At 35.2% G+C, this 144,179-nt stretch overlaps 1 long non-coding RNA gene across 1 annotated transcript; it reads left to right on the plus strand.

The window, feature by feature from the left end:
* Positions 1 to 569: 569 nt before the first annotated feature.
* Positions 570 to 95,917, plus strand: LOC109457581 (uncharacterized). The gene is made up of 4 exons (XR_002139045.2): positions 570 to 8,038; positions 9,273 to 9,394; positions 9,853 to 9,982; positions 94,635 to 95,917. It is a non-coding gene; the product is annotated as an uncharacterized LOC109457581 (long non-coding RNA).
* The last annotated feature ends 48,262 nt before the right edge of the window (positions 95,918 to 144,179 follow it).

Raw genomic sequence — 144,179 nt, forward strand, 5'->3', positions numbered from 1 at the left:
GTCCTGTTAAAGAAGATCTTTAATTGCTTTTTGCTTGTGAGTAGGTGGGGTTAACTCCTAGGCTGACTAGTTGTGAGACTTGGATCTGCCCACCACAGGGTGTTCTGTTGTGTGAGGATTGACCACTTGAATGTGGTTTGGCCTCTATGGTCTCTTGTGCCTGTAGAGAATTCCCTCTGTGTGTGTCACCTGTAGGTCAAACCCGGTAGTACTCTCGTTTGGTCTGGAGTTGGCCTCTGGGTATGTTGAATCTTGTGCCTCTTAAGCTGGGCCCTTCAAGTAATCCTTGCACGAGTCTCTTAGTTGTTCTGTGTGATGAGCAGAGTCCTTTGATGGGTTATAGATGTCCCGTTTGTGATAAGATCCAGAGGAGAACACTAAAAGTGCGCCCTGCTGCTGCCATTCCTATGATGTCACCTCCTGAATTCTTTCTGTTTGTGAAAATGTACTTATTTTGCTCTCATCCTTGGTTGATAGTCTAGCTGGGAATATAATTCTAGGTTTAAAAATTATATTTTCCCCCTGATACATTCGTGAAAGCGTCACTTTCTTTCTTCTAGCACTCAATATTGCTGATTGGAAATCTGATACAAGTCAGAAAATTTTGTGTCATCTACTCTTTACTTTGTTAATGGTTTTATTATTTTCTCATTAACTTTCTGTTCTGGAATTTTATACTATATACTATTGAATATTATTAATTTTAACCCAGCAGTCATCTCTCCTCTAAAACCCCCAACAGAAGCCTGGTTTCATTCAAGTAACTGCCCTTCCTCCACATAGCCTTGTGATTCAAGTAAATTTGCTTCATTTCTACTCTACGAGTGATCTCTAATTAATTCTAATCTTGTAATATGATCTCATCCCCTTTGTTAGTGATTGTCTTAGGAATAGACAAGGGACCCAATTCTGGGCAGGAGGAGTGTCACTGGAGGATTTCGGGGTGTCCTTTATTGTTGTTAAGAGAGAATTATGGAGAGCCTGTTTCTCTCCTTTTGGAAATAGACCAGGAAGAATATTGCATCACTTGCTTCTGTCATCCATTTTTGATAATGAGGAAAGCTATCTCTAAAACAAAGCTAACCCACAGAGGAGTGAATAGCAAAGGAATAGTGTTCAAATAAAGCTAAAGCTTGATCATACTAGGCTTGGCTTTTAGACTGATGATACTAGGCTTTGCTCTTTACTTTCAGATTTTCTGTTATGTGGGCCAATAATATTTCTTATTGTCTAAGACAGTTTTGTTGTTGTTACTCAAAGCTCAAAGTGTCTTAACTGATACTCAATTGTATCAGATAAAAAACAGTCCTTTATCTTTCATTCTTGAGTCACATGATCTGAGGAGGCATTGGAAATATGGATAGGAAATAGAATTATCCCCATGTTACCACACCCTAGTAGTCACACTTTCAGTTTAGCTAACAGCATCACTTCCATTCTCTTTGTACCTGCTAATTCTAAATCTTGTCCCTCTTTTAGGTGTGTCATATATGCAATGTAATATTATGATAGCTGGAGAAAGAATACTTGGATTCAAAATATTGACTCTCCCAATTCATAGTTAGGTAATCTTTCACGTGTTATTAAAGGTCTGTGTGCTTCGGTTTACTTATATTCAAAATGGAAATACAATGGTGTCTACTACAAAGAGTAGTTGTATTATATACATTATTATATGTAAAGTGCTTGGCATGTAGAAAGTATGGTTTAATTGTTAGCTATTAACAAATTACTCCAAATCTTTTCTCCTCTTCCTTTTTAAGTAACAGAACCCTAATCTTTTTCAAGAAGTTCTGTGAAAAGTACTAATTTCCTGAGATTACCTTCCAGCTAGATTTGGATGTGTAATACAATTCAGACCAATAAAATGCAAGCATAAATCTATTGGATGAGGCTTCAAAAGAAGCTAAAATGCTTTTGCTCAAAAGCCATAATGTATCTTTTCTTTTTGGTCCACCCCTTTGTTCAAGTCTAGATTGGGACATGATGCTTGGACATAAAAGAGCCATCTTGCAATCACAAGAACAAAATCTACACATTTGGGAACGTAGTTGGAAAGGAGAAGGAGCCGATTTTGATGACTTTCTCTGGCAGTGTGTCAGTCCCGAACTGACTCTGGAATTCTTAACTCCGTGAGGAGGAAAAATACCTGTTTAGTTAAACATTGTATTGTGTTTCTGTTACATACAGCCAAAGGCAATCTTAACTACCCCAAGGGACCTTCTGGGCAAGGCTGTCCTCAATCCTTACCTTTCGAAATCTTGGTTTTAGGAAGGTTATTTTCGTATTCTGCTTTATATTTCAACATATTTCCATCCTCTTTTCACATTTTAGAAATTGTTTAGTTATCTACAAATAATTTCAGTGACTTCTTCCCATCCTCCTTAACTGCAAGGATTACTCCTTTTCTTTCCTTATATTTTCTTCTCTGGAGGAAAAGGAAATAACAGTAATACCCATCCAAGAAACTATGAACTTTAATGCTTTCAGGTGGCATGGACAATGTAAACAAAAGTGAAATACCCAGATGTAAGTTATAGAGATTGGTGAGAACTGTGGAGACATGGAGAGTATATGTCCCTGTTAAACATGCTTTAATACAATTAAAGTAAATATCGTACCACTCAAAGAATATGGAGATGTAGGGACAATATGAGTACAGGCTGCAATTCTGAAAATTCTGATTCTGATTTAAAGACAATTATAGACATGAAATAACTCTCATACTTACTGAACTGCAGTGCACATTCTCACCAAAACACCATCAGCAGCAATAAAGCAACATACAGTTAAGACCTTTTAAAATTAAAAGTGTATTTAGCTAAAATACTTCCACTTGTTTTCTTGTATAGTTTTTCCCTTTTTCGTTTTTGACTGATACAGAAGATGATGCAGTAACTCTAATATTACATTCAATTGGCAAAACAAACAAAAATCCTCTGTGTGGGGGTTGCTATGGCTTAGAAGAAAACCAACTATTGGCAATAATGTAAGACAGCAAAATCCATATTTCCCATCCCCATCGCTACTTAGTTTCTTTAATCTTCTTGGCTTCCTGTAGGAATGTATCTGAATAGACCAACCAGAGACCAGGCCTATGCCATTCCCATTTCGTACAGAGGTAGTGGATTGTAGTGACAGTAAAGGCCAGCTGTGGTGGTTCTGTTGATTGGGCAGTTATTTGGTCCTACACACTTACATCTGCAAAGATAGAAGTTTTGTCAGCAATGAAACAGATTCAGAATGGAAAAGTGTACTTCTTAAGCTCCCACAGTAACAGGAGAAGCTGGAATTCTATCCATGCAACTGATGGAGTTTTCCTTATGCCATTCACGCATACTCACCAGTGAACAGTTAAGAAATCTGGACTTTAAACAAATGGACAATGGACTGGAGTGGTAATCAGGAAATCAGGATTCTAGTTTAGACTCACCATGTTTAAAAATTTTATTGATCACTTAGCCTCAATGTTGACATTGGTAATCATTAAATTTTTTTCAGATTCTAAATTCAATGCCTCTGCAATTCTAATGTTAGGTTTTTTGTTTGTTTGTTTGTTTGTTAAGATTTTATTGGGGGAGGGGAACAGGACTTTATTGGGGAACAGTGTGTACTTACAGGACTTTTTATTCCAAGTCAAGTTGCTGTCCTTTCAGTCTTAGTTGTGGAGAGCGCAGCTCAGCTCCAGGTCCAGTTGCGGTTGCTAGTTGCAGGGGGTGCAGCCCACCATCCCTTGTGGGAGTCGAGGAATCGAACTAGCAACCTTGTGGTTGAGAGGATGTGCTCCAACCAACTGAGCCATTCGGGAGCTCAGCGGCAGCTCAGCTCAAGGTGCTGTGTTCAATCTTAGTTGCAGGGGGCGCTGCCCACCATCCCTTGCGGGACTTGAGGAATTGAACTGGCAACCTTGTGGTTGAGAGCCCACTGGCCCATGTGGGAATCGAACAAGCAGCCTTTGGAGTTAGGAGCATGGAGCTCTAACCGCCTGAGCCACCGGGCCGGCCCCTAATGTTAGTTTTAAGCACTATATCTTAGACAGTGAATTTTTAAATAGTAGGAACTTTTTCTAAGTATTTGATTGGTGTAGTACTTACACACCAAAGCAGATCTTGAAAATATTCCTGATAATGTTGACAATTTGACAATTTTTAAATATATTTCCTTATTATCTTTTCATCTCTAATATGTCTCCTCATTTCTAATATGAGGAACTCTATACAAGAAAGGCTCAAACAATCATGTCTTTGGAACAAGTTTCATTGAGAAATACCTACCCAGATGTCTGGATAAAGAGAACATGAAGTTTTGTCATGTTTTTGGCACTCGTGGGAAGCTCTAGTTTAATTTACTACAGAGTATTACCTTAGGATTTTTATAAGATAGATAGATGCTTATTAGAACATTTGGCAGAAGGATATTTTGAAATATTTAGGACCAGTAGGAAATTTAGTTCATGACTTCAGACTAGGACGTTTTGTACATATTACTACAAAATTTCATTTAAACATTCCTTTGGTAATATGAAATTGAATTTCCAACAATAAAAACAGATATTACCAATAATAGTTTGTGTTTCAACTATATTCTAAAACCAGTTTTTGACTTAAATTTTAAGCCCCCTTTTCTTGTAAAAAAAAAATTCTGCTGTGTCACATTGCCGCACAACATCCTGCTACCCTACTTTCCCAGGCTGGCAGGAAATTGTCCACCACTGATGTCTGAAATGGAGAAATACTTTTCACTAATCACCTTCTTTGATCAAAGCTTAACCTTATCAACACAAAGTACTTAGATGAGACTATCAGGAAATATTAAGTGATTTCCCTTTTTTTTTTTTTAATAATTAGGTAAAAGTCTTTGTTCCAATGAAATATAACAAAACTCAGACTTTCATATTTAAGGTACCATCCCAATGTTCGAATTCTCATCTGTCGTCAATCAGTAAATTCATTTATATCGAGTGCCTGCTATGTAACTAGCCGTTATTCTCAGGTTTAGCTATGCTACTTGGAAAACTAACCCCAAAATAGAACTGGTCACAGTCTCATTTTTTCTTTCCATGATGGTTGAAATGCTACAAAATAGAGATTCATTGAAATTAAAAGAAAATAATTTTATAAGGGCCAATTATTTATGCTCTAATGTTAATTAGTACAATTATAATTTTACATTTTTATAACTAGATGAACTGGAAACACAAAAAGGAGTAAAATATAAGGAAAGGGAAACTAATTTTGGATTTTTAACATTAAGAAAACAGTGCTAGTAGGGCTACAAAGTAGGATTTAGGCTTATACTTCACTCATTGATTGACTGATTCATTCATGCATTCAATCAAACATACGTATTCTCAGTAGTTATAGTATGCCACTCTCTCTTCTAAAATCTGGAGATAGAAAGACTTGCAGCCAGAAAAAGATGACAATATTTAATAACGGTGTTCCTGGGAAAGGAAATGGTTATAAGATGAGGAGAACAGTAAGCTTGAGGGAAAGGGAACCTGTGTTAAATTTTGACCACTCAGATATTTGGCCTCAGACCAATCTTGTTTTCTTTCATGATGACACTTCAGTCAGAGTAAGCAAAACCAAGTATATATTTTAGAGCAAAAGCAAGCAAACTAACTCATATCTTTCAATCTTTTGCTGATAACGATTACTTCTGTATGTGAGTATTTCTATAATTTCAATAAAACAATCTGATTGCAGTAATAGTTTATTCGGCAGTATCTGTGACCTATAACATGCATTAATTTTTCTTTAGTATAACTGCAGTTCACCACATTATAAATGATATGGAAGGTTTACCTTACTCAAGGAAATAGCAATGCAAAATATCAATAAACACAGAAAATTATGAAAATATTGATTTTAATTAAATGAGTGCCTTAATGATTTTTCCTCAGTCTCATTCTTTTCCTATTTATTTAAGCCTACTAAGATTTCTTTCTAAACAATGTGAAACAATTTTTCAATAGGAAACTTTAGATGGCACCATATTTTTTATATAGCCATAACAAGGAAAGAAAGCTTCTTTAAGACAACCTTTTTTAAAGGTGTATTCTGCTTACCTGGTTTTTCTTGTCTGTCATAGCTATTGTTTACTACAATATGCAGAAGACAGAGGTATCTTGAACTCAGGGAAATAGGAAGCAACAGAAAGATTTCTTGAGATCACTGCAACACAACAGTTTGCATATTATGCCCAATAAAGAGTAGAGAATGCACATTTGATTTCTAACATAAATATCCAGATCTTGTTCATGAAAAAAACTGATGATAACCATTAGCCACTATGCAAATGTGTGACTTAAGTAAGAAATACTTCAATGGAAATAGTACTTATTAATGGGTTATTATATGTTACCGGTTAAATTGTGTCTCCCTCAAGTTCATAGATTGAAATCCTAACCTTCAGTACTTCAGAAGGGGACCTTATATAAAGAATAAGATCTTTAGAGAGCTAATCAAGTTAAAATGAGGTCATTAGGATTGGCACTAATCCAATATGACAGGTGTCTTTTTTAAAAAGAGGAAACTTGGAAATAGACACGCACACAAAGAGAACGTCATGTGGAGATGAAGGCAGAGATTGAGGTGATGCTTTTACAAGTCAGCGGATGCCAGAGAGTTCCAGCAAAATACCAGAAGCTAGCAGAGAAGCATTACACAGATTCTTCCTTAAAGCCCTTAGGAGAAATCAACCCTGCTGACACCTTGATCTTGGATGTCTAACCTCCAAATCTGTGAGACAATAAATATCTATTATTAGGCCATTCAGTTTGTGGTAATTTGGTACAGCAGCCCCAGCAAACTAATAAAGTGGATCTCTGATCTAATACTATCTTCAAAATATTGCCTACTGCTTTGTTTATTGCTCACCAAATGGCTTCTGTTTGTCTCTTTGGTTTTGTAACTCTGTGACTATTAATATTAGTAACAACAATAATAATAATAATGGTAACAGCTAGTTTTTTGAGCACTTACCATATCCCAAGTTCTGTTTTTACTGTTTCTGACCTCATGAGATGAGTGCAGAAGGAAGGAAAGATTTTTCACATGGAAAGAGTCATTTTATTATGTTATTAAGCACTAATGATCAATATTAAGTATGCTTTATTAAGCCACTGAGGATTTGGGGATGAGTTTGAAGGAGCTTAGGTTACTTACCCTAACATAGAAATTATTACTTTGATGTAGGGTGCTGCTCCAACAAAATCAGAATATATAAAGCCTTAATGGAAATGGCATGTGATGAGGAAACTGCTCCTTACAGCTAAGAATATAGCAAATTCTTTGCTAAAAACCATTGCTTACTCTTAGAGGGAAGAATGTATGCCTACTAATCATTTCTTGTTAGAGGTTGAAATGCTTCACAGCCCTGTGTGTATTGTCTACTATTAGCTGCATTTCACAAAGTATTGCAAAGAAATGAGTTCAGGGAAGAACTAGTCAGCTTGCAATCGGAAGTGAAAGAGAGTTCAGAAATTCAAGGTCTTTCAGGGTTGGAAAACCCAACTGTTTTAGAGATTGAACTAAAAAGACTGTGAATTACAACTCACAGTAAGCTTTTCAGTTGAAAAAAGTGAGTCAGGGCAAAGATCAGAGTAGGGGATAGAGCTTGATCCCAACTGTTCAAAGAACCCAGTGGTAGCCGACATTAAGTTGAGTGGGAAAGAGGCATGAGGGTGAGGAAGTAGCCATGAAAAATAAATTAGAATATTATGTTTAGGAAATAACTTAGGGTACCATTATTGGCTACATGAAACTGGCTAAAGCAAATGAATCAGAAATCTACAGAGTTTCTGAGGGAATTGTATTGTTCAGGAAACCACAAGTGCATGTGAAAAAAGTCTTTATTTTTAAATTCAAATTCTAACATCAATTCTTGTATTCCCACATACAGAAAGCAGCCTTGGCATACCTCCACCAAGGAGGGTATGCTTTCCACACTCTTTCCAGATGTGGCTAAGGAGAATAATGATTAGGAAGAGGCTCCAAGAGGTCATAGCCAGGGGCCACAGAGAAGAAATAAAAAAGTAAGTCTTCCCAGAGAGTAAAACCAAAGCCAAATCCAGCGTCCTCTTCCTGAATACTCTAGCCCCACTTTTGGTGTGAGACTTTCATGATATCTGTTCAGTGGTATTTCAGAATCACTAAATAGCTAACTGCTGTGTATCTCTTATTCTTTCTCTTCCCAAGTCATCATAAGCATTGTGGCTATCTTGTATTTGAAAGTGAGATAGAGATAAAGATAACTTGTTTTTTGGGTTCATAGATTACCTATCTGACTATGAGGAGCTATATGAGGTCGGACAATTAAGTTCACAAACTCATCCTAGAAAAAGTGCTACACACCTCATTGCTGAATATCATTATGGTCACCATTGAAGTACTCCCCTTGGGAAGCTAAGCACTGATGCCCACACCTAGTCCACCCTTTAAAGCAATTTTGGAACTCTTTTTCTGGAATGGCCCTCAGGGCTCTCATTGTACTACCCTTGATGTCCTGAATGTCATCCAAATGTCTTCCTTTCAATATTTTCTTTATCTCCAGGTAAAAAAAGAAGTCATTGGGGGCCAGGTCAGGTGAGTAGGGAAGGTGTTCCTATACAGTTATTTGTTTACTGGCTAAAAACTCCCTCATAGACAGTGCTGTGTGAGCTGGTGCACTGTCGTGATGCAAAAACCAAGAATTGTTGGCAAAAACTTCACTAACTATTTCACGCAGCCTTTTCAGCACTTTCAAATAGTAAACTTGGTAACTGTTTGTCCAGTTGGTACAAATTCATAATGAGTAATCCCTCTGATATCAAAAAAGGTTAGCAACATCATTGCAACAAGTTCGTGAACTTAATTGTGAGACCTCATATATAGACCTGATGGAGATGACAGAGAACCTGGATCCTGAGATGGATGCAATGAATGAAGGTGCTTTGGATTATTTTATTTGGGGAGAGGCATATGTGAGGTTTTTGGATATATGATAGGAAGAATGAGACAGATATTTTGTTGACCAAAATTTGGACTGTGGCTGAGATTGTGTTATGTTGTTCAACATACCATTTTCTCTTCCTGGGAACATAAGACAATTGCATATGTTATTCTTCCTTAAAATTAGATTGGGGATCATATGACTTGTTCAGGTCAATGAGATGTAAGCAGAAATTACGTAAAACACTTTTAGACCCAGCCCTTAAAACAATACTATACAATTTTCTATTCTTGTATTCCCTTTCAGTGTTGACCTCGTACATTTTTTTTTTTTTTCAGATGTACTAAAAGATCAAAGTATCCTTGGTCCCTGAGTCACTACTAGGAGGGGAACTGCTCAGGAGAGCTGACTGACCTCCACTGGACTGTCACTTGAATGAACAATAAACAAAGATTCCAAGGTCTGTTTGTTACTCTAGCATAGCCAAGTCTATCTTGCCTGAAACAGATATACTGAGGACATTGCAGCCCATGCAAGATCAATTTCTATTCGACAGTTTGCAATCGTGGTGAAGTCTATGGCAATTTAATCCCAAATACCACTAGGCTTTGCACCCTAATTTAACAATCCAACAAGCACCATCTCCCAACTTACCCTGGGTAATAGTGCTAGTGAGCACTTTCTCTGCTCATCAGAATTAACTTTTCCTCAAGGGTTCAACAGAAAGAATGCTACAATTTCTGTACGAATAACTAATAGATTTTAAAATATATTTTATAGTGTATCAGGAAGAGTTTTATATTGCACACTTAGATCTATTTGATGTATCTCTGAGCATCAGTCTTTCTAGTTTCTATGAGTTCTTCTGTACATTCTCATAAATAGGGACTAGCCTCATTGGCTGCACTTTCTTCCTAGATTCTGGAATGGAGATTCAGATACATATATCAGAGGCAACATAGCGAAAGAAAAGCATGAAGTCTTACTCCCCCTGGTTTGGTGTCTGTTTTGCTTACTCTCCCGTGGAATTTTCTGTGACACATAAAAGGTAAGAAGAGGGAACTAAAAACTATGCCAAAGTTAAAACTAGTGACAAGTCTAGCATCTAGCAAATAGTTCACTCTCACTACTATCCTTGTTCCCCATTGGTTCTAGACTGGAGACATGATTTGCTCATTTTTCTTTTGGAATATTTGCCTTTATTTTTTTTGAAATGACTTATGAGACTCTTATGTATATGATGAGAGGGAAGCCCTTCTCATATGTATTACATTTTTTCTCATTTGCTTTTTCCTTTTGACTTTGTTCTAATGGTTTTGGTTTTTCTTTGTGTTTTTATATGAAAAATCTTATATACTCCAAGATTATGAAAACATCCACCTATTTTCCATTTAACTAACTTTATTTCTTGAATTTTTATAAATTTAAATATGAATGATACAAGAAACAGAATTAATTATACACTGACTGAGGAATGACCTGGAGGTCAGCCATCTCATTACCATCACCACCAGTAGCAGTGTTAGCACGCTTAACTAGGTTACGAGACTGAGCTTGATTGCTTATTACTTCTTGACCATGTAAAGCTTCCTCTGGTGTTAATTAAATGTCACCTTTTCAATGAGGTCTACCTTGACCAATGCATTTGAAATTATAACCTCTGCAAGCTCCTGATGCCCCTACTTTGCTTTAGTTTTGTTTAAATTTACATAGTACTTACTGTCTTTTAGCATACTATATCATTTATTTATTTGTTAATAATTTATCCACCCCAGACTTATGTTTACCATTTTCATGGCACAACATTTTCCATCCATTTATTTTCAACCTGTATCTTTACATTTAAAGTATATCTCTTGTAGACAACATATAGTTGGATCATACTTTTTATCCATTCTGACAATTTTTGCTTTTTTATTGGTAAGCTTATGCCATTATAGGTTAATGCAATTACTCATGTGGTTGGATTTGTGTTTACCATTTTGTTATTTGTTTTCTCTTTTTCTCTTCATTCTTTTCTACTGTTACTGATTTTTGACTCCCTTTGGATTATTAAAATATCTTTAAAAAATCTATTTTAATTTATGTATTGGTTATGCATATTTTTAAGTGTTTAGGGATTAAAATATACATTCTTATCTATTCACAGTGTACTTGGAATGCATATTTTATAACTTCACATAAAATATACATAAGAATACATACTAGAATCATAACCACTCAAATCCTTTATAATTATCACAAACATTGCATCTACATACACTGTAACCCCCACAAGACAATGCTACAATTTTCACTATAATCACTTTTATGTACTTTAAAGAAACGACATGGAAAATAAAAATATTTTATGTTTATCCAGATAGTTACAATTTTTGATGCTCTTTATTCTTTCCTGAAAATGTAAGTTTTTATCTGGTATCATTTCTTTTTATACTGAAAACTTTATTTAGTATTTCTTATAGTGCAGATGTGCTAGTGACAGATTTTTGTATTTTTCTTTTATTTGAAAACAGTTTTAGACTTTTTCATACTGGAAAAAATTATGTCCACTCGATACAGAACTATATACTGACCATGCTTTTTTTTTTTTTTTTTTGGGGGGGGGGAGTTAAAGTTGTAAAGATGTTGTTCCACTGCCTTCTGATGTTCATATTTTCTAATGAGAAGTCAGAGATCATTCAAATTGTTGTTCTCCTCTATGTAATGCGTCATTTTTCTTTTTCTGTTTTCAAGATTTTCTCTTTATTGTTGGTTTTCAAAATGGTTTTGTTCATTTTTGATACTGCTGTGGGTTCACTGAGCTATAAATGTATGGCTTTCACAATTGGGAAGATTTGGTTCATTATTTATTCAAATATTTCATCCACTCTGTTCTCTTTCTCCCTGCATTTTTGGACTCCAATTACACATATATTCAAATTTTTGGCATTTTCCCACAGGTGTTCTGTTCATTTATTTGTCAATCTTTTTCTTTCTCTGTTTATAAGGTTAGATGACTTCTATTAACATCTTCAAGTTCAAAGACCCATTCTTCTGTTATCTTCATTGCGTAGTTACAACCATCCAGTTCATTTTTTTTTTCCAGCTACTGGATACTTCATCTATGCCTATTTGATTTTTAAAAACAAAATTTAAAAACTTCGCTATTGAGATTTTTTATGTTTGCATTACAAGGATATTTTCTTTTCCCTTATTAAACATAGTTACAAAACTTGCTTTAAAGTTACTGTCTGCTAATTTAAACATATAGATCATTTCAAGTCTGTGTCCCATTGACGGTATTTTCTTTTGAGAAAATGGGCTCTTCATATATTGAGTGACTTGAAACTACTGTGTGGACATGGTGAATAAATGGTACTTTGTAGAGGCTGTACAGTCTGTTATATTCCTTTGAACAATGTTTATATTTCTGTTTTAGTAGGTAATTTACTTAGAATGACTATAACAAAAGATATAACAGATATTTATCAGAAAATGTAAAACTTCATTGAAAGACACAAAGTAGTAATATCATGAATGGAAAAACTCAATATGAAAAATATGTTAATTACTCCTAAATTAATTAAAAATGCAGGAAACTGGGTATTTTTCATGGACATTGATAAGCTGAGCCTACAAATTTATAAGGAAAAACAAAAGGCCAAGAAAAACTCAGACACATTTGAAAAGTGAAAAGTCTAAGCATACTTCCTTGACGGATTAAATGATTTAATAATAAGTCATATAATTAATTTAGTGTGTTGCTTGCACAAAGATAGAAAAAAATATCAATAACACACAAGAAGCAGAACCATATGTATATGGATATTTCATATATTACAAGTAGTGTATAAATTCAGTGAATTATTTAATAAATAGTGCTAGGAAAATTAGTTATCTTCATGTGAAAACAATATTTGCTCACTTTACTCACACAAACACATAAAGTCCAGATAGATAAAAGGCTAATTACAAAAAAAAAATTAAATCACTAAAACTAAACAGTAGTTAATATTTATAGAATTTATTGTGCTCAAAAAATTCTTAATGTAGAAAGCAAAGCACAAATCTCAAATAAATGATAAATTTGACCTTTTAAAGATTCAGAACAGCTAAATATAAAAAAAGAAAATCCCAAAATATTTGCAGCACATAAAATCAAACAAGAATTTTTGTCCTGACAATATAGCAAGCTACTAGAAATAAATAATGAAAAGACAAAGAACCTAGTACAACATGGGAAAAGTGTATGAAAGGCAATTAATAGATGTAAAAATAGATGAAAATGCATAATGAACATTGGAAAAATGTACATCACTGGAATTCAGAAAGATACAAATTTAAAAGTGTGAAACCATTCACACTCATCATATTGGCAAAAGTAAAATTCCAAGGATACCAAACATTGGCAAACATGTAAAAAATGGAAATTCTCACACACTGTTATTGGGAGAGCAAATTAGTCACTATTGGGCAGTAATTTTCAATATGTAGTAAAGTTGAAGATGTGTATATTTTAAATCCCAGTGATTCTACTAGGACTGTATCATAGAAAAACCCCTGCACTTGTGCACACAGAAACAAATATGAAAATGTACAAAAATATCTGCAATAGATTTATAGTAACCTATAAGCTCATAAACATGAGACTATAAAAATACAATATGTTTTTATAAAGGAATATTGTAAAGCAGCTCAAATGAACAAACTAGAGATACATGTTTTACCATGGAAAAATGAGAAAATAAAGAGACAGATGGATATATATAGCATGGTACCACTTATATATGCACTTAAAGATTAGAAAGTAATATTATATATCTTTATGAACGTATACCTGTGTCATAAATACCCATTACCTTGCATTGGGAATGATATATACAGTAAGACTCCATTAATGTCATCAATAGATTCTTGGAAACCTTGACTTTAAGCAAAACATACATGAAAACTAATTTTACCATGCGTAAATTGTAACTTAACAGGAGTTCAGTTCCTGCAGAATATTTCTGGTCACAAAAACATCACTAAACTTTTAAATGAAGACCTAAAACACTTCTTATATTGAACACTGAAATAAATGTGAGCTATACAGACATTTGAGAAAGATGAATAGGAAAAGATAGCAGGACAGGTACATGCTGTGCCTGCCACCTCCCATGACTGCATTAAAATTACAACTAAATATAAAACAATCAACCTCTGGAACCATCTGAAGACTAGCTGAATGGAACCCCTATAACTAACGACATAAAGAGGCCACATTGAGACTGGTAGGAGGGGTGGAGATGCAAAACAGGCTGACCCCCCAGCCACAGGTAGCAGTTGAGTATCGGGAGGGATACCTAAGCAGCAAATGACTCCCTGAAGAGTGAGGGTCCCAGACCCACTGTGGGTTCCCCAGCTCAGAGGTCCAGAGCCAGGAAAAGGAATCACCACAACATCTGGCTGTGAAAATCAGTGAGAATTCCACACATCCCAGTGTGAAAGAAGGCTGCTGGAAACCCAGATGTCTTCTTAAAAGGACTATGTACAGCCTCAGTGGCTTGTAGACTTTCAACCTGAGGTCCCATGATGGGGTGGCAACTCGAGAGGTGCCAAAGAAATACAGGGTAAAGCTGAGTTGCATGGTTCAGGGCGAGAGCTAGAGGGACAGCCTCCATTGTCCCTGTGTGGAGCCCATCTCTCATGTAGCCTACAGGCAGGATCCATCTATTCTGTGTTGAGCCATCCCCCACATGGCCAAATCTGAGACTGCATTTGCCTGGTGAACTTCACATGACCCACTCTGGTGACTACCTGGTACCTCAACCCACCCAGCTAACACAGCATCATGGGAGGCACTCTCAGCTCCTGGACAGCCAGTCCCACCCTGAACACTACAGGAGGCTTTTCCAGCAGCAGACTACCGACAGTGGCTTTTGAGGCCACTTGGGACACTTTTGATGATGGACAGTCATCCCAAGCTCATGCAGCATTTCTTCTTGGACAGCTTTCAGGTATCTGCAGGCCAAGGTGAGAGGTGGCTGCCCTCTGTGGTCTCTGGGTATTTTGTGGAGTGGCCACAGGTTGGCACTGGCTCAAGAACTGAATCTGCATTAACCTTGTAAACAACCCCTGCCCTACCCCATGACTCCCTGGGACCATTCCCTGACCAGCTCACAAAGGCACTGTCAGTACTGAGACAACCAATCTAGGCCCATGCACCTAAGGAGGCTCTTTCAGGAGCTGAGTCTTACGGGCAGCTGGCAGGTAGCAACAGGCCTACGGGTTTTCTGTACCTTTTGATAAGCTGTCCCAGGCCTGATACTGTTGGCAACCAGCCTTGTTCACAGTGTGGGCATCCCCACATGGCTCTAGGTCCAGCACATGAAGCAACCAACCACATGTAGCTTTGTAACTCCCACCAGGTAGCTCCAGGCCAGTCACAGGGCAAGGCTGAAACTGGACTGTACATGATCCCTTCCCAAAAAGCATAAGAAACAGCACACTCTGAGTCAGGCTTCAGACCAAAACTGAGCACAACTCAATTAGTCCCACAAGTGGAAAACACAAAGGGTTGTCTCAACAGGAATAAGATCCTGCTGGGGCAAATCCCCCTCTGAAGGGTTAGCACCCACACAGGAGCTCATGTGCTGTGAGCAGAGGCAATCCTCACAGTCAGTCAACCTGACAGTCAATCCAACTCACTGATGTGCCAAAAGCAATCAAGTCTCAACAACAACAGGAGGGCACACACAACCCACACAAAGGACACCTTTGGAGCACATGACACAGGTGATCAGGCAGACCGTGCACTGGGCCACACAGGACACCTACTACCTAAGTCCATCTGGTGAAGACTCAGAAACATAGGAGATCTACCTAATATAGAAAAACAAACAGAGAGGGAGACAAAATGAGGGGAAAAAATCATGTCCCAAATAAAAGAACAGTGGAAAATTCCAGAAAAAAACCCAAGTGAAATGGAAGCAGGCAACCAATCTACCAGAGACAGAGTTCAAAATACTGGTTATGAGAATGCTTAAAGAACTTAGTGAGAACTTCAACAAAAAGACAATAAGCATAAAGAAGGACATAGAAATCATAAAAAATAAAATCAGAAATAAAAAATACAATTACCATAATAATCAATACACTGAAGGAGCCAACAAGAGATTAGATGAAGCAGAGGATTGAATCAGCAATTTAGAAGACAAGGAAGCAGAAAACACCCAATCAGAACAACAACAACAAAAACAACAAGATAATTTAAGGGACTTCTGGGACAACTTCAAGGGTAACAACATTCACATCATAGGAGTATCAGAAGGAGAAGAGAGGGACCAAGGGATCCAGAACCTATTCAAAGAAATAACGACTGAAAACTTCCCTAACCTGGTGAAGGAAATGGACATATAAGCCCAGGAAGTGCAGAGAGTCCCTGGAGATGAAGCCAAACAGGCCCATACACATCATTATTCAAATGACAAAAGTTAAAGACTAAGACAGAATCCTGAAAGCAACAAGAGAAACACAACTAGTTACCTACAAGGGAGTTCCCATAACATTGCTAGCTCATTTCTCAACAGAAACTTTGCAGGCCAGAAGGGAGTGGCAAGAAATATTCAAAGTGATAAAAGGTACCTATGACCAAGGGTACTCTACCCAGCAAGGCTATCATTTAAAGTTGAATGAGATATTAAGAGCTTCCCAGGCAAGAAAAAGCCAAAGGAATTCTTTACCACCAAGCCCATATTACAAGAAACGTTAAGGGACTTCTTTAAGAAGAAGGGGAAGAACAAAAAAATACCTATCAAAAATGTGAATAATAAAATGGCAATAACTGTGTACCTATCAATAATCACTTTAAATGTAAATGGCTTAAAAGCTCCAATCAAAAGACATAGGGTAACTGAATGGATAAGAAAACAAGACCCATATATATACTGTCTGCAAGAGACCCATCTCAGATTGAAAGGCCCACATAGACTGAAAGTAAAGTATTTCATGCAAGTAGAAATTTCAAAAAAGCTGGGATAGCAACTATTATTTTTTAAATTAAAGTGTATTGGGGGTGAGAATTGTTAGTAAATTTACATAGATTTCAGGTGCACAATTCTGTAATACATCATCTATATATCACACTGTGTGCTCACCGCCCAGTCAGTTCTCTTTCCATCACCATATATTTGATCCCCTTTACCCTCATCTACCACCCCCTTCCTCCCTAACCTTTTGGTAACTACTAAACTATTGTCTGTGTCTCTTAGTTTTTGTTTCTTCATTTGTTTGTCTTGTTCTTTTGTTGTTTCCAGTTTTATATACCACATATCAGTGAAATCACGTGGTTCTTGGCTTTTTCTGTCTGACTTATTTCACTTAGCATTATAATCTCAAGATCCATTCATATTGTCGCAAATGGTACTATTTCATCGTGTACCAAAATTAACTAAAAATTGATCAAATTTGATCAAAATGGATCAAAGACCTAAACACAAAATCTGAAACAATAAACTACATAGAAGAAAACATAGGTACTAAACTTATAGACCTTGGGTTCAAAGAGCATTTTTTGAATTTGACTTCAAAGGCAAGGGAAGTAAAATCTAAAATAAATGAATGGGACTATATCAAACTAAAAAGCTTCTGCACAGCAAGATAAACCATCAACAAAATAAAGAGGCACCAATCAACTGAATGGGAGAAGATTTATGCAAATAACGCCTCTGATAAGGGGCTAATATCCAAAATACATAAAGAACTCATACAGCTCAACAACAAAAAAACAAACAATCCAATTAAAAAATGAACAGAGGAGGTGACCGGATGGCTCAGTTGGTTAGAGCGCAAGCTCTGAATAACAGGGTTGCCAGTTCAATTCCCCCATGGGATGGTGGGCTGCGCCCCCGCAACTAAGGATTGAAAATGGCGACTGGACTTGGAGCTGAGCTGCACCCTCCACAGCTAGACTGAGGGATGGTGACTTGGAGCTGGTGGGCCCTGGAGAAGCACACTGTTGCCCAATATTACCCAATAAAAATAATTAAAAAAAATGGACAGAGGACCTGAATAGACATTTCTCCACAGAAGACATATAAATGTCCAGTAGACATATGAAAAAATGTTCAACATCACTAATCAGAGAAATGCAAATAAAAACCACAATGAGCTATTACCTCATACCAGTTAGAATGGCTATCATCAACAAGACAAATAATAACAAGTGTTGGAGAGGCTGTGGAGAAAAAGGATAGCAACGTATATCAGACAAGATAGACATTAAAACGAAGGCTATAAAAGAGACAAAAAAGGACATTACATAATGATAAAGGGATCCATCTAACAAGAGGATATAACCCTTGTAAACATTTGTGAATCCAAAATAGGAGCACCTAAACATATAAAACAAATATTGACAGATATAAAGGGAGAGATCGACAGTAACACAGTCATGGTAGGGGAATTTAACACCTCACTGACATCAACGGATAGATCTTCCAGACAGAATATCAATAAAACAGTGACCTTACATGACACATTAGACCACATAAATTTAATTAATATTTTTAGAGCCTTCCAATCCAAAGTAGCATAATATACATTCTTTTCAAGTGCACATGGAACATTTTCCAAGATAGACCATATGTTAGGCCACAAATCAAGTCTCAATAAAGTCAAGAACACTGAAATCATATCAAGAGTCCTCCCCAACCATAATGGTATGAAATTAGAAATCAATTAAAGAAAAAAAACTGAAAAACACATAACCATATGGAGACTAAATAACATGCTACTAAACAATGAATAGGTTAACAACGAGATCAGGGAGGAAATCAAACATATCTTGAGACAAATGAAAATGAAAACACAATGACCCTAATTTATGGGATTCAGTGAATGCAATCCTAAGAGGGAAATTCATAGCAATACAGGCCTACCTCAAGAAACAAGAAAAATTGCAAATAAACTTTACACTTAAGGAAATAGAAAAAGAAGAGCAAGTGATCCACAAAGTAATAGAATAAAGGAAATAATAAAGATCAGAGCAGAAATAAATGAAATAAAGTCTAAGAAAACAATACAAAAGATCGGTGCAACCAAGAGCTGGCTTTTTTAAAGGAAACAAAGTGGATAAACCTTTAATGAGACAAATCAAGAAAGTAAAAGAGAGAACCCAAATAAATAAAATCAGAAATGAAAGAGGAAAAGTGACAACAGACACCACAGAAATACCAAAAAAAATTATAAAATTCTATGAGCAATTATATACCAACAAATTGAACAATCTGGAAGAAATGGATAAATTCCTAGAAACATACAATCTTCCAAGGTTGAACCAGACAAAGACATTACAAAAAAAAAAAAAATCCTATAGGCCAATATCCCTGATGAGCATAGATCCAAAAACCCTTAACAAAATGTTAGTAAATCAAATTCAGCAATACATTAAAAATATCATACACCATAATCAAGTGGGGTTTATTCCTGGGATGTAAGTTAGGTCAATATCCTCAAATCAATTAATGTGATACACCACATAAAGAAAATGAAAGAAAAAATTATACAATCATATCAATAGATACAGAAAAAAACATTTGACAAAATCCAGCATCCATTTATAATAAAAACTCTCAGCAAAGTAGGAATAGAGGAAACATATCTCAAAATAATAAAGGCCATATATGACAAACCCACAGCTAACTCACATTCCATGGGGAAAAACTAAAAGCATTCTCCTTAAGATCAGGAATAAGACAAGGATGTCCACTTTCACCACTTTTATTCAACATAGCATTAGAAGTTCTAGCCACAGCAATCAGACAAAAAGAAATAAAAGGCATTCAAATTGAAGAGAAAGAAGTATAACTGTCATTATACTATACGTAAGAAACCCAAGGATTCCACCAAAAACTACTAGAACTGATACATGAATTTAGTAAAGTAGCAGAATACAAAATTAATATTAAAAAATCTGTTGCATTTTAATACACCAATAATGAACTATCAGAAACAAAAATTAAGAAAACAATCCCTTTTATAATTACATTAAAAAGAAAACAAACAAACAAACAAAAACCTAGGAATAAATTTAACCAAGGAGGTAAAAGACCCATACTCGGGAAATTATAAGACACTGAAGAAAGAAATTGAAGAAGATACAAATAAATGGAAGCATATGCCATGCTCATGGGTAGGAAGACTTAATAGAGTTAAAATGAACATACTACCCAAAGAAATCTATAGATTCAATGGAATTCTTATCAAAATACCAATGGAATTTTTCGCAGAACTAAAACAAAGAATCCTAAAATTTATCTGGAACCAAAAAGACCCTGATAGTTACAGCAATCTTGAGAAAGAAGAGCAAAGTTGGAGATATCACACTACATGATATCGAACTATACTACACGGCCACAGTAATTAAAACCACATGGTACTGGCATAAAGACAGACACAGATCAATGGAACAGAATAGAGCCCAGAAATAAACCAACGCCTATATAATCATTTAATCTGTGACAAAGGAAGCAAGAATATACAATGGGGTAAAGACGTTTATTCAATGAGTGGTGTTGGGAAAACTGGACAGATACATGCGAAACAATGAAACTAGGCCACTTTCTCACACCATGTACAAGAATAAATTCAAAATGGATTAAAGATTTAAATGTAAGACCTAAAACCATAATACTCCTAGAAAGAAACAGAGGCAATAAATTCTCTCACACTGCCCTTAGTAATATTTGTTCTGATATATCTCCTCGGGCAAGGGAAACAAAAGACAAAAATAAACAAATGGGACTACATCAAACTAAGAAGTGTTTGTACAGCAAAGGAAACCATCAACAAAATGAAAAGACATCCTATTGAATGGGAGAAGATATTTGCCAGTGATACATCTGATAAGGGGTTAATATCCAAAATTTATAAAGAACTCATACAACTCAACAACAACAACAACAACAACAAACAATTCAATTAAAAAATGGGCAGAGAACCTGAATAGACCTTTCTTCAGAGGACAAACAGATGGCCAATAGACATATGAAAAGATGCTCAACATCAGTAATCCTCAGAGAAATGCAAATGAAAACCTCAATGAGATATCACTTCATACCTGTCAGAATGGCTCTCATCAATAAATCAACAAAAAACAAGTGTTGGGGAGAATGTGGAGTAAAAGGAACCCTCATGCACTGTTGGTGGGATTGCAAATTGGTGCATCCACTCTGGAAACCAGTTTAGAGGTTCCACAAAAAATTGAAAATAGAACTACCTTATGACCCAGCAATTCCACCTCTGGGTATTTATCCAAAGCAATCCAAAATACTAATTTGAAGAGATTTATGCACCCTTATGTTCACTGCAGTGCTATTTACAATAGCGAAGATATGGAAGCAACCCAAATGCCATCGGAAAAAGAAATTGTGGTACATATATACAATGGAATATTACTCAGCTACACACAAAAAAAAGAAGTCTTAACCATTTGCAATAACATGGATGGGCCTATAGGATATTATGCTAAGTGAAATAAGTCAGACAGAGAGAGACAAATACCATGTGATTTCACTAGTATGTGGAATCTAAAGAACAAATAAACAAACAAAAGCAAAACAAAACAGAAACTGACTCACAAATACAGAGAACAAACTGATGTTTACTGGTTTGGGTGTGGGGGGTTAAAGCCTAAGTGAGAAAGATGAAGGGATTAAGAAGTACAGATTGATAGTTACAGGAGAGTCACCAGGATGTAAACTATAGTATGGGGAATATAGTCAATAGTATTGTAAAAACTATATACAGTGTCGTAGACTTATTGGGGGGATCACTTCATAAATTATATAAATGTCTAACCACTATGCTGTGTACCTGAAACTAATATAAAATAATATTGAATGTCAACTATAGTTGAAAACAAAAAGAAAGATTAATAAAAACAAGTAAGATAATGATTTCTCAACCCACTTATTCCAGTTCAGGGTTATGAGTGGCCAGCCCCTCTCCCCGAGGCTCAGGGTGCAAGGCAGGACCCACCCTGGGCACTTCCATCGCAGGCGCACTTACAGCCTCACCCATACCCACTCAGACTGCGACAATTTAGATATGCCAGTTTACCTCAAGTGCACATGTATGGGATGTGGGAGGAAACCAGAACACCTGGAAAAAACACAGGTACACATAAGAATGTGCAAACTACACAGACATAGAGCCGCCCTGGAATTGACTTTGTTTATACTTATCAACATTGTAACCAAATGATGTTGAACAAAATGATGTTATTCGAGGACCTGCTGCACTAAACTTAAATAAGTAGTTAACTGTGGACAGTGAGGGAAATGATATCAAGTAGATTCATGATTTAATACTCCCATTTCTTAAGTGGATGGTCTGTAGATGGGTGTTCACTATATTATAATCCATACACTTTAAACCCATACATGGCTGAAATAGTTCATATAATAATAATAATAATACTTACATAATAGTATTGTTTTGAGAATTAAGTGAGATAATATATATATAAATAACTGGAAAAATGATAAAATGCGGGTGAGGTGAGGATAGGTTTTCTTTAAAATAATAATCATTTGAAGTTGTAATGGAAAAACATGTCACAAAAATATATAGAAATTCAACAAAGGAAAACATTTATTACATTAAAAGGTATAATAAATTAAATCTGTATTAAAATTTGTTCTACTACCAGGCTAGATAAACACCAATTCAAATAAATGGAAGATAAACTGATAAAAAGATTGAAATGTGTAGAGATATTACTCCTTTAAAAATAAATTTATGTTAGTAAAGTTACATAGGTTTCAGGTATACAATTCTGTATTACATCATTTGTGTATCACATTGTGTGTTCACCACCCAGAGTCAGTTCTCCTTCCATCACCATATATTTGATCCCTTTTATCCTCATCTACCATCCTTTACCCCCTTACCCTCTGGTAACCACTAAACTATTGTCTGTGTCTATGAGTTTTTGTTTATTTGTTTGTCTTGTTCCTTTGTTGCTTTCAGTTTTGTACCCAACATATAGACTATATTTGGAAAAAAAAAGAAAACACAAGTAAAAGGAGTATGTCAAAAATGCCTTCTGGAGTTAATCTGAAACACATTATTCTAAGAGATGTTGAAAACTTATTTATACTATTTTATATGTTTAATAATTAAAATAAGGTTTTTAATAAATAAATAAATTTATGTTAATCATGTCATAAACAAAATTTAAAACTAAATTATTAACAGGGAAGTATTGGCAGTGTAATAATTCTTTAGTAATAAGAACTATTCTAAATAAATAAGAAAAATATAAGAGATTCCAGAATTTTAAAATAGGCAACGGAAATGAGCAGGCAATTTACAAATGTTGAAATACAAATAGTCAATAAACATAAAGAAAATGCTCAATCACACTAGTAATCTGAATTATAATATTAAAGAAAACAGTAAATGAAACATCATATTAGCAAAGATTTTTAATAATATAATAATACTCACTTGGGAAAGATTTTCATAATGGTGGCAGGAAAACTTCAGGAGATTCCTCCACAGATAAACAGTTACAAAATATGTGCAAAAATACTAAAAACAGCCATGTGAAGGCATCAGAAAACATCTAATGACATGCAGAAACTTGAGAAATATTGGTTCTAGAAAGACAACCACCTCATTGGGCAAGAACAACTTTGTGGCTTTCTGGTCTAAAGGAGCTCCACAATGCCGCCAGGTCAGATGGCAAGCAACCAGAACCTTTATTGCCTCAACTGTCAGATAATAGAGATCAGAGCTGTAGAAGACCTGGAAATTTTATACTCCAAAATATGAATATAAACTCTTCCCAAATCACTGGCATATTGCTCAATTATCATTTCAAGATTGATAAATAATAGTATACAATGATGATAAAATAATATAAAATCATTAAAATATCTTTGAAGAATATTTAACCTAAAATAATGTCATGTGAAAATTCTAAGATCTAAAACTGTATGTACTATGTATTCTCACTTTTGTAGGGATAAAAAGGGGTGAAAGAAAGAAAAGAAAGGATTGATACTTATGTACCTGGTGTTAGCTATCTATTAATACTTTGCCTCTTGCTTCAAGAGGACACAGATATACTTAAGTGAATTCACCTCCAACCCACACTTCTCCTGAGTGTTTACTCTACCATAATGCAGGTCATTCTGAAAATGTGCTGAGATATAGTCTGGATTCTTTTCCTGCCACCCCCTTCACTGTTGAAGAATATCTTCATGATTTTTTTTAAGTGGATGATGGTAAGTATCAAACTGTTATTACATTTAGATTCTATTAGATACAAATCATGAAAGAGGTAGTAGTTCTATTTTAAAATGTCAATACTTGCTGTTTGTCAGAAATTATACATTTTGAAACTATTTACACATGATGAAAAAGTCTGATGTGAACCTAAAAATGTTCAAGGTCTTTCAAAATTTATTTTAGAGTATATGAACAAAACATTTGAGACCATTGCTTAAAGAATCCAGCTAAACAAAAACCTTAGTGAGTAATGTGGATTGTACTGAAGATCTTATAGGGGAGATAGCTCAGCAAACAATTTTAAAATGTTTTACTAGACATTTTTGTTCTCCCAGCACTTGTAGAGCACAAGGCCATGGGAGTGTTAAATTCTGTTTCCCCTATTGTCTCATACTTACAGATTTATAGGCTCCCATCTCTGTTCTTATGTACTGCCCCAGCTTCTATCTCTGGACTTTTGTACCTAAATTTACATCTGTCCTTCTGGCTACAGAGCACTTTCCCATCTTAGAAGCCAGGTCAGCAACCATCCTTGCTTATTTGAGCCTACGGTTTGGGCTATTCCTTTGCCAAAATCACATACGTTTTAAGATTTATAGGGAATTTTTATTTTCTGCTTTGTGGTTTTCTGCATTTTTTTTCAAAATTTCCACAAACAGTATTACTTTATAATAAAAAAATCAAAAATTGAGACATAAAAAACTAGAAGAAATGGAATAAAGATTTGTGGAAACTTAAAAATGATAAAGGCAACTTCACAAATCAATAGAAAAGGGATGGCTTACTTTTAAAGTGGTATTGGGAAATTTTGGAAAACAAAAGTTTTTGATTCTCATTTCATACTATATTTGGAAATTAATTCAAGTAAAGAATTCAATAGGAAAAATACAGTTTAAAAAACCCGAAAACTTAGAGACAACATAGGTTAATATCTACTGCTCTCAAATATGGGATGACATCCAGAGTATAAAAATGGTTGAGGAAATCACAAGGAAATATACTACACAATACTGAAAGTTTCAGCAGATCAACTGATTCTACAAACATTGTGAAATGTTGTTGGAACTTAAATCTCCAGGTCCTTTAGTTAGATGTCATTTATATGGTAGTCACAAAGTTGTCATACATAAGATAAATGTATTATTAAATAATTGGATGCATTGTTTTAAGTGTCTGGAAATTGAAGAAAACATATCAAACATATTATTTGGAAACCTAACATACAGTTTAGAAACATATTTGTTTCATTTCCCAGCATTGTGGGATGTCCTTTTCAGTTCAGAGATAAGAAAACTAATTCTTGGAGTTGCCCATTTTTATACAGTGGTGCAACCCTCCAGGCGGGATCCTTGAAGTCTAGAAGATCAGTACTTTTAATCAAGTGTTCTCTATAATAAAACCTTTGCTTAGCAGAGCACATAATTGTCTGCCTACTACTGTTTAAATACCAATAGGATTAGAGTGGGGGAACATGAGCAAAAGGGGAGCCTGAGAACTGAGGGACAGTGTGTTCTACACTCCAATTTTAATCGGAGCCACATTTCTTTTATCTATTAAGTAAGTAGAGGTACCAGATCAGATTCTGTTTGACAAAAGTTTTCTCTTGCAACTACAAAAAGGGTTTGAGAAATGTGTAATAGTATAAACATTCACATGTCAGTTATGACCATTTCTTCAAAAATGATGTCTAATGCTACTCATTAAACCAGAAGAAAACTTCCTATCTTTGGAATTTGATGTGAGTCAGGAAGTATGAAACAATAATTGTATTCTCGATTAGGTAACAAATAAACAACAAAATTTTCTTATGCTTGCAGGGTTCTAGAAGTGTTCCCAGTGAAATACCATTTAACTTTTGTAGAATATTGCCAATAAAAATGTGAATTACCTAGAGATTATTTTTTGACAGTAATAGTTTTCACTGCAACCTAACATTGGCTTCTCACATAAAGGAAATCAAAGTACACTGAGTATTTAGACAAAAAAGTAAAAACTTTTAAAAAATTGTCTGTAGAGGGTGTCAGTATTTCTCTTTTAAGTGATAAGCCTACCATCACATTTAAGGGTACAGTTTATCCTGTAGCAAAGTTATTGATGGGAAGTGACTGTTTCTATATAATCTGTTTACATAAATTTTTTTTATACTATAAAATAAAGCACAAACAGAAATTAATCTCCTTAAGACAGAATTCCTTCAGCGGAGCTTTTTTTTTTACTGGGTTTGTCATCTTTGGGTACAGAATCTTAACTTTAATAATCAGTTTGGTCACTGTTCAGGAGTGCATATTTGATTAATGCTGGGATTCTTTACCTTGGACAAAAGGTATGTGGATATATGAAAGTGTAAAAGTAAGTATGAAGATGGATGAAGATAAAACTCACATAGTCACTACAATGTGCCAAGCATTGTTCTATGCCACTGATGTGTATTAACATTAACTCATTTAATCTTTACAACACCCTTAGGAGGAAAGAACCATTATTATCTCCTTTTGGAAGACAAAGACACTAAGTCACAGAGGAGGTCTGTAACTTTCCAAAGTCAAATAGTTATTAAGTGCTGAAGTTAAAATTTGAAACTACACAGTCTAGCTTCAGTTCAGTCCCTTCTGTATTTTAATTTACTGCCTCTAATGACCATGGACATTTTGAACAAAATGGATAGTTTGACTTTATTTAGAAATTTATAAACATATCCTGATATCAATGTTCAGATCTTAGCCAAAGCAACCTTGAGCGAGAAGAAAAAAGCTGGAGGGATCATACTCCCTGACTTCAAAACATACTACAAAGCTTCAGTACCAAAAGCATATGGTACGGGCACAAAAACAGACACATGGACCAATGAAAGAGAATCAAGAGCCCAGAAATAAGCCCATGCGTATTTTGTTAATTACTTTTGACAAGGGCTCCAAGAATACAAAATGGGGAAACAGTGCTGGGTAAACTGGATAATGACATGCACAAGAAGGAAATTGGACCCTTATTTCATACTACACACAAAATTAAACTCAAAATGTGTTAAAAACCTAAATGGAAGATCTGAAATTATACAACTCCTAGAAGAAAACATAGAGGAAAATGTCCCTGACGGTGATATTTTTTGGATCTGAAACTAAAAACACAGGCAGTAAAAGTAAATTTAAATAGTAGACCTTGAGGGTATTATGCTAAGTGAAATAAGTCAGATAGAGAAAGACAAATACTGTACAAGTTCACTCAAATGTATACCTAAAAGAATCAAAACAAATGAACAAACAAAACAAAGCGAAAATAAACTCATAGAGCCAGAGAACAGGTTAGTGGTTACCAGAGGGGAAGGTGTTTGGGGGGAATGAGTGAAGGGAGTCAACTGTATGTGATGGACAGTAACTAGATTTATGGTGGTAAACACTTTGTAGTGTATACAGACATTTAGCAGTAGTGCTGTACACTATATAATACAAGAATTTTTAAAATTTTAGCAGAAAATAAATATATAAAATAAAATAAACAAGTGGGACTACATCAACCAAAAAGATTCTGCACAGCAAAAGAAAACAATCAACATAATAAAGTGGTAATGTATGGAATGGCCAAAAATATTTGTACAACATAAAACTGATAAGTAGTTAATATCCAAAATATATAATGAACTCCTACAACTCAATAGCATAAGAACAAGGAACCCAATTTTTAAAATGAACCAAGGACCTAAATAGACATTTTTCCAAAGAAGACACACGAATGACCAACAGGCATGTGAAAAACTGCTCAACACCACTAATCATCAGGAATATGCAAATTAAAACCACAATGACACATTATCTCACGCCTGTTAGGATGACTATTATTAAAAAGAAAAGAAAAAAAAAAAAAACAACACATGATTTCCAGTTAAGGTGGTGGACTAGGTAAACACTATGCTCACCTCCTCTCAGGACAACACCCATCAAAACTAAACCACAGAAAAACCATTATTGAGAATCACCTGAAGTCTAGCTGAACCAAAGCCCTACCACTACGGACATACAGAAGAAACCATCTGCAGAATGGGAGGAGGGGCAGAAACACTGAATGGACTGGTGTCACACCCACGTCTGACCGTTAAAAATTGGGAGGAATATTTCAGCTGCAGAGGCCCCACCTGAGGAGTAAGAGGCCCCAGCCCCTCCCTAGCCCAGGATTTCAGTGCTGCGGAAAGAAGTCCCCATAACTACTGGCTGTGAAAACCAGAAGAGATTGTGACTGAGAGAGACGAGGGTGGCTAAGGGCCCAGGTGCTCCTGTTAAAGGGCCCATGCATAGACTTACTTGCTCACAGACTCGCTCTGAGCTCCAGCACTGGGGCAGCAGCTCAAAAGGTGTCAGGGACATACAGGATGGAATTGAATTATCAGGCCTCAGGGTGAGGGCTGGAGGGGCAGCTTTGTCCCAGATTGAGGAGCTGGTGGAAGCCATTATTTTTTGTACAGCCCTCCCCCTCCCTGCGTGCAGATGCAGGCAGACACCATATCTGAGTCTCCATCTGAGTCTGCCTCAACCTCATGATTACCAGAGAACACACCCCACCCAGATTTTGGGCACACCCAAGCCACTTTCAGTGGCTTTTCCCTATAAGTGGCCTGCCTTGGCTCATGCTGCAGACTTTCCTAAAATCTCTCAAACATTCACAAAACCCAAACAAGCAGCATCTGACTTTGGCATGTCTCTTACCTATGGCTGAGCAGCCATAAGCCCAGAACAAGAGTCAGCTGGCCTTGGTTTTCAGCTTAGCCTCTCAAGGCACCTTCAAGTATAGCGTGGGTGATGGCCTTCTCTGGATTGATTTGTGGCTCATGCCAGGTGGCCACAGGCAGGGCATAGACTGTGGCTGAACTTGGCCTGTAGGAGGTCTTCTCCCAGGAGGCCCCAGGGCTGGCAGACCCCATGGCCAGCTTCAGACTGGGCTGGAGCATCACCCAGCAACCTCCAAGGACAACACACCTAAAGGGCAGACTGGGCAGGCAAAGGAGCCCTGCTTTGTAGGGTCAGCTCCTCCACTGTAATCACAACCAGTCCTCACAACCAGTCAGCCTGAGGGTAAATCCGTCCTACTGATGTGCAAATAGCAATTAAGTTTCAACTACAACAGGAGGGCACACAAAACTCACACAAAGGACACACCTGGAGCACCCAGCTCTGGTGACCAAGGAGCGTGCACCACTGAGTCTCGCAGGACAGATACCTACTATATAAGGTCCCTCTACTAAGACCAGGAGACATAACAGCCCTACATAAAAACAAATACCAGGAGGCAGCCAAAATGGGGGGAAAAACATTTTCCAAGTAAAAGAAAAGAAGTGAGCTCCAGAAAAAGAACTAAACAAAATGGAGATAAGCAGTCTACCAGTCACAGTGTTCAAAACACTGCTTATAAGGATGCTCAATGATTTCAGTGAGAACTTCGACAAAAGTTAGGAAGAAAAAAATGGAGATAGAAAACCTAAAAATGAACCAGTCAGAAATAAAGACTATAATAACTGAAATGAAGAATACGTTAGAGGGAATCAACAGTTGATTAGATAAAGCAGAGGATTGAATCAGTGATTTAGAAGACAAGGTAGTAGAAAACACCCAATCAGAACAATAAAATGAAAAAAGAATCCAAATAAATGAGACTGGTTAAAGGGGCCTAAGAGACAATATCAAGCATACCAACATTTGCCTCATAGGGGCACCAGAGGTGAAGAGAGAGAGTAAGGAATTGAAAACCTATTTGAAGAAACAATGACTGAACACTTCCCTAACCTTGTGAAAGAAATAGACATACAAGCCCACGAAGCACAGAGAGTCCCAAACAAGATGAACCCAAAGAGGCCAACACCAAGACACATCATCATTCAAAAGCCAAAGGTTAAAGACAAAGAAAGAATCCTAAAAGCAGCAAGAGAAAAGCAGTTAATTACCTACAAGGGAGCCCTCATAAAACTATCAGCTGATTTCTCAACAGAAATTTTGCAGGCCAGAAAGGATTGGCAGGAAATATTCAAAGTGATGAAAAGCAAAGACCTACAACCAAGATTACTCTACCCAGCAAAGCTATCATTTATAATTGAAGGACAGATAAAGAGCTTCCCAGACAAGAAAAAGCTAAAGGAGTTCCTCATCACCAAACCAGTATTACAAGAAATATTAGATTAACATGAAAGAAATAAAATAAAAAATATGAATAATAAAATGGCAATACCTATATATCTATCAGTATACTTATCAATAATTACTTTAAGTGTAAATGGATTAAGTGCTCCAAACAAAAAATAGGGTGGCTGCATGGATAAGAAACAAGACCTTTACATATGCTGCTTACAAGAGACTCATTTCAGATTGAAAGACACACACAGACTGAAAGTAAAGGGATAGGAAAAAGATATTTCATGAAAATGGAAACAAACAAACAAAAAACTGCAGTGGCAATACTTATACCAGACAAAACAGGCTTTACAACAAAGACTATAACAAGAGAAAAGAAGGACCTAGTAATCTCACTTCTAGATAATTATTCGAAGAAACCCCAAAACTCTACTTAGAAGGGACATGTGCATCTATGGGTTCATTACAGCGCTGTTTACAATGGCCAAGATGAGAGGAAGCCTGGGTGTCCTTCAATGGATGAATGAACAAAGAGTGGGTGGTACATGTATACAATGGAATATTGCTCAACCATGGAAGGGAATGGGTTCTTGCCATCTGCAGTGGCATGGATGCACCTGGAGGGTATTGTGCTGAGTAAAGTATGTCAGATAGCCAGAGATAGACACAATGTGATTTCACTCATATGTGGAATCTAAAGAACAAAATAAACAAACAAATAGAACAGAAATAAACTAATAGATACTGAGAACATTTTAATGGTTGCCAAATGGGAGCAGGGTTGGGAATGGGTGAAAAAGGGGAAGGGATTAAGAAGTACAAATTGACTGCTACAAAGCAGTCATGGGGATGTAGGGTATGGCATAAGGAATATAGCCAATAATATTATAAAAATTATGGGTACTAGATTTATTGGGTGATAGATGGGAGGGAGGTTGGGGGAAAGGGTGCAAAAGGTGAAAGCATTAAAAAGTACAAATTGGTAGTTACAAAATTGCCATGGGGAAGTAAAGTAAAGCATAGTGAATATGGTCAATAATACAGTAATAACTATGTATAGTGCCAGGTGGGTACTAGACGAATCAGAGAGATCACTTCTTAAATTATATAAATGTCTAACCACTATGCTGTACACCTGAAATTAATATAATATAATGTTGACTGTCAACTGTAATTGAAAAATTAAAAAAGGGAAGAAAAGATGAAGGGGAATAAGAGGTTCAATTTTCCAGGTATAACACAAATAAGTCATTTGTTTCGGGAACTATGCATTCCTTACCATAAACAGACGTGGAGATAATGGTCTCTAGTGTCCTTAGATGTGCCCCAAACTGGCTCAATGGGGGTCTCTCTTGAGAATTTGAACTTTAAATAGAATTATACAGGACAGAAATAGCACGTATTCTTTTGTATGGCATGGTTTTACTACCACTGATTCATTCCTGCTTTCTAGCTCACTGTTGCTACCATGTTAACTATTATTTCTGACACATTTCCTCCCTTTTTTCTTTGATGTGACCTAATCCATGTCCTTTTGATAATTTCCTTTTTTTTTATAAGTTAGCCTGAGTGTGCTTGTTACTTACGTACAAGTTGATAGTTGACAGAGAAAAAAAAAACTATCACAAAAACTAGATCCTTCTCACATAGAACTTTCAGTATAGTAGGAGAAGCCACCATATCAACTAAAACGGTTAATTCATTGTAGAAAATACCTCTATCACAGGTAGAGCTGACTATATAACATGGAAAGTATGGGAAATGGGGAGAAAGAGGCACATAAGGAGGAGTCCACGTTGGACTTCCTGGGTCAGGAAGGTTTCCTCAAAACATTAATGCTTAACGTGACATGAAAGATCAGTGAAAGTTTCTAGACAAAGAAAAACTCTCTCAGGCAGTGGGAATAGCATTATACAAAAGTCTGAAGGTAATGACGTGATGTAGCGAAAAGGTTGGGGAAATGAAGGAAGGAAGCTTATTGTGATTGTACCATATACATTGGGAGAGCAGAGAGAGACTAGGTTGGAAAGATGAAACCATGCATGACTTTGTGACCAGTGTTAAGGAATATGGATTTTTGTCTTAAAAGTAATGATGGCCACTTAAGGATTTTAAATAAGAAAGAGACAAAACTAATTTTGGATGTCAGAAAAATTGCTCCAACAATGTTGGGGACTGATGCGAAGTGAGTATGTTAAGCCCAGTGGCAGGAAGCTCAGTTTAGAGGCTATTTTAGTAACCCCATCCAAATCTGATTGTGGGCTGATCTAAAGTGGAGGGGCAGGGGTGGAAGATAGCTTTTTTATAGAACTGGAATTCTGGGAAAATAGCTGTCTGAATGCTGCTCTCTTCCTCTCTGCAACTAAACCTGTTCTTTATAACTCTCCTACCTGAAATGGTGGTCGGGTGTATGAGACACAGAGGCCAAAGATGTCGTGGGATCTGAGGTAGTCCAAACAGAAGAAAATGAGTGGCTTTTCTCCTTCTCAGGATATAGGTCTCTGGTAAACATACTCTAGGGTGGCTACTGTGATCCCCAGGGATGGTGTTCATGCCCTCGTGTGATTCTCTCCCTGAGACTTCTTTGTAGCCATGTAGAGTATAACAAAGGTAGCAAGATGTGCCTGATGATGTGAATGTGATCACCACACATAAGATTGTAATGCCTGTCTTGGGAGGACATTCCCTTACTCACTAGTTCTGATGACCAGCCTGCCATGTTGTGAGCTGCCATATAGAGAGGACAAAATGGCAAGAAGCTGATGGAGACTTTAGGCAAAAAGCCAGCAAGAAACTGAGGCCCTTGGGCTGGCAGCCTGAAAGGAACTGAATACTGCCAACAAACAAATGGGCTTAGAAACAGACCCCTTCCACGTTGAGCCCAGAAGAGAACCCAGCCGGAAACCCTGATTATAGTCTTGCAAAAGACCCCCTTAGGTTGTGCCTGAATTTTTGCCTAACAGAAACTATGAGATAAGAAATGCGTATTGTTTGAAGCTGTTAAGTTTGTGGTAATATTGTAATGCAGCAATAGATAATTAATACAGTGGGCAAGTATTAGAAAGCAGCATATTTTGGAAAGAACATACCTTGAAATAATTTGTGGCCCCCGAGGAAAATTAGACACTGGCTGTATGCCTGGTCTCCTTGGCCTCCAAAGTCCAAGAAAGAGACAAACAAGGGAGCTGAGGCCTAGTGAAAGTAAGCACTGGGGATGCTTGCTGCACATGCTTAGGCTGGGAGCTAGAGGTCAACCCGGCTCTGAATCCCCTGGAAACAAAGGAGAGAATGTGACAGCTTTTACCACGTGTGGGGTGGCTGACACGGAGGGTATCCCAACAACCACACAAGAACCCAGTGAGCCCAACAAAGAAAAATAACCACCCCAGGAGGCCCAGCAGCCTGAGAAAAAATACCAGTCAGAATAACAAAGCCTCTATAGAATGAAGTAGTTTTTTTAAAAAAACTGATGCCCATCAGAAAAATAACAATAGAGTCTATTGTTATTAACTTAGGTAGAGTCAAGTATAACTAAAAAATATAATTTAATTATTGATTTCACAATGTAACTTTTTTTCAGATAAATTGGAGAAAAGGATGAGCACGATTGATGCCAAATTAATGACCTGGAACATCGAAAATAAAACCAATATAAAATAGCAAAGGAAAAAAAGGGCTTACTTTACTGTATTTTAAGTATATTATATGAAAAAAGACATGTATATCCTGGAAGTAATTTTGAAATCCAAGAAAAGGAGAAAAATCTTGTAGAGATCTAGTTATTCATAAATGAAAAGCATCAGACTTCTCATCTGCAAAATTTGAATCCAGAAGATAGTGTATCTCTTAGTACTGAGAGAGATGACCGAATCTATCTAAGATATCACTTATCTGTGAGAGGGAAAGTATTTGTAAAAATTCAGAGTTCCAAATATATTGTTAGGTACGCTTTCTGGGGAAATTAGTGATGAAAGGATAGTAACCAAAACAAACAAGAGAAACACCAGAACCAAAACTCTATAATAGAAGAACCTGAGAATAAATCGTGGTGATCAAGAAACACAGAGTCAGTCTAAATATCTGGGAGTGACTAACATGGGTTAGTAGCTCTGTACTGACAGAAAAATGTTGCTGATAACCTAGAGATGAAAGCATTACATTCTCTGAAATAAAATCTTGATGTGAGGGTGAAGGCAGAGAGCGGGAAGAAGTCAAAATATTTCAAAGTTCTCATTTTGGGCCAGGATTGGGGTGGGAGAGGAAAAGGAAGTAAAATTTTACTTTCTTCCATAGTTTCACTGAGAGTTTTGTTGAATTACATGGTACTTCCTGTACCATCCTATTAAATGAATGGCTTGTCAGTTGTTTTTCAGGAGGTTACTGTAGAATCACATCATGCCCAATATTGCATGTCTCACAATGCTGTAAGTTTTTATTACACCATTTACTTCATCTTACTCATTTCCAGTTCAAATAGACTTTTTAAGTTTCAAATAGTCTCCACTCAGCAACAACTCAGTGACTTCATCAGTCTAGTTCCTTTTCAGACATGAGTCTCTACTGCCCCTTGTTTTCAAGATGCAGTTACATGTTCAAACCAAGCTCTGATCCTTGTGACTTAGCAAGGAGAGTGGCTAATCGTCTGCTTTGTCCTGCCATCATCTGTGAGTGGCTCTGTACCATCATCCTCCTTCTTGGGGCGGCACTGCCCAGTTCCCTTCCCTGGGTCTTAATGCCAGATAAGTGTAAACAGAAACAGTCTATCAGTTGGGGAATATCCAAAAATTTGTTTCTGTCTTATATTTTTATAAATTCACATCTGGCAGAGCACTGAAACAAGTTCTTTCTGGATGTAGTTTCAACCCCATACTCCATACCAGGCAAGACTTACTAAAGACTAGTTGCAATTATTTACAATTACAATTATTAGGTTTGGTTTTCAAATTTGTATGATGTAATGAGTAAAAAGAGAAACGGATTCTATGTAGAACATATTTCAAACGGACCAGATTCACATCTTCTGAGCCTAACACCTCTCTCTTATAGGTGTCCTGTCTAGTAGAGCCTTTTGGTAGATAGAAAAGGGTCTTGCCTTCATGAATCTATGGTACTTCATTTGTCCATACCACTGCTCAGAAGTACTTAGGCATCCTCCATAGTCAGCAAGTAATTTTTAAAAAAGTTTACAACATGAATGGCCTCAAAGGGTTGGGTTATAAAAAAGTGCTTCTCAAACTTATTGCTTTCATGAACTTCATAATCATTTGCCATATATGCATAGCACCAATTTTAGGTAAATTAAAAACAAAATCAATCACATGTTTTCATAATAAAATTGAAGACAATTTAAAGATAAATCAATAACAATTGCTTCACATAATTAAGAAGATACCTACTGTTTTCCATCTCTCACTGACATATACTTTGCATCTGACAGGGTCTGCTAACTGTCTAACTTATATCCATTCTTCCTCTTCCTTTCTAACATAAACCGGATTTTGTAGAAGTGGCAATGTGTTCAGCTATAAAAACTACATTTCCCAGTCTCCCTGTAGCCAGGTATGACAAGTCTGGTAGAGCCTCTGGGAAAGCTCTCAATTAGTATGAACTCTTTTAACTCTCCAATTCCTCCTTCATGATTGAAAGTGGGCATCATGGCTGCAGCCATCTTCTGAATGCCCATGAATGAAAGGCCAAGAGAATATCAAAGAACTTGGCGATGACATCCTTAGTCAAGGCTACACCAGTTCTGGGCAGCTTACCTTTATATTCCTGTTCTGTGAGAGAAAAATAAATCTTCATCTTGTTTAAGTCACTGCCATTTAGGTTTCTCATTATACAAAGTCAAACACAATCCCTAACTAATATAGAATCTGTGGAAAATGGGTTAAGACGTTTTAGGCCCCTATAACATAGATTCATGGAAAACTGCCTTTTTAAATTTGATTCCTGTAGCATGTTGTCTCAGCTCAGGCTGCAATGACTAACATACCCTATGGGTGACTTATAGTCAACAGAAGTTTCTCACAGTTCTAGAGGCTGATGTCCAAGACTAGGAAGGTCAGCTTCCAGTGAGAGCCCTCTTCTGAGTCACAGACTGCTGACTTCTCACTGTGTCCTCATATGGCAGAGAGCGGAGAGAGAAAGTAGGCACTCTTGTGACTCTTATAGATGCATTATTCCCATTCCTCAGGGCTCTACACTCATGACCTCATGTACTCCCAGTCACGTCCCAAAGTCACCACTTCCTAATGCTATGATATGAGGGGGTAGGGTTTCAACATACGAATTTTGTGATACAAACGACCAGTCCAGAACAAAGGTGAGGAGACAGAGGAAGAAAGAGTATGGAGCTCAATGGTCTCAAACCAACACTGCTAAAATTCTTCGTTAACATGTATGTGACCCATCATGGTTGCCTGGATTAAGGTGGCTGGCCCTGTGAAGCTTGAATATTGAATTCTAACTTTACTTTTGTTTAATGCTTATGAAATTGGAATTTCTTAAAAAAGGGCAGTAGCAGTACCTAGGTGAAGCACATACTGATATTGCTGTGTGGTCATATCTAGGAGGCAAGCAGACAGTATAATTGATGAGAATAAATTCTAACCTATTTAATATATAGGCTTACCTATTTTAGAAGCATAGAGCACAGACAACTTAGATGTTCTCCTCATTTATTTTCTGTGAGCTAATGCTAATAGGCTAGAGAAACCAAACAGTCAACAGCCCCTGCCTTTTGCCTACTATCCTGAAGCTGTATCATCTGGACCCTCCAGACTGAGCTGAGACCTTTAAGTTTAATCATGGTTTAAATTTTAAAAAAAGAGGACAAGAAGGTAATTGCAAGCCAGAGGTATCATTTTCTTTCCCCATGGATTAGATGAGGTGGTGCTTATAATGAGCAGCATAAAATAAATCAAAATATTCATTGAACTTTAAGGAAATGGAGGTCAAGGAAAGCTCTATTGTCTCAGTTCAAACACATTAAAGAATTTTAAATAAATGGTACAATTTCCAAGTTCTAGAACCTAGAGAATTCCCCAGAAATCAGGCAAAAATAACAATCTGAATTTAGGCAGACACACAAAAATAAGTTTTTTTTTTATAAACCAAATTTATATTCCTGGGATTAATTCTAAGGGCACAGGAAGTTTTGCGGTCAGACTTCCAACAAGTGAAAATTATCACATACCTATGGTAATGAGAACACATTAAAGAAATGCCTTCAGGTGCCTAAAGATAAGAACTGATTTTATAAGACTGCAATGTCAGGTCAAAATACTCATTACAAATAAAGATAAATACTGAAAGGATTTCTGCTTTCATCATTTGGCTCCACAATGATAGAACACTGAACATTTTTTAGAGATGCATTGGTTGCTTTAAGAGCCTGGCAAAGAAATATTCCTAGCTTGCGAAGACACTCCAAGACCAACTCCAGGTTAGGAGTTGGGCACTGCAAACAAAGAGGATGAGGCTCACAGGATAATAGGAATTCAATGCTCCTCCACTCTCATCCCCTTTATCTTCTTGAGATGTTCAGGAAGATGTGAAGGAAGGCCTATAACCTGGTGGTGCTTTGGTGAATTCCATACCCCTTGCCTCTAATTGGTTGATTCTTTATCTTCAAGAGCCTTGGCTTTTCATTATTTATAAGACTGCCACCTTTGACTGCCTTAGGGCAATAATCTGTCAAAACAAGGAGAGAGAACACAGGGTGATATCTGTTGCCAGCTAGAGTCTCTCTAGAGGTGACACCTAGTAGTCTATTCACAAAATAGATCTCCTGGCCCTAAAATGGGTAAGCACTGATAAGTCTGGTTACTATGTATATGGAGTGTTTTTTAGAAGTGTGGATTGACAAAAATCAAATTACATGTGTTCAAAACAGATAACATAGGAAAAGCTTGGGTAGCCATAATAGCTCACTAGGATTTTGGCATTAATACTGATAAAGTAGCAGCAACAGAGATGCAGATGTACTTTTCTTCTGGCCACTTCCCAAGGTCACTGATATTATCTTCAGGGAGCCAGCCACAGTCATTTGTGGATTCTTAAGAGAATGTAGTCTACTCCAAAGGAGGGATGGATGACAGCTTAGAAATGTCTCCTAAGCTGAGCCTCTTATAACTGTCAATTGTGTTACCATGGGCAATTTGTCACTCCTTGGTTGGGAGTAGAAGTTTAAAGAAAGGCACAATATCATGACCATGGGCTGAAGTAAGTCTTAAAAGTAAAGAACCAAGGGCTCTGGTGTGAAATTCTCAGGGTTGCTCCAACGGCGTCTACATGTTGCTACAAAAACAGAGTAATACATATAATGAATTGAGGTTGCTAAAGTGTAGGTTCTAAAGCCCAGAATAAGGTCAGTAGAAACAATTAGTCTTGCCCCCATGAGAGTATTGCAGGATGACATTGGCTATACTGGCAGGGGAAGGAGTTTAGAAGGAATCCAGGATATGTTTTTTTTTCCCCCTTCCAGGTGGCATAGGACACAAATTCCACATTGTAAGACTCTTCAATGTGTTATGGACACATTATGATGTGAGCATTCTGTATATCACTATAACTGCCATAAATAAGCTAAGAGAATCCACTCAGTTAAAATAGGCAGCATTCTAAAAGTTGTATTGAAAGGATCCTGGAAGGCAGATCAGTGACTAGCCCAGTAGTTCTCAAACTTTAACTGGTATCAGAATCACTTTAAGGACTTGTTAAAACTCTATATTCTGGACACCAACCCCAGAATTTCTGTATCAATAGTTCAGGGAGAGAGTTTGAGAAATTAGACATTTAACAAGTTCCCAGATGATGCAGCTGCTGACTCTTCATGAACCACAACTTGATAACCACTAGTCTAGAATTTTGTGTCACTAGTTAGCTAATTGGTCTCATATATATTATAAACAACCTGTACTTCAGATTCCTTGTGTTTTTCTTTTTTAAAAAAGGGAAAGAAATAAATCAATGAAACATGTTCAACCTTAGAAGCTCTACATTCATTATGGAGATCTTACCAACAAAAGTAGGGGAAATTACACTTGATGAGCTCTTAGCATGTTTCTGGCACAGACTTCATCCTCACAATCACTGTTAAGTTGAGTACTGTTTTACAATGAGTGTATAGAAAGAGTAATGCATACAATATTCAAACACAGGCTATTTGATCTTAGAGCACATATTTTGTTCCAGTACGCTACTCTATTTTATGAATTTAGAATCGTACACTTTGAATGTGGACTTTAGAAGTAATTTCCACCTGATTCTTTCTTTTATTAGAAAGAAATGTTTATACATACAAGAAAGTAACTTGGGGACTTCTAGCTTCACAAAATTGAGTAGCCCCATTCCGCTCATGTTCTCCGTCTTTCACCTAAAAAGACCTGAGCATAACAGAACAAAAAAGCACAGGGAGTCTCTAAAAGATGGAAAGAAAAAGTCAGGCTAGATAGGGAATTTCAGAGTTCAGGAATTACATAGTAATGAGTTTCCTGGATTTCCATATTGCTTATTATTAGGTTGGTGCAAAAATAATTGTTTTTTGCAATTATTTTTAACCTTTTAAACCTCAATTACATTTGCACGAGCCTAATAAAATCCCAGACAAGGTGCTGCAGAATCCCCCAATCTGAACCTCCCATAATTACAGACAAGTAAGTCTCCAAGAATAGAGTTCGACACCAAGCTTATTCTGATGTTAGAGTTATCTGTTATGTAGTTTAAAGAAGCTATTTAAAAATGTTTCAACAAGCAATTATGAATTCTCTTGAACCAAGGAAAATAACAGAAAATCTGAGTAATAAAACTGAAATTATTTTTAAAAAATGGAAATTATAGAACTTAAAGTTATAATTACAGGGAAATATGGCTTACTGGTTGGACTCAACAGTAGAATAGAGATAGCACAGGACAGAATCATTGAACTTGAAGACAGAACAATAAATTCACCCAATCTGAAAAACAGAAAATACACTGAAAATAAGTAAATAGAGTTTCAGAGACCCATGGGAAAAATAACCAAAGAGCTAACATGTATATCATTGGAATGTCAGAGGGAAATAAACAGTAGAGTGGGATTTTAAAAGCAGTCAAAAAAATAATAGCTGAAAATTCCCCAAATTTGGTGAAAGAGGTAAACGCACAGATACAAGTAGCTGAGCAAACACCAACTATGATAAACAGAAAAATCCACACAAAGACACATTATAATTAAACTTCTGAAAACTAAGGGGGAAAAAGTTACAAAATTAATCAATGAGAAACTGCATTACTTATAAAAGAACACAAATTCAAATGATAGCAAATTTTCATCTGAAACCATGGAGTCCACAAAGAGGTGTGGCACAACATTTTTCAAATACAGAAGAAAAGAGCTGTAACTCTAATTTAGATTTCTGGCAAAAATATTCTTCAGAAATGAAGGGGAAATAAAGATTAAGGAAAACTAAGATAATTTGTTCTTAGAAAACTTAGCCTTAAGAAATAGCAAATGCATTTCTCTAAACAGAAATGAAACAACAAAAGATCTAGAACTTCAGAAAATAAAGAAGAACATCAGAATAAGTAAAAATAGGGTAAAGGTAAAAAGACTATCAAAATTTTTGTGAGTTTCTTAAATCATATTTAATGGTTGAAGCAAAAATTTTAACAATATCTGATGTAGAATTCAATATATGTAGAAGAAATACTTAAGATAATTAAATTTAAGCAGTGAGGAGGGTAAAGAACCTAAATGAAAATAAGGTACCACCCTTCACTTTAGTTGGTAAGACAACATCGATGCAGGTAGACTGTGATATATGTATGCTGGAAACCTAGAGCAACCACTAAGAAAAATCACACAAAGTGAAATACTCAAAATTGTTATGAAAAGTCAAGATGGAATATTAAAAATATGCTCAAATTACCCACAAGAAAGTAAGAAAAAAGAAACAGAGAACATGAAATTTAGGAGATAAACAGAAAATAAATAACAAAATGGCAGACCTAAACCCTAACATATCAACAATTACATGTATATGGTCTAAACACATCAACTAAAAACACATTTGCAGAAGGGATTAAAAAAATGACCCATAATAAAACAATATGTTGTCTACAAGAAACTCCTTTCAAATATAATGATATAAGCAGGTTGAGAGCAAAGGATTGAAATAGATATACCATGCAAACATTAATTTAAGAAAAAAAGCAGGAGTGGTAGTATTAAAATCATTTAAAGTAGTCTTCAAGGCAAAGAAAATCACAAGAGACAAAGAGGAATACCACATAATGGTAGAAAGGTCAAGGCACCAGGAAGACAATGATCCTAACAATGTGCATGATGCAAACAATAGAGCCTCAAGATAACATGAAGCAAAATCTAATAGAGCTAAAAGAAGAAATAGACAAATCAAAATTATAACTGGAGACTACAACATCCTAATTAGCAATTGATCGAACTACTAGTGAAAATATCAGCCATGATATAAAAGACTAAACACAATCAACAAGAGCAATATATATATTATATATAATATATTATATATAAATATATATTACATATATGATTGTGTTGTTCAGTTCTTTTATATCATTGCTGATACATATAGATACTATATATAGTATATATATTATATATTATATATATATATGTGTACAGATATATATAATATATTATATATATTTTATATATATATATCACTCTGCCTCCAACAGCAAAATATACATTTTTTCCCCCCAAGCACACAGGGAACATTCACCAAGATAAACCACATCGTGAGTCATGAGACAAACCTTAACAAACTTAGAAGAATTGTATCATACAGAATATGGTCTTTGACCATATGGAATCAAACTAGAAATCAAAAACATAGAGACAACAACAACAAGAACTCTAAGCATTAGGAGACTAAACAACAGACTACTCAATAATCATAAAGTAAGTGAAAAAATACATAAGACTGAATAAAAATGAAAATACATTATGTAAAAATATGTGGGAGCATAGTTAAAACAATGATGGGAGGGAAATTTATAAACACTAAATGCTTTCATTAGAAAAGTGGAAAAAATCAAATCAACAATCTTTATCGCTATCAAGAAATAAATAAAGAAGAACAAAATAATCACAAAGAAAGAAGAAAGGAAATAAAGAGCAAACATCAATGGAATTGAAAACAGGATAACAATGAGAAAATCAATACTACAAAAATCTGTTTATTTTAAATCAATAAATTTGATAAACTTCTAGGATGACTAGCAATGATAAAAAGAGGGCAAACACTATTTACCAACATCAGGAATATAACAGGAGATAGTACCACAGATCCTAAAACCTTTAAAGAGTAGTGAAGTACTACAAAAAACTTTACTAATTTGACAAGTTAGAAGAAATGAACCAATTCATAAAAACTGACTACCAAAGTTCGACTAAGATGAAATAAACAACTGGTACCAAACTATGACTACTTTTAAAAATTGCATTTATAAGTTAAAAGCACCCGAAAAGGAAATCTCCAGGTCCAGATGCTTTCACTGGAGAACTTCAATGACTATTTAAAGGAAATTAAAACCAATTTTACACAATCTCTTCCAGAAAATGGAAGAGGAGCAAATACTTCCTTATTCATTTTATGAGGCTAGTAATATCGTGATACCAAAACTAGACAAAGACAGTATGAAAAAAGAAAAGTACAGACCAATAACTCTCATGAATTTACACATAAAAATCCTCAATGAGATATTAGCAAATCTTATCTGACAATGTATAAAAAGGATTATTCATCATGACAAAGTGGGATTAATTCCAGATATATAAGCCTAGTTCAACATTTGAAAATCAATCATATGATCATATCAATTGGTTCATAAAAAATATTTGGCAAAAATTCAACACCTATTTCTGATAAAAACTCTTGGTAATCGAATACAGGGGTACTTGCACAACTTGATAAAGAGCATCTACATAAAACACAACTAACATACCTAGTAGTGAAAAACTGAATGCTTTATCTCTAAGAACAGGAAGAAGACAAGGATGTCCACTGTTACCACTCATATTTAATATAGTACTGGAAGCTATTAGTGACTACAAAAAAGCAAGAAAAACAAAACAAAAAGTATGTAAATTAGAAAGGAAGGAATAAAACTATTTCTATTCGCAGATGACATGATTACTTACATAGTAAATCTCAAAGAAACAAACAAAAAATATATAGAATAAGTGAGTTCAGCAAGGTTGCAAGCAGCAAAATCAACATGCAATAATCAGTCACATTTCTATATACTAAAAATGTACATGTGGAAATTAAAATTAAAAGCACAATGCCATTGGGCTTCCTGTCAAGATGGCGTAGTAGGTGAAAACTGTGCTTGCATCCTATCACAACCACATCAAATTACAATTAAACTATAGGATAGCTGTCATTGAGAATCACCTGAAGTCTAGCTGAATGAAGTCCTATAACTAAGGATATACAGAAGGAGCCATGTGGAGACAGGTAGGAGGAGCACAGATGTAGAACGGGTTTGTCCCACAACCAAGTGTGGCAGTTAAAAATCAGGAGGATATCTCAGCTGTGGAGGTCTCAGTGGAGGACAAATTCTCCACAGCCCCACAGCAGGCTCCCCAGCCCAGGGTTCCAATGCTGGGAAGAGGAGTCCCCATAATCTCTAGCTGTGTAAACCAGAAGAGATTGTGGCTGAGTGAGATGGAGGGCTGCTGGAGTCCCAGGTGCTCCTCTTAAAGGGCTCATGCACAGACTTACTCACTGATGAACTTATTCTGAGCTCCAGCACTGGGGCAGCAGGTTGAAAGGCACCAGGGCCATACAGGGAGGAATTGAACTGTCTGACATCAGGGTGAGAGCTGGTGAGACAGCTTTCTCCTAGACAGAAGTGCCAGCAGAAAGCATTGCTTCTTTGGTGAGCCCTCCCTTCACCCAGTGTGCAGATGCAGGTGGGCACCATATCTGACTCCATCAACTTGACTAATACCATTTGTCTCACCCTGGTGAATCTCTGAGACTCTGCCCTACCCAACTTAAGGGGCAACACCAGCTACTTACAGCGATGTTTACATAAAAAGTGACGTGTCTTGGTTCATACTTTGTACTTTCCTAAAATCTCTCAAAGATTCACAACCCCCAAACAAGCAGCATCTGCCCTCGGCATGCCTTGTACCTCTTGCTAAGCAGCCCAAGCCTGACACTAGTGGCAACCAGTATTTGTTCACAGCTTAATATCTCCCAGGCACCTCCAAGCCCAGTACACGTGTCAACCATTTGCAGATCACTTTGTAGCTCATACCAAGTGGCCCTGGGCAGGGCACAGGCAGTGGTTGATCTTGGCCTGCAACAGAACCCCTTCCAGAGGCCTCAGAACCAAAACACCAGGTGGCCAGCTTCAGACCTCAGAAGAGCACCACCCATACACAGAAGAGCACCACAAAGGGTAGACTGAGCAGGCACTAGAGCCCCGCTAAAGTGAATCCTGCTTCATAGGGTCAGCCCCTGCACAACTTCTCCACTGTAGTCACAACTAATCAGCCTGAGAATTAATCCCTCCCACTGACATGCAAACAGCAACCAAGACTCAACTACACAGGAGGGCACACACAACCCATACAAGGAACACACTTGCCTCATCTAGTTCAGGTAACTAGGAAGATGTACCACTCAACCCCACAGGACACTTACTATATAAGGCCACTCCACCAAGATTGGGAGATAGAGCAGCTCTACATAATACATAGAAACAAACACAGGAAGGCCAAAATGGGGAGACCAGGAAAAATGTCCCAAAGAAAGAATAGAGTCACACTTCAGAAAAATAAGTAAACAAATGGAGACAAGAATCTACCAGATGCAGAGTTTAAAACACTGGTTATAAAGATGCCCAATGATCACAGTGAGAACTTCAACAAAAAGATAGGAAACAAAAATGAAAATAGAATACATAAAAAAGAACCAGTCAGAAATGAAGACTACAATGACTGAAAAAAGAATACATTAGAAGCGAACAACAGTAGGTTAGATGACTCAGAGGATCGATTCAGTGATTTGGAAGACAAGGCATCAGAAAACATCTAATCAGAACAGCAAAAAGAAAAAAAATTCAAAACAGTGAAGATAGTTTTAGGGACCTTTGGGACAATATCAAGCATACCAAGATTTGCATTATTGGGGTACCAGAAGGACAAGAGAAACAGGAAGGAATTTAAAACCTGTTTGAAGGAATAATGATGAAAATCTTCCCTACCCAGATGAAGGAAATAGACATACAAGTCCAAGAAGTGCAGAGTCCCAAACAAGATGAACCCAAAGAGGCCCACTCCAAGACACATCATAATTAAAATGCCAAAGAGTAAAGACAAAGAGAGAATCTTAAAAGCAGCAAGAGAAAAGCAGTTAATTACCTGCAAGGGAACTCCCATAAGACTGACAGCTAATTTCTTAACAGAAACTTTGCGGGCCAGAGGGATTGTCAGGAAATATTCAAAATGATGAAAAGCAAGGATCTACAACCAAGATTACTCTACCCAGCAAAGCTATCATTTAGACTCGAAGGAGAGATAAAGAGCTTCCCAGTTTCCCAGATAAGAAAAAGCTAGAGTAGTTCATCACCACCAAACCAGTATTACAAGAAATGTTAAAGGGACAGAAGAAGAAGAAGGAAGAGGAAGAGGAGGAGGAGGAAGAAGAAGAAGAAGAGAAGGAGGAAGAGGAGGAGGAGATGAAGAAGAAGGAGGAGGAGATGAAGAAGAAGAGGAAGAAATATAAATAATAAAATGGCAATAACTACTTATCTATCAACAATTACTTTAAATGAAAATGTATTAAATGTTCCAATCAAAAGATATAGGTTGACTGAATGGATAAGAAAAACAAGACCCTTATATATGATGCCTACAAGAGACTCACTTTAGATCGAAAGGCACACAGACTGAAAGTAAAGGGATGGAGAAGATATTTCATGAAAATGGAAATGAAAAAGAAAAACTGGGATAGCAATACTTATACTAGACAAAATAGACTTTAAATGAAAGGGTATAACAAGAGACAAATAACCTAGTAATCCCACTTCTGGGATTCATCTGAAGAAACCCAAACCACTACTTCGAAGGGACATGTGTATCCATATGTTACTGCAGCATTGTTTGCAATAGCCAAGATATGGAGGCAACCTGGGTGTCTATCCGTGGATAAATGGAAAAAGAAGAGGTGGTACATATATACAATGGAACATTATTCAGACATTAAATAGAATGAAATGTTGCCATCTGCAACAATATGGATGGACCTACAGTGTATTGTTTTGAGTGGAGTAAATTAGACAGAGAAAAACAAATGCCATGTGATTTCACTTATATGTGGAATCCAAAGAACAAAATAAATGCACAAACAAAACAGAAACAAACTCATAGATACAGAGAACATTTTGATGGCTGCCAGAAAAGAGGGGAGTTGGGGAGAAGGGTGAAAAGGGGAAGGAATTAAGAAGAATAAATTGATAGTTACAAAATAGTCATGGAAATGTAATGTATAGCATAAGGAACATAGTCAATAATATTGTAATAACTATGTGTGGTGTCAGATGTGTAATAGATTTATCTAGGTGATAACTTTGTAAGTTACATGAATGTCTAATCACTGTGCTGTACACCTGAAACTAATATTGTATGTCAACTGTAATTGAACAATAAAATAATATTTAATAAAGCACAATGTCATTTACGGTAGTTCCCAAAATGAAGTACTTAGGTATAAATTTAACAAAATATGTACACAATCTGCATTCTGAAAATTACAAAAATGCTAAAAAAATTAAAAACCAACAACAACAACAAAAAGAAGACCTAAGTAACTGAGACATATACTGTGTTCATGGATTGGAAGACTCAAATAGTAAAAATGTTAATTCATCCCAAATTACAGATTCAGTGTGATTACTGTCAAAAATCCAGTAAGTATTTGTAGACACAGATTATAGCTTATTCTAAAATTTATATGGAATGGCACAATCACTAGATTAACTAAAACAATCTTGGAAGAAAGGGAAGTGAGAAGATTACTTTTATCTAATATTAAGGCCTACTACTAAACAAAAGAATCAAAATAATGTGGTATTATTGGCAGAGGGATAGACACATAGATCAATGAAATAAAACAGAATAGCAAGCCCAAAATAGACATATCCAAACATACCCAAATGTTTTTTGACAAAGGGGAAAAAATAAAAAATTTCAGTAAAGCAGGGACAGTCTTTTTAACAAATGGAGATGGAATAATTGAGCATTCATGGGCAAAAAAAAAAAAAAAAAAAAAAAAGAAAAGAAAGAAAAGTTATCCTCAATCTAAACTTTGTAACATAAAATTTAACTCAAACTGGGTCATGGACATAACGTAAAAACTTAACACTTATAAAACAAACAGGAGAAAATCTTTGGGATCTAGGGCTAGGCAAAGGAATCTTAGACTTAATATTAAAAGCAGAGTCTAAAAAGAAGACTTAATAAATTGAATCTTTTCAAAATTTAAAATTTTGTTTTGTGAAGACTGTTAAGATGAAAAGACATTATATACTTGGAAGAAATATTTGCAAATCATGTATCTGACAAAGATCTATTTCAAATAAATAAAAGAATTCTAAAAACTCAATATTAAAAAAACAAATCAGCTAATTAGAAAATTGGCAAATGATTGATCAGACATTTCATTCATGCACATAAGTATAGGAAATGATATTCAATATTATTAGCCATTAGGTAAATGCAAGTTAAAACTATAATGAGATATTTCCTCACAGTTACAGTAATGACTAAAATAAAATATAATAGCACCACTAAATGCTGTCAGTGATGTGGAGAAAGTAGATCAGGAATCTATTGGTGGTGGGAATGCCAAATGGTGTCTGGGGAACTACTGCAAAAGGAACAGTTTAAATACCCAAGATCCATATCAGTGTACAGTATTTGCCATTCAACATTTCAGTTTTTAGATGAGCAGAAACTCTTCCCTCTCCATTAAATAACCTAACTAATGCATTTTTCCAATAAAGTAATATTTCTCCACTTCCCTAATATGACAACCAGCTTAACTTGTTTCCTCAACTAACAAATAGAAGAGGTACAACTTCCCCCCCTTCCCATAGTGAATCTCTCTAGCAATGCTAAAACTTACCTCTTCCCATCTTCTTAGGAGCTTCACTCTATCAATTATCCCTTATCTCTAATATTTTAAATTCCTCTCTCTCTAATAGCTTTCACCCTACAATCTGTACATTTGCTGAAATTTGTCCTTAAATTTTATATTCTCCTCCAGTTTTTCCCTCCTGTCTTTTTTTTTTGTCAAGACTTGTAATAGAATGATCTAATTTTACTATCATACTTTTCCCATTTTAGATTAACTCAACTCACCAGAGTCTGTTTTCTGCCTCCCAACACTCCACTGAAACTGTTGCCACCAAGGTCACCTATAATCTCTGAGTTGCTAAATCCTACTCTCTATTCTTATCTTACTTAACATTTAACACTTACTTAACAGCAGAATTTGACCTACTGAACATCATCTTTTTCTTTAAACTCTCTTCTCTTGGCTGCTGTGATCTTTCCCCTCCTAGTTGTTTTTCTTTTTCTTTTTTTTTTTTTTCCTGCCCTCTTTGTCCCATTCTTCCTTTTTCTTTCAAAAGCATCTGTGTCTTCCTTTTCCCCCCCTTGGACATATATGTTTCCCAAAATTATTTATGGTATACTTTTCTTGCTCTTCACACTCCACTTGCTTATCTCACCCACCCCATAGACTTCAGCTGTTACTTCTGCTGATTTGGTTCCCAAATCTCTCTTCAAACCAGATGTTTCTTGAACCATAAGCCCATATGCCATTTTGATGTTACATAAACATCTCAAAGTCAAAATCTCCGAAGTGAATTTGTCAGCCTCCACCCTGCACTTCCTCCTGTATTTCTCATTCTGTAACTCATGCCGCTGCTCCTTCTAAATGTCTTAGAAATGATATGACTCCTTTCTCTTCTACCATCAAATCCTATTGATACAAGTCCCTTAATATGTCTTGGATCTCATCTCTTCGTGACCAATATTACTCTCTGAATTTAAGGCATCATTTCTTCCCCACAGTTTAGTTCTTTCTTGCTTAGTTTGGTTCTACCATTTTCTAGTGTTCATACTTCACAATGTTTCCAGTGTTACTTTTCTAAAATGGAAATCTGAACAACTCACTTTCTTACTTTAAATCCTTAAATCACCATATTCTTCTTTAATGTAAAATCTAAGCTACTTAGTAAGTAATGCATAACAGAACCTCTGTGATCCTCTTCTGCTTCTCTTTTGTACAAGTTGGTAACTTTTAACTATAAGTAATAGAAAGCCTGAATTAATAACACTATAATATATATATTTTTTCATATAAGTCTGGAGGAAGGCAGTGGTCATGCCACTCAAAAATGTCATCTAATATCCACAATCTTTTGTCTATCATTCTTCACCATTTATGATAAGTTGGTTTATTGTCTCATGGTGAGAAGAAGCCTACTTTAGTTTCAGGTGTCACAACTGTATTTAAGGCTGGATGAAAATGAAGAGTAGTGCTAGCTACACCTGACCATCTTATCAGGAAAAACAAATGCCTTCCTTGGAGCCATTAGAATACTTCTACTCATCTTTTTTCAGCCATAACTGGATCACATGGCCCTTGTTACCAGGGATTCATCACTTGGGTACCCAACTCAAGAACCCATTTTTCACTTCCTATACAATTAAGGATGAAATACCCATCATTCTAGACCCTGCCTGCTTACTCTTATGTCAATGATTCAATTTTATTATTTAAGTTTAAGAAAAGTTCACTATGGTTATCATTCTCTGCAGTCTTCCAGTATGGCCTTTCAACTGAAGCCACCCTTTCTGTAGTCTCAGAATCTCATAACCCTCAAGATGGCATCATAATCTTGGCCTTTAGATTTTTCAGGTTATGAATCTTGTCTTACTGATGAGACTATAGCTCTTAAACCGCAAGAACCATAGCTCAAACATTGTTTTTGTCTTTTCAGCAACTGGTAGGTATACATAATGTATTAAAGTAAATTAAAATTGTAGAACTTTAGATCCTTAGTAGGTAATACTTGTTTTTACCTGGTATTCTTATTATGAATGAAGGTCTTCTTATTAGGTATTTTATTACCTTCTTTACTCAAATATTTATTGATCACTTTAAATGTAAACCAAAAGCAACAAAAGAACAAGACAAACAAATGAGAAACAGAAACTCATAGACGCAGACAATGGTTTGGTGGTTGCCAGAGGGTAAGGGGGGTGGGGGGTGGGGGGTGGGAGATGAGGGTAAGGGGGATCGAATATATGGTGATGGAAGGAGAACTGACTCTGGGTGATGAACACACAATGGGATTTATAGATGATGTAATACAGAATTGTACACCTGAAATCTATGTAATTTTACTAACAATTGTCACCCCAATAAATTTAAAAAAAAAAAAAATATGACAGACCTATGTTACGTCTTGGGCTAACAGCAATAGAAATTTTTCTTTGCAACATCCATCCATCATTTAAATGTAGTGTAATGAAAAATAAATGGTTTATCTAACATAGAAGAGTTGGAAATCAAATAAAAGATTAATAATATTAATTATAAAATATAAATTTATTTGTTTGTATATTTGAACATGTATCCTATTCCTACATCTCCACATATACCACAATTTGAATTGTGTGCAGAGGAAATGTGGCTCCTTTAATTTTTTTTCTTTTAACTAATCTGGTCTTTTACTTAAGGCCCCACCTCTCTACTTGTTAATGGGGAAAACAATTATCTAAAAATTTAATCAGTAATTTAAACAGCCCTTTCAAGTAATACTCATCATTTCTCTTGGATAAGAATACCCAGGCTCCCAGAGAAACGCCTCTATGCTGTTTCTGTCTCTAAGACGATGTCTTGGTTGATGGGGCAAATTGCATTGCTGCTGGAACTTATGACTTAGCCCCTTGGTACTTCTATGGGCTCAGTAGCCCTCCTGGTTGCCTTGGACTCTACCAGTTCTTATTGACACTATAGAATTCTCTAGAATTTGGTTGAGATCACATCGGTTCCAATGCTTCAATTTTGGTGTAAAGATGCCATATCCTCACTCCCATGAACCTCTCTAGCAAGCTCCACAGACAGATACATATGTAATTCTGGAAACCAGGGTGGCTCAGGAAACAATAATTCACGGTCTTCCTTTGACTAACAATGCTTGATCAGCCAAATGGGCCTTTAATTGGTCTAAGATAGTCTTCAAAGAGACCTTCACTTAGACTCTCAAATAAGAAGTAGAGGTGGGTGTCTGTGTTAGGGCGTGGGGGTAGGGTATGAAGGGTTCCTTTCTATCTTAAATACAACTCTTACTTTGATCCAACCCAGAGAAGAAAAACATCAGTGCATCTTAATTATGCTCCTTTGCATTCCTATTCCTCTCTTTTTTCCACTTCCTACTAATCTCCAAAACTGGAAAGAGTGGGCTTTTCTTTTCTTATCCTTCTTTTCCCATACTTCAACTAAGCCTTAATGGTGGCCAGAGATATCTCCTCTACTTTGGGAGAATTCTATGAGCAGGGGTCATGTAAGCTTGGTTGTTAGATAAAGTGAGAAATAAACAAATCTGGAAAATTATCTTTCAAGATTATAGCCTATTTTACTGCTAATTCTATTTTGACTTTTAAAAGCTAAATAAACTCCTCTATCCCTGTTTTCCTCCCACACAAATCCAGAGAAATGGATGCCTTGGGCCAGCAGAGTGAAGGTCACATAAGGAATTTAAAAAAAAAAAAAAGGAAATCACATTAAAAATTTTAAACTTATTATCCTTGTAGAAAGGATTTAAACATATTGTATATAATTTTATATTCCTATTTTTTAAGACTGAAATTTTCCATACTATGCTTAACTCTAAAAACACTCTCTTATTTTATGCCCATTATTCAAAATCACCTCCTTTCTCAAATCCCTCCTTAAAACTTCTCTTGAAAGCTTTATAAAAAAGAGAGCCTGAAGGTCTTTTTTTTAAGACAAGAAAGCAGGTCATATTTAAATAAAAGACAGAATAAGATAGACCAAGCACATGGGAAGAAAAAAAACTAATAAGTTCACCTCTTTCAAGTAGCTTTTCCCATGGAGTTCTATATTTTAACTCCTTGTTTTATTTTTTATCTCTAATGTAGAAATAGTCTTCATGGATTATAATGTTTTTCATTTTGAAATACATCAAATTCATTTCAACCTCTACTAATAATAGTAGTATATTCAAAATAAAATACCAGTAAATGTCACATTGAATTTCCTTCTTACTCAAATGGAGATAATAATGCCTTTTCCCAGACTTCTTAAGGAATCTATGAGGATAAAATGGATAAAGTTGTAGGATAATTGCTGTTTATTAGGGAAAAAATATAAAGTATGATAATTCCCATCTTTTCAGAGTTCACACTGCCTTGAAGTAGTTCCTAATTCATCATATTATAGTTGTAAGCATTTTGGTTTTCTCCTGTGTTCATAGATATTTTATATCTGTATGCAAAATGAAGTAAGATAAACTGCCTGGGTTATAAGTAGGTTTATTAAATAGTTAATAGCATACAAGCCAAAAGTGAAGCAAATGAGTAAAAAATTAAAGATTGTATGGTCTTTGAAAGATTAATTTTTATTGCAGACAAAATTGTATTTGTGTAAAAATGTAATTTACGCAGTATTCCAATTTTTCTTCCTTTTAGTTTTTTATAAAATTTTCTATCCAGAAGTAAATTTTCTACATCACTGATGTGGCTTATGGCATAATTTTTAAGTAGGCCCCAAGCTTCACAGCATTTTTTTTTGCTGGCTCTGAAGGCTATAAATATGAGGCTATAAAAAGGTAAAGATAGTTTTCAATTCAAGTTTGCTAAATCAGTTGGACTGAACATGAACTACATCCTACTTTTTCATGGAAGAGAAATATGGCCAGTTTGCATACTACATTTTAGGATACGCTTATTATGCTTAAGTATCCCAAGGAACTTAAATAACTTAACAAAAATAGATAATGCTCCTTTAACATTTTGACACATTAAAGAACACATGACCATTAGTAAAGAACGATGCACCTGAAACCTATGTAACTTTACTTACAATGGTCACCCCAATAAACTTTAATTTAAAATAATAATAATAATAATAATAATAATAATAATAATAATGACAAAAAGCAAACAAAAAACCGATGCAAGATACTACACCCAAAAAGATATCCCACTGTTTATAATCCAGATTTATAAACCAGAGCAAATTATACATTTTTTATAAAGTACCCAAACCTACATAGTATAGAATTTTTTTTTTTCTTTTTGTCCTCTTGGGAGCTATTTAACACTTAATTTAAATGAAAGTCTGTGAAGTGAATGTAGATCTGTCATTCCCCTCCACGCCACCCCACACACCCTTATTAAAGAAACATGTTAAAAATCTGCCTTCCTTTCTGGCCTCCCTTTCAGATAAAAGAACTGAATCGAATGTTTAAATATTGGCAGCTCCTAGTGTGGTGCTTCACCCTGAACCCACTAGGTGTGGAAGGGAGGAGGCAAGACTTTTCAAGTGAGCCTGGAGAGACTTGTTTGTTAGGGCTCGAATTTCTGGCAAATGACTGGTTACAGCTCCGATGAAAATTAAATATAAATCCTCACTTATTTAGAAATATGTGTCTGACTTTTCTAACACCAGGGTCTTGGTTTCTCCAACTGTGTATGGAAACGTCCTCACTTCAAAAATGTCAGATGACACAGCAGGGCATTCATTTTTCCCTCCTTGTGCAACAAAACTTTACAGTCTGGTGCATGGAAACGGTGTGAGCAATGCTACATGTCATAAGCTAGTTGGGGTATGATTGTGTGAGCATGATGACAACGAAATAGTAATTATTTATATGCTAATTGCCCCCCTCACACAAATTCCGCAAAAGCAGGGCTTTTTTCTTTGTTTGCTTGTGCTTTTTACTATTTAGTGAATAATGAACTTGTATGAAAAATTTAGAGAGCTCTGTTTAGACATAATAATATCTACACAATTCCCCCACATACTCTCCATTCTTCTCTCTTCCTACTCTCCCTCCTATTTGCTTTGTTAGAGACACTTTGGTGTACTTCTCATCTCAGTACTCTTCTCCTTGCTATTCCTTCTGCCTAGAATATTCTCCCCCCATATTATAGCCCTGAGATCTCTACTCAAATGGCAGCAATTTAGAGAGCTCTTCTTTCCGGACCAGGCTTTCTCCATTCCTGACACTGTTTTATATTTCTTCATATCACTTGTTGCTGAGAGTGCTTTTAGTATACTTAAATTTTTTCTCCCACTGCCACTACAACGTAAGTTCCATGAAGGCAGGGACTTTGTGTACTTAAGGGACTTTGTCATTATTGTATTCCCTGTGCATCCTGTAGGTGTTTCATAACTTATTTTCTGATGGATGAATGCTTATGTTTAAAGTACAGATGAACTGGATTTGGATCATACAAAGAGCTGGGAGTACTATATGAATGTATAAACAATAAACAAGAAATTGTATATGTTTTGAAAATGTCTATTAAATATTGCAAAAAAGGAAAAAGCCCAGATTCTTTTCCCACAATGCTAGTTTTATATGTATACTAGTGTGTTCTTTTTTTGTTTTTTTTTCTTTAATGAGAAATTTTTGGATGAAGTACAAGATGGATCCACTTGGTATTGAATTCAACTGATTAGGAAAAAATGTTAAAACAAATATCTAAGGCAGCCAGCAAAGACCTTTTAGTTTTTAAATAACACAATTTAAAAATATTTCTGCAAATTAAAGTTCCGAATTCTTTCCAAAGCCTTGAAATGCTTCCCCACCTAAGATGGTATAAAGATAATTAGTGACACATTTTGGAGTGAATCATACCTCCACTGGTGTGTGGATGCTGTGGGATCATCTGTGACACAAATGGAGGGGGATGTGATTATTCCTGACATGGAGTTGGCCTGGCAAACACGGCAATGGTACCATGCAGCTAGAAGACTTGGAAGCCTTTTACTACAATGCTCTCTCCTCCCTAGTCTCACTTGTTTGTGGACAGAAACTTAAATCATTTACAGGGTAACATTTCAGTGACACAGACTAGAGTCTATTCTCACCGTGGAGAACACCAACACTCACAAGACTTCCCTCAATTCTCAATGCTAACTCGTAGAATGTTTTCTCCATTTCTGTGGCAATTCGCATAAGCCGCCACATTACTGTCTTTCTGGAACATTTATTGTGTAGCCCTGTTTCTCACAGGTGCTTAGAAAATGCCTTTTTGATGATCATTAATCTGTGATTGCTTGACATGCTAAGATTTAAGGGATATGTTCAAGTAGGTTATCATCAGGAATTCTCTATTTTTTAAGTGTTCTTCTATTTGTCAGTTGAAGGTTATTCAGAAAATGCAAATACCTCAACAAGACATATTTCTCATATTTGCAAGAAAATATTCTATGTAGAGTGCTACCCACACGGTGCATCCATATCGTATATATAGACTTAGGTAATTGATTACAGATATCAGCAGTACTTTTATATTTACATATTTTAAATATGAAGGTCATGTAACCTTAGTGAAAAAATTATTGAAAAATGTAAAAGATGTACAGAATCCCACCATCCGCTTGTATTATTGTTAGCATGTTGGTGCATTTCCTTCCAGTAATTTGTCTGGTACATTTTATACTGTTTATCAACATCTTTTGTTCTCCTTTCAACTTTATCTTCTAAATTTCCAAGTTTTCTATTGATTTTTAAATTTTTCTGCTATTTCATTGTTAATTTTCAGTATTTCCTTTTCCTATTGGTATTTTTTTCCTTCTTTTTAAAATATAGAATCCTGTTCTTATGAAATAAATGCAATATCTTGTCTTATGTGTCTAAGGATTTTAAAATGTATTTTTGTTTCCTTCATCATCCTTGTTAACTCCTTTCATTTATTTGTCCATTAAAAATATTATGCATATTACACTATTTAGTAAATAAACATTTTTTGTCCCTTTTCTTCTACTAGAATTGAAGCTCTTCATGACTCAGATTTTTGACTGTTTTATCCCCTTCTTCATCCACAGTACCTGTAACACTGCCTAGCACATAGTAGGAAATCACTAAGATGTTAGAGTCCTTCCTCACTGTCTAGTTTATCCAGTGATGCTTGAATACCTATTTATATTTAAGAATGAAACTCCAAAACTTGATTAGAACCTCTATGTGGAAGGTGGGACTTGTCAAAGTATTAGATTTATTGTAGATGATGGGGTAAACACCCAGCTAAATGAGTTTGGGGATGCCCAATATCAGTATCTATAGGTCTTCCTTTTGAACTGGTCATTTCTTCAGAGAAAAAGTATCCAGACTCCATCTTTGGTGATTTAAGTGGGTTACCAGAATACTGAAAGTAAGCAGATGAAGGGGTTTGGAACACCACTAATCATTATGTAGATTTCTCCTTTGCTATTGTTGCTACAACACTGCTACTCTCAGCTATGCCCAGTGTCTTCAAGACCAGTCATTCTGCGTCAGTCTCACCGCAAGGTACACCAGTGGTCTTTTGCCCAGGTGAGTAAGGGACCACTGTCATGCTGTGTGAGGTGGGAAAGGTGATCAGAGAGGTGTAAGTATATATTTTCAACCTATTTCTTTAATTTTAGATCAACCTCACATTATCTATCTTAAGAGGATCTCTTGCCTCCAATTTCCTCTGCTTTTTCAGAGTTCTGCCCTGAGAATTAGCTTGCTTCTTGGCAAGGCACTTAGTTTTCAGCTTTCTCTGACTTGCTGAGTCAGTTATCACTCATCCATCTGCTGTATATCATTTAGAATTTTGTTATCACTTTCTATGTGCTTTCATCACCTCTTCTTTTCCCTTGGTCCTTGCAGTTTAAAGCCTCATTGTAGTGGGTTTGTGGAGGAATCAGAGATAAACAAACATTTTTAATATTCCATAAATTTACTGGAATCCTTCCCTGGACTTTAAATCCAAATTTATGAAGAATATCCACATACTACCACAAAACTGTTCTTGGCCAAATCTCAAAGAGAGAAAAGATGGTAGGATAAACATAATATATGATTAATGAAGGAACTGAATAAACAGATTGCATCAAATTCAAGGAGTAATATGAGATGTGCGTAGCTCAGGATCTTATATCACTTACTTGATCAACCATAAAAATTATGTTTCATGTCTCAAAATCAAGTATAGAAACTAAGAAAACCAGTTGCAGAGATGTTGATAATAACAATTGCAATAATAATTATTATTAAACAAAATCTACAAATATATTTAAAATATATATATATACACAAGTCCTCAAATATATATTAGATATATAATTAAATAAATATATATTATACTATATACTATATTCTTTAAAATATATAAAAAGAAAATAGCTTTCCCCATGAAATAAAGAATTTAAAACACATAAAATTAGATCTTACCACTAGGCAATATAACCCAAATGTTGTTCAATATCACATGTTATGTTAGAAAGGGAACCATGACTTAAATCACGGTCTCTTAATTCAACATCTTTCAAGTTATTTTGCTCCAAAATTATCCTTATCATCAAAACCAAAATTCTGTATATTCTGCTTACAACATTTTACTAGATTGTGCCTCAAAGCAAATGCTATCTTGGTAATAGGTTTCATTTTACCTAGAATATAACATATAAGACAGAAAGACTGCCGGCTCATCAGATGGTAACAGTATCCTAAAGACATAGTGAAGCAATTGAATCAATGAAAAAATATTAAGTATGGGAATTAAAGGAGGAGAAATCTCAGACATTAAGAAAAATGTTCTGTCATAAAAATGACTATTGAATTTCATGTTTGGGTACTGTGTCAGAGAGAGACAATTACATTCACAAGGAGATTTATCCAAGCCAAGAGTACCCAGGAACAGAAGCGAAACTAAGCCGGGAGTGAACTCCCACCTGAACAGAGCTGGCCAAGTTTGGGAAAAGAAAACAGATCTCGAGATTCTGACAAGTCCAAAGGGAGGGCTGCATGAAAAGTACTTATGGAAAACATTAGAGAAACCACAGATTGATGACAGACTCAAAGAAAGAAAGAAAGAAAGAAAGCTTAAAGAAAAAAAAAAAGTTGGAGAACTATTCATTCTTTCGATATAGAACCACATAAGGAAGCTACTTTGATGCCTGCTTTGTAGAACTAACCATAGAAATTAATGATGAAGTGGTATTCTTGAAAATACTTTAGTTCCTTACTTTAATTCTACAAGCAAGTGTAACCTGCATATATAGCCACAAACCCAGTACTTTCAAGAATTTCTTTCATTTATTGTGTTGAAGAAAACATTATTTTTTCTTTTCATGCATTGATTATCTTCAGTTCTTTGGCTTCTATATCTCTCTTCTTCTGCTTGTCACTTCCTGGAACCATGCAAACCACAGAGGGAAGTGCTATTGTATTGGTAGTTACTATTGTATTATTGGTATAGTAGTATAGTATTGGTAGTTACTATTCCATTCACTGCCCCACACTCAGATTGAGCATATACTTCTTCTTTGTTTTCCATTAGGTATCACCAACAACAGATTGTCCTATGTACCAGCCTCATGACAGACACAGGGAACGAATATAACGAAAAAGGAAAAAAAAACAGTCAATCATCAGTGTTCCTAAAGTTCAATTTATCATGGAGAGTTTCTTACTGGCATTCTTTTCCCTTGATCCTATCATGATACCATTGTATTTGGACCAAATCTCTCAGATTTTATTTCTTTTCTTTCCATCAAATCTTCTCTCTGCACACCATCTGCTCACAGAGGAAAAAAAAATTGCTCCTAATGAGCATAACTTCTCTGGTGTTTCAAGGCAACTTTCTTCTTACTTTTCATGTCTCTATACTCTATTCTTATCTCGGCTTTGCTACCTTTCACAAAAGCAAAACGCTTCATCTGTTTTTTTCCAAAAAGGAGCAATGTTCTCCCTAAGATGCATTTGATTGTATCTCTCTGGAACAATTTATTCAAACTGCCAGTAGTTTTATACATTGCCCAAAATGTTAAAATTCTTTCAAGGAATACATGCTCAGAAAAAAACCCAAATAATAGAAGTTTATAATGAATAGCAACATTTACCTAATTCACTTCTTCCCTTCTGTCTCACGTCCCTGGAACAAAATCTTATAAATACATCATTTCCTTGAAAAAAATCTTCTAATGATCACCTCCTTAATTTTGAATATTAATTGATTAATAATTTAATATATTATTAATTGATGGCCAAACATTAAACATGAGGATTTTTGCCCCCTTTTCAACATTCATCTCACTTTTTTGTCTTTACTATTTCACTTTCTCTATTATTTAGCTTTAAAAAAATAAATTTAGTGAAGTAACATTTGCAAATATTATCCACTGTGCTTTTCTCCCAAAATCTTTTCTTGCCTGCCTCCCCTGCCATCCATCCTCCCTCTGGCTTAGTGTTATTCATTGCCTACAGGATATTCAAGTTGTAAGAAAAAATACAAAACAAACATGGAGAGACAACAAACCCCAAATTCTTGGATTCAAGTTTCATCACAACCAAGACAACAGAGTTTATGTAGAAATAGAACAGAAAGTGCCAAACACACCTTCCCACTTTGGGTAATAGATGAGGTTCAACACTGACAAGAAAGCTTCAACCCTTATACTTAAACCAGAGGCCATGAACTCCAAGTCCAATTTACCTAAGAAGGAAGAGGAGAAGGAGAAAGAGAATAAGGAGGAAGAGATAAGGAGGAAGAGGAGAAAAAGTTAAAAAGGAGGAGGGGGGGAGGAGGAGGAGGACGAGGAAAGAATTTGCATGTCACAGATTATACCTGGTAATATAATGTGATTCACATTAACATTGCAGGGCTAGCACCTGTAACCTTTTGCATTTGACACCACCAACTTCAATCTTTCATGTTTCAATAGCTTTAGACAGCGTCTTTTCACTATACATCATATCAGAGATACTAAGCTCCTACACTTCTCTCCACCTCATTTTTCCCCTTCAACATCTCAACATATTGTTGCCTAGAAATTAACTTTTACATTGCCAAAGTTGAAAATTTTATACTCTGCTTCCTGATATTGTCTTCCATGTTTCGCATATAAGTTAAATCTGTAAGTTGAAAATCAACAAACAATTATATTATTGACTATAAGTAGATATTAGTGTACAATAAGTGTGCAAAACTTAGTTCCTTTACTATAAAGGTCAAATACCAGGGGCCTCAAATACATCAAAGGAGAATTATTCTAATATATAGGTGAAATTTTCCCTACACGTCACAGTTTTTCAAAATTTGTACTACTTCAGTTTGACTTGGTTAACATTTGGACCATGAATTTCCTATATATTTTTATTGTTTTTCCCAGAGTATCTGATTTATTGTTATTAATTTTATGGTTTTTTTGGTTGTTGTTTAGAAAATAATTTACTGTTGTCATCATGTCAGTCATATCAAGCAGTTTTTAAAAATTTATCAATTGCTTAGAATCCATTTTATTCTTTTTTTTTTTATTGTGGTACAGAACACATAACGTGAAATCTATCCTCTTAACGAAATTTTAAGTGCACTGTATGGTATTGTTAAGTATATACACACTGTTGATCAGTGGATCATTGGAACTTTTTCCTCTTGAATGATTGAAACCCTGTATTCATTGAACAACTTCCCATTTTCTCTTCTCTCCAGCCACTGGCAACCACCATTCTACATTCAGCTTCTATGAATTGGAGGACTTTAGATATACTTCATATAAGAATCGTGCAGTATTTGTCCTTCTGTGACTGGCATAGTTCAATTAGCATAATGTCCTTGAGATTCATCCATGTTGTTGCCTTCCTTTTTAAGGCTGAATTGCGGCATTGTATGTGTATATATATACCATGTTTTCTTTATAACTCACTCATCAATAAACATTTATCTGGGTTATTGTGAATCATGCTGCAATGAACATAAAAGCGAAAATACCTCTTTGAGAGCCTGATTTCAGTTGTTTTAGAGAAATAAACAAAAGTGGGTTTGCTAGATTATACAGTAGTTCTATTTTTAAATTTAGAGAACCTCCATACTGTTTTGGTTAGTGGCTGGCTGCACCATTTTACATTCCCACCAACAGTGTGTGGGATCCAATTTCTCTGTATCCTCATCAACACTTGCTATTTTCTTTCCTTTCTTTTTTATTGATTGATTGGTTGGTTGATTGATTGATTGATTGATTGATTGATACTGGCCATCGAACAGGTGTGAGGCCATCTCATTGTCTCATTGTGGTTTTGATTTGCATTTCCCTTGAGCACTTTTTCATGTACCTATTGACCATTTGTATGCCTTCTTTAGAGAAAAATTTATTCAACCCTTTGCTCATTTTTCAATCAGGTTCTTTTTATTTATTTATTTTTTTGCTATTGTGTTGTAGGAATTCCTTATATATTTTGAACATTAACCCTTTATGAGATATATGTTTTGCAAACATTGTCCCATTTCTTAGGTTGTCATTTCATTCTGCTGATTGTTTTCTTTACTGCAAAAAAGTTTTTTAGTTTGATGTAGTCCCACTTGTCTATTTTTGCTTTCATTGTCTGTGCTTTTAATGTCATATTTAGAAAATCATTGCTGAGATTAATGTTATGAAAATTTTCCTTGGTTTTCTTCTAGGAGATTTATGGTTTCTGACCTTATGCTTAAGTCTTTAATCCATTTTGAATTGACTTTTGAATATGATGTGAGATAAAAATCATATTTTATTCTTTTCCATGTGAATATCCAGTTTTCCCAACACCATTTGTTGAAGAAACTACTATCTTTTCCCCATTGTGTAGTGTTGGTACTTTTTTTGAGGATCATTTGACCACATATGTGTGGATTTATTGAGTTCTCTATTTTATTCCATTGGTTTATGTGTTTATCTTTATGCAAATACCACACTCTTTTGATTACTGAAGTTTTGTAGTGTGTTGTGAACTCAGGAAGTATGAGACCTCTGGTTTTGTTCTTCTTTCTCAAGATTGTTTTGGCTATTCAGAGTCCTTTTTGGTTCCATATGAATTTAGGATTTTTTTCTATTTCTGAAAGAAAATGTCATTGGGATTTTGATAGCAATTATATTGAATCACTAGATTGCTTTGGGAAATTGGATATTTTTAACAATATGAAGTTTTCCAATACATAAAACAGATGTATTTTTACTTATTTGTGTTTTCCTTAATTTCAACAATGTTTTGTAGTTTTCAGTGTACAAGTCTTTTACCTCATTGGTTAAGTTTATTCCTAAGTATTTTATTCTGTTTGATGTTATTGTAAATGGGATTGTTTTCTTAATTTCATTTTCAGATTGTTTGTTGTTAGTGTATAGAAACATAACAGACTTTTAAACGTTGATTAGTATCCTATAAATTTGTAGAATTTGTTTATTAGTTCTAACTTTTTTGTGGAATCTTTGGTACATGTCATCTACAGAGATGATTTCATTTCTCTTTTTTCTGATTTGGATTCCTTTCATTTTTGTCGTTGTTGTTTGTTTGATTGCTTTTACTGAATTGCTCTAGCTATGGCTTCTAATACTATGCTGAGTAGATAAGGCAAGAGTGGACATCCTTGCCTTTCTTGATATTAGAGAAAATATTTCAGTTTTTCACCATAGACTATGATGTTAGCTGTGGGTTTTTCAAATATGGCCTTGACTATGATGATGTGATTTTCTTTTATTCCTTGTTTTTTTAGTGTTTTTATCATGAAAGGGTGTTGAATTTTGTTAAATGCTTTTTATCTATTGAGATGATCTTATGATTTTAATCCTTTGCTCTGTTAATGTGGTGTTATCTCATTGATTGATTTTGAACCATTCTTGCATCCCAGGGATAAATTGTATTTGATCATAGTTTATGATCCTTTTAATGTGCTGTTGAATTCTGTTTGCTAATATTTTGAGAGGATTTTTGTATCTACATTTATCAGAGTTATTGGCCTGTATTTTTCTTTACTTGGTGTTTTTTTTTTTTTTTTTTGCCTGGCTTTAGTATCAGGGTAATGCTCTCCCTCTTTCATTTGGAAATTATCTTGTTGTGTTTTTTTTTAAATTAGTTTCAGGTGTACAAAACAATGTAATAGTTAGACATTTCACCCCTCACAAAGTGATAACCTTCCTCTCCCAATTTATTGCCACGCTCTGACATCGTATATATCTATTACAATTCCATTGATTCTATTCCCTATGCTGTATGCATATCTTGTGACTATATATATATATATATATATATATATATATATCCTCATATATATATATATATATCCTCATATATATATATATATATATATGTATATATGCCTGACCATATATAGATGCCTGACCACTGTACTGTACACCTGAAGCTGAAGCTGAATAATATTGTACACCAACTATAATTTTATATATATATATATATATATATATATATATATATATATATATATATACACAGTGCAGTGGTCAGGCATCTACACAGTCCATGAAGTGGTCTCCCTAATAAGATATGTGCCCATCAGACACCCTACAAAATCTTTACAACATTATTGATTATGTTCCCCAAACTATCTTTGATATCCCTGTGGTAATATTATAGTTACCAATTTGTGCTTTCTAATCCCCTCCGCTTCTCCCTCATCTCCATACCCCTCCCAACTAGCAACCATCAGTCTTTCCTCTGTATCTCCGAGACTATTTCTGTTTACTTTGCTCATTTATTGAGCTCTTTAGATTCCACATATAAGTGAGATGATTTGCAACAATATGGATGGACCTAGAGAACATTATGCTAAGTGAAATAAGTCAGTTGGAGAAAGACAAATATCATATAGACATTATCTGTCCCACTCTGCAGCTCTTGGTTGCTCCTCCTCACTCTTGTACTCAGCTGTGCTGTTGAGAATACTTTCTCAGGCCTTATTACAGTTCAGGAAAGATTTAAAGCACAAATCATCCAAGGTCACAGGCTGGATGTAGTGCATTAATTCTATTCAATATAATATAGTAAAAATATGTCACTACTGAAAGTAGGTTACAAAAAGACTCTAGCTTCTGTCTACTTTCTCTCTTTCTCAGCCCTTGCTCCAATGTAAGCAAGCTGCTATGTTGTGAGCCTCTCTGTGGAGAGACCCTATTGCAAAGAATTAAGGAAGGTCTCTGGCAAATAGTGAGGAATTGAAACCCTCAATCCAACAGCCTACGAGGGACTAAACCCTGGGCTGCTGGGACTCAATCTAAAGCCAGTTTAGAATCAGATCCTCTTTCAGTCAAACCTTGAAATGAGTCTGCAACCCCTGCCGATACCTTGATTGCAGCCTATGAGAGACTCTGAATCAGAGACAACTGGTTAAGCTGTATCTGAATTTTTGACCCATAGAAATTGTAAGATATAGACATTTGTTATTTTAAGCATCTTAGTTTGGGGCCAATTTGTCATACAGCAATAGATACCTAATACCACTGGTAAGAATGTAACTATAAAGCAATTTTGAGAATATACAGTAATATATTGAAACAAAGTACAGCGGAGATAATCTTAAGAGCATCTTCCTTCTTACTCTGAAATTAATCCCAAAACAAATTATAGACAAAATATAAAAACGTAAGAATTAAAATGTTAAACACAATATATAATATACATATCATGTACTAATTTACACATTTCTTCCTTTGTTTTTCATTATTGGTAATGCAATAGGTTTGGTTTTGTATAATTTCTAGCAGGTATAAATATGCATAAACTAAATATAGGAAATACTTTTGGGAATAAAGTAACATAAGGGTCCTTTGATAGTTCAAGATTAAACCATTGTAGCCTATAATTTAAGAATATTAAATTTAACACTCACAAAAGTGATAAAAATTGCTTAGAAAGAAATTGAGTTATTTGTCATCCTTTGGGAAGAAGAGATTTGTAGTGCGTTAGTACTTATGAGAAATGTTTTAGATAAGTATTTAAGTTCCTATTCAGAAGTCATTTGATAATCTATTTTTAGTTTGGAACTGAGAAAACATTAAAAGAAATTATCTTATATAACAAATATTAAAATGTAACCTGATTTTTTCACTTGCGAGATTTGGAAACAAACAAACAATCAAACCCAACAACATAAAGAAAAATTTGGCCTCCAGCAAAAATATATAAGTTCAATTACATGGTATCTTTAGCTTATCAAATTTTGCTTCCAAGTTTTTATGACTGAAGAAAAGAATAATTGCTCATGTTACTGAATGTGACATCCAAGCAGATGATTTGATTTATAAACGGTATTTATCCCTAGGTCAACATAAAGGGATAGAGTGTATTGATCTTTACCACAACCCAGTAGAATAAACAAAGTCTCTCTCTCTCTCTCTCTCTCTCTCTCTCTCTCTATATATATATATATATATATATATATATATATATATGTATGTATCCTGTATAAGATCCAAAATTGTGGAGTAGGATCTAAGATCCCTTATAGTATATATGATACAAAGCATAACATAATTAGACAGCAAACTGGAGAACTACAGTATTTCTCTCAGGCAAAACCTTTTTTTAAAATAAGGTATTTTACCTGTCACTGCTAGAAGGTTATGTTGACCTTGATTCTAATGACCAAATATTCGGGGTCAGAATTGGACATTTGACCTAAATTAGCTTTTCTCTATGAAGAATTTTAAGTTGTGACACTATACTTGTGACCATCAAATAGTGCTGGGCACTGGGACTTGATAAAATATGGAGTATGGGCCTGGGTCAGGCACATGGCAACCCAGATCGACAAAGAGACTTACAGAAGAAACTGATGAGCAGAAAGTAGGATGGGTCAGAGAAGGAGCTCCATCTGCCAATCCCCGACCCATTGGTGGGAGTGTATATGTTTGTATCCTTCCTTTGGTTTCCTAAGGGCAGAGTACACTGTCACATAACAGAAAACATACGGCCATACAAGTACATCCTTCCATTGTCACCCTTAGACATTCTCCTCACCTTGACAAAAAGCTTCTACTCACTAACACTCTGATCATCTTCTCACTCTTCTCCCTTAGAATCTGGATTTCCAGATGACTCCCTAGTGTTTAGAGTATTGAGTAGGGGGGACTTTTGTCTTCTTATCGATTGAGTTATTTTTGTTTTTTCCACAGTGCTATTCCTAGCTCTAACTGGTGAGGCTGGGGATAACTAGCTAGTTCTTCATTAGTTCTCTTTCGGGTCATAGTCAGTTGTGATGCATAACCTTGGTAGGGCTCAACTCACTTCCCACAGACGAGAGATGATTCCCAGTTGTGAGGGTAAGTAAGACATTGAAAAGGAAGACATTGATGAAATAACTGTTATGAGCAACAGTTTTCTAAATTTATCCATGTGTTTAAAAAATTCTATAACTGAACAAAAGTATCATTACAGAAATTGAAGACAAAAAGAATGAAAATATCTAGATAAAAAGTGATAATTTATTATGCACTTTCATAATATAATGTGACATAAAACTACCCATCCTTTGCTTGAGAATAATGCTTTTGGTTCTTTTTTCACAGAGTTAATAAATAGTAGGAATGATGTGTCTGAGTTAGGTCTTCATTTTAAGCACAGCACCAAATATATTCCAAAATTTTGTTTAAATTCCAGGATATTATAAAAGTCTCATTTTCAAAAGCAAGTTTTAGCAAAGAGAATAACAAAAATGTGATATTCTAACTCTTCTATATGGCAGTTCCCAAAATATTTAATTATTTATCTTGGACAGTTTACCTCACAATTGTATTTGGAAATTTACGAATTGTCATTAATCATGTTCACTGGGAATTATTCTGATTTTTTTGTTGTTGTTTCATTTGAGAACTATTAGAGTGTTTCAGAACTTCTTTTTTTTCCAGCCACATAGCAATGTGTAGTATGAACCTCTAATAGCAACACACTTGGAATAACATCCCCAAAGCAAGTTAGAAGCACAAACTTAAATTCTCCAATAAAAACTATAGATCATTGTGTGGTCTGAAAATAGATTCTATGGTTTGAACATGCTACCTATACATCAATGCATAATTTTTAACCATCCTTAATTCATTCTGTGGGTGATCTCTCATCAGACCTTTCAGCCATTTCTAAAAAAACAAAACAAAACAAAAAAACATAAAATAAGATCAACACATAAATATTTAATAATTTTTACGTATTAAGAGCTTTTTACATATTAAGAATTCTTTTTTCCTATAAAACTTATTGCTATCTCACTGAACACTAGTGTTCCCTGGAACACAGTATAGGAAATGCTGGCCTAGAGTAAACCTCAAACTGACAGTACAGTGTAATGGAAAATGAATAGGTTTGGAGTTAGGCAGAAGCTTGTGCTATTCTCTCATTTAGTTTCCTGGAATATTGTGAGTTACACTTAAAAACAAAACAAAGTCAGCAGTGCCTAGATTTATTTACGTGCTGGGGACAAAATAGTTGTTTAATAAACGCTAGCTTGTTCCCTTTCATTCCCTACCCCACAGCTTCCTCTTTGGGGGCTGCATAAATTAGTACTATTGGTTGCAAATGAAAGAAAGTATCACCAACTTCACTTAGGCAAAAAAGGAATTTGCTGGCTCAGATAAAATGACAAGACTGGCCCAGAAAATATAATTAGTTGTTTTCTCTCCATCTCTTTACTCTGTCTTCTGTCATATTGGCTTCAGCATCAAGCATACATGTGGTAGCAAGAGGTTGCCTGGAGCTCCAGCCCCAAAATTCTCACAGGTTTCAGGCCTAACAGAAAAGAATAAACATCTCTTTTCTGGAAATTGCCAGATAAGTTTTACTTTAGTTCTGATTGAGTCACATGCTCAAATCTTGACTGGTTACTGTGGCCAAAGGAATGGGTACTAGTGGTGAGTCCAAGGTCCTGTGTTCTACCTTAGAAACATACACACACACACACACACACACACACACACACACACACACACACATATATATATATATAGAGAGAGAGAGAGAGAGAGAGAGAGAGAGAGACAGAGAGAGACAGAGAGAGAAAGAGAGAGAGAATGTGTGTGTGTGTGTGTGTGTGTGTGTGTGTGTGTGTGTGTGTGTGATGGATGTCAGAGGAAGAGCTAATTCTCTAAATGGGATTCAGGTCATAGTTCCCAGAAAAAAAAAAAAAAGTGAATAGGCACTAGAGAGTAAAAACAGCAGATATCCACTATAAATCCCCTCTTATCAATCCACAGCCATGTGCACTTCAAGTAGAACTCTTTCCTACCCACTAAAAACAGCAATGTCCCTAGAATATTCTGTCTTCTTGCCCCAGAATCCTGAAGATATTTCACTCTATTAATTAATTAGTTATTTAAAACCTTTTATTTTTTTCTGCTATAGTTTCCACATTTTAGATTCAGTTTACATTTGCTTTCATTACACACTCCAACACTCTCCTCCTCCAAATCTTCAGTCCAGTCTAGAATTTGTGTCTTCTTTCTGAGCTCAAAAATCACCCCAGGCATCCTAGCACGGATCACACTGTATTATATTAATTGTCTGGTTGGTTATGTCTCTCCTCCATACTGTGTGGATTCACCCTGGGTCCTCACTGTCTAGCACAAAAATTGCCACAGAAGAATCACTTCATAATATTTGTCAAAGAAATAAAGGATTCAATCAAATAATGGGTGAATGAATAAATATGTATCACAGAGGAGATCTCAAAAATGTGAACCTCTTGGATTATGTTGTAGACAACTGATGTCAGTTACAGTGTTAATTGAGTATTATTAATAAAGTACAAATATCAGTTGGTTTTATGCTCCAGGTCATTTCTCTTACTGTATAAATATCTATAGTGGCCTTACAGAGTTGGAGTGAGTCTTTCTCTGTATATTTGTTTGCCTATGTCTGTCTGTCTCTATCACCAACACACACACACACACACACACGTGCATGCACACATCCATCAACACTCCTACATATATGTAAAATTTCCCAAGCAGCATGGTTAATTCAAAAATTACATAATGCACCTCTTATTTTTGATGTTTTTTTTTTTTTTATTATTATTATAGCTCCAAATGGTGAGCTACTCTGAGAAAGCAGTGGCCACATTTTTACTACAGCAAAATCTCTAGATGCAGCAATTTTCTGACAATTTATTTGACTACAAAGTATCTGGCTGGCTTCAGAGAGAGGAAAAAATCATCCAGAGTTTTCAACAGAAGGAACTTCTAAAGGTAGATGAAGCCAAACCATTTCAAGGAGGAAAAAAAAAAAAGTAGATTAGCCAACGGTGAAATCTCAGCAGTCCCAGGGAGATTTCTCCTCCCTTGAATTTTGCTGAAGCAGGCTTTTCATCAATTATTCCCATGAAAGTTTCAAAGTGCTGTGGGTATATAATTCTCACTCTTATAGGTGAAAGTTCTTTTTAAAGTATAATTTTAAAACCTATTTTTAGAAAGTACACAAGCCGTGCATGAATGCAATTTCAACGTTAAAAAGTTGCAAAACCGTATATAAATACATAGAATTTTCAAAACACTAGTTAGTTTATCCCTTTCCTTCAACATCAGTAATTGCTTCTAATTGTTTGTGTCTTTCCAGATATTTAAAAAATTCTCATATGTTACTCTTCATACAGCCTCCCCCAGTTTCCTTTCTGTGAATTTCCTCTCCTCCACTGTTGATCATTTTGACCAGAGACCACTTCCTACTGCCTGCCTTCACCACAGAATCCATGCCTTCCCACGAGCCTCTTCTAAGAGCCAGGGACATCATGAGACATAAGCTCAGTCAGCTAGATGCGTGCTCCTGGGCCTCTGAACAGGAAGTGAGTGAAATAAGGAATCAAAGAATTTTGAGGGTCAGAATCCTCACAGTAGCAGCAACAGAGGTGATGACAGCAGTGGCAGCTGTGGCAACACACTGGCCAGGCTATGCCTACACAAGTATATTGCAGTGTTTCCTGCTTCCTGATTTCCTCCCGAGCTTCCTTGTTTCCTGGTGTTTCCTATGTCTTATTCCTGTTCCCATTGATTCTGTGAGCTGCTTTCTTTTCAATAGCATGTAGAGTAGGATTCTGTAAATTCTATTGGGGCCGTCATTAAAAATATAGGCCAACTTTCTTTTGGTTATTTTCCTAGTACCTATTGCTCCATCATTTTAACACATTTATTTCAGTACTTCCAGATGTGTCCTGTACAATAAAACTATTCAGAGTTATATGATACTGAATTTTTAGAAATCAAATCTGAGAATTTCTAGTATTTATAGAAATTCTTTTAAACCTCTTCTTTAATTCTCTTGTCTTTAAAATACCCAACTAGCTTCTTATTTTTAAAGGTCAATATATCAACATGACAAAGGGAATTTGTGAAAAACCTGCAGCTAAAATCATACTCAATGGTGAAAGACTGAGTTTTCCCCCTAAGATCAAGAATGAGACAAAGATTCCTACTTTCTCCACTGCTATTCAACATTGTACTGAAATTTCTAACTACAGCAATTAAACAAGAAAAAGAAGCAAAGGGCATTCAAACTATTCAAATTGAAAACAAAACAAAACAAAAAGAAGTAAAACTACCTCTGTCTACAGATGACATGATCTTACATGTAGAAAATCTCAAAGAACCAAAGAATCCACAAGATGCTACAGTTAACAAATAAATTCAACAAAATTACAGGGTATGAGATCAACACTCACAACTCAGTAGTGTTTCTACAAACCAGCAATGAATTGAAAAGAAAAGAAAAGTAAGAATGAAATTTCATTTACAATAGCATCTAAAGAACAAATATCTAGGAATAAATTTAGCTGAGGAGGTGAAATTTAAAACTTACTACAAAGCTACAGTAACTGAAATAGTTTGGTATTGACATAAGGCTATAGAGACCAATGGAAAAGAATTGAGAGTCTCAAAAAATCAATCCATACATTTACAGCCAATTGATTTTTGGCAAGGGTGCCAAACCCATTCAATGGGGAAAAAGTATTCTCCAACAAATGGTGCTGGGACAACAATCTAAATATAAGAGGTAAAAACATATGTCTCCTAGAAGAAAATGCAGGTAAATCTTCATTACCATGGATTTGGCAGTGAGGTCTTACAAAGTCGATTTGAACTCTGCTATTTATGTTTTTTTGGGTTTTTTTTAAGTAGGTAATTTCTCTTTTTTTCATGACTTTGATGTTCTGTAGTTTGCTCATGGATATAGAGTTGATATAGAGATTAACAAATATGAGCCATTAGTTCTTTGATGAAATGAAAAAAATTGTTAAAGCTGAGAATCATTTTTTTAAAAATGATCAATGCTCATCTTAATCAATTTACTTAAACTCAAAGATCTAAATTTATATTATTGGGTAAGTTTTTGATGTAGCACAAGGCCTTTCCTTTGAGATGAGTCTCCTGGTTAGATTTTCCTGTTATCTTTCTCTCATGAACAACACGCATAATGAATTATCCACAATGCCCAATTTCAGAGTCTTTATCATGAAGGTAAAAATTTCAAGAGATTGTTGGAAGTCTTTATGTTTACTGCATCCCAGAAATTTACGACTTTTAACTTCAATTTTACGGCTCCTGCGGCCAAACCTACCTTAACATCTAATTTTTTAATGTGGCATGTCTTTATGGAGTTCTCCCCAAAGCATTCAATTTAGTTTTATGTTGATAATGTACCACTTTGTGTAACTAACATAACACATACAACACTCTTACAGTTAGGCACAAAACAAAACTGATTTTTTAAAAACAGAATTCAACTGGTGGGAGCAATCAACAGTGCGCTGATGTGCCACACAGTCCCTTTCCAGTTCTGGGTATTTATCACCCTGTGAGAATCATTAAGAAAGCATGGAGGAAACACCTTGATTGGCTCAGTCAGTCAAGAGAACTGATTCACTTAAGAAAACTATTCTGTTTCTCTTATTCAGAACTCACTGTACTATTTGCTATAATCTGAACTATCATGTCTTTTCCAATTCTGATTTTTTTTTGCTATATGTTTCCCAAAGATACCTCTTCCCTCTCTATCCTCATAATCAAGGAATCTTAGATGTACCATGTTTCCCCGAAAATAAGACCTAGCCAGACAATCAGCTCCAATGCGTCTTTTGGAGCAAAAATTAATATAAGATCCGGGATTATATTATATTATATTATATTATATTATATTATATTATATTGTATTGTATTGTATTGTATTGTATTATACTCTATTATATCAAACCTGGTCTTATATTATAGTAAAATAAGACCAGGTCTTATATTAATTTTTGCTCCAAATATGCATTAGTGCTGATTGTCCATCTAGGTCTAATTTTCAGGGAAACACGGTATGTTGTATATTTCCATTTTATGCTCCATTTCACTTAAGTGCTTTTTCGTGTGCTCAGCCCCTTTATATCTCTGGGTTGCCTTTTTGGGCTTTTTCCCTGCACTCTGTCTCCCCATTTTCTTATTCTCACTTCAGCTATGTCTAGCTATCATTTAAGTGGTCCCCTGAGTTTTTTATTTTGATAGTATATTCTTTACTTCCAGGTGTTCTACTTCATTTTTTTCCAAGTCTATTATTTTTTGTAGTGTCCTCTTCTTTTACTGACTTTTCTATTCCTTCTTTTACCTCTCTATTGAAAATATTTTTAAAATAATAATTTCTTTGAAATTGTTTAGTTTTCTGCTGAACTTGAGGTGCTAATATAACTTTCTGTTACATCTGCTTACTCTCCACAGTTTGGTTGTTTCCGTAAGTGATTAGGTATAGGCTCTCTGGAATTAGATGCCCTGATTCCTAACTTCGTCATAGATTTCTATGTAATTGTTATAGCTCAGTGGAAAAATTTTCTCTCAACTTCACTTTCATTAACCCCAAAATAAGAGATATACTTGGCTACATCTACCAATTTCACAAGGAAAAGGCAAATTTATCACTTAAGTAGAACTTAAACATGATAATATTTTTAGGTTTTCAAATCTTGCCTCCATAACTTAAAATACAGATGATTAATAGATTTTACCTCCAAGCCCTTACAGTACACATTTCTTTGTGTGTTTATTATTGCCCACACTGAATAGAGAGTTTCTTTGATACTTTGAAAGGACAATGAATAGAGTTTTTCTGGTCCCTTTTTCACAGAGCTCCCTTTTTCAGCTATAAGTTTTATATCAGAATCTCAGTTTCAGCTCTTCATCTTAGCCACAGGTTGTGCCTGTGCATCAAAGTGCATGAAACATCAGTGCTCTTAGGTTAAAATCCACATAGGCTATGATTACCCACTTTTTATGCTGGATTTTTAATTCTCTATTTCTGCAAACTGAAGATCTATTATTTTATTTTGATTTTGTCTTTAGTTTTTAACTTGATTATTATGTATTTGTTATTTTGTATTAGCATGATTTTTTTTTTTTTTTTTTTTTTGAGGCGGGTGGAGGGAGTGCCAAGGGGGACAGCTACATCTTTCACCATTTAGCTAAAAATCACCCTAGGATAGATTTCTATAATTTCTGGGTCAAAAAACATGTGCCTTTAAATTTTTGAGCTGCTTCTAAATTTTCTACCCAAAAAAGGTGTTCCATTAAACCCTCCCTCCTACTGTGCCTGAGAGTGCCAATTGCCCCACACTTCTGATTGTACTATATATTACAGTTTTGGAGGGAAAAAAGTCTGCTGTGTTATGTTATCTACTTTTACTTACTATGAATGATTTTGAGAACGTCTTCATTTTTATGTTTATTCTGTGATTGCCTCTCCACATTCTTTCTGAAAAACTAACATCCTTTTTAACACTTGTACTTTCTTTGCCTCAGTGGATGAGGAATAAATAATAATTACTGATGACCATGATATTACCTCATTCTATACTGGCACATAATTAAGAAGAGTTAAACAACACCATTTCTATTTTATAAGGAAGACTTTATACCTGAGAAATAGAAGTGATATAACTCTCATGTCCAGGGTCACACAACTGTGAAATTCAGAAATCAAACTCAGGAGTGTGGTTCTAGTGTTCATGCTCTAAAAATATTACCCTGTATAATAAAGCCAGCCCTAAAGCTTACCCCAAACTATGTTTAAAGAAACAAACAAGATACAACTTTAAAAAGTACATGGAAATTCTGAATTAGGGCTAAATGTTCATAATGTAATGTCAAGATCCTCTCTCTCCAACAGAGAATTTTATTGTCTTAGAAGCTGGAACCTATGGACCAGGGACTTCTTTCTAGCTGCAGCAGAACGTGGTCAAGTAAGGACTTTTTATAATCACTGCTCAGTGTTATTTAATAAAGGTTTAAATTAATTGGCTATTACAAAAGACCCAACAAAACCATTTTGCTAGTCTGTATGTTTCCTAGCAATCCTTATTATCAATCTCACTTTATGTACTCTGAGGCTGTACGTCTATGCCTTGGTTAGTAAGAGAACTTTGGCAGTATGAGCTACTAAGCCTTCTAAATAAGCCAACCAAAGGGATAATTTATACTGGCAGCAAAAAAAAAGCCTCTTTGCTCACCATCCCCTTCTCCAAAATGTAATTCATTAATTTTTTCCAATAAACATTTATTGAAGCCAGAGCTTAAAGTGAAGATACAAGAACATACCAGGTGGCAGGTTACAATAGTTTAAAAGGACAGGTAAAAGGGGGTCCTTTGGTGCTTAAAATAGCATCCGTTGTCACAATTAGCAAAATGTTAGCTTGAGAGCTCAGAATTTAAATAGAATATGATCTTTAGTATGATGACCCCTGCTCTCATCTTTTGAAGGCACTCATCGAGTCTGACCACCACCAGGCACTAGTTCGACCAATTGTCTCAACCTTTTCAATTGAATAATCTTTTCACTACAAGGCATCCACAATATGCCTTTTATGTGTGGAAAGAAAATTCATGCTCAACCTGTAAAAACCTAGCAGATGGTGCAGTAATTTGTATATACATACGTGCATACAGTGTATATTCCTGGAGAATGAATCAGATTCATGTTATACCTATTTCAATGTTTCATTATATTTAATTTTAATTCATTTATTCATAGTTTTAGCCTCGGTAAGAACATTCATTATTTAAATTAACAGACAGGTAAACGGCATCAACAAAACTGCAGCATTTAATGTTGAAGATAACTGACATGCATGAAGTCATTGTATTAAAGTATTGGTTTTCCTATTGTTTTTGCACAGATGGTGCTAGTAATTAATATGATGCTATTTTTTTTTTTAATCAGGGGATTCCCTGTTGACAAAATTCACATAGTATCCAATAAGTTTCAACATTATACCATTTGAATAGGTGATGTGTAGGTTGTAGTTTTATTAATGGTAATGTATTATCTCAGATGCCAGTTTTATAATGTTCCTAATGGTCAATGTATTATCGAATTTAATAAAGTAAAAAAAAATTGGGCAATATGATCTACTCCAGAAAAATAATCTTATCTGTATGTTTGATCACAGATGTGTAGCAATGTGTTTCATGCCACCTGGTCTGAAAACAATAGGAATTTTAAGATATAGAGGTACTTAAACGATTAAAGATAATAAGGAACAGCATTACTTACCACTAAAAAAAAAAAAAGAAAAGAAAAGAAAAAAAGAAAGAAAAAAGCCTTTCTGAAAGGAGGTATCTTTCCTGAGTGGACGTATTCTTTGACATAGCAGAAATGTTAGGGAACCTCAGTAGTATGATTATATATGAACACTTAACCTTAAAAACAAGTTTTAAAACCCCTTCTTTATAAGCAGGGACTCTAGTTAGCAAAAATCCTCCATAAGCTGATTTATCTATTACATGATGAGGAAGAACAGGTCTATGGCTTCCATCTGGATGAGTCAGCAGGACCCTCAAGGTGGGGCCTTGGAAACATACCTGAATTTTGCTAGCACCTCCTATACAGGGCATCAAAAATAGAAAATGAATGTGAATAAATCTCTTCTGCTTCTTTTAGAGGGATCACAATATAACAAGCTAATTCCATTTCTTAAGGATTTTTAAATTATCATTCCTTATTTTTAAAGTGGCATGAAAATGCTGTTTAAATGACACTCAACTCTCAAAACAGTAAATTACTGGCCAGAGAATTATCCATTATTAGAATTATCCAATAAGATTTCTAAAGTGAGGAAATACAAAAGTAAATAAAAAGCACCATTTGCTTCTGGACTTTACCTTCTAAAGGGCTTGGGTTAGAGTCCCTATGAGACCCTTCCAAGTCTTTATTGAGTTCTCCCTGATGCCTCTCTGTCCTGGTTCTTAAAACAGAAACAATCACTTGGCAAACTAGAATGGAAGGATAGCCTCAAAATCATCTCTTTCAAGGGAACTTGAAGGATAATCTTTCATATTACAGTATCACCTTTCTGGGTTCATTATCACTCAGTTTGTTTATGGGGAAGCAGTCTCTTTTAGTCTAACATGGGGAACTTAGCACATGAGCATTTCTTGTCTGAGGAGCAACCCTGGCAAATTACATAGACTAGACCATGTCTGGATGCAGAGCTACAGCACAGAGCTCAGTGCCTGCAAAGATACAGGTTTGGGACTGTAAAAGGAATTGAACAAAGTGGAATATTATCCTTTTATAAAAAGCACGGAGTCACCAGTATTTGCACACTTGCTCTTGAGTTCTGAAGGCTGGTGTGGAATTTAATAACGTGTTGGGGGGGAAAAAAAAGGAAAAATTACCCCTGGCAGAAAAGTGACTCATCTCTAAATAGACCCAGAGCCTGGCTGGCTTGCAACCCTAAAGGAGCTCCCTTTTCCTCTTTAAAAGTTCTTTCTACTCATCATGAAGAGAATCTAAATTCACTTTCATTTTCAGACTAAATACATGCCACACCATGTAACACAATTTCAAAGAAAGCCAGTATTTTGAAACTTATGATTACAAATATCCAAGTCTTGGGTTTTAGTCTCTTTCATTATCAATAAACTGGGCCCTTGGCATTTTTTGCCTTGGCAAAAGAGCAAATGCAATTGATCCCTTAAAATCCCCTGATTTGAGAAGCAGCTAACATATGAAATTTCAGATGTGGGCATTAAAATTCAAATTGTCTATAAACCCTAGAACACTTGTAGAGAAATAAGCTATTTTAAAATGAATAAAACCTCATGCCTTATGAATATTTTCTTAAATAGCAAAAAATGTCTTTTAAAAGATTGTTTATCATGAAATAATTAAAACAGCCTCTTAACTTTTTATGCTATTTATATGTAGAATACCAGTCCTACTTATAAATGAAAACATAAATGACCACTGCCTCTGATGAAAAAATTTTGCATTTGTCAATCAAATTTGGTAGTTCAAAAAAATATGCTTTATTTTAGTTAATATACTTTATGGAAATAAAGTAGCAATACATTCTACAATTAATGTTAACCTTAAAGTGTTTCTATAAATTATTGTTATTCAGAAAAGTATTTTTAGTAATAGTTATTAAATAAAGTAATTCAAGGGTATTTGAAAAATGGCTGTGGAGCTATATTTTAATGCACAATCTATGAATGTCTGTCACTTTTCATGTCAATAATATGGTAAATGATCAAACTAAGAAGAGGGCTGACTTGTATGTGAACTCAGTCCTGTGAAAAATCAAGATGGGGTCTCTAATAATCCAATAATAAGGCTCAAACACATATATTTCAGGCCAATCATCAAAACCCTTCAATTTCCAAAAGAAAAAAAAAAGTATTTTGTCCAAGCTTTACACAAGTAAATTGCAGCTAGGAAACCTCTGAAGCCCAAACACCTAAGCTTTTCTAATTGTTCGCCTGTATATTTCTTAAGGGCCTGGGACATGGCTCTTGTGCCTTGGCTGTATATGTGTTTTTAAAGTACGAGCTAATAAAATTTCGAAGATGGAAGGAAAAATGACAGGGAGAAAGGGAGAGAAGGCAAAGTGAAGGAAGGAAAAAAAGTAGGGAGGAAAGGAGGGAAGAAGGAAGGAAGGAGGGAAGGAAAGAGGGAAAGGAGGAAGGGGAACATATAGCTTGTAACTGATACCAAAGGACATCTGATAAGTTACAGGGAGTGGGACAGGATGGGTACCACTGTGTACCTTATATCCAGTTATTCTCATATTTACCTTCTAAATTCTTGTTTATATCAAATGTATTATTGGTTTTCTCTGAATTTTTAAATTTGTATCATCTATAAAATAGAATATATATTGTGGCAAAAATAAACATCAAAACATATGGATGTTAAAAAATTCAAATATTTTTCGAATGGAACATTCAAAATTATGTTACTTTAACATGAATTCAAATTAAAGTAGTGGACTTGCTGAGTTGCCTTAAATAAACATGGGTACTTATCTTAAGGTTGATGAGATTAACTCTTTTCTTAGACTGGTGAGAATGCCCAGCAATAACCTCAAAGTCATATGCACATAATGTATTTTAAAGCTAAGCATAATAAATTAGTATTCATACTTGCCACATCATTTCTCCCTATTAGACCAAAATTGCCTTTTTATTAAAAAACTGCACTGAATCTCATGAGAACTTGCTTTCCTTTTGTACTCCTCTTTGCCTAAGTTAGAAGAGAAAAGCATAAAATTATGTGTTTTCCTTTAACAAATATATTCATTATAATCGAGTTGACTTGTGTTTCAAAAATCCCATCTAGGAAATAACAGATTATAATGGTCAGTTTGTTTACACTGAAAATAATAGGTACAGCTAGAGTAAATGTCGTACACAAATAGAGGTTAATACAACACTATGTCTATTTCTTTTGACCTTTTAGAATTTTATTCTAAAACATTTACCTTATGATGAATTGTATCCTATATCTCCATTAACACGGTCAGAGGCAGCTTAGTGTTATTGTAGATGGCCTTATTGGTGTTGCCACCCCATCCATTTTGCTGATTCAGAGGGCCATGCCTCCAGTTCCTGTAGATGTCACTGCAGTTGGAACTTGTTGCAACTGAGCAGTGGGCAGTGGGAGTACCCTCACCCTGAGGTGCCTGGGAATTTACTCATCCCCAAACCCCTCCCTGCAAGCAACCCATAGTCAATGACCGAATGGTGAGAGACACAAAAACCCAGATTCTTGCATTAAAGAAGGGCAAACTTGATGGTACTTTCTTTGGAATCAGGCTGAGGCTAGACTTCGCCTGGAACCATTTCCTTGTTTAATTTCTTCCCCTTGTCTATTTTGCTTCCATCACTCCAGTAAAAATTTCTCTCAAGAACAAAATGTAATAAATCTCTTGCAATGAATCTCATTTTCAGGCTCTGCTTCAAGTAAACTCTCCAAAGACAGGTAATAGAAACGAAGCAACACACTGAGAGTCAGAAACCTAGCAATGCCCCTTAAGAGTGGGACTTCAAAAAAATTCTTTACAACTGTAAGCCTCTGTTCTTCTTTGTGAAGTGGTAATAATGACACTTAATCTCCATCACAGAATTGTTGTGATTCACAAATGTACTTAAAGATACTTGAAAGGGCTGTGTAAATGTAAGCACTGTTAGCACTCCTCCTCAATTATTTATTTTGCTTATTTTCTTTAAAATATGAAATATTTATTGAGGAAAGCAATTGTACCTACTTCACATAGCAAACACTTTAAATTACTACTTCTATGTGTTAGTACAATGATGAATGTGATTTTGTTTTTCTGTTCTGATGGAATAGCGGTTAAAGCCCCCTAAACTAAATAGAAGAGAATTAAGTCACACATATTGAGAAAGCTGTTATTGCACTACTGAGAACTGGAACCAGAACCTTCTTATACAGTTCTCAGAAGATGCAGAACAACCAGCCCATTAACACAATCATAATTCTCTTCTCCACATTCCTCTTCCACTGCCTAGGCATGGAGTCTCAGGGTAGAGAGGCAAGGGAGTGCAAAGCTTACTTGAGACATCCCCTTCTTACCTTCCCCGCCCCTCCCCTACGCAATGGTCCACTACCTCCCATGGAAGCCAACTGAGGTAGATAATTCTAGAAGGTGATACTATTCCTTGATCCTTGTCTGGATGCTTGCATTTCTGAGTGTTCACTCCAGCATGAAGTGAACTGAGCATGGAGACAGATTCTTGGGAGAGTGACATAGGCCCTAAATCTGGATAGTTCCAAAAATGGGAGATCTGCTGATGCAGTCTTGCCACAAGGGGAGAAGGGCTTCAGTGTACTGTAGAAAGGTAGAAGGTCTTCGCTCCCGGTGGAGACGCATGTCACAGCAGTACAACTGGAACTATTGATTTACCCTGACATGGATAGGCCAGATGCAAGTGCTGGCAGAGGACAACAGAAGATTGCCTTCCATTTTCTGAAGGAGCTCTCAGTGAGAAAAGGTGCTGAATGGAAGCTGAACATAATGTCAAAAGAGTATACACATCATGTCAGACCTAAGCAGAATCTGAAGGAGCCAGAGCAAGGCAAAGAAAACTTCCACACAAGTGACTTAGGGTCAGTGGTACAAGAACCCTACATCAGCTTCCTTTCCATCCTTCTAGCCTCTAACTGTGTAGAAGCTAGACCCAAAAGAGAAGTGATAAATTGGGGGTGAGAGGAGTAAAACACAATCATCCCACCTTGAGAATCCTATACTCTAATGACAAACCTCATCAGCATAGGGGAGGAGGACACTCTGCATTGGATAAAAAATTTATAAAATAGACTGCACTAAATTTTAATAATCAAGAATGACTAGAAAGTTATGAAATTTGCCTAAGATTCCATTAAAGACACATGATAGAACAATTCAACAGAACACAGCTGAAAGCCGTAATTAAAAGTAATCAAATCATTTATACTCTATTGAAATGAAACTCTTCAAAAAATAGCTGCACATCAGTAGATAATGTGACCTGTAAATTATCCAAACTGAGCAAGACTGAAAAATATTATAACTAAGGTATATGGATTGGTACTAAGGAATCACAGTGGAGTGGAGGAGTCCATTTAAGGTTAAGAGCACAAGTTTTAACGTCAGACCAAATTGAGTTGTAATCCCAGTCTTTCACTTATTAGCTGAATGAAATTCTCCACTTATTAGCTGAGTGACCCTGGATGAGTTTCTTATGCTCACTAAGGCTTGGTTGGCTGATCTGAAATTATGCTCCAAAGAGGTAGATTAACCAATCAGAATTCATCAAGGTCTGACACTCAGAGAATGCACTCTGGTTCCATCCTCTGTATTGCTGTTAGTTTTTTTTTGTTTTTGTTTTTTTGTTGTTGTTGTTGTTTACCTATGATAAACTATTAGATTAAAAAAAATAATAAGATTACACTTCAGCTGATCTGATAGTTTTGAAGATTGTGCAGGACTTTTAAAAAATGATGCAAATGATTTCCCCAAACACATTCCTCATAACAGTGGCTATAGCCATCATTGTCTACAGGTGGGATCTGGCACATTTCACAGCTTCTAAGAGCTCGCGTGATTCCACAAATGCAGGACCAGCCAGAACAGGCAGTGTCACTGCCTGTGGACGGGAAGAAAGGGGTTGTGAGAGCTGAGAGGTAGTCTGCACGTACCTCTCCAAGCCTTTACCTCTGCAAGGCTATGTTTATCAGAGGGGGTCGCTTGAAAGTGCCGAGTAGCCTAGTCATAACCCTGATTATTGTCCTAAATATATGTAAAATTATAGACTGCTGAGGATGAAGCTGTGTTTAGCAACCCTCCTGTGACTTTCGTTGTGGTCTTCTAAGAAAGAAAAGGAAGTAGATAAGTAAGCAGGATTTTGAAAATGCAAGTGTAACATGTGGGAGAAAATTCTGGAAAAGAGGCCACAAAGAAAAAGCTGAATGTGGTTCTAGAAAACTCCTCACTCTGTGCCATCAAATGAACCAAATCTTTTTTTTTTTAATAATTTGCCACAATATCTATTAAAAATCCGATGTTTCTGCTATGACTAGCATATTATATTCTCTTTGGATAGATTATGGCACTTGCAGCATATGGATAGTCAGTATTTTTGAGTCAAACTAATTGGTCCCCCAGTCCTCTGTAGTTCTCAATATGGAGTGAACAGAGAAACCTGATTTGTTCATTGTTAATATTTTCTGGTTAACTAGAATATGAACACGATAATGTGGAGAAATGCAGATATACCACTTATGAGGCAAAATATGTTCTCTCAGATGATGACATAATTATCTGAAATGTTCCTTGTTCCGAAGCTCTTCCTCTAATCCAAGATGCCAGGCATACATAAACCCTAAAGTGAGATATTCAATCTTTCACATCTTTGCATCTCTCCTTGAATCTTACAATAGTAAATAACTTTCATATTTATCAGAGAAAATTAGATCCATGATGTAGAAGGTAATAGCAGAGAGTGATAAACAGCCTTTGGAAGAAGATAAATTGACATAGAAGTACAACATGTTGGATCATCATTCCTAAGTGTATCATTATAGTAGATCAAATTTTCTGAAGATGACCATAGAAATATATCCACTTTCACAAGATCTTCTTCACATGCTCTTCCAGAACACGCTCTTCTGTTTCAATGAATAGATACAGCAAAAATGATATTATATGACTTTTAAGGCTAAGTCATAAAAGGTAACACAGCCTTCATCTGGCACTTTCTCTCAGAATGTTCATCACTGGAGCCCAGACACCATGTCATGAGGAAGCCCAGACCACATGAAGAGACCAAATGTAAATGTCTTAGGCAATAGCCCCAGCACCAGTCAAGCCAATAGCCCGCTGAAACCACAAGACACGTGAATGAGGAGTAAGCCTTCAGATGACTTTAGGCTCAGCCTTCAAGCTGATGCAAAGTAGAGCAGAAATGAGGTGCCATCACAGACCCTTATACAAATTGCAGATTTGTAAACAAAATTAGAATCATTCTGTTAAGCCACTGTATTTCAAGATGGTTTGCTACACAGCAATAAATAACTAAAACAATTGTTAGAACCATTTAGTTAGACGAGAGTGTAATATTTTTTGATATAGATCAAAACACTAGAATGATTTAAAAACAGTGTGTAGAGGACTTATATTTTGAATAAACTGTTGTTTTAATGCAGTGCCTACCACAAAATAGGTACATGATACAAATTAATTGATTTACTTGGAAATCACATTCTAATAAAGCAAGGCACATGGATTTGCCATGCTGTATTCTCAACCAGAAGATTAAAGAGTCAATAAGAAAGAGTAAAGATATCTGTTATCTTAGCACGCACAGCATTCTTTTTCCTTTCTTTTGGTGTTACTATTCTACTCTTCTTGTGCAATTAACAAAATTCCATACAGTGTGCTTTAGATTGGGCTTAATAATGGTGCTTCAACTCCCTGTCACATGGGTGAGGTGTGATCTAGTCTGGTTAATGAGATTGCTGCATCCTCCTATGATATAATGAGTGACTCAAGGATGGGCAAGTCAACAAAGCAGAGCCAATTAGTGTCTTCCTTGACTGGGAGAAAGATGGTGTCTCTCTTTCTCTCTCTCTCTCTCTCTCTCTCTCTCTCTCTCTCTCTCTCTCTCTCTCACACACACACACACACACACACACACACACACACACACACACCCCTTAAGCTGTAAGGATGCCAGCAGCCATCTCCCTGCTCCTGGAGAAATCCTGATTAAGAGTGAAACTCATGGGGAGATCCAAGATGGCAGGCACCATGCCTGCTTCCTTCCGTGAACAAATGAAAATTACAATTAAATTACAGAACAGTCAACCTGGAATCATCGAATTCTGGCTGAAGAGAAGTTTTTATAACTAAGGATATAAAGAAGCCACATAGAGACTGGTAGGATGGGGCTGAGATGAGGAACTGGCTAACCCCAAACCTCCGTGTGGTGCTTGAGAAATGGAAGGGATGTCTTGGCCATGGAAGTTCCCCCCAGAGGAGCAAGGGACCCCAGCCACACACCAACCTCCCCAGCCCAGAGTACTGATTCTGGGAAGAGGCGATCCCACAGCATCTGGCTATGAAAAACAGTGGGGATTCTGACCATCCTGGTGGGACAGAAGGCAGAAGGAAACCCAGGTGTCCTCTTAAAGGGCCCGCGCACAGACTTTCTCACTCCCAGACATTCATCTTGGGCTCCAGGGGAGGGACGGTAACTCAGGAGTATTGGAGACATATGACTGAGTTGTGTGGCTTCGGGACTAGGGCTGGCATTTTCCTTGTGAGGGTTCCTCCCATGCAGCCAGCAGGAGGGCACCATCTATCCTGTTTTGAGCAACCTCGCCCATGCTTACGACCAAATCTAAATCTGATTGGTCTGGTGAGCTCTGAAGTTCCACCCTGCTGACTCATTGGGACCCCACCCCACCCATCTCCCCCAATGCCAGAGGCACTTTCTCCAAAAGCAGCCAGCCCAGCCTGCTCACATTGCACTCTTTCTTAGAAAGCTATCTGAGTCTTGTGATGTCACATAAGACTGCAGAGCCAAACATGTTTGATGCTAATCTCACCTTTCTTCTTTTAAGTTATGGAATCAAAATTTCTCTTTCTTTGCTAAGGTTTTGGTTACTTGTTACTATAAATTGGTATTAAACTGGTGTCCTAACTTGTGTTGATGGAAACTTGTCAACCAATATGAATCATTTGGAGAAGTAGAAGGGATAGAAACATTAGGAGATTACCATGTTGTTTTCTTAAAAGTCACACTGGGGAAAGTTAGACAATCTAGATGAAATTACAGCAATAGTTCCAAATCCAGCATCTAAAAAGGAAGATAATTCAATAATGGAGGAATATCCTAAATTAAAGACATTTTAGCTATACAGTTACAATCTCAATATTAGAGAAATGTAGAAGTACCAAAAAATAAAAGCTGACTTTGTTCCATGATACTAAATTAACTACCATCTGTTTTGCTATAACTGAATGGTTTAATTTCCCTCAAAATTTTAGATATCAAAAACTGTGTTACAAAAAAATCATTGTTTTAGAGGAAATAAGGAGGTTAGAGTCCAGATAATGACAGACTCACCATAGCAAATTTTTTTCTTAATGATATTTTAGTTATAAGTGGATTCTCTTGTTAGAACTACATTCTGTACTGAAAGCTAAAATAATAAATTATATGATTAAAAACGACAAAACAAACCCAAACACCACTGAGCAGATCTTGAAGAGCATTGACCAATATGAAAATATTTCGAGATCATTAAAATACATTTCAAAATAGGTCTCAACTGTAAATAATATAATGAAAGCATCATCTGAGAAGCCAACCATTCAAAGGAACAAGCAATAGACTACCTCCTGTGTGAATATTATATCATCTATAGAGGCTGGTGTAATGCAAAAAATTTTTTCCTAATTAGCCAGTTGAGTTATGGGCATGGAAGTTGTATAACAGAGGAGTACTTAAAAATGGACATTTGTTTGCAGTTTCAGCCTGATTTGTTAAGGTGTTAGGGTTGTCTGACGAACTTTAAATGGGAACTATAAAATATAGGATAAGAGGCATACACAAAAAAACTCACTCTAAAAAAGTTGCATGAACTGCTAAGGATTGCCTCAGGAAATTACAACCCAGAGGTAGTTAGACTTTCAAAAATGCTGCTGCTACTACTACTACTACTACTACTACTACTAACAACAACAACAACAATAATTATACAATGGTAATAATAATAATAATAATAATAATAATAAGTGGTCTCTTTAAATACATATGGAATAAAAATGAGGAGGGGATTCATCCACCTCACACAACAGATAATATACAGTTAACAAATGATAAAACGTGAGTGTGCCTCTATTTCATGCCTATCTTCTGTCAAAGAGCACTAAACTGAGAAAGGTGAAACACACATGGTTGAGGGAATTAAAACCTGAGATAAATGAGGAGAAAGCTAAGCACCAAGATGCTGTAGCATGAGTTCAAGTTTCTCAGCCCAGAAAAATTGCATCCCACAGGACTAAATGAATGCTGAATACCCAGTATGTATCAGGCACTGCATTAGGGGCACAGATGGAAAGATAAAGTCATTGAAGAAGGACTCCAGTGTCACGACAAAGACTCTTCTCTGTTCAGTGTTTTCAGCATTAATTTCTATATAATGTAGGCATGTTTTGAGAAATCCAAATGACAAAGCTAGAATAGAATGGGTGGCAAAATAAGAATAGAAATTTTAAAAAATAGAAAGATATTTTGAAAAAATGGAAAACAAAGTCTAAACAACAAAAATTTAATAGAAAGAAAGGTAAATATCTATATTTATATTATATTTATATAATATAAATATTATATATATTTTTATATTAAATAATATATGTGATATATATTTATATAAATATAAACAATTATATTTATAATTGTATATTTATAAACATAATTATTTTAATTGAAAATAATGTGTACTAATGCAGACATATTATAGATTGGAAAAGGAAAAAGAGAGAAGGAAACATCTTTAATTCTACCATCCATATTATCGCCATGTTACTTTATATCCCTATAATCTTTTTTACTATATGTATAAGTATGAATATTTTTACAATACATTTACATACATATAAATATTTCATACATATAAGTGTATATACATATGAACCCATTTAAAAACAAATTGTATTGTTTATTCCACTTTGTAATATACTTATTTCATCTAAAAATGAATATATCTTCATGTCATTAAAAAGCCTTCCTTGTAGTGTTTAGTAGTACAAGGCATTCCGTCCATTCCAGTTATACTCTCACAAAAAGCCTACATATTGTAGAAACTGACTACAGAATACCACACCCATTTCCTTTCCTTCCTGTACATACAGCTAGACTACATTTTTTTCAGCCTCCTTTACAGTTAGGTGGAATTCTGTGACTAAATGACAGCCAATGGAAAATGAATAAATGGATGAAACTTCCCATGTGTGATTCTCCTGCTCTTTCTTGTCTCATCCTGAAGTAACTTTGGAAATCACAAGATGAAAATGGTAAAGCTACAGATGGAAAGATCCTGAGACCTAAATCATCACTTAACAGAAAGACTTTACATGAATAATAAGATAAATAAACTTATTTAGTCTTTGAGCCATTACACAATTGTTGGTTATCTGTTATAGCAACTAGCATTACCTTAACTAATACACAATGATTGTCCCACCATGTCTCTTTCCCTACTTAAAAAAATAATAATTATTATAAGTTTTAAAACTTTGCCAACTTTAGATTGATAAAATGCTGCCTAGTTGTTACTTCAGTTTGAATTCCTTTGACGATTAGAGAAGATAACATAGTGGGGTGAGTGGCATGTCATAAATCGTGAATAATTTCAACCCAAGGGATATAGTTGATTAATATGTATATAAGTGTACACCTGGCATGGGAAATTGATGCGTATAACACAGGAGGAAATAGTTTCGTGAAGTTGTCCAGCAGTCAGACCAGACTGGATTTTAGATATGGACCCCACTCTTCCAAGGGGACACCAGTGAACTACACATGGAGGACCAGGATATTTCTCCTGGAATATAGATACCTTAAAGAAGTGTGGGTGCCATGACTTAAAAACAGTAATGAGAGCGACACACATAGACACTTTCTTGGCATGGTAGGTACACTAATCATCAATTCATCATGAAGAACATCCAAGTTTACTTTTACATTGGACATTATGATTTAAAACAAAAGAAAAGTAGAAACCACAGATTGTTGGACAGAATATATCGCACTCTAAATGTATTCAGTTTGCATCAATCCTTTTCCCCAAAATACTACAAAACACACACACACACACACACACACACACACACACAATCACATCTTCTATTAGCATTTTTTGGAAGAAATTGATTTTTAAAGCACAAAACTAATAACAGAAGCTCATCGTTATTAAGTACTTAGTTTGTGCCAGACCTCATTCTAAGTGCTTTATATGTATGAACAGATTTACAACAATGAACAACAATTCTTTAAGGTAGATTCTATTATTACCTCTGTTGCATAGATCAGGAAACTGAAGCACAGAGAGGGAAGTGATTTGCCTGGTATCATACAGCAAATGAACAGTGCAACTGGGATTAGAACCATGCAGTCTGGCATCAGAACCCATGTAGTTAAACCACAACTTTAATGTAAGGCTGAAAATTGAAGTTACAAAAGTAAACTAACAATAGAAGTAATACATTTTTGGGGAAAAGCAATTGGGAAAAAAATTGTAAAGGAGATCCCCCAATTTTTTGAAGTGGATTTTCGTAATAAAGTATTTCAATACGTTCATTGACTTATCCATAGGAATAAAATTCTTTAAAGAAAACCTCATCATGAAAATGTGCACATAGCGTGTTTCCCCGAAAATAAGACCTAACCGAAAAATAAACCCTAGCATGATTTTTCAGGATGACATCACCTGAACATAAGCCCTAATGCATCTTTTGGAGCAAAAATTAATATAAGACCCGGTCTTATTTTCAAGGAAACATGGCACATCTCTTTAATTAAAGCAATATCCTATTAATTCTAGAATGTAAGACTATTTTCCTAATACATGGATGTAACTTTTTCAGCCTTGCAACAAACAAATAAATAACAAGGTTATTTTTTTCATCTGTAAAATAGGGTTATTTGTGCTCACTTTCTTCCTTTAATGTTATAAAGTTACACACTTAAAATTATATTTTTAGTTTCCCAATTAAATCTATTAAATTACTCTGTCAGTTAAGTAAAAAAAAAAAAAAAAAAAAAAGTGGGTGTCCACATAGTCCTGATTTGCTATGGTACCTTTTCTCAAATTGTTTATCTCAGAAGCATATCCTTGTGGTTGCAGTAGAGAATTACCTTTGAATTTTAATGCTTATACAACATCTGACCATGTTGTGTAACTCCTGCCTTCAGCCTTTTATCTCGAATCCATCAATACCCATATGTGAAAATAATTTCTTTCAATCTCCTGCTCCTTTTCTTTTTTGCCCTAAACATTGATTTAAATATATATATTCTATTTCTCCTTTACTCTAATTTCTAACATGGGTTTCAGATTCTAAGGAAACTTCAGAACAGCACTCCTGCAGTCTAGTCTTTCTCTCTCTATGCACCTTTTATTACTTTCCTATAAATCTATGCTATAGCTCTTTCTTCTTTGTAAAAATCCAGATCAAAATTTATCTTTCTGTAAAGGCTTCCTTATATAATCCCTTAGCCATGATCTTGTCTTTACTTGGTAGTACCTCAGCATAGATTAGATATTTCTATTTGTCTGTGTTGCTCAAGTTTTATTGTTGTAATGTCATTGTATTGATGATCGTGGATGGACCAAGACTTCCAAATATTGGTAAGTGTTCAACTTGTTTCAAGTAGGATTTGATAAAACCTAGAGACATACATAGAATGATGTGGTAGAGGAATGCAAATTCCACATTTCAGATTTCAAACATTATTCAAGTTGAAATTAATCTGTGTTTTCATGGGACTTGGAAATTACCACATTCTCCTCTGAGTTATAATTAGGTTATAAATAACTATCTACACAGAGACACAGAGTAGCTGCTCACTAAATAAGTGTTAATTATATTATAACGGTTTTATTATAATAAACATTTAAAGTTAAAAATCTATCATGTGTGGTTACATGTTTTTAAGGAAACCATGCTTTAGATATAGGTCATAATACCAGTACATGAAAGTAATTGATGTTTATAGTGATCTTGACCAATAAGAACTTATAATAACATGAGGTAAAATCTGTTATAAAAATAATAATACATTCCAAGAACTAAGAGGCATCTCAAGTGATCATTTCTTTGGTAAGCCCCTCATGGCATGTGAATTTACATTTACCAATAAAAACATAGAGTCAATTTTGCTTTTGTTTTGAATTCAATAGGAACAATAGTTATTTAAATATACACTTTTCTGAAGTAAATATAAATCAATATTTTACTAAATAAAAATGATTCATATTTTAATTCCCTAAAGTGAGGCATCTATTAGAAAAACTCACTGTATTATTTTTTCTTAACTCCTTCTCTTATCCCTCAAAATTATATTCATAAAATAAATATGGTTCAAATTAACCATTTGTATATAATCCAAATTCACAATTTTCATCCCTAACTCCAGCCAGTTGCTATGGAGGTTACAAATTGAAACCCCAAAGAGAAGACAGCCAGAAAGCTCAGAATATTGAGGTCTTCTTATATTAAATCAGCAATATCAATAAATTCTTATTTCTTCTCTAATCTTTTTCTATTTTTATAAGATTTGCATTATATGTGGAGAGATTAATTATTTTAAAAGATTACATTGGCTATTTTTTATGTTCTTAAAAACATACAAAGAAAATTTCTATTTCTACCCAATGTTTGAATAGAAATAAGTACCTGATATATGCTGATATGTGCAAGAAATAGAATACAAACATTTACATACAATTAATCCTTTCTTTACCCTACTTTCTTCTTGCAATCTTTGTCTCATATAAAATAATGACCAAATAGCAGGAAAGAAGAAGACTAACTGCATGACACTGCCTGTGTTTCAGGAAATATGCTAAGTATTTTCATATTTTTGTTGTCATAACAAATCCTTGATATAGGTATTATTTTTCTAATTATTACAAATGAGGAAATTAAGTTCTCATTATTAATGTCATAAAGATGATAAGTGATTAGTCAGAATTAGAATCAACAGCTGTCTTTTCTTTAGTCCTGTTTCCTTAATAGTTTTAAAGAAAACAGCTATACTTTTTTTGGTTAGTAAAGACTGTAGTTAATATCTAGAAGGCTATGGAAAATATTCTAGAGAGATTTCTTTTTTTAATTAAAGTTTATTGGGAGTGACAATGGTTAATAAAATTACACAGGTTTCAGGTATACAATTCTGTAATACATCATCTATATATCACATTGTGTGTTCATCACCCAGAGTCAGTTCTCCTTCCATCACCATATATTTGATCCCATTTACCCTCGTCAGGGGAAGGGGGAAGGGGATAGTAGATGAGAGTGATTTCTAAGGTAGGGAACCATATTTAGTTCCAGTATCATCCTCAAGTCAGGGCTGGGAGAGGCCTTGCTGTTCCACTTGCCTCTTTAAAATACAACTGCATGTTCCCCGGGAGACTGATTTAACTATTTTAAAATATAGATTTCAATACTATTCTGTAAAATTTTGAGTATCTCTTATCAATAAAATATGCACATAAGCTACCTATACTTGAGAATCAACAATTTGGTAAACATTTTCAGATATCTTTAAACAAACTCTAGGTTAATCTGAAAGAATAATTAGAATGTGTTTTATTAGAATTAAACAAAACCATGGAGATTTTACCACAAACTGTTGCTGAGAAAAGACCACTTGACAGATTTAGGCAAGTCACAAAATTTCAATCTTTCTTCAGTGCATAGAAAGATAGAAGGATAAATAGGAGATTCTCAATGGCTGCCTCTTAATTGATGAATGCCAATATTCAGAGACCCAGTGATATCTTAAGAGAAGCTGGGGAAAGGAACAATCATATTCGAGAATTTGGGTACAAAATATGAGAGATTAAAGACTCTTTGAACTTTGTTTCTTATCACAAGAACTACCTGACCTGAGAGGATTGAACAGGAAAGAGAAAAGTGTTCAAGTATATTAAGTTGTTTTATTAGGGCTAAGTTGTTAACCCTCCAGGAATTAGAATAAGAAAAGGCAAAAAATCAAGAAAAGAATCACTAAATATTTCACTTTTGAAGATGTATGTGATGCTTTTACGTCTGTGAGAAAGATGTGATTGATATGCTGGGGTCTTTGGGATAAGCATAGGAGAGTTTAAGTTTTAGAAGATGGTGGTATCTGATGAGCAAAAAGCCAACTCAGAGGTGGTAAACAGTTCAATTCCATGCAATTACAAAGAAAAGAGGAAGGAGAAGGGAGAGGATGAAGGGATCCATCCATCATGCACAATACAAATAAAGGGCTGTCACTCATTTTCCTAATGCCAAAAAAGAAAGAACTATTTAGCAATTTTTGACACCAAGAAAACCATTTGTAATAGCCTTCTTCATTTTTCAATTCATCCTCAAATTTAAAAGAAAAAAAAAAACCCATTCAATTGTTTCTATTATAAGTCAGTTCATCATTTGTGAATCCATGTCAGTGTCTTAGTTTTTTCAGTGAAATAGCTAATTCATATCATATTTGCTGTCCCCACTTTATAGTGAATCACTGCTGCTTGATTTAGCCTGTCATCTGACACTGAACATCTCAAAACCATTTGCATCACTCTTCTTGTTTGGATCTGCACATATGGTAATAATTAGGAATGTGATACCTTAAATTCATTTAAAATACCCAGTGAGTTTCGAATATAATAATAAAAGCAGAATAACTCGTATTTCACAAAAACATTGTAAACTATATGAACTAAGTCATAACTTAATTATATATAGAAAAAATCATGATTTCAGAGTAGAAATACAAAATATAATTTCTACAAAAACATAAATTGCCATTACTATATTTATAGCTACTGTACGTAGAGTGTTCAAAATATGAACTAAATGCATACTATAGAAAATATTTGAGTTTTAAATCACAATTTTTATTTCAAAACAGAATGTCAGGAGAAGTTTCCCCAAATACACCTGCAATTTTTAAGTCCTTTTAATTCATGCCTTTAAATGAAAGGGTTGAGTATACAAGGTCAGTGAAATAGTTATTTATGGTTGAAATGTTTTGCTACATCTATTTTAAGAAGGGTAATTTTTCATTTCATTTTTAAAATTGCTTTAAAGTGTTTAGCTGACTATACAAAATTACTCAATGTGCAACTAGCAGTTTCCTCTATTTCCAAGGTCTAGCCAGGAAGAGAATTGTATAGGCTTTTACAATTAAGATGATTAAGCTAAATCGTATCAGTTAACTGTTCTTATGTTTATTGTAATCACTATATTAATTGTTTTACTATGACTATAAAACCATTTTTCTCTTAAATGTATTTCCTACCTCTTTATTCATTTTGGTTTACTTCTGAGGGAAAAAAATACAATGTCAATATTTAAATCACTCATTAATAATACAGACTTTTGTATCCTAATGCCAGTATTTATGTTAGGATGGTTTATGGTTAGAAGATCCTAGTTTCATAACTGAAACAAGTATGTCCAAAGAATATCACTGCTCACTTTCTCATTTCCCCTAGGAAATGTACTGCTCAATTCAGTTTTGTGTTTTTTTTTAAATGATGATTTTTATTATTTTGCCTGTTGAGGTTCTACTAAATTAAAAATGCATAGGACCGACTTACTGTGGAATATTTTTAGATAGTTCAGTTCCCATTTTCCATTTTCTTTGCTGGTCAATATTAGCAACTTTTCTCTCTAAGCTAAAAGCACACATCAGCCTTGTCATGCAGACCAGCAGAAACTGTAGGTATGTGAGCATCTAAACGCAGCAAAGAAAGCATTGCTGAAGTTAACCTAGAGTATTATGGAGATCTTCAGTCGTAGCCACGTGCTCGATTGCAGGAGTTGGGGGACGAACACACAACAGATTTAAAGATCAAAAAACTAAAATATCTACAACTAAGCAAGGTTTTATAATTTATTTGGAAATTGCAAGAATCCTGGAACTGGTAGTTTATGTATGGGATACTTGAACTGTATGTACACTTTGTAAAATGACTTCAACTACTCAACCTTGTCGAAGCCAAAAGATATTTCAAAGTGTAACTATTGACAAGTTATAATGAGAAGAATTCAAGTCTCTCAAAAACAAGAGTTTATCATAAGACTGAGGAAAATAGTCAAAACAACGACTATTGAGAAAGTATTATGATTATTTTTGTACTATTATTTCTGTCCAAGGTCTCTAGGTATTTGAAGAAGAAAAATTAAACAAAAACAAACATTTCATATGTAGGTGGACAAAAAATAAATGACTAACCTTGACTTTCACTAGCCCACAAAATCCTATACAACCAATGACAGAATTCATTGTTTAAAGACCACTTGGGGATGATTAAGAAAAAGATGATGTAATCTCATATGTGATAAAGAGAGATATAATATTCTCTACTGGAAGGCATTCCTATCATGTCATATCAAAGTCTAGCAAAACGTTGAAAGTTAGAAATGTTATCAAGCATTAGCAGGCATTTAAAGAACGTCTCTTGAATATTTCTAGCACAAAAAAGTATTTTATGTGATGTAAATGAATGGTAATTTTCTGACTTTAAAAGAGAGCTGTGCCAGTACATTTCAGCGTTCTGGACCCAATTCTGCAAACATGGAGACGCTTTCAATTTGCTCTGCCTGCCTTCCCGCCTTAGATGGCTGCGATTGCAGCGAAATTAATCCATTTAAAAATCTGCGGCTTAAACTTAAGGATTTTCAGTTTTTCCCCCTTCTCTCTCTTTTTTTTTTCTTAGAATATCAATAAGTTCCAATTGAAGAGCGGATTCTTTTGCAATTCAGGCATGTGCCGGCGATAACGGGCGAGTTGGCATGAAGAGAGGCAGAGATGGATTAATTATGCAGAGAACATGGAAATTCTGCTTATCATCGGCTAGCAAAGGAGCCCGGCTCACATAATCAGCAAACGAAGGGAGAGGAAAAAATAACAATGCAATGGCACCTTCCAGCCCATCATCAGGATTTTTTCTACCCCCCTTGTAATTAAAAAATAACATACACTTATAGCCCTATCTCCTGTGCAGGCAAGGAGTGGATGTCCACAAAATAATTGCACTGGGATATTAGAGCTGGCAACATGGGCTGTCCATTCCTGCTTGCTCTCCTTCTCACCCTCTCTTTCTGTTTTGGCCTCGCAAGGCACTTTGCTTCTGAACCCAGTCCAAATCAGACGATGTCTCAGGTGACATTCTAGCTCAGTTTCCAAATATCCCAAATTGGTACCTTATCATGACCCAAGCAAACATACATACATATATGATAAATATTTGAAGGACTGACTCTGGGGTAAGGCTTTGGAACTGATCACCTGTGGACTATCTGGTCAATTTTGGGTTTTTTTTGGTGAAACCTGCCCAAATAGCCTTCATTTGGAAAAGTGACTGAATTCAAATGGTGGGCTATGGAATGGCTGTGTTAATCTTCTCAAACGATTTAACTTATTTACAACTTTTTGTTCCTATTCCCTTTTCCAATTTATTTTGTAAATTCAAGTACGTATAGTTAATGATTACAATGTTTGTGTTTCCAAATCAGAATTCATAATTATGTATTGTTACTCTAAAATCTGACAGCTTAATGCTTTGTATTTCTCTGAATGCCAAAAGAGAGCATAAGCAACCTAGTTTATTGCTTTAAAGAAAATAAAATTTAATCTCACACTTGTATCCCTGTATTTTTCAATCCTGAAAATTAGCATGCAAACACGAATGTTAAACGATACTCCTGACTGAATGCCATTGGAGTAAGTTTTGCTGCTTTAATCATCACCCAAATTATTTGACCTAATTACAGGCATACGTCCCAAGAAGCTCTGGCTGTCAGAGAGGCCATTTCTTCTTGAAAAACTTATTGGTGAGCTAGAGAAACAGGAAGATGAAAATAAACCCGTAAGGACAAAAATTATGCAACATATAAAGGAAAAATGTTGTTCCAAAGTGCAGTAAGCTGGAATTGGAAAGCTGCAGACTCTGTAAATGTAATTTATTCATAGAGTTCCACCAAAGCAGGAAACCAGTGTGGGGCGCAGTTTACACGCTTGTGGGAATGCTTTAAGTGACAGTGATGGTAATAGACTGATTTTTTTTAAACTAATTATTTCCATGTCTATGCATATGAGCGCACACACATTCTAGTACATATGAGTATTATGGAAAACAAAGACTGAGTAAAGGGATCAAGTGAATGTGTAGAGATATTTATGATTATTGACTTTGCTAGTTCCTGAGAGAGTGGTGGGAAAATAAAATAAGAAAATACTACTCAAGTGGGGGGATCAAGGTTAAAGGTAAAGAAAGGTAGAGAAGAGAAAACAATCCTAATGATGAAAAAACCAAGAGAATAAAAAAACATGGGTTAAGGAAAATTATAATGGTGACAGTAAAAATTATGATTTTTTATGTCTGATTATTTTGTAAATGTATACATACAAGATATATCTTATATGAATTAAGTATATAATTAGAAACATTTAGAAAGTCATTCAATGTGTATCCCCACCCCAAGTAATGTCCAAATACATAAAGTAGAGACCACAGATTCTGTGGAGCAGAATACAGTTTACCAGCGGTTTTGGAACACAGCCATACTGAGCAAGGAATTACAGTTATCTGGCCATCCGTTACCATTGAATTTGTACCTTCCTACCATTCTGCCCCTTCAAACACATTTAGTATCTTTTCTACTCAGCTTCATAAAGCAAACCTAGTGTAATAAGACCTATCTCTTAGAATAAATGGGCAGCAATGCATAAATCTTATTTGGAACAATTGTCAGACCATACCTGATAATTTTGATACTAGAAAGGGAGATGAAGTCACAGATAACAAAGGTGATCATAAAGTGTTATATATAATCGGCAAAAAAAAATTACTGGACTTTTGGGCTCCTGAGAAACTGATATTCTTATAGGGTCAAAATATAAAGAGGTAATTTAATTCAGTCAGACACTAGAAAATGATTTCCTAGGGGTTTACCAGGTGAGCAGAGAATCATCTCAGTTAATGTCAAAAGGGATACATCTTTAGATGCTGTCCTTGGGATTTTTCTAAGCTTGCTTGCATGTTAGAATCCTCTGGGGGAATTTCTTAAAAATGCATATGCCTGAGCCCCATCCCAGACAATATTCTAGAGATAAAGGTCTGGAGATACATACATACATACATACATACAGATAGATAGATAGATAGATAGATAGATAGATAGATAGATAGATAAACAGATATGTATATATATACATATATATCTATATACATGTGTATAGATATGTATACACACACACACACACACACACACACGTGCACTGGGGGTGCCAAAAAAATGTATACAAGTGGACACCTTGGTCAATGTTGCTCAGGCAGTAGTTCACTGTAATCAGAAGTGTCTGGATGCTGATAGTAACCACTTTGAGCACCACTTGCAATTGCAGCAGTCAAACATGATTTGCATTGATCTTTTGTTATCGGTATATATTACAATTTTAATATTTTTTTCTTTTCTTAAAATGTGTATAATTTTTTGGCACTATATATATATATGTATATAAAAATGTAACGATAGATACATAGATGCATAGATACATAAATAGATCTGTGTATATATTTTAATTTCCCAGGTAATTTTAATGTGAGGCCAGAGCTGAGGACCAATCTTTGTCTAGCCATATTCACTGCCCTCCATTGGAATCCATTTAAAATCCAAATCATCTTTAAGGCCAGGACAGTCATCAAAGCAAACTAGACTATGATACCATGGGGGCAGGGTATCTGTTTTCTGCTTCATCCCAGACCCTAACCCAGTGCCTCTTACATAGTAGCTTCTTAAAAATAATTTTGACTAAAAGAAAAAAGTGAACAGGAGCCAAAAAGACAGAGGGCTTTATGGCTACTTGATGTCACAGCCACCTCCTCTGCTCTCCATTGTATCCCACAAGTCTTGACAGTTTGCAAGCTTTCTCCAGGTTTTCTGAAAGCCTGTGCTTAGAACTTTATAGAAGCAGCATACTTCTATAATCTTTTATACTTCCTGAAAACATGTCTTAACATCTTTTACAAGAGAAGGTAGATAATAGAATTCTCAGTAACCATAACTGTAAATGGATTTGTAATCTACCCATGATTAAAATTATTTTCATCATAAAGTAGAATTCTCATTATTGTTGCAATTTTAATATTATCAACTCCAAAGTGTCTTGGTGATTGATAATATAGACAGTGAAACCCTGTATTATAATAATTAAATTTAAAATGAATCAGCCATCCTTATATGTCTCTGTACAGTACCTGATTATTTTTAAACAATTATCTCTGCATGTCACCTAATGCCACACAGCACTTGGAGCTGCTACAAGGAATTGCTCATGGTCACAAAGTTACTGCAGAGTCGAAATACCTACACAGACACTGTCCGACATGCCAAGATGAGTATTTTCTCAATTAAAATCCATGACCACCACAAAAGTGAGCTATAACCCAGGAGGAATGCAGGCCTGAATGAGGAAACCTTTGAACAAAACCTTCAGGCTGAAATGTGCATTCATCACGGGTAAGTCCCACTGACTTTAAAGGAAACCCTTTCTCTAGTTAGCCCCAGAAACTGTGGGCCCAAAAGCAGCTGTCTGACTTTGAGGGTGAGGTTTTTCTTTTCTGATCAGAGCCAGGATATAATGCATAATGCTTTCTTCATTGGATAGATTCCTTCAAAGGAAATGTCTCTTTATAAATTAAATTAAATATCACTACTTTTCCCAATGTTTTCTCTTATTTTCCTAGTTAAGATTGTACAGGAACATGTATTTCTCAGCTGCAGGTAGGGGCTCACTTCTCTGTTTCTCTCAATTGGACACTTTTTGCAATCCTTTTCAATGGCAAGCCCCCCTCGCTGGATGCACGGTTCCACCAGCCACCACATACACATTTTTTGGGGAAAAATTAGTACAAAAAATTCTTCCATACTTGGTTCATTTGCAGATTTCAGCAGGCTTGCAAAAAGCACACCTGTTGTGCTGTCTGGATTTCCTTTTCTGATCATAGGCTTCTGACAAAGGGGGAGGGGGGAGAGAAAGATTTTTATCAAACGCTCTTCACCGGACAATGAATTTTCTTCACCATTTGAATGTATCTGTGGAATGCCTGAGTGATTCATTACAGCAGATTCTGAAGTATGACAATGGGCCGCAGAAATGACTGATGGTATCTTTTTCCTGATTTCATTTCCCTGATCCTCTTCATCCCTTGGCCTGTGTACCTCGATTAATTAGAAACCAGGGATTTTCACTCATCAGCTGATGGGTTTCATGCTCCACTCTGTCACAAATCTGCTGCCTGCACTATCTCTCTTACAGCCGGTGGCTGCTTTAAAAACTTTCCCTTCTTTTTTTTTTTTTTTCCCTTTTTTGAAGCAGTGCTTTGTGACTACAGGTTTAGGTCTTTTAAAGATTCAGACATATTTTTAAAAAAGAGATTAAAAATTAAACTAAAGAAGATTCAAAATCTCTGATTAAGTTAATCCCTATCCAAATCATACTTGTCCAAAAATGAACTTTTTGAAGAGATAATAATATAAATGTTTCATAGCTCTCAGCTTTCTAAGTTCTTTTTTCAAGATATAATAATTGAAGTATTATGTAAAGACTGAAAATATATATAAATATAATTTTGTATGTGAGCACAAAAGCACATATGTTCATTTTTCATCCATTTTGGGGTATCTATACTATATTTTTAAACTCCGTTGCATTCAAATTCCAGTTGAATAAGCTATTTTATAATGGCATTCTGAAATAAATCATTGAACCATTATTGTTTCTAGAGGAAATATTTTATTATTGAAATATGCCCCCCTTAGGGTACATACCAAATTAAATCACGTGATGATATACTCCCCAAGGAAGCAAATTATAATTAAATAGTATTTTAAAAGCAGGATATTTTACATACTATTATTAAAAACTCTCCCTCCAAAACCTAAAATAATGCTTGATTCAAAGGTGAAAAACAGATATACTATTTTCACCAAAGAAAAGCAATAGCTACCTACCACTAAAAGATTATTTACTAGAGTATTTTTCTTTATGTTAATTTATTTAAGATAAACTTTGAACCAGGTCCCAGAATTAAAAGCAAAGCCCTTCATTTTAAAATGCCAGACCTATCAGACTTGGGAAGACAACGTAATGAGGAGAAAAAGTATACATTTTCATAGTTTTGCCTACAGGAGAAGATGTCAGGAGAGTCAGACATTTATTTCATTTTGCAAGTCAGCTTTTTATGAATTTTGGAAGTAATAATAAGAGAAAAGAAATAGGAGTTTGTAGAGGAGCACCTGCACCCTGCCATCTGAGTATCCTTTTCTGTTTTTCCCACACTTGCCAATAAAGTACTGTACACCTGATAACTATTCAGAATGACCCACAAAACCCCAGTCAGTAGTGAAGCCAAGCCTTCTCTTTTATGACTGCTCTAAAGAAACCCACTACTCAACTTAGCAGTTCTTTTCTTTTTTGGTTGAGTGTAAAGCAAATAGGGCAGCAGGAAGAGCTACCAAGCTTATGCGCCAGAAATATGAAAAGGAATACACTCAACTATGCTAGTAAATCTTGGTGGAACATCTATTTCCATGTATTGGAATTCAAATGGGCAAAGACATCGATTACAAAACTCTGGTCAATAATGTGCCACAGTATTGAATTTTGTTCTAGATGCAAGGCTAAATTCGTCTTGTTGAACTGGTCTACCATAAATACTTACAGATTTGAAGTAAAGTGGATTTTGTAGGATTCAAGTCAATTTCTCTTCCTGTTGTATTTTTTTAAAGCCGTAGTGATACTGAAGATGGACACAAGAGAGAGGTCAGGAAAACATACCTTGAGCTTACATAGACGTGAAGAGAAAGCTATTACTTTTCGAAGTTATTAAAATATTTTGTTAAATAACACTTGGCTTTGAGTATGCTTTGAGGAAAACAAAAAGAAATCATACCAAATTTCAAGTAACTTCCCCCCTCCCCATGCAAGAAATTAGGAAACAGGTAAGAAAAAAGACTGTTTAATTTCAAAGAATCTCTGCTTTTGCAAACGAATAGTTTCAGTATAGAGTGTCACCTGTTAGTTTTACCTCACCTTTAAAATAGAAAAATCCCTATCCTTATGCTAGTTTTGTTGAAAATGCTGCCTACATAACACACTTGTCTTTAACAGCAATGCAAAAGAGCGAGCTATGGAACAGTTGGAAAATATTTTATTTTAACAGCAACACAAGTGTGCTGATAATCTGGAGTATCAGGCCCATCTGTAAATTTCCCTAATTTGCTGAGTCTTTCCCTTAACACTACCAATATTGTGATAATGCCACATGTTCTTGAGTACCTGTGAGTGCCAGGCACAAGGACAGACAAGCACGAACAGACGCAGTAACCAACTAGGCCTGTAAGTCTATAGACGGTGTCACTGCCTGCAGCTGACCTTGGACTTCAGCCATCTCACAGTGTTTATCTGCGACAGTCCAGAAGAGTCATCGATTCAGATGGTGTGTGTCTAATCTATAAGAGTAATTCTAACCTATTCATTCCTTTCCCTGGAATGTTGCTTCTACATATAGTTTTTCAGAATAATTTCATAAACTAAAAGTCGGTATTGTTTTGGCTAACTCTGAGATCCTGAACCTGTAAGGTATTCTTTTTCTTTTAATATAAGCAATTTAGAGATAAAGTAATGGATGCATTCTCAAAGTAATTACAGTGAGTGATTTCACCTAATTTTGTTGACTACCAAGCATGTATAAATTTAAACCAGACCTTCACCAAATGATAATTTCTTGTCAAAATAAGAAGGCTTGGCATACACAGAGCACCAATGTGCCATCAACCCAACGCATTTTAATAACCATTTGCCTTATTCATTAAATATCTCTTCAGGTGATTGAGTGGCAACATTATGGGCTTTAGTATTGTGTGAAAAATACTTAGATATTAGTAAACACCAAGCAGTGTGTCCACGGAAGAGAGTCGACATCTGTTGCTTGTAATCTCTGTTACCTTCCTGATCATTCAGTTAATACAGGAAGTATCTACTGAATATGGAAATGAATAAATACGGGCAGTTCCCTTGATATTGCAGTTTTGTGATAGGAAACATCAATTTTTTTGCTAAAAAATAGATAGACTTTATAAGAAATCTTAATGTTATATCTAGAGTAGGGATGGTAGTAGTTCTTTACCTATATATCTTTCTAATATTTTGGAAATTATTTTCATAATCTTTCATTATGTCTTTGCGATACTGACAAAAACTGTCCAGTATTAAAAAGATCAGATTATATGAAATCTAAACTTTTGGTCCAGACTTTGAAGTTTCTCTTATTTGGATTTTACCATGTTTTCTCATCCTTAGTTTCAAAGGTCCTCATTAAGTATCCACTGGACCAGGGATATCTGAAAACTTAAGCTAGGTTTTTTTAGTTTTTTTTTTTTTTTTTTTTTTTGTAATTTCCATTTTATCAGCACCTAGAACAACCTCTGATCCATTATATTATATTTTGTTAAATTAATGTAAACACAATTTCATTAGAGTAAGGCTAGTCTTCACTCTATGAATCCATGTCTATTAATTTTGGATCAGTTACTGGGAATGTATTTCTGTCTTCATCCTGTTAACTTATTCATTCCTTTTTTAAAAATTTAACTTCCAGTAACAGTTCCTTTCCCAATTCTCATTATTTTTCTATTTTTTTTCCTTTCTCTCATTTAAAAGAAAAATTTATTTGACTAGTTTCAGGTGTACAAAGCAAAGTAATAGTTAGATATTTACACCATCATTCATTCATTCAAACAAATATGTCAAAAACTTTGTGCCAGTCCAAGTTCTGAGTTAGATGAGACAGGAGTCCAACACGTGAGGAGATTGTTTATTCGGCGCAATTTGACGTTTTAATCACAGTTTATTGTCTTGACCACTATTATTCAACATACATTGATTTTCATTTCCTGAATATATTACAAGCACCCTGAAGTTAAGGGACAGGACCCTGTTCTTACCTAGTATCTCTACCTGGCTAGCTCACTGTTGAATAGAGGAAATGTTTAATAAACTTGTCTATTTACCAAATTCTATTTTAAAGGCTAAGGACATATTTAGAAGTTTATCACATTTCAAACATAGTTTCAAAATTGGACACTGAATATGACCCTTCTATTAATTACCATATTTACTCCCATATTTCTCTGCTGTTGTCACTATGACTTGGAGATTAGGAATCCTGCCAGCATCTGGAATTTCCACCTTTGGTAACCCTCATTAATCTTTGTGATTATGGTCCCCATTTACTAGAAGCACCAAAATTACACTACAATTACTAGGAATATTAATTGGAAACTGGATTTTCTACTTTGTTTCCCTTTATTTGCCATTCCTTAATGGCTTAAACACAGGATTACTTTTAGGGTAGCAGCAGAAAAGGACCAAAAACTAGAAGAAAGGCATGTGCAGGTTTTATCAAAGAAGAACATTTGCATTTATGGGTTTCTTTAATTTCTAAACTCAAGTTTAGACCTTCGGCAGAGCTTTGTCCCAGAGGACAATGATGAGAAAGAAGCTACCATCCCCTGGAGACCACGTTGTCCTGACTCAGGTGACTTGAGCATATAATGGAGATGCATATAAGAAAGAGGGTTGCATAAAACAGATGCAGACTTGCCTTCACTGCCTTGTCTTCACTCCAGCGGAGGGCAGCCACTGCTGCAGCTTTTATTTACCTTTTGTTAGGCCTGATGAGGACGTCATGTTCTTCTGAGGAGATCTTTTCGGCTGTTTCAAGGGAAGAAAAGAGTAGTTAGTGAGTGAGAGATAAGCATTATAGTGGAAAAAAAAAATCTTCCTTTATCTTTAAAAATGTTTCTGTATATTTTTGAGAGCTATGACGGGGAGGTAAACACACACAAATTTTCCCTGGAATGAGGTTTTGGATCATTGTTGCACTCGATTACATATTTCTACAACCTCTGCACTCTTTTTTTTTTTTTTAATTTTATTTTATTAAATTTATTGGGGTTAAAGAAAAACATATTCTTTCATATTTTTATTTTTAGAAAATGAAAGTATCTACCAAAATTTCGTCCAAGTTTCATAGCAGGAATGAGACGATAAGTCAATTCTAAAACTGTTAGCACTCCCTATACTTGAGAAGTATCTCTAAATCAGAGGCATTAAAAGTTTTTCTTTCTTGAGGTTATGTTGAATCCTTCTTAATTTTCCATGCTGGTCTACATGCCACATATTAGGATGCAGCCAAGAATAGTTGGGTATGTGTAGCAAAGGCTTGAGGTTGGTGCAGGTGAAGGGAGACAGTTAAATCAAGAGCTGCCGACTGTGGTGAGCCAGGAGCCCAGAAGAGTTGTTGTAGGAATAGAAACTGAGTCTGGAGGAAGCACCTAACATCCAGGAAGCATTAGTTCAGGGAGTCCCTAGATGCTGCAGGGCATATTTTGAAAGTAAGGAGGAACAGGGTAGACTCATATCCTGACTCTACCCTTTACTTTTAAATGGCATTTCAGTAAGGTTTCATTTGGAAAAAAAAAAATAGAGTTCTGTTGCAAGAAGAATAAAGAAGAGCAGGAGAGCAGGAGTAGGAGAAGGAGGAGTAGTTGAGAGACGAAGGGGAATGAGAAGGGGAAGTAAGTAGTTGTTTGATAATCACTGGACAAGTGAAGTCATTTTCTTGAGAACTGGACAGAGTATGGTTCACAGTACATCCCCAATGTTTGGAATAGTGCCTGGCACATGGTGGGCATTCGGTATGTATTTACTAACTAAATGGATGATGAAATGAATGAGTGTCACAGATCAGTTGACTATGCATTAAATACCTCAATAGATAAGCAGAGTTCAGTAGTTAGTTAATGGATGCCAGGAAGGGAGGCAGACAGGTGGCTCCTGGAAAGCTGTTCACAAGAAACAAGGTCCTCGTCATTGGAGCTGAAATCTGGTGCCTGGGAGCAAGACTGAGCAGAGGAAAGCAGGTATGAACCCTAACAGAAGCCAGGATAATTGGGGGTGCATAAGAAAGCAACCTAGATAACAGCAACCAAAGCAGAAATCTGGCCTGGGATTTGGCAGCAAGATGGGAAAACTGTTTACAAAGGTGACAGTGGGTTAGGAACAAACTTCCAGAAGGAAGACTCAAGTGTTCAGGTCTGGTTCTCCTAACTCTGGCGGAGGTTAGTTCTGGGAATGGGGGAGTAATTAACAAGTAATCTCAATCACGATTAGAGTTTGGGGGCAGAAGCTAAAATCCAGCCTAGGTTTGCACTGAACATTTTTTCTCCCAAGTTAGGAGGTTTGGGTTTTTGTTTTTTTTCTTAAGTTTGTTCAGGAATTTATTTTATCTTTAAAAAGGTTTGGTTGGGAAAAACCACAGCTGAGTGAGGAAGAAGATAACTTTTAGAGGTAAAGGAAAGTGTTGGGGGAGCTCTAAGAGGCATCCCAGACTGAAGAGTTTGAATGTCATTGATATAATGCCTACTAGGTAAACTTGCCATATTCACATTTATTATAAATGAATGAAATGAATTAGCTTACTTGACAAAATATATGATCATCCAAAACAAATGTTCTCCAGTGTGCCATGAAATATGGAAATTTCTCTTCCAAAGTAAAAACAGTACAGTATTTATGTTTATTATGTTTTCATTTGATTAACGTTATTATATGATTAGACCAATTTATGATAAAATATTTGAACAGTAGGAATAAAAGTAAATATAGTCTTCCCCATTTGGCCAGTATCATTCACAAAAATGTTAAAATGCATCTTATGTATGGTTTTAGAAACATCCTATGCATATGCAAGTGTGTATATGTTCCTACTTTTCTTACACAAATGGAATCATGACATACTCAATGTTTTCCAAGTGGCGTTCTGCAAATAATACTTCTTAAACTTTCTATGTAGGCACATATAGATCTATAGGCTTACCGTATATTACCCATTAGGCTGCATAATATTCCATTTTTATGGATCTTATATCACAATGAACATTCATGAACATATTATCTATGTCCACTTATGTTTGTATGCCTATAGGATAAATTTCTAAAAGTAAAATTTCTGGGTTAAAAGCACATAGGCTCTTATTCATGGGTGCCAACAACAATAAATATATTTTTTTTGTTCCTATTTTATTTTATATAATAAAATAACAAAATACATTATTTTGTAATATGTATAAATGTGTTAATACTTTAAAGAGTGTTCACTCTATTTATAATATTAAACCACACAGCACCGTAGCTAATTAACAATATAACATTCCGTCTAAGGTAGCATTCAAAATACACATTTTGAATTCATCACACAATTGTAGAGAAATTAGAGGGGGAAATAGAGACACTAGTAAAGCAGCATCTTCTGCTGTTGAGAACACAATTTATTTACAGCTAGAACTGGTGCTCAGCTAATACTCTTTGTCACTCAGTGGAAAACAATTGCCTTCATTGTTATTAAGTCTTTCTCTCTGTCTCTGTCTTAAGGTGTAGATGTGAGGTTAAAACCAAAATTCAACATGGGAGAAGCCTTGTCCTGGAACAACAAAGTTAGAAGCTAGTGCTGAATGGAGGAGGGGCAGAGGGGGCTGAAGGTAGCTTGGGTGACTTAACTTGATCCCTTGGCAAAAGTGGGGTGTGTATGCTCCTAGGCTTGGCTTTAGTCACCAGGGAGAAGTAGCCCCACCTCTATGGCAAGAAACACTCCGGTTCCCAAATGGTGACCCTTGGTCAAAGGAGGTTTACCTATTCGCTCCCAGCATGGAAAAGTTGATGGAAAACTGAAAACAACAAAAGAACAGGACAAACAAATGAAGAAACAAAAACTCATAGACACAGACAATAGTTTAGTGGTTACCAGAGGGTGATGGGGGAGGGAGGTGGTAGATGAGGGTAAAGGGGATCCAACATATGGTGATGGAAGGAGAACTGACTCTGGGTGGTGAACACACAATGTGACATATAGATGATGTAATACAGAATTGTACACCTGAAATCTATGTAATTTTACTAAACATTACCACCCCCAATAAACTTTAATTAAAAAAGAAAGAAAGAAAAGTTAATGGCCATCATCCTGGGAGTTCAGGAAGAGAGAAAATACAAACTTTCCCCAATGTTTGTAGGGATCTTTTTCCTGGTGACAGTAACCTGAAGTAGAAGCAGCAGAAAACAGGTAGAAGAAAAGAGTCACCTATGGACCTGCTACACTCTTGTGGTCCTACACTGGGGTAAATGCTACGCAGTGCCCAGTGGAACAGCAGGAAGGGGCGGACGTCCGGGACTTGCCAGGAGCAGAAATGTCCTGTGATGCTGGGAGCAGGCCAAGGATACAGAGGGAACCAAGTGTCCGCCTTACAGGAAGGCTCTCTTGGAAGGCACATCACTATGAGTGCCTCAATCTAACACTTGGATTGCTAGCGAGATAACAAAACTATTGGTTTTGTTATCATCAGTGACAAATTGCCTATAGCTTTCTCTATTTAGGCTGGGCGGTTGGGAAATACATTTTATATGCACTCTGTATAAATGGCATACATTTCTTACACATTTGTATGCTCTAGAATATTTGACAACCATGTTTTCGATAATTCACATAGGAAAAATCCAAGTATTTTATATGTGATGGTTCAGGTGTATATTCTGTAATAAGAGAACACAAAAATATTGTCCCTCTCTTCTATCCCCAGTACACTGCATGGTAAAAGATCATTTTTTTTTAGGTAAAAGAGAATCTGTTTCAATAGTCAGAAGCCTAGGTCCAGGAAAATGTGCCCTTAATCACTACATTCAGGTATAAAGGACACAGTGAGGCTTGTAAAAGTTAAAAAAGGGCAATTGGGTTGTGCAAAACATTGATTATTATCCAAAATCAAATGCATCATTAAGGGACAAAAATGCTACCAGTGAAAATGGTCAATCTGGTTCAGGTTGACTGATTACTAATAATTAAAAATATATCTCCATGGATTTTCACAATTATTTTCACAATTATTTCCTTTCTCTACAGCATTACTTTTTTCATTCTGGATATTTTATTATAATATTATGTATCATGTGTTCCCTGATTCTCCTTTTTTGGTTGTGGTTTTTAGAAACTAGGACCTTACTGAGACTGGGGTCTCTTTGACCTTACGTGGTCCTCACCTTGCCTTTTCTCTCTGTCTTGGATTTCCCCTTCTAAGTGGGTGCAGACAACCTTCAATCACCCAACAACAAGTTCAAATATAATTATGACAAATGAAGGGTCTGGAAACCCTGCCTGGTATACCTGAAACCGATATAAAATAATATTGTCAACTATAACTGAAAAAATAATAATTATTTTTTTTTAAAGAGAAAGAAACTTAAATCTTCTTACAGAATCAAGCCTATTGTCATGGGGCATGTACTGTAATAACAACTCCATGATTGTCCACTTCAATTCAGAATTGTGAGATGCCCAGCACATTTTGAATGTTTTTAATGAAAATATACTAAATCTTACTTGATAATAAGTCCCCCAGCTTACCCAGTATTATGAAGAATTCCCAGACATTATTGAGTTTTCATCACATCCAGATAAATCATAACTTCCTGCATTTCAGCATATTACTCTCCACAAAAGCAAAGCCTACTGTATATCCAGGGTGACTGCTATAGGGACATTCTCCTGCCCTGAAGTAGGGCTCATCACCATTCACTGTGAAGACACAAGATTCCCTCCCATCCCCACACTTTTAAATGCATGTAAACTCAGTCCCTATTTAATTTACATATGTTCTCACTTTAATGGCATGCCAAATCTAAAATGATAGAAGACAACATTCCAAATTATTTCAGTCATTCTTTTCGTTGTTACCTCCTTTGTGTTCAGAGGCTGCAAAGCACCTTTCTTGTACAGATTTTTATTTTTCTACATACTAATCCTTAGTTTACTCCTGATTTTTCCTTCCACATTAGCCATTAGTGGAACATTTCCAGAATCACCAAACTTTCATGAACTCTATCCCTTAGGCTTTTCCTTTTGTACATAGAGACAAGCTCATTAAAGGAGGCTCTGTGGGGACTAGAGAGATTCAAGATCAGTGAGGGGTCCTGTTTCCGCATCTTTCTACTTAGAGAGAAAGTGAATGGGAAACGAGAATTGTATTTATGTGATGAGAAGTTTTATCTTTAAAAAAAAAAAAAAAAAATCTTGTTCTCTAGGTGCTTGTTCATAGAAAGTGAAACACCCAGAATCCTTATAAAACATATATCTTGGTTGAAGTTCGTCTTAGGAGGTATGCCACTACGAGTGCCTGGAAGACCTTGTTATAATACAATTGTATTTATAACACACCCCACGGCTCTCTGCTTCGTTGACTGTCTTGGCGCCACACTGGGACCCGTCAAAAACATCCCTGTGGATCTGAACCGGCGATAGTTTTATATATTAAAACTGCCGAGAAATAGGGCCTTTTCTTTGCTGGCACTGTGTAGAAAATATCAGCTTGTTTTCTTTAACTGTTGTCCTATTTATTTCACAGCCAGTCTCAGAATGGGCTGCTCCTTGCTACTCCCACACAATATAAGAGCTTGTTTCCAGAGAGCAGAGAAAATTGACTAAGATCCATGGTTTGATGACAGATGGATTCTGTCGCTTTGCCAGAGACATGAAATTACAGGTGACACCTGATATACGATAATAAAGAGCACCCATCCAGTAATCAGCTCTTGGCCTTTATTTTTGTGATGTCATCAGCACACAGGTGGCTTACCTGAGATCCTGAATAAAATGCTGAGCATTGTCAAGGGGTTCACATGGACACATTTTATCTCCCCATCTGTGTGATCTCCTGCGTGATGAGTTTGGAGTACAGCCATTTCCATCTCTGTCTTGGTTTACAAAAATTTATCAGAAGGTTGTCTGTGGTCCTATTTATCTGCTCTGTCCTTTGTCTTAAAAACAAAAACAAAAACCTGAAACATATAAGATAGGTCAATTATCATTAACTGTGATATCAGTAACTTTAGGGCTAAATTTAAGTGCTTTATAAGAATATAATCAATAATAAATATAAGATATAAAGAATATTCTGGGTTTTTAATTGGTCATGGTGCTCAGAAGACAAACTCCTGGCTATTTATTTTACAGGGCTGTTTCCTACAAGTTGGTGGCATATTAAAAATACGTCTGAGGAAGTGGTGCTTTCCTGCGGCCATTTAGGAAGTGGGGCTGTTCTCCTATTATATATTTACACTCAGTTCAGCTACCACTTTTAAAAAAATACGCAAAGTTAATTTAACTTAAATTATAATAAGACAAAAAAACCCCACACAAATTTAAAAAGTAAAAGATTTGTTAAGAAATAAACTCATCCTCCTGTAACAGAGTTATACCATGTATTATAAACAGTTTGCTAAACTGCTAGCTCTCTTGAGGTGAAACAACCAGTACTTTTGGGAGCACCAGAAGCACCAAGTACAGGTCCTGTGTACCTTAGGTACCATTAGCTCATGTAAAGCTCATGAATTCTAGTGAACTGATTAATTTTATAACTGCCAGGTCATCAATAAGGAAAGGGAGGTGCAGAGGTCATGTAAGGTACTCAAGTGCACACAACTATGAAAAGCAAGATCAAAATTAAAATCCAGCTTCAATGAAATCAAAGCAACATTCCTAACCAGTACAACATATTGCTCATAAATAACATTTAGGTAGAACAAGAGTGGATTTTAGATATTATGTTATACTCCCTCTTTACTAAGATATGAGTGAATTTCTGGTCAGGGCATTAAAGAAAATATGTTGTAATCGTCCCTTTCTTCCATCATCATCCTACAGTTTCATTATTACCTGCTTGTCTTCTGTGCCCCATGTCAGTCCACATCCTACACTGATTTGGTCAATTTCCTTCATCAATACTGATTTATAGGTAGCCAAGAACTCTTAGCTCTCCACTGGTGATTGCTCAAAACCCATTTGTATTATAGAGAATTATCATTTATGGAGTGGTAATTACATCATTTGTTGCTTTAGTTTTTTTATTTATTATCAGAGGGTGTTACTTGAATAGATTGATATACATTTGGAACTTAAGGCATTCAACTATTCCCAAGTATGACACCTACAAAACTATTTACTTCCTCTAAGTGTGTGTGTGTGTGTGTGTGCACTTGTGTAGGGAATTTTAAAAGGTGCAGTGTGTAGCATAAGCAACTTTGCTTTTAACAAGAATCAAACAATTTTTGGACTTAGTACAGCATCAGAAAATGTCCACTGATTTAGAAATAATTATTGCTTTGGTTACTTTTTGTTTTATATGATTAAACATCTTACTTTGTTAACGCAACTTATTTTTAAAAATTAACAATTTTATGCACACACACACACACACACACACACACCCATATAAACACACATAAAACAAAAAGAAAAGAAAATGTCTAGAATAATCATATATTAAGTAACTTTCTAGCTTTCCTGTATATTACATGCTAATAGTTAACACATAGGATAATTTGAACAATTTTTATTTTAATGTAATAAAATGATACCATATTTGAGATATTTAATACTTGAAATGGTTTTTATCAACTTGTTGCATCAGTGCCCTTGTACAATCATCACATGGGGTCAAGCACTCTAATATATTTGCTTTGTTGTTTGTTTATGTGATTGTATAAATAAAAATAAATTTGGATAATTTAGTAATGATAAAAACTCAACTGATGGGTTTTTCAGATTTTTCCAGAAGAATGTAAACAGAAATGTTTAGTATAATGACAATGAGAATAATTCACCAATAATATAAACTTGTGTTTTAATTATAGCATTTTCCTTCACTAGGAGCAATAAGCTACTGCATTTTATTTGTATTCTCTCTGAGACCATTCATGTGTAATAAATCTGGCATGGAGATATTGAATGTAATGCGAGAATTGTAGGGTACCATAATTCCCCTTTGCTGGATTTGGGGATATATACCAATAGCAAATTCCCAAATGAATTTTTAATACATACACATACCAAATAGCCTCATTATTTTCCATCTTCAAAATCAAGCTTTTTCATATTATAATGTTCTTTTGTTTCACAGTCTAACTTGAACCTATAAAAATAACACTTATAGTGGGAAATGAGGCATGAAATGTGTGCATCAAATGATACATCAGTAAATAAATCACAAGCAAACCATGCCATCTATTGTGAAGAAATCCAAATTTCTGAAAATCCAAGTAAATACTAGCATTAGGCTTAGAAATCATCAAGTATGTAGGGGAGGATTTATTTCATTTAGAGAAAGAATTATGGTGATGTATGGTTGGGCAAAGAGACAAAGTTTACAAGTAGATGGAAGGAGTTAAACATTGAAATCTTCTACATAAACTTATATGCATAAATAGATAATTTCCTCCCAGAGTGACATGATAAATATCTCTACAAATATGACCAGTGGATTTTCATCAGAGTCCCAGAAATTATTTTATAATGCCTATTGGAATGAGTCATGATGTAATGTTGGGTAAGCATGAGATCTGATTTCCTATCTATGTAACTTTCACAAGTGGACTCTTAGGAGCACATTATATCACTTCCTAATGATTTTTCTTATCAGTTTGGTAAGTCATGCAATAGCCCTTAAAATAAAAATCAATACACTTCACGCAGACTGCCTTGATTCCGATTCAGCGCATCCTAAATAAGAAAGAACTGAGCTCATGGATGAAACTGTTTCGTTTAAGTACAAACAGATCATTTAGTCCAATTTCTATCATATATATCTCTTAGGAAATTCCAGCACTATTCCCCAGTGTGACATTTGCAAAACTGCAAATTGATCAGAACTTCTACTAAGTGGCTATTGATTCATGCCTAAGTTATTTCAAACATCTTAATGACTAAAATTCAAGTCATTGAAATGAGTGAAAGGAATACAAATAGAAAAGAGTACATTTTACTTAATTTGGACATTTGTTGCTCTAAACAAACAGAGCCACAACTTTAAAAATGCAATGCATGAGCTATAAAGTAAAATACAAATAGAATAAACTATTTCAGAAAACTCCACAAAGCAAACAAATATTAAAATTGAAGTCTGATATAAGACGCTTTATTTTTAAATTCATATTTTGTAATACATTTCTGCTGGAATACTGAAACTATAAAATGAACAGCAAAATATTCCCAGAAAAAGATTGAAAGTGTGTTATATAGTCTTATTTTATCTTACTCATTTTACATTTGTGTGGAATTTAATTTGCACTTTTAAACTATGTGAATCCTTTTGTGTTTTATTAATACTACCATGTATCTCTCTGTTCTGAAGATGACTCCTAAAAATCCTCACCCACCATAAATCCACCTTAGATTGATCAGAAAGAGATTAATGATTTCTCCTGGACCCAATTTATCTCAAGCTTGAAGTTCAAGTCTACTCCCCTTGTTCTTGAACTCCCAACAAAAAATTTACACTTGATATTTCTCCAACTTGCAAATGACAGGACACAGTGTAAATAATTTTACTGTCTCTGTATGCATCTGGAGAACTTTCTTATTCCGTGTATAAACCTTGTTCCTTTGTTTCTGTATCACTGTAATTTGATTAGGATCCCAAATCTTTGGAAGAGAGGAATCCTGAGAAAGTACAGTCAGGTGGTGAAGCTTGATGTCAACAGAGCTAAAGAATATATTCCTTCTATACACAGGTAAGGCAAGTTACAGGGCAATGAGTAGGGATAAAAAATCCTCTTACAGGGTGGACAACAAAAACATGGAAGCAAAAATATAACTTATCGTGAATTAAATGCAAAGCAATATAACTAAGAAATGTGTCTGGATCACATAAATAGTATCATTTAAATACAGCACTTGGCAGCAATAAGAGTAGGAGAAGTTATGCTTGAGATGAGTCTTGCAGGCTGAGCAGGAGTTTGCAGGATGGTAAGATCAGGAAAGTAGTCTAGACAGAGGTAAAGATATGCATTGGCAAACACATAAAGGAAGGAATGAGCCTATCTTGTTCAGGAAACAGTGAACTTTTTAGCATAGCTGTAAGATTAGGTTTTTTCAATCGTGGTCTGATGTTAAATGCTATCTAAGAAGCTTTGACCTTATACCTTAAGAAATAGAGTGCCCATGGAGGTTGATTTTTATCAGAGGAGTGTCCCCATTACACCAATTTGGGATAAGTCAATTAATTAATGACCCGGGCTCTCAGATTCTCAATAAGCAAAATGGGATTTGGAAGCCAAATTATGTCAGATTCTTTCCAGACCTTAAATTTCATAACTCTACCGTCTTTTAAATTATGACTCAATTAAGATGATTTTCAAACTTAATGAAAACATTTCAAGATTTCACTTTCAAGATTTGCATTTTCCAAATCCTAAATGTGAAGCAAATTTTTTTCATTTTCTCTCACATAAGGGACCCATAATAATTTTTCAAAAACTTCTGGCGTGTCTTGATGTATGACTACAAATCCATAAAAACAGAAAGCAGATTTTAGAAGAATTACGGTTTCCATTTTACTAAGTCAAACAATTTTACCAAGTTAAACAAAATATGCCAGAGAAAAAAAGTCTTTTGGGCATAAATTTTCTCACGTTACAGACCTATTGTTTTTCACTTTTTATTTTACAACATTAAATCTTTTATTCTTTTCTTCTAAATAGTGAGTGTACGTACCATGAGGTAGGTGAAACCTAAGTGAAAAAAATTGAATCACATGAATGAATTCAGTATTGACTAAATTATGTTGAGGTAACAAACTATCCTCAAATATAGTAGTTTACAATATTAAATATTTATTTTTAGCTCATGCAAAGACCACTTCAAGTCTAAGGAACTCTCAAGAACAGTCATATTTATGAGTTACGAGTAGTGCAGCATTCTGGGTAGCTTTAAACTTCTGAAAGCTCTTATCAACATATTTTTTGTTGTCACTATCACCCTTAGCAGGGTGAAATATCAACAGGAGAATGGAATATCAGCAATTATTCTTCCCAGAAGTGACATATGTCATTTCTGCCTACCATCATATCGACCCACATTTTATTGTACAAACGAAGTCATATGGCCTCGCCTAACTTCAAGGAGATGGGGACAGGCTATGTTCTTAGTATACCCAAAGATGGATGAATCAGATTGCTGATGGTGAATAGCAATAATACCTACCATCTAATATAAAGCAAGCCAGAAATTAACATTGTTTGCAATCTACAATGGGCCGGAACTGTGTTAGGACCTTCCTCATTTGTTAACTTAGTGGATGCTCATACACACACCAAAAAACTTACTGGTATATTATAGTATCTCCATTTTGCAAAAACCAACCAACAAACAAGCAAATAACAAAACCAAACCTATATCCCAAACCTGCCCCCAAAAGAGAGAGGGAACTTAACTCATGAATTCTTACGCCAAGACCTGTGTTCTTTGTGCACAATCTAGTTGCCTTTGAATGTCCCCACAAGCTTATAAATAATAAATTAATAAATATTATTCTTATGTTTATCACTTAAAAATCCAAGTAGAAAGTGTGTCTTGAAGTTACAATTTTCTTCTCTTTTTTTGAAAACAAGATTTAGAAAAACATTAAAGAAGCTGGATTTCACAATTATCTGATTCACATTGAATTGAGTAAATCACCATATTCTATCCTAACTTTTTGAGTGTTCTGAATATGCTCTTTCAGAAGTTATAAACATCTGACTCACTGGCTACAAATTTATCTTTTCTCTGTTTCATCCATCAATAGCCATAGGAATTAAAAATGGAGCCCAGTTTAGCATAAAATGTGAATCTAGTTACATGAGCCTTTTAAAAAACTCAATGATAAGTAAAGAGCATTCATACCCATTGAATATCTTATCTCAGTGTTTCAATGCAGGTAGGATGATGGTCTTGCAAGAAAGATTATTCAACATGGTCTATAGATTTTATTTTTAAGTTGAAAAAGTAACCTGCAATATGGCAAGGATAATGGCTTCTATATACTCTTGAAGGCAGTCAGTAACTTTATAAAAAGGCCATGGAATGCATTGTTCCTTTCTTCCCAAAATGACTATTATAATATTTTAAAAACCTGAATTGATAATGGATTTAGTTTGCATATATTAATATTCACACAAATTGTCTATTTTGGATATTAAATAAATAATATAGGATTTGTGCATATGAAACAAGCTCTTTCTGTGTTGCTGAAATTCTTGAATAAGTTTCACTGATTGTACCTCCCTTTCTCTGCATCAGAATATGTCCAGAGATGTGAAGAAGGAAAGAACACGCTAAGCTCGTCTCATACAGTGAAGTACTATTTCTTTATTTTAAAACTTTGAAAGATAACTTATCTGAATAAAATTTCATAAAATTAAGGACTTCTAACTGACTTTCTTAAGCATTGGTCTTCTAGATATGTTTCCAATAAATATGTGATGAAAGAAAAATACAGTCTTGTTAAGCATAATGATTAATACCCCAAATCACGAAAGAGATCAAAATAGATAATGTTGAAGATAGTGAATATTTGTAAGGCAGTTTCACAAATTTTTAAACTGATAAAATTTAGCTAAAGTTGGCAATTCACAACTGACATGGAATTCAAACTGGATATTTGATGCAATGCACAGAAAGTAGCGTGAGATTGGAGGAGAAGCTCATCGCAGACTGCTCAAGACTGAATTAATGAAACAAGATAACACAAAATAAAAACATTGAGCCAAGACATTTAAAAAGCATTATTCAAAATACTTAAATATATATTAAGAAATTCATTAACTGTACTCTTTGACTTGTTGGACTGTCCATATTGCTTATCACTTAGTGTGTGTTGAACAGTTAACAGGCATGATTTCTAATCTTCCCAACAACTCTGGATGTTAGCTGTTACTGTGTTCATTTGTGGATATTATTTAGATGAGGCTCAGAAACGTAAATTAACATTGATGAGTTGTTGGTGGAGCAGAGATTCAAACCTAATTTTGAGTTATTCTGATGTCCCGATGTTTTCTGAAACATCACAGTCTGTTACAGATATTTGCAATGTAATTATCCAAGTCTTGTTGGCCAGTCACTTCTTAGTTCTCTCTTCTCTACAAATTTATTGCACCCGTCCTCTTGTACTATTGCCATTGATTCTGATCTAATTTAGACTGTCGTTATACTTTGCTTTAACTTCTTTAATTTCTTCAGTCATCAACACATATTAAATGTTTGAAAATTTACTCTAAAAATATAATAAGGTATTTTTCAAAACTGGCCCATAATTCTTTGGCACTCCTCCCATTAAAAAGTGGGGTCTCTGTCCCCTCTCTGTGAGTTTAGGCTCTGGGACTGCTTGACAAATAGAGTATGATAAAAGTGACTCCGTGCCTGTCTGGGCCCAGGAGTTAAGAAACTAGGAACTTCTACTTCCTGTAGGATGTGAGAAAGCCCAGGTCACACAGAGAGACTATGGCAGTCCTAGCTTAGGTCTCAAGTCAACAGCCAGCATCAAGGAACAGACGTGAGATTAAGAAAGGCTTTGAAATTACTCCAGTACAGGTTCCAGTCAAGAACCATCCACCTGAGCATAGTCAACATCCAGGACTGTGAGGGAAAATAATAAAATGATTTTTGCAGTATTAAGTCACTAATATTTAGGGTGACTTGTTATGTACCAATAAATAATTCAAACTGATGACTAAAACCCAAAGCCTTACCAACAGTCTAGTGGAAAATGAAGAGATTCAATAAAAGAAGTAAGAGGGGAAATTTTTCATCATCATATTTCTGAGGTAGGCATATTTTGACCACATTGTGTGGGGTTTATTTCACTGATCCTAGAACATTTTAGTTGGGAGGAGCATTTCTTAGGTTCCACTCACCACTACTAATACTTCGTTTGTTTGTTTGTTTGTTTGTTTCAGGTGTCCAAAACAGTGTAATAGTTAGACATTTACACCCCTCACAAAGTCATAACCCTTCTCCCCAATCTACTACCCCTCTGACATCATATATATATATATATATATATATATATATATATATATATATATATGTGTGTGTGTGTGTGTGTATATATATATATATATACATATATATATTACATATATACATATATATAATTCCATTGACTCTATTCCCTACGCTGTACTCCACATCCCATGACTACACACACACACACACACACACACACACACACATTATTAAATTATAGTTGACATTATTATTTAGCTTCAGCTTCAGGTGTACAGTGCAGTGGTCAGGCATCTACACCATCCATGAAGTGATCTCCCTAATAAGACATGTTCCCACCTGAAACCCTACAAAATCTTTACAGTATTATTGATTATATTCCCCAAACTGTCTTTCCTATCCCTGTGGCAATATTGCGGTTACCGATTTGTGCTGTCTAATCCCTTCCCCTTCTCCCTCATCCCCACCCCCTCCCGCCTAGCAACCACTAATACTTTTTTAATACCAGTTTCACTCTCTTAAACTATTTTTGCTTATTCTTTTGGTTTTCAAAGAAATGCCTACCCAGAAGAGACTTTAAAGTATCTGTTGTCTCTAGGTATTTTAATTCTCTTAGGCTAAGGCTATGATGGACAGGAGAAGGAGGTGGGGAATTCTAGGAATGAAACCAGGTGCCACTGCAGGAGAGGCCGATGCCAGTGGAATTTCTTCAGGCGGAATTACATCTGTCAGTGGGAGATATGGCACATTCTCTCAGGAATTTTCAAAATATCCCAATCTTTATTTTAAATAAATTTGAAGAATAATTTGTTCTCCTAAATAAGACTGTCTTCTATGATACTGCTGTTTCCAGAAAAAAAAGAGCTTTTTCCAATAAAATAAAACACACAAAACAATATTATGTGTTCATATGTAACTTCATAAAACTCTGAACCAGAAATTCAACACTTGATTTTGGTCTAATTTCTCTGTCCCATTCAGATTGCTTTACTGATTAAAAAATAATAATAAAAAAATCACAGCACATACCAGATTAGCAACTCATTTCCCTGGCAAGTTAAACAACAAAAGATTTGCTTTTCTCGTGAGCTGTAGGTTTTTTTTTAAAAGTGATTGGTTACCATTGTTGTGATGGATTAAATAATAAATGTTTATTTACATATTAAATTAAATGCAAATCTTGAAAATATAAACAAATTGGTCATTGTAGGTTGTTCCACATTTTAGCTGGAAACATTTAGATACATGCCATATTCACATATTCATAAGGAAGTCACATAGTCTGGAGAGATGAAACTATCTAAAAAATTCAAAGTAATAATTTATGTAATTATATTGAATCAGAGAGGTCCTGTTACTTTGTTCATGGCTGGGGAAGAGACTTTATGTAATACTGAAATGAAACATTATTACCGTCTCACTTACTCGTTCTTGGAATTGGTTTAGTGATTACTTCAACAGCAACATCAGTGAAAAACATTTGACATCTGGCCTAGAAAATCAGACAGTAGACCACAGAGACTCTGATTAAAAAACTTCATGTAATTTTCTCCAATCAGTAGCATGGCCTGTTCTTTTATCAGAGTGAAGGTTGCTCTCATCACCTGCAAATTTATACTAAAGCTTTAAACAAACAAGCATGAAACTTTTACATGGAAATCCCCTCTTGAAGGAATACTTAACAGAGGAACTTGATGATTAGCTGTACTGATGATTTGATTTATTCAGTGTGAAACAAGCCTGGGACATTTTGTGTATTTTTTTTTTTATTCCAGGCATGTGTATGCACATACAAGTATATGTGTGTGTTTAGCCTTCATCTCATAAAGCATTTTGGGGAAAACGCTACACAAGGTGCTATTGCTTGCTGGGGAAAAAAAAAAAAAAAATGACAGCTTCTTTCACATCATCTGTGTGCCAAGAACTATTCTGAAGTCAGAAATCATGCAAGCCACTAGGGTTCTGTATGTTTAACCTCCTATAGAGCAGAGCCATTCCCATTACTGAGAAGAATGAACCCTTAGTGACACAACAATAGAGATCCTGAAATGAACTGCATTGCAGTATCGCCATGAATTAAAGTCTCCATCAGAGGCTGTGGCTCTTAGCATCAGAGAGCAAGGGCTTCGATGAAGTCGAGCAAGGAACTCTGCAGTAATGAGCCATCCTGCTGCCTTTTCTCTTTGAAGATAATTTATATGATGAAACTTGATAATTAACTTATGTCCAACAAACTAAATGCAATATATCTGTTTCCAGGTCAGAGGCAGTGGCTGTAGTCTCCTGGAATATGCTACCCCATCTAACAGTTCCTTGACAAGGAGACAGTCCCTGCTAATACAGTGTCACAGTAAATTTGCTTATCTCTTAAGAACAACGAGGTGTGCTGTAAAATATGTATGTACTATCAAAACATTCATAATAAAATCCTAATAAAATTAGAAAGTTGGAATAAAAAGAAATCACAGTCTTCAATTGTATGTCTTGAAATTACCTTCCATAATGGCTGATACATTATATATGTGGTATTACATATATATTTATAGTGCTTTAGCCTCTGAGCTCAAAATTGGTTTCTCAGCTTCGGTTTCCAAGGAAGGAAGACAGTATGATGAAGTAAAAACCAACTTTTTCCAATTCTACAACTTTATCTTTCCTGGTTTACAAATTGTCATTGCACTGTTACACCCTGGAGAGAGACACAGTCAAAAAAAAAAAAAAAAGAAAGAAAAAGAAAAGCGTTTCCTCCTTGATACTACCTGAAATAGCAGAGGAAAAAAACATAGACGGTGAAAAAAGGAAACACTTGGATCATTTTTCAAAATGTCAATGTTTTATTTAAACCTGCCTGGGGCTGATCTTTGCACTCAATCCATGTACATGGCATGGTATTGGAATTACAACTCTCGGATGGCAAGAAATAAGAAGTACAAGGCAAATTTTGCATCACAAGTTCGGACTATTTCTTGATACATGCTTACAACAGTCATTTATTGGTCCATTGGCCTACATCCTCATGAAATCAGATTGTATTTTTGGAAATCAGGCAGAAAAATAAAATCTGCTCTCAGAGATGAATATCTATCGGGACACACTTTCATTATGTGACTGCTACAAGAGGTATTCTGCGGGAAAAAAGTGATTGGTTCCATTGAAAAATGCATCTAGAGGAAATTGGTATTTAGTTACTCATATCAACCATGCTTATAAAAAAGAGTCTAGGTTTTTATCTTTTAGAAACATTACATGATTAATCTTTCTAGGTGTATTTATTTGTAAAATGACATACCACAGGAAGCTTAAAACTGCTTCTCACAATTTCTGCCTTTTAAATATAAAATTTATTGCCAATAAATCATTTAATCCTTCTTTTACAATGTCAAGTTAACCCACTACTGCCTTAACAGTAGACATATTTTCTAACTAAGAGAGAATAATTTTATGTAATGTTTTAAAAATATTTCCTTTCTAATTAAAGTTACAGATTTTTTTTTTTTCAGAACAATAAAGTAAACAATGGTTGGTCTTGTGTGGCATATTAGAACAGGACTTAAATCATTTTCTCAAAAGTGAATTGATATTAGGACAACTTGGAAGTTGTACAAATGTCTTAATTCTGAATCCCCATTCATGGGATTTTTATAAATAATCAACTAAAATATACTTGTTTCAGGTGGTGAAGTCCAAAGTGAGAAGCGATCTTACTGTATTTGTCACTGTCTTTTCTACCTTTAATGTATGTGCCTTGTAAAATCATACATTTAATAGTTTAAGGTGAGTCCTTAGACCTAGACAAATCTTTACATTTTACATCATGCTTTGCCATCATCTATGTAACTAAACACATAATTTATGAAATCCCGTAGTATATAAAGACACTGAACCTCTTCCCTGTTATTTAAAATTGTTCAAATAAAATATGTTTTTATGAAAAGCTGAATTTAAAAAAAGCAATTTCTGTCTAGAATATAAAGCTCCAGAAGGGCAAAGATCTTTATGTTATTGTCAAGTGTATCCTAAACACCTGGAACAGTCCCTGGGATGTATTAGGTGCTCAATGAATATTTGTTCCATGAATGAATGAATCAATTGTGAGAAAGACAACCAATGTTACTTATAAAGCAGACCCTTGAAAAAATATTGGCATGCACTAAGGAGACTGTGGAACAGTGATTTGTGGAGGAACAGTCCTTAATTTTACCCTTGATCCCTTGGGGAAAGCTAGCTCATGACTGCTAGTTGTCAGTTTCTGAGAACTCTGGGGTATATAATTAAACAACTAAAGCTTTTGGAAAAGTTTACAGCACAGCAAATATTCAAGTGCTAAATTTTATGGCAGAGAAAATTGGAGAAAATGAGAGTTTGGAGAAGGGTAAGTTCATTGGAGGCTGGAGGAATCATTTATTTAACAGCAGTTTATGATTAGTTAGTACCTAGCGCCAGGGGTAAGACTCTGTGCATGCAATGAGTGCAGGGGTGGTGACATACACACAGACTGTAACTATACCCCTGTCCCTACTCTAGTGGTCATGTAATAAGTTTACATCTAACTATGCTTAGCGAATCAAAGAAAGCCTTACAGAGAAGCTGACATTTTAGGAGACACTGAACTATAGAGAGGAGATGTGCCAAAATGGGGAGGGTAAGTGGAATGACGATGTGCCTTGAGCCTGAGAAAACAATGAATGTTTCAGAGAGGCAGCAATGGGACCTTGAAAAATGGATGTCCTTGTGGAAGAAATGGTGCATTGGAGAATTAAATATCTGTTAAAAAGGAACCCGGAAACATAGCAACTTTAACAAGATATGAGTTTATTCCTCTCTCATTACCAATCTGAGCATAAGCAATTGAGGGCTGATATTGTCAGCTTATTGTGCAGAACCAGGCCCCTTCTATTTGGTTCCTCATCCATCCCCAGAATAAAGCTTTCATCCTCATGTTTTAAGATAGCTGCTTCAGCTCCTGCAATTACGTCACCATTCCAGTCAGTGAAAAGGAGAAAGAGGGAAATAGAAAGCATACTCCTTCATAGTATACACCTATTCTCTCTATTCATCCTGATTTCCGATTACTTCCAAGCAAAAACACTTCACCCTTCTCCCTCCAGTTTCTAACACATATCTTTCACATTTTTCCCTTTGGGACCAAGACAAAACCTTGAGAACTTAAAAGTCTATTATGGGCTCAGAAACCTGGGAACTCTTGAATCACTTTCAGATTTTTATAGGCTTCGTTCTTCTTTCATAAAACCGTCTCCAGAGGAATGGGGTGAGAACTGTGTATAAGGAAATCCTTGGATGAACGATGCTATTGAAATGAGGATTACTACTATTATTTATAAGTAGAGGTCTTGATTTGTGGCCCATTATTGCCAACCTACTCCTGCTTCATTCTGGCCCAGAAAGTGATTCCTGCTGAACTGCAGTCGTCTCTTCCCGGTGTAAGTATAATCACACTCAGGAGAGTGTGACTATACAAAAGGCAGATTGAAATCCTCCTGTGACCCATGCAATGCTAGTAGGTTGTAGCGGACTGACACTAGGTATCTTGACAGTGCTAGTATAGCTCCGCTGAGGGAGATCTTTCTCCTTGCCCGGCTCGCACCTCATCAAGAAAATCACCAGTGAAATTCGGATTCCAGGATCTTTATGATTGGAGATGATGTGTGAAACAGCAAGACACAATGTGACTTAGATACACTGGGTTGGAATTTCAATTGAGGAAATTCAAGCCAGAATTGATTTGTCTTCTACCTGGCGTGTACGTTAAGTAGAAATCAAGGATTGAAAAGAAATAGGAAATGTCCTAATGACATTGACACCTTTATTCTTTCAGGTATCACTTTTGCATGTTCTGAAGAGGTGGGGCCCTCGAAAGGCAGTTCTGTTTTAGGGGGTAGAGCTTAAGGGAACAGTTCCCAAGACCAGGTACATTGTATACAACAATCTCTTGCTATAAGTCTTAGTTTCTTTCTTTCTTTTAAATGATAATGTCATCCCAGAGAAGCAATGAAATGGAAATTTTCTCCAGCTTTCAAACTAAGTAGAAAATCACATTAACGTTTGTTCTGTAAAAGGAAAGTAGTTTTATCTTACCTTTGACTTCAGTTAAGAAATATTTACACTTCTACAAATTGGTAGTTACAAAATAGTCATGGGGATATAAAGTAAAGCATAGGAATACAGTCAATAATATGGTAATAACTATGTATAGTGCCAGATGGGTACTAAACTAGTCAGGGGTATGACTTCTTAAATTATATAGATGTCTGGCCACTGTGCTGTACACCTGAAATTAATATAAAATAATATTGAATGTCAACTATAATTGAAAAATTAAAAGGAGGGGAAGGTGAAGGGGAATAAGAGGTCCAAAGTTACAGGTATAAAACAAGTCATAGTGATGTATGTACAGCATAGGGAATATGGTCAATAATATTGTGATAGCGTGGTACGGTGTCAGATGGTTGCTGGACGTATCATGGTGACCACTTCCTTAGGTATGTAAATGTTGAATCACTATGGCATATACCTGAAACTAACATAATATTGTATCATAGCTATATTTTAATAAAAATCTTTAAAAAAAGAAATATTTACACTTCTGAACTGTATAGAATCAACATCCCTACTAGAAGTCAGTTTAAGTTCTAGTTAAGAATAGAAATATCAATTAAGATACAATTGTGTAAATGAGTGACAGGAAAACTACAAATTGAGTTCAAATATTAATTTAGTAATTATGATAGCCTTAGGGAGACTATTATTTACATTACTCTGTTTTCCTTTTTTTTTCAGGCTCCTACTCTTCTTTGTACTTATTTTTCTCTCTGTTTTGCTCAAGGCCTCTTCTGTTTCTTTCCACTCCATTTTTGGTTTTGTCTCGGTCTGTTTGCTTTTGTCATGTATCTATTGCATCCATTGTATGCTATCACTGAAGGTGCTCTTGCTTTCTTTCCTCCTCCCAATCTCTGTCTCCCTCTAAAATTTTATCTTCTAGGCCTTTCCTCTTCCCCATGGATCTCATGTCCCCCTCTCCCAAAACACACATGCTCGTTCACACACAGACAATCATACACATCCTTCCTTTTGTTACTATCAGGGCTCCCTTAGCACTGAAACAAGATGAGGGGGAGGAGATGGCTGAGACCGGGAGAATAATCCGTCCTAACACAGCTGGATGATAGAAAGCAATAGGAGGCCATCAGGACAGCGGGTGATGAAGACCATTTGAGGAGCCCAAAGGCAGACAGTACCAATCAGATAATTCTGTGTATTACAATTTCAGAGGAGCGTGAATTTAGGAGAATAAGATAGGTTCTAGAAAGTGGTAGCCAATGGGGATTCAAAACTTGGAAATTATGGGTGGGACCCGACAACTGTGAGTATATCATTCTCTCTGTTATCAGCTGGGAAAAGTGTCAGTAAAGGACTCCAATTGTGGAGAAATCAGTTCATTATGAAGAAACCAACTCAAATATAGAAATCAATAGAGAGAACTAGGTACATAATTTGGGTTATTTGGGCCAGGTGGGTGGATCCACCTGCCCCAAGGATGCTTGGTCTCTAAGCTCTTGGCTTTTTCTTACCTGTAGTCCTAAACATAGTAAGAATGTGGGTCATGGGTGGGAGTTAAGTGGTCACTGCACAGGGATCACAAGGGTACTTCATTAGAGTGGGTAATCACCAGTACACCTCTCACCTCTACTTGCATCTTAGCTGCTTTCTATTCTTAGGGCATATCAGTTTGTTGTATCTATAGTGGCCAACTACAAGTTGGAATTTGGAATTAATATCTGACAAGAAACAGGAGTTGCTTACAAAAGGAAATTCTTAAAAAGGGTAAGAGATATGTTCTGAAACCTTGAATTGTCAAATTCTTGAAAACCACTGTGACCTAAAATTCATATATGAACTATTTTTCATAAAGCATCAGGTCTTATCTTTATGAGATTTATAGATGAACAGAAACTATTGATTTATGTAGACATGGGGACTTTGGGTGGTTTGTGAACCTCACTTGTGAGCTAAATCAATACTATATGCAATACACCTTTGAGTGGAAAACACACTGTTAAGTCTTTAAATGTAAAAAAAAAAATCTGTCTATTCAAGTGTTCATCTGCCCTATTAGATTCACCTTGACCCACCATGCACATGTATGCAAAGAATGCACAGAAACTTAACTGAGGGTGTCAGCCTCTTCTACTTCCAAAATTCACACAGCCCATTCTAAACACCATTCTACATATCTAGTCAACATACCCTGGCCATCATTTCTCCCTGGCTCCTTGATGCTTGTTTGGCCTTAAAACTTGGTTCCTGATTTTCAATTTAAGCCTCTAGTTCTCATGACTCATTCATACTGGTCCAACCTTGGCCAGAACTCCTTGCTCTCTCATATCCTTACTTTGTGACTTTGGGAAAAAGACAACCTCAGCCTTCTGGGTCTTTATTTTTTTTTGGCATGAACCTCCTTGGTCCACTCTCCTCTAGTCATCTTTGATGTGCCAAAAATGCAATAAATACTTCTAATTAATCATGGTAACAAGATATCACTTTACTAAAACTATCCACTCTGGGTATAACTATTAGAGAAAAAAATCACTACAACTCATGTCACAGAAATACAAAGGATCATAAAAGACTACTAACAATAATTATATACCAACAAATTAAACAACCTAGAAGACATGACTACATCCCTAGAAACATACAACCTACCAAGACTGAGTGATGATGAAATAGAAAATCTGAATACACCAATTACTAGTAAGGAGATTGAAGCAGTAATCAAAAACCTCCCAAAAAACAAAAGTTCAGGACCAGACAGTTTCACTGGTTCGTTCTACCAAATATTCAAAATAGAATTAATATCACTTCTTCAAACGTTTCCATAAATTAGAGGAGGAGGACACTCTTCCAAACTCGTTTATGAAGGCAGCATTACCCTGATACCAAAAACAGACAAAGATTCAATAAGAAAAGAAAATTATGGGTCAATATCTCTGAATAACATAGATGCAAAACTCCTCAACAAAATTTAGCAAACCAAATTCAATAATACACTAAAAGGAATTCACTCCAGAGATGCTAGTATGGTTTAATATTCACAAATCAGCCAATGTGATACACCACATTAAGAAAACAGAGAGGAAACATCATATGATCATCTCAATAGATCCAAAATCAGAATTTCACAAAATTCAACAGTGATTTATGATAAAAACTCTCAACAAAGTGAGTATAGAGTAAATATAACTCAACATAGTAAAGGGCACGTATGATAAGCCCACAGCCAACATCATATTCAAAGGTGAAAAGCTAAACCCTTTTCCTTTATGGTCAAGAACAAGACATAGATTGCCCTCTCTTATCACTTATATTCAACATAGTATTGGAAGTCCTAGCCAGAGCAATTAGGCGAGAAAAAGAAATAAAGGGGACTTAATTGGGGGGAAGGGGGGGAGTAAAATTGTCACTATTTGCAGATGACATATATTATATGTAGAAAATTTAAAGACTCCATCAAAGAACTGTTAAAATTAGTAAACAAATTCAGTAAATTTCCAGGATACAAAATCAATACACAAAAATCTGTTGCATATCTATACACTAATAATGAACTATCAGAAAGAGAAATTAAGAAAATAACCCCATTTACAATTGCATTAAAAAGAATAAAGTACCTAGGAATAAGTTAAACCAACTAAGTGAAAGACCTGTATATTGAAAACCACAAGACGTTAAAGAAAGAAATTGAAGAAGACAGAAATAAATGAAAACATATTTTATGCTCATGGATTGGAAGAATTAATATTGTTAAAATATCCATACTACCCAAAGCAATATACATATTCAATGCAATCCCTATCAAAATGCCAATGGAACTTTTCACAGAAATAGAAAAATCCTAACAACCATAAAAAACTTGAAAACCAAAGCAGTATTGAAAAAGAAGTAAAGATAGAGACATCATACTCTCTGGTTTCAAACTATATTACAAAGATATAATAATTAAAACAGTATGATATTGGCATAAAAGCAGACACATAAATCAATGTAACAAACAGCCCAGAAGTAAGCACATGCATATATGGTTGATTAATTTACAGCAAAGGAGCCAAGAATATAAAATGAGGAAAGGGCAAGTTTTTCAATAAATGGTGTTGGTGAAATGGACAGCTGCATGCAAAAGAATGAAACCAGAGCACTATCTTACACCATACACAAAAATTAACTCAAAATGGATTAAAGAATTGAATATAAGACTTAAAACCATAAAATTCTTAGGAGAAATAGTCAGTGAGCTTCTTGATATAAGTCTGGGCAATACTTTTTAAAATCTAACACAAAAAGCGAAAGAAACAAAACAAAAATAAACAAGTGGGACTACCATGAAACCAAAAAGCTTCTGTATAGCAAAGGAAACTACCAATAAAATGAAAAGATTACCTACCGAATGGGAGAAAATATTTGCAAATCACATATCTGATAAGGGCATATATATATTTACACACATACAACTCAAGAGCTAAAAAACAATTTGATTAAAAATGGAAAGATCTGAATAGACATTTTTCTAAAGAAGATGGCTAACAGGTTTATGAAAAGACATCATTAATCATCAGGGAAATGCAAATCAAAACCATAACAAGTTATCAGCACACAGCTGCTAGAATGGCTATTATCAAAAAGACAAGAAATAACAAGAGGTGGCGAGGATGTGGAGAAAAGGGAACACTTGTGCATTGTTGGTGGGAGTGTAAATTAGTGTAGCCACTGCAGAAAACAGTATAGAGTTTCCTCAAAAAAATTAAGAATAGAACTGCCAAATGATCTAGCCATTCGACTTCTGGATATTTATCTGAAGTTATATTTATTATCAAACAATAATTTGATTAGATATATGTACTCCCATGTTAATTGCAGCATTATTTATAATAGCCAACATATGGAAACAACCTAAGTGTCCTTTGGTGGATGAATGGGTAAAGAAAATGTAGTATATACACAATGGAATATTATTTAGCCATAAAAAATGAAATCTTGCCATTTGCGATGACATGGACAGAACTTGAGGACATTACACTAAGTGTAGTAAGTCATACAGAAAAAAACAAATACTGTATCAGCTCACTAATATGTGGAACCTAAAATAAATAAATAAATTTAAATAAAATTTTTAAAAACACAAGCTCTTAAACAAAGAGAACAGGTGCTGGAATAAATGGGTAAACTATTTTTATTGTTTGTTTGTTTGTTTTTAGTTTAAATAAACTGACTTTAAAAAGAAAACATTTGTCCACACAAAGATGTCTATACAAATAGTTATAGAACATTTTTCATAATATATTAGTCCCAAAATGGATGGATAATCCAAATGTCCATCATCTAATGAGTGGATATAAACATTGTGTTACATCCATACACTAGAATACTTCTTAGCAATGAAGAGCAACAAATTACTGATGTATGCAACAACATAGATGAATATCAAAATTATTTTCCTATAAAAGAAGTCATACCATATGACCATTTACATGACATTTTCAAAAAATTAACTCTATAGATTTTAATGCCATAGAGGTTTTGGTATCTATTCCTTTCAAAAAAGTATTGGAAAGTAAATATTATTATAAATAGGAACATTTATTAAGGTCAAACTACGTGGCAAAGCAACACAATAACATTTATGTCCCAAATACTTTTGAATCCTAGAAACAAACATTAGAAATGGAGGGAATCATAGAGATGAGCTTGTCCAGTGCCCAGATTTTAAAATTCAGGAAATAACTGTATATAAATATCTAGATTTACTTATAGTCCTGTATTTGCAAATATTCTTACTTTAGGGTCTAGACTTTGATAAAATAAATGCTGTTTTTATTTAGGAAGGATCATTAAACCGCTTTTAAAGCAGGGTTTTTAGTAGATTTTATTTTTGCATATGATCCTAATTTCAGTTATGGTTGCAAATTTTAACTTAGAAATGCAAATTGTGTGTGATGTAAATAAATAATGAAAAACTAAAAGGACTTGCTGAAAGAAATAAGTGATTCTTAACATCACATGGCTGGGATGGTATATATCTGGTGCCTGCACTGAAATATGGTAAATAGTCAGTATATGGTTGCTAAGTGACCAAATGAATCAGAAAGCTATTGCTTGACAATTTCACAGAATAGTTTTTCACACAAGAAATAATTATGCTAATAAAAATTTGCTTGGGTTCAATACATCTTAGTTTCACTTCTCTTTGGCTTTAATTATATGTATCACCTGAGAGAGTATTTACATTTATACTTCAGTAGCTTTACCTGTAAAATGTTAATGAAAATGCTTATTTTCACTAAAATAGATTTGGTAATAGAAAACAAAATGAATTAGTTAGAAGCATTTTGATAGCATTTTGTAGTTTTGTAAGGCATATGAGTTATTCAAGGTTTGTGTTAGAAATCACTAAGATTTCTTCTAATTCCATGAGTTTATTTTTAAAGTAGATACAAAGTCTTGATTATTTACTCATACGCTCATAAAGTGTTCTGATGTTATTGACAAAATAAAAATTTACAGACATTAAATATAAAAATCAATACTACTACAATTGTGTGTATTATTTTTATATCTTTAATTTGCAAATAATACATTTAACTAGGTGAATCTGAAGATGGCTTTGCATTTAATAACCACATTATTTAATTCTAGATTCCTAGAATTAAACAGGGGAGGGAAATCAACCTAACACCTAACACTGAGTGTGAAGAAGAAAAAAATTCTTAGGTGGGATTCCAGTGGCTAAGATACAGTGCAACTAGTTTCTTATCCACACCCTATGAAAGGAATAGTTTATTTGTGTTTAAACTAAATTATATTTAACTCCTGGGAAGTCTCCATCCATTTTTATATATTCTTATATTACTTGTTTGTGCTTTCTCTCTCTCCTTCAGATCTTAATACAGTGAAACATAGAAATACAGGAATGGGCCACATTGAATTCTTTCCCCTAAACAGATCAGGAGCATGATAGCGACATTTATTGAATAGCTACTCTTTCTCCAGTCACTGGGCTAAGCATTTTGCATGCATCATCTTATTTAATCTCACTACAACCCCATGAAGTGAGGATTACCATCATTTTACAGCTGAGCAAACTGAGGTTTCCAGAGGTTAATAACTTTTTCAAGGTCACACAGCTGTTAAGGGGCAGAGCCAGGTTTAAAATGCAGGTAAATCCATTTCATCCTTGGAGCTCTATATAATATGCCAGCGGTTCTCAAAGTGTGGTTCTGAGACCAGCAGCGTCAGCATCCCCTAGAAACTTGTTGCAAACACAGATGATTGGCCTCCATGATGGAACTACTAAATCAGAAACTCAGGGAGGAGTGGGTAGAACCCAGCCCTCCATGTTTTAACAAACATTCGTGGCGATTTTGATGGTAAAGTTTGAGAAACCAAATTACATTATATAGACTCCATAATAGCAATATGTTTGGCAGTAATAAACAATGCATATTCAAAATGCTCCACAGATTTCACCAGTAGATTTCTTGGCTAAAGAAGCTTAATAAATACTATCAATAGCACACATCCTTATAAGAAAGAGAGGCAAGAAGCTGCTTGGAATCCAACTGACAGTCTTTTGCATACCATTTTATCATTTACTCCGTGGTACTCAAACTGCTTTTCCAAGGGGAAACAGATTTCTTATCCACAATTTATGGGAAACCAAAATGTACATTAGCTGATAGATTTGGCCTCAGCCATTCAGGGTGTCATGAGTGAAAACAGTAAAAACCAGTGAAGAGTGTGCAGAAACTAGATTCACTATTGACCTGATGGCTCAGATACTCATAATTTTGATAATTCTACGTGTTAAGGGATTGGGGGTAGGGGTGGGGGTGGGGAGCAGGGAGAATGTATCTATTAGAGGAGGCGACAAGGTGAGGTGGGAGATCCTTTCACACCAAATAAAATTCCAGCTTCCTTGTCAGGCACGTATGCCTCTGTACTGCCCATTACCCAGCACCTAAATACCTGATTCTAGTCAATATACTGTAAACAGCCTCTATGAATCTAGGGAATTTCATGCTATTAAAGTGGGTTTGCAAGCAGCCAGTGTTTCAAATTTCAGAAAATAAGATCAAGAGACAGAAAGCTAGAACACAGTTGTAGTGAATACATGCTTCTTAATTTATATTAACTGTCTGTTAGGATTGTGCTTACTGATGTGAAAGGTTTGGAAAAACTATGTGAGATATCACATTAAAACAGGAAACAGATGGTGCTTAGCTGGGTATGCAGGTGAGGAAAAGGAGCGTCCTCATTTGGCTGTGGGATGCACGACAAGAACAGCAGCGACCTGTTTGTTCTTTAGTCCGAGTCTGAGGAAAATATCAGTACGTCTGTGAAATATTGTTCATCATGTTTACGATGTACTAATTTACTTACATAGCATCTAACATGATAACAAGAATATAATCTGACCAGGAATTAGTGAATTGTGGTTTATTCTTGCTATTACAATTCTTTCTGAATAGCAAAACGGCTGCTTCTGATGTTAATATAGAACATGCTGGGTTTTAGAGCATGAAAAACTCAGTGCAGATTTAACCATTTGAAGGCAGGTTAATGCTGGAATAAATTAAATAATTTATAGAATGTACTAAACTGCATTGCAAGGAAATTTATGATAGGTAGTCACACAATAATAAAAAAACTAAAGATTAATTAACATAAAAATTCTAGCTGTCACATTTCTCTAAGTAGAAATAATTGTAATGTAATTTTATTTCACTGATTGAACCTCCAACTAGTTTCTGGGTAAAGTCAATATGAAAATGAAAGACTATGAAAAGCACCATTTTACCAAAAGGAAAACAGGACATGATCCCACCAGCTTCAGAATGAAAACTATTGTATTATTTGCTCCCCCCACCCCGTCAAACACACACACACAAACACACACACACACACACACACACACACACACACACACACACACAGCTACCTTTAATGATATTCATTATGGCTTCCAAAGAATGGGAAATTTGAAAGAAAAACGAATGAGGCTTTTAAAAACACCTGTCTAAACTATTTGGGGAAATTGTGAAATAACTAATGTTTTGAGTTTCACTTAAAAAAAATCAAAATTTTTTTGTTCAATTCACTAATTCTTAAAATATCAAAGCATTAGAAGTAAAAGGAATTCTTTTATAGAAAGCGTAACCAAGAAATTATTGAACCAAAATCAATCATGTGTGATATTTTTCCACTCATAGAGAAATCACACTATAAGCAAATGCTTGAATAATTAAATAATAATAATCCAAGCATTTCATGCATAGGACTTGTAAGTACTAAACAAATGTCTAGATTGCTGAAGGGACAGCATTCGCTGTCTAATTCATCTTTGTATCTCCGGAACACAATGCCTGCTGTACGTAGTTGCTCAGTAAATGTTGGACTGAATGAAGTAGTTTCTTATGACACATTGGCCAGGCCCATTTTATGTAACAGTGTGCTGTTTCTGATGGAAGAGAGAGGCTCACCTTTTAAGTATTATAGGCATTCATCTAAGGCTCATAAACACTATCTCAGGGACCTGGTTTTTCTCCTTTCATCTCCTCTAATGATGCTGAATCACACTGCCTTTCCAGGCTTTTTTGGTCAGTGGAGGATGCAAATGCATTTTCTGTGTTTAGGATGACTTGTGATATATGTCTGTGGTTCAAGCATACTGGGAGCAGTTGGCTGGTACCTGCAGAAGTAGCCACCTGGAGTAACCAACAACAGTGATTCAGATCTATAAATGTAAAGATAAGGCAGTTCTGCGATTCTTTTGTATTAGATAATAGCATAGCAATCACTATTTAAGCAATTATGTGTTTTTTGATTAACCCTTACATTTTTGTGTAAATTCCTAAGAATGGGCCTTTATAAAATTTTTAACTTTGAAAAGTTAAAAATCAATATTTAAAGTGGCATTTGCCTTTGTGTGGTAACTGAAACAAATACTCTCATCTCCCACTCCTTATCTCTCACCCCTCCAAAAGCCTCATCAATCAATAAATTTGGATTCCAGTCCTGGATTTTGAGACCTTGAGCAAGTCCATTAATATCCAAGACTTTTGTTATTTTCATCTCTAAATCAATACTAACTAAAACCTATATCATAGGGTAATTCTGAGGTTTAAATAGAATGAGATACTATATGTGAGAATGCGTAGGCACCTCAAATTTTACATCAATGTTGTGTAACAGTTTGATGATAATGTATTAAATCTTGAATGTCCAGAACATCAGAGAATAAAATTTGGGTTCCATTAATTTTCTAAATGGAAGATGAAGGGAAAACTCTCTTTTTCAATCGTGACTTTTTAAAAACATATTTCTGGAATAAATCCATTTGTTTTCCTGTTATGCTGATAAAAAAATAAAAATCTTAAGATTAAATGAGATTTAATAACTTGTTGAACAGCAATTTTACCGTAATATTGTTGTAGCTCATGCTGTAGGAACTGGGTCTGAAACTACCCTGATCTAGGATTTGTAGAAATGGCATTCTTATTTTGTATTTAATGTCTAAAATCAGCTGATTTTTAAAAAGAAATTATTTCTTTTTTATAAAAAGCAGAGTGTAATTTAAAAAACATTAATGGTTAATGTTGTTTTATATTTTGTTAACACGGGTTTTATAGTGAAATCCTGTTCTATAAATATATCTGATTTATTGTCAAAGTATTAGAAAATATCAGACATCTTGGGCATTTTTAATTTAGTTTAAGTTAAAAAAAAATGTAAAGAGTGAACCCCTACATATCACTGCTACCCAAGAACTTACCAAATTCTTGGGCTAACTGGCTTCAGTATTTTGAATAGCATTTTCTAAAGACAGAGAATGGACTCCACTAAGAAAACTTAAATGAATGGACTTGTGTCTGAGCTGGAGAAATCTATGTAATATTCAGCTTTTACCAAAGGCAGTTTGTCCATTTAGGGTGACATAATTTAATTGTGTTATGGATATATGTTACCGTAATGTAGGCAAATATGTTAAAAATGTGTTCTACTGTATTTAAAAGGAGCTGAGTGATATTTTATTTTTAAAACATCCACATGGTGCTGACAATAGCATCTATTTTTAATTATCCCTGTAGATAAGAATAAAACAATGTCTTTTATAATTAACTCTGTAAAGTATTTATTTTAAATGGATTTATTATTTTTAAAAAATTTCTTACAGAGATAGATAGACAGATAGATAGATAGATAGATAGATAGATAGATAGATAGATGATAGATGATACACTTGTACAAATACAAATACTTAAAGCATATTGTTTAGTAATTGTATATTGTTTACTCTTAGAGAATATGAGCAATTTAAGGTCAGAGATCATGTTCTATTTGTTTTTGTGTTCAGGGAGATACTGGAAATAGTTAACCAAAAATATGGTGTGACACTGACCCATCAGAGCTGAGGATGGGCCTAGTGCTGGGGCAGGGCCCTGGAGGATTCCTGCTGTGCCTGCTATTAATCCTTGAGTTGCTGGGCCATGAGGAATTCTGAATTCCAGGTGAGTGTACAAGATGGCGGAAAGACGGCTGGGGTGAGTGGTGTACCCAGGCAGGATCTTAACAAATAGCACGGACATAATTCTCACACTAGCTGAAAATCAGCTTTATGTCTCTCTTCAGTGCTTAGCACATGGTAATACTCAATAACTCTGTGTTGAATAAAAAAATAATACATGTATTCCATGCTTACCAATTAAAGCTGAAAGAAGCCAGTCTGAGAATATTCTGGGTGAGAACAAGAATACAGTCAGGTTTGAAAATATTGCTGTAGACAATCCACAAAGAAATAACACACAGTACATATATACACAGAGACACACAAGCATTCTGTTGAAAATGGGTCATACGTAAAGAGAAAAAGAATGATTATGCACCAATGATACCAACATCATTTATTTTTATTGTTTGAGATCTGGCTAAAAGCATTCAGTCAGAAAACCATCCATAATGCTGGGTGAGTTCTAGCCAAGACAGTTGAAAGTTGTCTGGCTTCAAAAATGGGTATTAGACACCCAAATTTACCTGTTTGTTAAGATCCAGGGGGGAGAAGCAAAAGTCCTGGTTAACACTCAGCCAAAATGAATCTCCAAAAAGGTGCAAGTTCCTAATACCTTAAGTTGAAGGCAGAAGGAGAACAACTGACAAATGGTACAAATAGTAAAGAACTACCACAGGTAAATATACAACAGAAAATTAATGTTTTTAAATCAGACTGAGGGGAAGGGTGCAACTTGTGCTAAACTACCCTGCTTTGAAAAAGGATTCAAACCTCATTAAGGAAGAAAGGCTTTCTAAGAGCCAAGCACTAATTTTTCATAAAGTCATTTGTGCAACACCTAAGAATTAAAGAATATCTTATAAAGGAGTTGTCAGTGTCAATAATTGTTTTCCCCTCATGCACATAAACTCTCCATTTTGGGGGCAGACTCAATGCTTTTTAAATCTTCTAGGTGTCTTCTGAGGAGACAGCTTCACAGACAACAACCCAGTCACACTAAGATTTAGACAGGTGCAGCTTTACAAATGTCACCTGCATGTCAAAGCCTTGGTGGGAAGTTTGAAAGACATACATCGAACCTAGTACCTCTTCCTTCCATGCTTTATGCTTTCAGCTCAGCCAACTCCCTGCTCTTCCTGAGCAAGCTCTATACTCTTCACGTTTCTACTGAAAAACTTCTGTCTAGAACGTCCTTTCCCATTGTTATATCATCTATCCTTTGATCTCCAGCTTATTCACACTTTTGCTAGGGAAGCTTTCCTGATCTCTGCAGGTGAGAAGTGTTCCTATGGCCCTTTTTTTGTAGATCTAGGATATGGCACATACTGTGCTCTGCTTCATGTTGTTCCTGTCTGATCCTTTAAGTTACAAAGGCCATGAGGCCAGAGCGTCCTTCATCTTTGGATCCTCATTCCATCCAATAGAGTGCTTATGTATAGAAGACACTTGACCATTTTCACTATTCAGAGTGGAAAAAAGAAAACAGCATGAAGTTCAGTGTTTTTAAAGATTTTTACGACATGTGCAAAAACAAGGATTTCAAAATTTCATGCACCTCTGCTCCAGTGGGGAGGTGCTAAATGTTTCTTAAAGAATCTCATTGCAATAAATACTGCACAGGAAGTCAGATGACTCCATGACTCACAGCCATTCAGCGGACTCATTCTGCAGCTCTGCTGCCAATCTCAGACTATGACATTCAATGAGTCACCTGCTGTCTATATAACTGTGTATATTTTTGGAATAATACCTCAGGTATCTCCCTTGAATGATTTATAAGTTATCATTAATAATCACTGTTCATGTTTTTAAAAGCACTTCTGTAAGAGGCTTTGATCCAGAAATGAATACATTCAAGGCTGCTTTCCACAGCTGACCCATTTCTTAGTGACCCATTCCGCTCTTTCACAGACTATGCAAATGACTCTTTCATGCATTAGATAATAATACAAAAAACTGATATTAAATAAGATGTTACTGTTATATGCATATGATAATTATGCTTCTCAAACTAGTAATTTTTAATTAGATTTATTCTCCTGTTTGTCTTCTTTAAAATTTCATTTCTGATTTTTTCAAAATCAAATTATAACCAAAATTTACTGATGGGCTTAAAATATTCAAATAAACCACATCTCAAATATGTAATTTTTTATATTCATATTTAATTTGACTAATTAACATCAATCTTGATGTTTGAAAAGCACTAGTCAATAAATACTAATTTTTAAAATCATAATTATAATAAATGAAATTAAGATATCTAAATAAGCCAATCTGCTTGTGGCATTCAAAAAGTTCTTATAAACAAGAAAAATAAATAGTAAGCAAGAGTAAATTGCAGGAAAATGACCATGTATTAAAACAATGACATTAACACTATATTTGTGCACAAATGTACCACCAAAGCTAATATAAACACAATATACTCTACCTAGCAATTCTCTCCATACAAAAAGCACCTTGTATTTTAAAATCTAGATATTTAGCAATGATGAATGTGGTTAAAAGCAGCCATGAGAATGACCCTCATGTCTGTACTACAAAACTTTGCCAAAAATGTATTCCCTATATTGTCATAAACAATTTATTTGGCTTCATTAACTGTTGATAAACGTTTCGCATCAATTCTTTTGAAGTACATACTACTGACATATTTCCGGATAATAACAGATAGCCTCAAACAATATTATATTAACCTTTTTCTTCAAGGTCTTCCTTCATAATAAAATATACTTTTAAAATGCATGTAAAATCATATCATTGGAAATCTTATTTTAGCTAAACCTTCTAATAAATAAAGCTGTGTGTTAAGCAAATTTAGTCTTTTCAAATGCTTTCATACTAACCATCATATTTTTTCTTCTGCAACATAAAGCCACTGAACAAATTAACAAGTCTGTCTGAAAGCCTGTTCGGAAGCAGCGTTTTATCAAGTAACATATTTTAAATTGATGTAACTGTTAAAGATCACATCAGTTTTCCCACCTCTACCTCACCACTAGTTATCGGCAAATTACTGATCTATAAACCCATAGAGCCCTGGGTCTCCAGACTTATCTGTCAATCAATTTACCTACTTTGTATTAACCACAGGCTTTGTGGCCAATGTTTACTATGTCGAGGAATATTTACTGAATTGAGCAAAGTTGTCAAAGTGATAATAACCTTGTGTCATCAGTATTAATATTTACTCATCATCCCTCCAAAACATATTTTAATAAATTACCTTTTCCTTGAGGAAAATAAAACATACTATAAATTTAGCATACAATCAAGAAAATCCTGTTATGTTTATCACAGGACAGCATCAGTGGAGTTATTCTCTAGGAGAAAGGGAGGAAGGCATGTACACTTGACCCTCTTCTGCAGAGGGCTACTGACAACTGGACTGGGAGTTTGCTGTCCATCACTCAATTGTCGAGAAAGGACCCCTAATACCTAGGCAGGCTATTATCCTGTGTTGTGCACTTGGACATAGGTGGGTGCTAACAAAAGTCCTTTGTGAGAAATCCTGTGACACGGTTTACAAAGGACAATAGAAAATTGGCCCAAGGGAAATGAAAACACTTAAGGAAACAGTCACAGCAGAGAGACCACGTTCATTCCAGGTAGGATCTACAGCAACTTCATTTCCCTGTGGAATTGCTGGAACCCTTTGCCTTGTTGGTCAAGCATGATGCCCCTAAAGCCCAGGGTACTCACTCTGCACACCTTTTGGAATGTCAAAAGAAGACAGCCTAGTGTTACCTATTTATCAAAGCAGTGACTGCTTTGTGGTGGGTAAGAGTATGCATTTGAGTATCAGGCAGATCTGGGTATAAGTACTGATTCTACCACCTACTAGCTGGGTAACTTCAAACAATACACTTAATCTCTGAGATTTAGTTTTCACAATGGTAACATAGGGATAAAAACAGCACCTGCTTCACAGGACCACTATGAGATTAAATGAGATACTGCATGCAAATCACGCTTGTTAGAACCTAGGGAATACTCGAACTATTATTCATGATGATGACGGTGATGATATGAAGATTTCCCATTTTAAATTGCCATCTAGTCCCCAAAAGCATTTGTGGTGAATGTTCATAATATGTTTACTTTGATCTCGTGTCATAAGACTCAGAACAGGACACTGAAAGTCACAGCACAGGGAAATATCAAGAAAACAGGGGTGGGTGTGGGGAGGGTTGGGTCAACCCTTGGCTTCCACTGTTGGATTCTTATTCTACTGGTTTTGGATAGCATCTAAGTGCTGATACTGTTGAAAGCCTTTCTAGACAATCAGCATTTAGACTGATTTAAATTAAATCCAGATTGACCTATCAAAAGGGAGCATTTGCATCCGGTAAAGGACTTTCCTTTTGAACCAAGGAAAATGGATTGTGATAATCTGGTAGCTATTTAATGACATAGCAATTAAACACTAGCAACTGCCCACAGGCACGTTCCAACCCTCCTAGCAAAGTGTGCCCATGATGACTCCTTAGGGCCCCAGAGCAAATACTCTCAAGCCCTTTGAGGGTCATGTCCCTGCTTTCAAAACCAGCCAAGGCTGTGGCCCAGGTACCCGTTTTCATTTATATCCCAAGATGCATCTTTTGGAAATAAAATAGAAACATTTGACAATAACTTTCCTAGATCATGATAATTCTATCATTAGTCTATGGTACGTAATTGTTCAATGCATCAATACTCTTAAGAAAAATTAACAGAAAAGAGACGCAGGGCTTTAAATCTCTATTATTTTTTATGTGACCTATTTACTCTTTCTTTCTTTTTCCATGACCCCAGGTCACATGGACATGGGCTAAGTTACAGGCATAATTTATTCTTAGCCAGCACTTGTGAATGGACCATCATTGGGAGCCTGCTGCATTTATATGAAGGGACCTGCTTTTGGTTAGGTGGGAAAAATACCTCCAAATTTGTTTCTCCAGGGTGCTCACAACACTGGAGCTCTCTGTAATGAGTAATTGTTAATGTGACTATGAACGTTCTTGTCCTATACAAGTTGTCAATGCACTCCCACCTATATGCCCTATTTTAGTTAGGAGAGTTTGGTGTGACATTCAGCTTTCTTCTAGACAAAATTATTTCAGCTATATTTTTATTCACTTTTCCTTTTCCTGGAAGAAAGGGGCCCTTGAGCTGTCTTCTACAATATTCTCGCCATTCATTCTCAGCCTTCAATCCCCCACGCACCACAGTGCTTTAAACCTTATATCCAGATGCTGCCAGCTCATGACTGCCCTTCAGAGAGTTGAAAATAGAGACCCTGTCATTCTGTGTCAAGTCATATTTGTTCACAATGGGGACCTGGGGCTTGATACGAGTGAGGACAAATTCAAAAGCAATATGTAATAAAATTATTAATGAAGTTAGGTCACCTTTTCCTGGAATTTTTATAAAGTATGACTATTTCAGCTAACATGCCTAGATAATTATTAAAGCAAGAGAAAACAAGTTTATTTTTTAGGGTTTCTGCAAAGGAAGGAAGAAAATCTGTGTAAGATACTTATTTCTGATGTTTACATAAATTCATTCAAAAGGAGTTGTTTTACTAAGATCATAGCTTTCGTAATCAATCAATAAATAATAACACATGTCCTCAGAACAGAATAAAAGCTCCAGCACCCACTGCTCAAAACCTGCTAGGAAACCCATCCCCCAAGGAAGAAAGGTAAAAATAACAGACGGAAACTGGCAATATCTCCCTGAGATCTACAAGATGCCTAGAAGTAAATGTCATTTTCTTACCAATAATCTGCACTTTAATCTTACATGAAACAATTTTTCACAAAAAAAATCTCTGTTCCCTTGTATTTGAAAAAGAAAAAGAATTAGAAATAGGCCCAATTTCTTTTAGAAAAGTAGGTTTCTTCAGCTTTCGATTGGCCTTTCTCATGACCCCCTATACAAGAAGACAGATAATAAATATAATGATTTATACTGAAAACAGAGCAGTGAGGATAATGGCCCAAACAGTGCTGTCCTTTATTATGTTACCATAGTAAATAATAGCAGTACCACTAACACCGTTATACTTAAGGTTGTAGCAGCGATTCCATTATAATTCCTGTTTTTCAGAAGTTTATAACTTGGTCTTGACAATATACTCCAGCCTGAAACTCGCCATTTTTTTTTAAGTCAAAGGCTAGTTTTCCTCGACTGTCATACTTTCACTGAATTATCAAATTGGAAAATTAAAGAGTACTTTCACTATTTTTTTTCTGGCTATGCTTTGCATATATATCTTGAAAACCTATTCTGTAACATACACATACACAGACCCACACACACACACACACCAGTGGTTTGCCTACATATTCAACATTTGTATTTAGAAAAATAGAACGCATTCAATGCATTCAGTGTTTCTTAATTGGGATGACCACTATAATAACCTACTACAAAATGCCTAAACAGGCATATGTCAAAAAGTTTTCATACACATTTGCTAATTCTGTAAATAATAGGATATTTGTTTGGTTATGGTACAGAGTCTCACTTGAAGATAGAAACACAATTCTACTAATAGTTGGGCAACCCAATTCAAGAAAAAACATTAATAAAGAGGAAATGTAATAAGAAGTGCCAAAAAAAAAATGTATACAAGTGGACACTTTGGTCAACGTTGCTCAAGCAGTAGTTCGCCATAATCAGAAGTGTGTGGATGCTGATGGTAACAAATTTGAGCAGCTCTTGTAATAGTAGAAGTCAAACGTGATTTGTATTCATCTTTTGTTATCAGTATATATTGAGTATTACAATTTTAATACAGTTTTCCTTTCTTAAAATGTGTATACATTTTTTGGGCACCCTCTGTATTAGTAAGCCAGAATAAAAATGACCAATTTTTTCATTGTTTCAGTTTTGTACCACTAATATGAGGAAAGAAATCATATTTAGAATCTAAGTATAGTCTGCCTTAATTTTGCTGTCTGAATAATTCACTCAAATGGGAGACAAATTTTTTTTTAGTAAAAAAAAAAGAATGTATGCTACCTGTTCAGTAGCAGAAGAATTAGGAACCTATAGAAAATTATAAACTGTGCATACTCTGTGTCCCACAAAGCCTGAAATGTATAATAATTTGGCAATGATGTTCACTCTACTTACCTAGACAGGAGAAAAGAGCCTTTTGATTAAAGAAAAAAATGTTTCCTGAAAGAATTATTAGGAGGAAAAAATTCTGATTCCATAGTTCTTGTTTGGACCTAAAAAAGCAATGGCCTAAATCCACATAGTTCTTTATTGAAAAGGAAGGTTTTCTTTACTTTAGATTAGGAGCTACCTAAAAGATTCTGTCTTATTTACTCTTTCTGCCCAGTGCCTAGAAAATATAATTTTGTCTTATGGATGAAAAGAAAATGAAACCTTAATTTTTATAGCAAATTGTCCAAGACTTAATTTGCAAATATTAACAACTTTACCTTAGTTTTCTACATCAAACAAGAAAAAAATGGATACTTTCTCAATTTTCACCAATGCTTTGAAATATTTTAAATTGAAAGAAATTGGTTAATTTTACATTTTTAATTCCAAACTCAAAAGGTCCCTAAAAATGAAAAAGAAATAATTAGCTTGGAAGGAGTGAAAAATATCTATTATAATGTCAACATTCTTTTAGCTATTTAGAATACAAACTCACCACATCAGACCCTAGATTATAAGAACTATAAATACAGGTAATACTTGTAATTTCTATACGACCTTAGCAGAATATGTAAATAGAAGGAAACCAACACCTACTAGAAATTCTGTTCAGAAAGTGATCCAGAAAAATGGAAAAGACAATGCAGGGAAAATAAGCAGTGTCTGAAATGGCTGGATAGGGACCATACAAAGCAAATACTTGAAATCATAATTTAAAAATGCTCATATTTTTAATATAAAACTATAGGGTACTAAATTATGAGAACGGGCTGGTATTCATTGATAAGCAGAAGATTTATAAAATAATCTATGTTTTATATCACAAAGTCTCATTCACTTCACCTTATCCTTTGCACCTACCCAAATCCATTGTGATCACCACTAGTGGAAAACCATAAGGAATGCATTGCCTGCCTTCAGGATACCAACGCCCGTACATGCAAAGGCATAGCTTTTGTTCAGGAACAACTTAATGGGTGTGAGGAGAAGACTCAGATATGTCCCCAAATGTGGTTTTCAGTGTGGGAGTAAAAAGGAGATGTAAAAAATTAAAACACTAAAAACCCGAAGCAGAGAATGGCTAGGAAGAGTTGGTTAATCTTTACAACAGTCATCAAAGAGAACCGTTACCTGCTAGAGGCAGGGTGGTGTCGTGATGATCAGTACAAACTCTACAGCCAGGCTGCCCTCTGAGCCTTTCTACAACTCCACACTACCTCTTTCATATTTTGTCATCAGACACTTGAAAATTAACGAAAATGACCCTTGAAACTTTGTCATCTTCAGAAGTTTGGGGATAAAAAGAAAAAAGAAAAAAAAACAGCATCAAGTGGAGCGTCCCAAGATCCAGGCTCCTGAAGGACCACAGAGCCGTTCTCTCTCACCGCCCAGGCTGAAGAAATGGCTGAGAATGGGCTCTGGACCCTGGATTTGGAGGCTGCAACCTCCAACAAGAAGGAAGCGAAAACTGCCTTTTAAAGGGAAATTGCTAAATCACCAATCTATCTCTCTGAATGAGAAACTATTCTCAACTTCAGGCTGTGAAATTTTCACCATTCGTAGTCATATGACACTAATAACTCTCTTCA

Source organism: Rhinolophus sinicus, linkage group LG12 (genome assembly GCF_036562045.2).
Source record: "Rhinolophus sinicus isolate RSC01 linkage group LG12, ASM3656204v1, whole genome shotgun sequence".
Lineage (NCBI taxonomy): Eukaryota > Metazoa > Chordata > Mammalia > Chiroptera > Rhinolophidae > Rhinolophus > Rhinolophus sinicus.